At 44.4% G+C, this 144,179-nt stretch overlaps 1 protein-coding gene across 2 annotated transcripts; it reads left to right on the top strand.

Annotated features, from left to right (window-relative positions):
- Window positions 1-61,493: 61,493 nt before the first annotated feature.
- PASD1 (PAS domain containing repressor 1) lies at window positions 61,494-142,668 on the top strand. 2 transcript variants are annotated; one of them, XM_030576103.1, is made up of 21 exons: window positions 61,494-61,746; window positions 90,372-90,428; window positions 92,343-92,497; window positions 93,794-93,885; window positions 95,852-95,941; window positions 99,080-99,200; window positions 100,672-100,785; window positions 102,624-102,742; window positions 103,766-103,848; window positions 112,236-112,342; window positions 118,276-118,423; window positions 120,290-120,371; window positions 123,392-123,515; window positions 125,543-125,652; window positions 126,834-126,920; window positions 127,794-127,952; window positions 131,155-131,367; window positions 132,186-132,388; window positions 133,451-133,543; window positions 135,308-135,518; window positions 137,416-142,668. In XM_030576103.1, exons 2-21 carry the CDS (start codon window positions 90,397-90,399, stop codon window positions 137,584-137,586), a joined length of 2,514 nt encoding a protein of 837 aa, XP_030431963.1. In that variant the 5' UTR covers window positions 61,494-61,746; window positions 90,372-90,396; the 3' UTR covers window positions 137,587-142,668. The 2 variants fall into 2 exon arrangements, with proteins under 2 accessions (XP_030431963.1, XP_030431964.1); XM_030576104.1 differs by lacking the exons at window positions 61,494-61,746; window positions 90,372-90,428; window positions 92,343-92,497; window positions 93,794-93,885 and having other exon boundaries at window positions 95,870-95,941; window positions 99,084-99,200.
- The last annotated feature ends 1,511 nt before the right edge of the window (window positions 142,669-144,179 follow it).

Below are 144,179 nucleotides of genomic sequence, written 5' to 3'. Positions count from 1 at the left end.
AGCGACAGTCCTTGCTCAAAATTCTTACAATTTAGGGCCCCGATTGACAAGGTACATAAGTGCTTGATATTACACACTTGAATAGTCCCACTGTAGTCAAGTTATGCATGCACTTAAGTAACTTATGAATCAGGGCTTAATTAGCCAAAGGAAGTATTATCATCCACAGTTTAGAGATGGTGAACAAAGGCACAGGTAGATTGAATGATTTACCCAAGGGGACACAGAGCTAGTAATTGAACCCAGACTTCCTGAGGTCCAGTCCAGTGCCATAATTAGAAGACCACCATTCTTCTCTGATAGCAATATACCATCATCATCATGTTTTACAAGACTTTATAAACAGAGGTCCTGCCTGCTCTGCACAGATGTTAGGGATCTAATGGGGCTACTCACAAGAATAGGGAAAGTGCCACTCAATGTGAATAAGGGTTGCTGCTCTGGCTTTTAGGTAATAGCAAATAGACTTGTACTGTGTCAGATGTTCACATTTCACTGTCATGAGGACAATAATGTGATAGCTTTGGGGAATGGGGTGGGATCTCTAGAGAACCATGAGATTTCCGATTGTTTGGGGGTTTGCAGCAACAGGGCCCCCTTCAACTGCTGAACATTAGAGAGAGAACTTGAATCCCACATTACCATTATTTTTAATCTTAAATTATTTACTCCTGAGATTTGTGTATTTTATTTAAGATTTGTTCATCGGTTAAACTTAAAACCAGGTTTAAGATAGAGGCTGTTGTAATGAAAAAGAGTGTGTTTGCCGACAGGTATTTTTATTTTCTTTCGAAAGAAAATATAATTGAAATGGAATTTTTATGAGAGGATTTAAAGACCCCATTAAGACGAAGAGCCTTTTTAAAATAAGACATTACACACATGACTCCATATGACTTTATTCTTTAATATGGAAATATATTTGTTGTTGTGCTTACATGTTTGACACTCAGCAAGGTTTCCTGGCTCCTTTGTCCTCTGTAGTTTTCCCCCAAGTAATTTTCTTTGGATGAATTAGGCAGTTTGGAGTATTTTGGGGATGAGCCAAGGATTAGAATGGGGGGTGGGCAAGGATCAGCGCATTTCAGTGCCACCTGGAAGATTTGAGTTCAGCTTCCGGGCTACGTTCTTCATTCCTCAAGCTACCGAATCTGGGAGTGCTCCCAAAGCAGCATGTTCGGCTTCTGCATGGGGAGATCCTCTGTAGCTGATGTTGGAAGATGCCATTGATGGGTTTTGAAGAGAGACACAAACAATCCTTCTTAGGAGGGACTTAGGCCGTGAGCCCGAAAATGCTTACTTACCCACTTAAGCATATGCACATGAATAGACCCATTGACTCTAACGCAGGTGTAAGAGTTTGCAGGGCTGGGGCCATGGATCCCTGAGACAGGGAATGAAAGAGGGAGAAAGAGGGGTACCAAAGAATACCTCATGGATCAACTCCCACAGAAGACAGGTGCCCCATTCACTGCCATGGAGGCGACATGGGTTTCATTCCTGTAAATGGGCCTCTTGTCTATCTAAATTGTCTATAGCCCCCATCTGAGCATCTCAGTCTTCAGTGTATTTACACTCACAACACCTCAGTCTGGTAGGGATGTGTTTTCATTCCCATTACAGCTAGAATAAGGAGAGGCTAAGTGATGCAAGAAGTCCATAGCAGAACGGGGAAGTGAACACAGGCTCCTGAGCCCCAGGCTACTGCCCCAACCACTGAGCAATCTTTCCTCTTGTTCCCTAGAAGAACAAGCCTTCCCCAGAACATCAAGGGAGGGAGATCTGCTGTTTTGCCTTATTGATCAATTCTACAGAAACTTTTAAAAGGGATGAAATTGACAGGGCTCTATAGAAATATACTAGCGTGCTATACACATTCCTAAAGCTCGTTGGAAAACTGGGAAACAATTTTGCAACAAAATTCAAAATTTCCATGTTGGTTTTTGTTTTGCTGGGTTCAGATTTGGTCCATTCCTCCCACTAAATTTTCTGCCATATTTTTTACCAAAATTTCACTGAAATTTTTTTCAATTTTTTGTTTGTTTATTTAACATGGTTTTCACTACATTAATCATTTTGATTTCAGAAATGATTTTGGGGAAACATTGTGGTCCAATCAATCACAAAAGCATTGCCGAAATAGATAATTTTCAATAATGTTGAAAATTTTGGGCAAAAAGTTTCATTTTTTGAAAACAGGCCATTTTTCCATGAAAAATCTTCTTGAATGAAACATTTTGACCAGCTCCAATAATTACCTGCAGAACTTAGCAGAGAATGAGCTGAATGCTACAGGGTTGTTTGAACCATCCAAAACGTCTGTTAGTCTATAAGGTGCCACAGGATTCTTTGCTGCTTTTACAGATCCAGACTAACACGGCTACCCCTCTGATACTTGACACCAATAGAATTGGTGAACAGAGAGATAATTGTCTATTAAATTCTATAGGATGACCCAAGAAATCAGTAGAAAAATTATCATTTTCTATTAAATTCTACAGGCACTTCCAAAAAAGGGTTATTTTGAGACCATCTCTTCTCATACCTCTCATGAATTATTCTATTAGTATTTGGTCCTTTGCAAATGCTTGTAAATCCTGTTGTTCTACCAAAAATATTCAAGAAGCAATGTCCGGAGGTTTACTGTGCAGATCATTTGGTTGCACGGTAATAAGGAGTGCATGCTGTGCTTCAGAGTGAAAAAGAACAAGGTGCAAGCATCGAAGAACATTCGTAAATTAAATTAGCTGACTTGGAAATCTGGCATTACACCACTAAAAATAGCTTATCTCACAAGAAGGTGGCACTATTGGAGAAATAGTAGTGCTATAAAAGCAAACTGTAGCCAAGACATTCAAAAGTGTCTAGTGACTGGGCGTCCAACAAAAGACATTTAAGATTTTTTTTGGAGAATGAGTAGTCAACGTTTTCTGAAAATTAGGCCTCTTTTTGGATGTTTCATGTTGGGCACTCAAAATCACTATTCATTTAGGCCTAGTTTTTTGTGTGCTAACAACTACGAGTGCAGCATGATTGACACAAACCAGTATTTGTACTTGATCTAACTGGTAGTTGGGTACTGATCTCCCCTTTGATGGGCACTCAAAGGAGGGGTTTTATATGTGCAGTTTTACACTCAATGTTTATCCTTCTCCTTTAATTATAAACTCATATTAGAATCCTCCAATATTTCATTCAGTGGGGGATATCCTTCCTCTCCTCCTTAACTATAAACTCATACTCAAACTTTTTATTTTGCTTCTGCATTTCTGCACTCATGAATTAGTTAGAAACAATCTGCATAACATTTAAAATAAAACAAAGCTTGCACCCATGCTGAACAAATAAATAATATAAAATTTGTGAAAAGCCAAACCTTGCGCAACCACCACAAGTGCTTTGCTAGACAGGGATGGACTTGGTGCTTGGCAGAATTGAGACCTATATGACTTGCTTGAGGCCACATGGCCAGTGGCAGAGCTGGCCTTAGAATTTAGCAGATCCCGGTCTCCAGTCATCTGATAATCTAGTAAATACACCATGTTGTCACTCAAAGTGAAAAATCAAATGGATGAATTCACTAGGATTAAAATATAGTTGACTACAGCACTGCGAAGGGATCAGTCATGAGGTACCAGAGGACGGTGCTATAGAAACAGATGATAATATCAATGTCTGGAAATTGTTCTCATCTGTAAACAAAGAAGAAGCTCTAGCTACACATACTTTATTGTAATGATGGATATAAAGCACTGAAACATACCACAGTGCCTGCTAGAAAGAAAGGCATAATGAACTCTACCTTTGTTGAATGTAATCAAATGTGATGTGCAGCAGATATGCTTCCCATCAAGTTTATTTCTCCTTTCCTTACCAGTAAATTGATGGGAATGTTTCTGTCTTTCCTAAGCAATAAGGAAATTGGCAAGGCGATCATTTAAAAAGTGAAACCTGGAGCAATATAATGTCCATTAAAAGTTTCTGCTGTGCGTGCTCTTTATTTCTGCACGTCACAAGATCTAACTGGCCATCTGAAAGCACTTTTGCCAGAGCGATGTTTGGAAAGTTTAAAAATCTGTGTTGTGTAAAACAAACAAATAAAAAAAAATGTTCCATAAAGTAATGCAAAGAGACACCCTGCAACTTTTTCAGTAAGGTCCATATAATTGGTATGGTTCTTGTAAGTCATGATGAGAAATAATGTGTTATAAAACCTTCCTTTTCAGAGAACGGTGTCGGGGTCTGAGAATATCTCCCCTACACAATAATTAAAACTGCATTTTATTTATTAGACCTTCATCTATGCAAACTCAGCCATTCCAAATCTAACCCACATTGGGGCTAAGAGGCTTCTTCCGCATGGGAATGAAGGGTTAGCAAGAGTCTGAGAGCTCAGTTAGCCCACCTGGCTGCACCTGGAGTGCTTGTCAAGCTTGATTTGTTATGAGACCCAGCTGGGGAGGATCTGGGTCATCTTCATAAAGGAAGGAAGGGAAAGCTATAGGGAGAGCTTTAGGAGAAGGTCCTGGGATGGAGTGCCTTGCTCTGGGAAAGGAGTCAGTCACTGAAAAGTTGTAGAAGTGTTAGCTGTGTAGATAGGCCCTGGGAAAGGAGCAAGGTTCCAGGGAAGCTGTCCGGGGGAGGAGTGTTCCACATAGGGTGATCAGACAGCAAGGGTGAAAAATCAGGACAGAGGATGGGAGGTAATAGGAACCTACATAAGACAAAGCCCCAGATATTGGGACTGTCTCTATAAAATTGAGACATCTGGTCACCCTAGTTCCACAACAGGAACAGGGAGCTGGGGAGAGCCCAGCAGGAGTAAAAGCTAACCGCTTGGAGCAGAGGTTGGTTTGTTCTGGAGTCTTCTGCGTTGTGTTGAGAGATGCCGGGGGAAGCTACTCCGAGCGTAGGGGACTGCAGATGAGCCCGGGGTGGACAGACTATGCTGGGTTGATTAGAACTGGGTGAGCCTTGTTTGTGTGGGACATTCATCACCTTGCAGGGGGTCAGACTTTAAAGTGACCTTGCCAGAGGGCTGAGGCAGGAGAAGAGGCAGCCCACCACAGGCTGAAGCAGCTGTCAGCAGGGAAGCAATAGAAGAGGAGATCCTGTGACGCCCTACCGCAAGAGAGTGCACCAACAGTGACTCTCCTCTTCTATACTGGTCTTATTTGAAAAATAGCTTGTCCTAGAAACTTCAAGTAAGGCTTGTTTGAAAGCTCTTAGTGAGATCCAGTGCATAGGACTAGCTCTGTGATGAGGCAAGGTGTATTTTGCAATTTATTCTCTAGCATGTCAAAATTACAGCGAATTTCTATACTTATAAAAAATCCTAAATGTCTCTAGGTTTCACCTTCACTGCATTCCTATGGCTTCCAAGGTTGTGTTTTGAAAACTGCAACATCCCGGCAAGTTGTTGGCTTTCGGGGGAAGGAGTGGAGAAGGTTTAACCTTAATTGTATCAAAGCTCAACCTTAGTGATGGTTATTGTTTGGGATACCCCTCTCCTACTGCCAGCATGACCCCAGCATAGCTGGCTTCCTACCATTCTGAGAAAGCCTCAGGGCAGCATAAAGATCACTTTTTTGTGCCACTCTGGTGAGCAAAGAGACCTCTCAGTGAACCAAGATCAGGCCCAGAATATGGAGTTTGAATAAAAAAATGCAGTTCATGTCTTAGGTGCTTTAGAGACCTCCCCTCTCCTAATGTTCTTACTGGGTAGCTGAAATCAGCTGTGGGTTCACATGGACAGATCCTAGATTTGGACAGCTCAGGGCTGGAGGCAGAGGTCTAGCAACTGAAGGTCCTAAACTCCTTTCCTCCCACTTAATCTGATCTTCAGAATATTTTTTGCTTTCAGTGCATGTTGCCAAGCAAATATTTACTGAGTGGATGGAGGAGAGTTCTTATGGTTCTGTCGACGTTATGTCAATACAGATTGATGTGTTTAAATGTTTAGTGGACGTGATCGGTGCACTATATACACCCTGTAAAGTAAAAATAAATATGTTCAGCAGAATAGAGAAGTTCCACTGAACTCCTTATAGTGTACTCAGTAAAGGGTGGAATTCACCACTGTGCCAAGGGCTAGCACAAGATCTGTGCATCACTTAACCCCTAGATGTGTCCTCAAAATAGAGCTGAGGGGAGATCTGAGTGGTTCACAGATCTCCTGCTGAGCCTTTAGACATCGGGTGAATTTCAACCTAAAATGAATACAGTACAAATGAGAGAAACCAAGTGGGATGGCCAATATCTTTTATTGGACCAGCTAATATTCTGGAACCAACACAGCTACAGCACTTCACACTACAGTGCAAATGAACAGGTAGGCAGCAGATCAGACTGGAGGACCTAATGGTTGCTTCTGGCCTTACAATTTATGAGTCTATGAATGTAACATAAGAATGCCCATAGTGGGTCAGACCAATGGTCCATCTCGCCCAGTATTCTGTCCTCCAACCATGGCCAGTGCCAGGTGCTTCAGAGGCAATGACCAGAACAGGTAATCCTCACATGATCCATCCCCTGTTGCCCATTCCCAGCTTTTGGCAAACAGAGACTAGAGATACTTCAGAAAATGGTTTTGCATCCCTGCCCCCACTGGCTAGTAGCCATTGATGGACCTATCCTCCATGATGGAACTTATCCAGTTCTTTTTTTTTTAACCCTGTTATAGTCTTGGCTTTCACAACATCCTCTAGCAAGGAGTTCCACAGGTTGACTGTGCATTGTATGAAGAAATACTTCCTTTTGTTTGTTTTTAAACCTGCTGCCTATTAATTTCATTGGGTGACCCCTAATTCTTGTGTTATGAGGAGTAAGTAACACTTCCTTCGTTACTTTCTCCACACCAGTCATGATTTTAAAGACCTCTGTCATATTCCCCCTTAGTTGTCTCTTTTCTAAGCTGAAAAGCCCCAGCTTTATTAATCTCTCCTCACATGGAAGCTGTTCCGCACCCGTAATAATTTTTGTTGCCTTTTTCTGTGCCTTTTCCGTTTCTAAGACATCTTTTTTTGAGATTGGGTGACCAAATCTGCACACGCTATTCAAGATGTGGCGTACCATGGATTTATATAGCGGCAATATGATATTTTCTGTCTTACTATCTATCCCTTTAGTGTAGTGCAGAGCCCTGCTTGAAGAGCATTTGAGGTGCACAATCAGACACCATTTTTCAGTTTTATGACCTTAACCAATGTTTATCAAAATTCCCCAAATGAACAAGATATTCTGAATATATTTTTAAAGCCCTTGCAGGCTGTGCACTTTCCTGCCAACTGAGTTGTAAATCTCCACTAGCAGGGGGTTTAATAATAGGAGTCCTGAGATAACCTTCGGTAGAGAAGCACAGATGGCAACCATATGAGAAGGCTACTGTGCCTTGGATGCCATCTGCATTCTAATCACCCCAGTAAAAGGGCCTTATTCAAACATTGGTATGTCATCCTGTGATGGTGATTCCCTGTCCTCCCCACTAGTGTGCATTGGGCCTGGACTTAGAAACCGAAATCCAGGCCCCGTTACACATTCCAATCCTGCAAACACGTGCATTGCTTTAGGCAGATGAGTAAGGAATTCCGTTGGCTTGAATAGAATTACTGGTGTGACCAAAGCAAAGTATGAGTGTGTTTGCAGGACCTGGGCCATAATATGGGGCAAGCGTCTCATCTGGTGAATGTCTGTGCCCAAAGCTCCTACACAATGAAATCAGTATGTCTACCCTGCAGCCAGGAGCAAGATTTTCGCTGGGGGGGCTCATGCTCAGGCACTAAAAATAGCTGTGAGGAGGCTGCTGCACCGGTGGAGGCTTGGGCTAGCTATGGAAGCTCGAACTCGTCCTATTCCTTGGGTCCCAGCCCTGCCGGTGCTGCAGTGTCCACACAGCGCTAGCTCAAGGCTGCCTACCTAAGCTGGGAGGCTTGCTTCCAGCTGCAGTGTAGATCTGCACTATCCTAATGTCCAAAATGCTCATCTCTCCCATGGGTGCCTTAATTGTCATATCATCTGTGATTAAAGAATGTCATCGTCTCTACTTCATGTGGTATAGCAAGAGCTTTTGCCGCCTCTCAAATGGCTGAAGAGTGTCTCTTTTCACAAGGTGGGCAGAAATATGCACAGTATTTGCTAGTTGCATTTGATTATGTAGGACCCTCTTCTCCTGCTGTGCATTGACTAATGGGTCTTGCTAGAAGTCTTTCTACATCTGATGCAACCCCAAACTGATTTGTTGGCAGTAACCACACATTCTTTTTTACAGCTCTCACAATGCATCCTCTTTCTCTGGATATGTCCCTATATCTCCCTTCGACTGCCTCATGATGTTCTGTGCCTAGTGAAAGTTCATTCCTTTTTGGGAGGGGGACATATCCCTGGTATCCTGTGTGTTTTCATGACAATGACTTTATCATTGGCAAGACGCTAAAATTAGGTGAATTTTAAAACCTGATCCTGCCTGGATTTGTGTACAAGTAGTAGTTATAATTTGTCAGTGCATTTTTGGATAATCTAGTGTGGATTGTAATATTACAACTTCGGAGAGCGAAGTTTTTCACTGTAATGAAGAAAGATGACTTTAAATGTGTATAATCCTATATCCTGTGCTGTATATAGGTCAAAAAGGCTGAAATGTTTCCAAATGATTTTAATCTTAGTGATGGCTTAAGGCTGTTAGCTGTAGAGTTGGTGAGGGGAGAGAATTTTCCCATTCTGTGAGAAGTTTTGAGATTCAAAGAATGGTCCTGTCCAATGAGGACAAGTCAAAAATCTTAAACTTTTGCAAACTGAATTTTATATTAAAAAAAAAAAGGCGTAGGTCAATCAACACATTTCATTTTGACTGTGACCATTTTTTTTAACCACAATTTCATTTAAATTTCAAAGCAAAAAGTCTCTTGAAATCAGAAAACTAGATATTTTCATTTACAAGTTGTAATGAGACACGTCAACTTCTCTGAAGCTTTAAAAAAAAAAGTCAAGAATTTGTCGAAACTAACCCTTTCCCATGACAAGTTTTGGTTTTGATGAATTAACATTTTCCAACACAATATTTAATCACATTTCTGATTAGGTCTAGTCAGTAGTTTACCTTACTGATTCTATTACCCTAGTTCCATTCAGTCTTCATCTTCCTTTCTTTCAAGGGACAATGGTTGTCATTAACTGCTGCTTGCTGAGAATATTCAGGGAGGCAGATGTATTTTGTAACCAAGCTTGGGTTTCCACATTCTCCAATTTTAACTTTCCTATCAAAACTGCTTGCAAGTTAGACCCAACAGTACCAATCAAATTTCATCTGAAGTCAATGGAAGAACTCCCAGTGATATCAGTGGGACATGGGTCAGGCCCTCATGCCCCAGTTAAAGAACTTAAGCGCGTGCTTAACTTTAATCAGTCCTGGACTTTTCACCTGCTTAAGTATTTTGTTGAATCAGAGCCTAAGAGGTTCTGTCTTGTCATAATACACAGTGTCTTAGTCTCATCACTGTTTCCCGGCAATACTTAGTTTAGAATCTATGCTGTGATCTAACTTCTGATCTCTCTCACCCAGTGTTTGCTGTAGGACCATCTGCTGCCAAAATTTACATTTAGTTCCATACCACAAGAAATACTTAGAATAGAGGATGATGTGAAAACAGGTCAATCTTTGTGATAGGAGATTCAGAAGACAAACCATTGACTCTCTCCCCAATGTTAGGTGCCTGCACCATTTGTGAATAGTTTGTGTTTGACACTTGCTATCTCATGCTGGTTGAATACTGCCCACGAACCAGCTTGTATTCTTGTCCGCAAATTGCTAAAACTATAGTCAGGTACACTTTTGCTTTTGCTTAAAGTGTCTGGTTCTTTTCCTTTGAAAGACTTTCTTAATTTTACAACAGGATTCGCCCTACAGCTCCTGTCCCTCCAGTGTCTGAGGAAACACTTTTAAAGCAGTCACACAGATATTAGATACCTGAAATCCTTAGGAATAAATTCTTCCTTTGTTTTTACCTCCTCATTAGCCTGAATGAGGGGTTACAGGAGGAACTGAAAGCAGTGTGTGGCTGGTTGTAGATGATCCCATTTCTGCAGAACCTCTGCTGAAGGCCAGTGCAGTGATATTGAAAGTCAGAGTGATACCCTAAACTGTCAGTTCCCCTCTGAAGTATTAGTCATGAGAGAGGATGGTTTTCACATCTAGGTCACCGATTCCAATCCATCTCCCTAGCAGTGTTTCTATCCTCCAAGAAGGTCGGGGTGGGAGGCAGGTAGGGTCGGGTGTAACCTATTATGTACATAAACGGAGGGCTTTGGTGGGGCACAGCATAGGTACTTAGGGTTGTCAGTGCAGCAGCTTTCTTTACATTTGTGCTAACAGTTCCTTGCGTTCTTAATTACTTTAAAGACTGATCAGTATTATTGCCGAATAACCGGCTTCCATCAGATTTCACTGAGAGCAACTGGCCCAGAACGAGCCTTCTGATAAGCACCTTTACTCCAGGAAAAACCAGACCTCTGCCTGCCTTCCCTTATTCCAGGACCCCACCTCCGCTGGCCAGTCTGCAGAGAACGCCATGGGGAACTGCATCCGTGATTCAGTTTTTGTGACAAGTTCAAACATTGCTGATTAGATCTCACGTTTTCCAGCAGGAGCTCTAAAGCACTTGAGGTTAGAAGCCACCCTTCATGTTCCTGTCTAGCATAAAAAGATTTTTTGGGCAGAATCAAGTGCATGATGACCACATCTCCTCTAGCTCTTCCTAGCCAGACCCGCTATTTGGCTCTGAGAGGTTAAGTAAGAGGTGACGTTGCAGTCTGAGCTGAGGGTGGTTTTACTGTTACGTGGTGCTCAGAAAGTAGGTTACTGGGTCAGGAACAGTAAGTTCTGACTGTTTGCCAGCTAGTGCTTCTTCCCCCCCTCCATGTTTATACTGCTGTGACCTGCCATGCTAAAATGAGTCTAAAATGAATGCGGGCAGTACTTGGAAACGGTAAGATGTCTGATTGAACTTGTCCTTCTGTACTTGTGTCAGATTATCCGTTTGCAGCATGTTTGCGCTATGCTGGATTCCTTTCTAGAAAGGAAAAGTTAAGCTCAGTGGAATCCTATTGCCATAAAAGGTCCTGTTTTTTTTTTTAAATACTAGCTTGAAGTCCATTTTAAAAAAGAAAGAAGGTGGGGAGCTAGTGTTTGAATCAATCCTTTTGATTCAGAGAGATGAGTTCAATCAGAATTCAAACCTGGATTTCCAGCACTCCTAAATCTGGGGGTGCTTTGGATCTAAGGCCTTTGTTCAGCACGTTGCAAGTGCCTCCAACCTTTACAAAGTTTAGATCCATACCTTGGTCTGGATTTTGAACTTCTCCAGAACTGTGAGGGTTTGGAATAAGGAGGGTTTGAGTCAAACCCATTTCTATATGACACAAACATCAGTTGCCTATGTTGCTCAGAGTCCTGATTTGGAAGAAAGGAATAGAGGGTTTTCCCTATCATAGGTGCACTGAGATGTAAAAATCCCTACAGCAATGACTGCTGGCTTTGTACCGTCATGCGTGCAGCTCCCAACAGGATCAGATTTCCTAACGAGAGCCAAGTTCGGTGTGGAAAATCAAAGGGGAGCAATCATACAAACTTTTGAGCAAAAGAGAATGCTCACTTTGGCAATGCCTCTATTCAATTTTAAGGGTGAAGTTCAGTCATGCTGCAGAGGGTTTTGTACCAGCCCATGGTCATGCAACAAAGGACAAATTCCTATCCCTACATCTTGCAACAGGGAGCAACATTCTGTTACTAAACAAGCTGGGTATAATTGAGAGAGGCTGGAAAAAAACAATGGGGCCATAGGCCTAACAAAGGGGAGATGGCGTGACAGCAGCCATTCTTCCTTCTTTGGACTGGAGTCAGATCTACCTGCCTAGTAGGGTGATCAGTTCTCCTGATTTTATAGGGACAGTCTCGATATTTGGGACTTTTTCTTATATAGGCTCCTATGACACTCCCCCCCCAACCCGATTTTTCACATTTGCTGTCTGGTCACCCTACTGCCTAGGGACGCAACCAGCCTGTCTGTGAGTTGGGAGGGTGAATTCTAGCACCCGATCCAACACCTGTTGTTGTCAGTGGGAGACTTTCCACTGATTTCAATGGAAGATGAAGCCATTTACTCAGACTCTGTGCAGAGAGGAGAACTTCACCCAAAATGAAATTCAAAATTAGATCTTGGCAGCAAATCAAACCCAGCCCCGAGCATTGATCAGTGCCTTTCCTGCATGGTTTTAGGGCCTGATCCTGCATTCTTTCTGCGCCCAGCCCCACGCCGCAACTGCTTTAAATGCAGAGTTTGGGGCTCACAGGAAATGCAGGATTGTTATAAATAGGCATGAATAATACAATCAATAAAATATTCTTTAAACTCCACTTCTAGTAATAGGTCCAGTGGCACTCTGCCAAAGATGAATGAAGGGGAAAGCTTGTGGACCATTGGGCCAGATGAGTCGTCCAATTTTCTGTGCTTCAGGAAACGTATCTAAATAAAACTTTATTAGCTTCCCCCTCCTGAAACCTTTCCCTTCAATCAAACATTCAGAGAGCTTTCTGAGATCAAGCTGGACATGTCAAGAAAGAGGACAGGCCGGTGTCAATTACTGGTCTTTGCTGAGCTCCGGTGCCATCTAATCACAATGCATCAGCGCCGCATTGTGTCAATGCTCTGTGTGGCATATGATCTCAGCATTCTTTACATGCCTCTTCACATTTCCTCCTCTGGACCTGAAAATGTCTTGCTTTCAGTAACTAGGTTTTTTTTTCATAATGTACCCTGCCTTGCCCAAAGATGGGTGGGGTAGATAATTTGCTAGGAAAAATATGACTCTGTTTCAAAAGGCTGATCTAGCTTGTGCCCTTTCGCTTTTCTCTAAATAGAGTATCAAACTGCATCATCTATCAGAAGCAATGTCGTTAATGAAAGACTATCAAGCTGTCCCAGTAGCAAAGTTTCCCTGCTGTCCGTGGCTCAGCAGGTACTAGTTATCCCTACTGACTTGGTTACCCCACTGCTGACAATCAGTACAGATACTGAGAGAGAATATGTCAAGTCTGACTCTACGGGCCTCATACTGCTGAGGTGCTGAGTATATTGGGCAAAGGACTGGATTGCAATAGGCAGTGAAGAAGCAAGCAACTCACAGGACCGGGCCCCAATTCGTTATATTGATTATAATGGTGGCCCACATCCTCAGCTGGTGCAAACTGGCATAGCTCCATTGAAGGCAGCGGAGCTCCACTGACTTATACAAGCAAAGGATCTGGCCCAACGTAGGCTTGGTCTACGCTGGGGGGGGGGTGTCGATGTAAGTTACGCAACTTCAGCTCTGTGAATAACGTAGCTGAAGTCGACGCACTTACATCACCCTGCTGATGAATAGTGGTTTTTAAATGGAAGTAAGGACTGGAAATAATCTCCAGTGTTTAGAGCAAAGGACTTAGTTTCAGGAGAATTGGATTCTCCACTGGCTTGTTGGTTCCTACCTGCTCTGTACCTTGTATCTGTCTCTCTCTCTCTCTCACACACACACACAATATAAAATCATCAACTTCAAAAATTACGGGCGAGGACAAGAAATTGTTTAGTGCCATAATCTCATCCAGAGGCCTTTTTTGGTTTTTACTCAATTAATTATGCTTGATGTTTTATTTGCCATTTACTTTTAATGAAATCATCCCTCCCACCTCAATGACATAACTGCCAAGTCCTGTATCCACCATCCACTCACTCAAAGCCTGGATGGAAAGGCATTTTTTTCCCTATATGTTAGGCCAGGCTTAGGTGATTAGTCCACATGGAGGCTTGGGTCCAAGACAGTTTAGCAGAGGCAATGACTGTGTTGGACTTCACCGTGGGGCCAAGAGCCAATCTGCCCTGGAATAGAGCAGTATTTAGATCCAAGCTCTTGTCTGAGGCCATTTTCATTTTACCTGTTTTGCTTATTCATGCTGCTCGGTGCTGTGAAAACACCAAGTGCCATAAAATAAAACTAGCCAGTTTCGCACAGTTCTGAGATCTACTGCCACTAAAAGGGGGGTGGGTGGTAATTCATGTCTATTAGAGGGTGACCAGATGTCCCGATTTTATAGGGACGGTCCCGATTTTGGGGTCTTTTTCTTAATTAGGCTCCTATTACCCCCTATCCCGATTTTCACACTTGCTGTCCGGTCACTCTAGTCTATTAGTATAGCAAGTGTTTAGCCTTTCTGCCTTCTCAGCCACCTGCTGATAGCCTACCACTGACCACCCAATATCCTCTGCTCTTTGGCACTGCTCTTCCAAACGATCTCTCATTGGAGGAAACACTCACTGGTGTCCCCTTCATGGGCTCCTCTTGAAAGCATTTAAATGAGGGGGAAGCAAAATCATTACTTGAACTGGAAACCAAACAGAGGACGTAGAGTGGAAAGAGCTTGGGATCTGGGATAAAGAGAAGCTGGAGAGGTTGTCAAAATCTCTCAAGCCTTTAGGGCAAGTTCCAGAATTCCTGAAAACCAGAGTAGAACTTAAGGGCTATTTTATTGAATTTATTTTTTGCTTAAATCTAAACGGAATGAAAACACACTTTGTATGGCTCTAGAGTCTGAGTTATAAATGATGGGCCCTGTCTTTTGATGGAAATGTTGCAATAGAGGAGGACTGTCTCATCCTTCCAGATGAATGGGGGAGGGAGGAAGGTTGCTGGGTTCTTTTTCTTTAAAGAAGGCCCTACAGCTATAGGCAGGAGTTCTCTTGGGCTGTGCTAAATAGTCCCACAAAGCGCGTGAGTTGCCCAAGGGCACACTGGAATAGTCCTGACTCCATTTTGGCGCTAGGAGTTCCTTGAGGATAAAGAAGCTTTTACTATTGGGGTGAACACGAGTGAGGGGAAGGACTGTGGGCAAAGTAAAGTCTGTAGTCAACGCCGAGGAAATATGAAATAAAATTAAAGGGCCAGATCCTCAGCTGGTGTAAATCATTGTAGCTCCAACATCAGTAGAGCTATGTAGATTTACACCAGTTGGCCCTTGCCATGTGTTTTAATGCACCAGTGTTGCAGGTAATATCTTTTATTGGACCGATTTCTGTTGGTGAAAGACAAGCTTCTGAGCTCCACAAAGCTGGTCCAACAAAAGATATTACCTCACCCACTTTGTCTCTCTAACACACAGTGACATTCAAAAACCTGGATAAGTAGCTTCTTTCTGTCTTTGTGGTTCTGAGGGAGACTCTCCTACGATAACACGAGAAAGTAATATATAGTACAGAAGCTCCAGGTAGAAGGCAATTGTGGCAATGAGCTCTCTGATAGCTAGCTGAAGAACTGACTCCCCTCTGTCTTCCATGAACATTTTTGTTACAAGATGTGCTGGTTTTGTCCAAAATATTTTTGACTGAGCTTTTCTGCCCTGCTCTAGAGCCTTCACTTTTGCAGTTCCTTGAGAAGCAAAGTCAATCACGTGTGAAGACTAAAGCTCATATTCCTCACCGAAAGGTGAGGCTTCCTGTATGGCCCAGAAAGCTCTCTCCTCTCTGAATAATGGCTAAGCGTAGAGGCTAAAACCCCTAGAGCGGAAACGCTGCAGGCTGCTTAATACTAGCAGTACGAGCCTCACTCACCAAAGGCCGGGAGGCTAGGAGCATGGAGCTCCATCCTTGCAAAGCCTAGAGAAAAGGACTTGGGTCTTCTGTGTCTTTCAGGCTCTGCATGTGTGTGAATGTGCTCACAAGCACTGCGATCTCTGTTTAGAACGGGACTATCAGCAAGGGCTTCTGAGTTTTCATGCTGAAGCCAATGGACAATTCTCCTGTTAACTGAGTGGGAACAAGATTAGTCCCTCTGTCAGCTACTCATTGTGTGATCCTGGGCAAGATACTTAAACCCTCTCCGGAGGATTTATCTGTATACCAGTGTAGAACCACTGTCTTTTCAGACGCAGGTGTTAGCCCGTTTGGATCCTAGTATTGGTTATTGCAGCCCTGAGGGCTATCTTCAGTTGCCATGTCCCCTATTAGCCTTGTCATCTCCTGCCACTACCCCTCACTGGAACACTCCTGGCATGCCCTTTATGCCAGGAGGGTAGTGCTGTCATGGGGCAGGTGGTCCCTTGCACCAGGGATAGTTTCCGGGGTGGGGGACAGGACTTGCAGGTCCTTTGTGCCTACGTGTCTCACTGCCCCATCCGTGTATGTGGGATAACAAGTCTTCCTTGACTCTCAGGGTGTGTGAGGCTTCATCAATGTACCTGTAGAGCAGTGTGCGATCTATGGATAGAAGTAAACGTGTGGTAGAGTTATTTATCAGTGGAGATCGCACAGGAGTTGTGCTAGTAATGAATGACAGCCCTGGTGCCACAAGTCCTCTGTCAATTATTCACAGCAAAGCAGCAGGAGGTCGCAGGGAGTCATGTCTTACTCCCGTGTTAGGTTAAAGAGCAGTGCTTATGCCAGATGTGGCAGCCCACTGCAGTTTGGGGAGCCCTGTCTTACACTTATAAATGGCTTATATATGATTGTTCTGCTCCATGGGAGAAGGTTACCAACTTATCCTGCTCCAAGAACTATTTAAAAAAACAAGGTGGCGGAGTGATTGCCTCTCAGAGGTTCCACCTTGGGGCTGGCTTGCATATACTGGTTCAGGCTGGGTTTTCCAGAAAGCAGGGCACAAAGAAATGGCTCTTGGCATAAAAGGATGAGCTTGATCTGATACATGATTTGATTCAACAAACTGACAGGACCTTGGGTCCGAGGGAGATCCCAACCTTAGCTGACGAGTTGGAAAGAGCTGACTCCTACCTGTGGTGGAGTTGGGGATAACCTCTGGTAAGCTTTGAGTATGTGTGTAGGAACTCCTGGGGGGCGGGTCCTCCCTGTAGTGACTTTAAAAAAAAAATAGCCTAAGAGTAAATGTACTCTGCTGAGAGAGATCTGTATCGTCACTGGTAAAAACACTCATGTGAGCTCAGCGTGAAAGCACACCCAGGTGCTGGCCTCTGGACAGACAGGCTTGCTGGAGCTATCGCCATTTATGGTAGCAGGTTAGGGACTGGGGACCCAGCTTCCTGGCCAAAGACAGGCGGTGACTGGAGATCTGACTGGGGCCCGGGCCATAGAGGGGAAATATGGGTTCTTGAAACTGACAGGGTGCATTTAACAGCACTTTGTAAATGCTTAGTAGTAATAAGCAAGATGACACAGCTGAGGCCCGGTACATTTCCTCTGATTCCAAGACTGAGGGAAACCTGATCAAGTGAGGCAGTATGACTGAAAGGTCAGCACTCCTAATAAATCACAGACGTGTGGCGGGCAGGGAAACAGCCCTAGTTACAAGAGAAGAGCTGTGCACCTGTTCAGATTCAAAGTAAACAGACTTGTTTACAGATATGGGAATAAACCTGGCTTCCCCCAGCTCCTCAGGCGCATCAAAGCCCACAGTGTCACTGTGCTGGTAAACTGCTGCCTGAGACAGGGTCTGCGATTCTGCTGCTTGTGTGTCGCTGCTTCAACAAAACCACACTAATTGGATTAACATAGATGTGAGTCCGTCACTGCTCTTACCTGATTCTTCGCAGGTTCTATTGATCAGAAGCTCTGTTAGGGCCTGTTTTTTAAAGGACTGCATTGTAACTGGGGCTGGGTTTTTTCAAAGGAGCCTGAGAGTTTTAGGCACCCAAATCCCATTGAGTTTTGTCACAAACCTAATTCCCTTGGGCTCACCAATGTCAAATACACATCCTGGGATTCGCTTGGAGTTCAATCGGAATGAAACGAATAGCTCCGCCACCCCTACTAAGCTTCACATGGCTTTGTCTGATGAGAATCCTGACCAGATTAGCATGAGACTGGGTCCAGGTTTATCCTGGAGGTTCAAGGTCCTTTGCAAGCTTCTCAGTGGGCTTGGTCAGACTTCACGTTTGTAACACAACTGAAGTTGACAGTTTTTTTTTCCCTATAGTTTTGGCCTCTGATGTGAACAGTTTTGAAGCTCTTGGTTAAACCCCAATTTAAATAGGAGGATGCTACTGGCAGATGTTAGCCAGGAAGACTACTTGACTGTGATATGTGCTTTCTTTGGTCATCAGAATGCAGATAGGTGAGCTACGTGCCCAGAACATATCTTCCCCCGGTTGTCTGAAGTGGGGATGAGTTGATGGATGGAATAGCTGGATATGTTGGTTCAATTTGAGGAGGTTCACAAGGAAATTCGATTTTAATATGCTCATGATTAGAATTGTTGACTGAATTATATCTACTTTGCCTTTTGAAAAGTGCTAGGGGAACGAGACTGGAACTATACATTCTGAGTAAATTGTTGTACTGCTGTCTCTTCTCATGTGCTCTACTTGCCCATCCATCTCAGACACACCTCGGGTTGCTCCACTTCAACTCATTTTTTGTTTAATGGACTAATCTAGGCTACTCAGATGGGCAGAGATGCCACAGAGTTAAGGAAACCATTGAAGGGCTGCATGCATTCACTTTGGAGAGCCTTGATAGAATGCTCTGCTCTTAGAGAGACTCTCAAAAGATAACGATGGAAGTGAGCAGAATATTGGCAGCACCCAGAGAGACCTCCTCTGACCAACTCCCTCTGCACAGTTCTGTCTTCAGACTAGACCGTTAGCTGCTGCATCATATTAATTGCACCGAGGTATCCTCATTTGCCTGTTCCTTAGGTCTTACAGCCAACAGGAATACAGCAACTCACATGAATTCCACACTAGCCCCTAAGATTATGCTGTGGGATCATTAACCATTTAATTACCAGATTAGCACAGTCTGCCAAGTCCGTATCGGACAATCCCAGTGTTCAGATGCCTACAGCTGAAGCTTACCTGAATTTTTCTTTAAATCTGCAGTGCTAGTTGGAAATCTTGCCAGCCAGCCTTTCTGGGCATATTTGAGCACTCCGTTATGCTCCCTCTAGACTGGAATCATCAAGGGTCCAACCTTGCAAGGTGAGGCGCCAATGGCAGGCACATAGCACCACATAGCGTCCAACCCTGCAAGGTGCCAAAGTGCAGAGGGGTGTGGAAAATACTTAATGCTTGGGTAACTCCTTCCCCTTTATCTAACCTTAATAAAAAGTCAGGTTGAGATCTGAAGGCTTGAGTCCCCTTTTTACATTGTCCAAAGAGGTTCGCTGATCTCTAGTTGGAATCGAGTCCAATGGATCTTCACTACAAGTACGTCCCAAGGGACATGTGCAATAGCTTGATGAACATGGAGTGAACGTTCAACATGCACATATTCAGGAGGGGGGATGCATGCGTAATGACTGCATACATGAATCTAGGGAGGTGTTTTCGCACACCCAGCTCATATGCATGTATTTGGGGATTTGCATATCGAAGTCAGGCATGCACACATTTGTGTAGGCCCCCATCTAAATATATGGACCTCGGCATCCTCTTCCATGAAAGGGTTACTCGGCATCGTGCTTTGTCACTACTGATTTCATTGTACAGTCCATCCCTACAGTATACGAGATTCTTACTATGTGGTGGTTCTAACAAGTAAGACATGAGAACCATTTTTATATGCCAGTAAATCTGTTTAGCCTAGAAGAGGCTTTGATAGCAGTGTATGGCATTTGCAGAATGTGTTTAACTATGGCATTGTATATCACGTGAAATGTGCTAACTGGATTGGCAGGTTATTTATCAGGATTATAATGACTTTTAAAGGTAGCAATTTCTTTTCTAATGAATCAAATCTAAGCCAAAAATTTGAGATTTGTAAGATAAATACTAGACAGGACAGTCTGAGTTCCCCTCCTTTTCGCTAGGGTGTGAGTAGGTGTCAGCTTTGGGGGTTTAGTCCTCTGTGTCTAAGGCAACTCTTCATAGGACGGCCAGCAATTCTCCAGCTTTCCAGCAGATCTTTACAAACTGGTCTGCACGGCTGTGCTCTCCTAGTCCAATGAGCAAGGCATTCAGGGGTTTATTATGATGAGGACACCTCAGAAGTGACTGCAGCTGAAAAGCTCAGCAGCACCAGGTCTAGAAGACAATTGGCAAATGGTAGCTTTACCATAAGGTCCAATCTTAATGACAGGGGAACTTAAGGAGCAGATGGTGATGCTCCTGCGGTTATGGGAGTGGAGGGCCTATTCAGATGGTGGATCTGAGAGGGTCCTTCTGCAGTGCTGATGTCTCCTAGAACAGCAATTGGCTAGACCAGCTAACCCTGCTGGAGACGGATGGGAGGAGGATGACTTGTTTCTAGTGTTCTGATGGTGTGACTGCTGTATATCTAGATGGGTTGCATTGGAACATTTGACTATCCTCTCTGCTAATTAGTTGCTGGAGGATTCTGAACTGAAGAGAGCTTGTTACATCAATGAAATGTCTGCTTTCAAAAGGAATAAATGGGGAAATAAAAACACTTGATCTCCGTTCCAGAACGTCCCCTAGGTCGAAGAGTGTGCGTATGCTACATCTTAAAACCTGTGGCAGAGTCTCAGAGCCCAGGTGGACAGAGCTTGAGCTCTGAAGCCCAGGGGTTTCCAGAGCCTGAACTCCTGCCAAAACCCCCATGTCAACGCAGCATTTTATAGCACTGTGGCATGGGCCCGTGCGTGTAGACCCAGGCTGTGCCATGGGTTTTCAAACACAGCATAAACATCCCTCCAGGGAGCAGTCACCAAGTTCTACTGCCATCGCAGAGCCCTGCATCCGTTCACAGCTTCTTACAGGGTCTGCACTCTTCACTGGATGCCATAAACCAATGTTATCAGACCACAGACTTGCAATGTACTGTAGTTATTTAGGAGTCCAATCCAGCTCTCCCTGAAGTCCAATAAGAGTCTTTCCAGGGACTTGAGTGGGCATTGAGTCAGGCCGTTTCATAGCAACAATGATGATGTGGTAAGAACTGGCTTCATCTTATGGTACTAGAGGGAAAAGAGAGCAAGAGGTGTTTCTTGTGGGTCCCTCTCAAGCTAAGCAGGGATGAACTGAGGTCTGTTCTTGGATGGGGAAACTTTCAAGGAAGGCTTAGATGATTTGGAAAATGGTGCTTGCGAACAACTTCTGAGTCATTACTGAGCCCATTTCATGGTGCAGTGCAAGGCAACTCTGTGGTGCTGGAAGTGCTCCCTGATGAGATATAGAGTCACTTGCAGGATTTTTTTTTTTGGCAGGACTAAGGGCATTAACAGGGTTTCTTGGCCAAATCCCAATTTCAGTAACACTGCACTGCCTTCCTAAATATCCCCCTTCAATTTTTATTGGATCTCATATTCATTTCCTGTCCTGAATTGTTGAGGCAATGCTGCTCTTAACTGAACTCACACCTTTCACCCCAGAGTTGGCTGCATTTCGTTCTCAAATGAAGCCTTCTCTGTGTGCGTGGGTTTACATTAGCTTTGCCCTTTGGGTTCTTTGTGTTGAAAGGCACTATTTGAATGTATTTCTCATGTTACTTTCTCCTTTGTGGCTTGGGGTTTCCAATAAGCATGACACTTGCTATCACTTCCCCAGCACAAGCAGCCAGTGGTTATTTAACTACCCACATCTCTCTAAAAATAGAAATCTATGGCTCCAAAGTACTTACACATTTTCATTACCATATGAACTGTCTTCTCCTGGTTACCCCACCCTATTAATATTCTCTCAAGCCTCTGGTTTCTCTAACTGTTTAGCAAAAGTCACTTTTTCCAGACCGTGGCTGTTGATATTTCTGTACTCTGAGATCAGAGCTCCTGTCCCATCCACCCAATGGACACAGGGAGTTGATCAGATACACACGTACATCTTTCTATGGAAACTTATGGTCTGGTGTGATCTGTGGCATATGACCAACAGGGGAGGGATAGCTCAGTGGTTTGAGCATTGGCCTGCTAAACCCAGGGTTGTGAGCTCAATCTGGGGCAAAAATCTGTCTGGGGATTGGTCTTGCTTTGAGCAGGGGGTTGGACTACATGGCCTTCTGAGGTCCCTTCTAACTCTGCGATTCTATGATATGCAGCTCCTTGATTTGGATTGTTATAGATCCCTTGAGAAAAGACACACAAGCAGAATCTGAAAGTTCAGGAAGATAGTGGGCTGACTGAAGTACAGGCAATGGCAGAACAGATTGAAAGAGATCCTTTCTTTTCATCCAAAAGGAATTGGAGCAAGAGTCGGCTTTCAGAAAACACAATACCCTCCTGCAAAGTAAGAATTCCAGTTATGAAACTCTTTGAAGGTTTTGAGGTCAGAGTTTCTTCTGGCATGAAGAAAGAGGTGGTGGAGCAGTGATGCTCTTTGAAAATCACTTTTATTGCCAGGTGTGGGCTGTTGAATTAGAAATCCACTAACTAGATTGTATCTAATCTTGTACACAAGGAGTCTGTAGGCCTAAAGGTTGGGCATTGGAGATTGGATAATAGTTACTCTGCATTTTATCTAGAGAGGGCCAGATCCTCAGCTGGTATAAGGTAGCATATCCCCCTTTGTGTAAGCCCAGTCACTGTACCTGAGGTGATGCTGGTCTTGCCACTGCAATTTGGCTGGGCCCCAGTGCCAAGGATTTTTTCTTTCACTCCATTTCCCCACTGTGTTCTAGTGCGGTGGTTCTCAACTGGGGTCTGGGACCCAGCGCCACCAAGAGTGGGTTCGGGCCCTGGTGAAAAAATTTTTTTGGGATCCCCAGCAAGGGTGGACCAGCTAAACAGGGCCGATGAAGCCAAGGAAGCTGGGCCCCCTTCCAGACTGCTGGGCCACGGTAATTTGTACCAGCTGCTCCCCCGCCCCCGTCAGCCCTGCTGGGGCCTCTTGAGAGAGAGCCCACGAGCAGAGTTCAGGAGCCAGTATTAGACTCGCTGGGGCCAGGACAGAAAGCCGAAGCCCCACTGCATGGTCTGAAGCCCAGGCCCCTGAGCCCCACCACCCTGGGCTGAAGCCAAAGCCTGACCAATGTAGCTTCATGGGGGCCCCTATGGCATGGGGTCCTGTGCAGCTGCCCTGTTTGCTACTCCCTAATGCCAGCCCTGGCAGTGGAGTTTTTATAACATGTTTTGGGGGAGGGGGATTAGAAAGATAAAGATTGAGAACCCCCATTCTAGTGCACCTTCCGCAGGGCATGCCACAGCATGGGGCCTATCAGTAGGAAATAAAACATTTCCTCATGAAATGTCTTGTCTCCTCTCGGGTCCCAGCTGGGAAAAGGAAGGGGTGGGCTGCCACAAAGGTTGGTTTCCTAATGAACTGTTAAAAGATGCTGTATCCATTTGTGTTGGAATTACAATTCATACCGTGCTCTGGCTACATGCACTCTTTCTATTTACATTTTTATGTACAGTATGTTTTTCTTTCCATTTCCACACATTAATCTCTTTGTTAAGATTCTCACCCACTCTGAACAGGCAGGAAGCACAGATGGCTAGATGCAGATTTTTATTTTTTTCAATGTTTAATTTCCACAGTCCATTGAATGGCAGCAACATTTAAGTTACATAAACCTTAAATGTCTTATTTTAAATAGAGATCAGTTGCTGAGCCTAACCTCCGCTAATGACCTTGCATTGAGAATGTTTCAACATTTGGCTCTGATGTGGAGGAGATTGTACAGTGCTATAGAAACACTTAAGGTTTGGCTGAAGTAGTAAAGGCTATTTGGCCTGGCAAGACTATTCTAGAATGACATTTAGAAATTCTGCATTAGACAGAGGATCATGGGAGTACATTAAAATCCAGAGGTAACCTTCCCATACTATGTACGTGTAAATAGGGGTTGTCAGACTGCAGACAATGTAAGAAGCCACTCAGTCTTTGGTGCCTGAATGAGCTGAACCCAACAAGAACTTTTTTCTGAGGTCCAGCACTTAAGTTTGGAGTTCTTTGTTTTGCTACAATGGAAAAAAACAAACACCTTACCTTCTTACAGCTGGTAATCAGCAATATGTTTCCTCAATCCTGTGGGCAGAATTCAGCTCTGGTTGAAGTAACTTAAACTCTAGTGATGTGAGTGGAACTCCATTGACACCACGTCTGAGATTGGCCCCATTACTTCATTTAAGCAGGGTTCTCAACCAGGGGTGCACACCTAATGGGACACACCCAGTCGTTGGGACTGAACCTTAGACTTCTGGCGCTTAGTGAGTGAGCCTCTACCGCATGAGCTAAAAGCCAACGGGCTGTTAGCTAAGGTTGTAGAACAGACTCTTTAATCGCTCTCTAAGTGGTCTGGGTGCCACTAGATGGGGCAGAGCACCACACCCAGGAGGTGTGTGGGTTACACATGTACTTCTGAGGGAGGATGCTGAGGTCTTCCAGGGGGTACATCAACTCATCTAGATTGGTATTTCTCAACCTGGAGGTTGACACCCCCCGGGGGGGCACGGGATGGATTTAGGGGTGTCACAAGTGCAGGCCAGGTGTTAAGTGGTGCAAGCAGGGTAGCTCCCTCGGGCCCCGTGCCACAAGGGGCCCTGTGAAGCTAAGTTACATGCTTCACCCCTAGACGATGGGGCTTGGGCTTAGCTGCAGACTCCTGAAGGGGGTACAGTAGTCTGAAAAGGTCGAGAACCACTGCATTAGAGTAGGTGCCAGTGAAGAGATAGGAGGCATTACATCCAGTACATTATAGGGCTGGGTTTAGCCTTGAGCTTAACAATTTCTCCTCCAGGGAAGGAATTATGAACTAACTTACCTCCTTGTCCGTGAGATTACACATGTCATGGAGCCTTGGAACCACAGGCCAGTGGTATGCACTGTCGAGACTGCCATAATGTAGCATGTCAGGGAAGAAAGGTTAATGTGCACTGAAAAAGGACAGTCGCTCGTATTCAGTGTCCTGTCCCATCAGAGACATTTCCACTTGTAGGCTAGGTTACCATGATCTAAAACTGAGCAACCAAAGTCCAAATTAATACCTATTTACCTGCCCATTGCTGCTTTGATACCAAGAGGAGTTGTCGCTTTAAACACAAATATTTGCCCAGCTAGACCCACCTACATCCAGTTTAGCCAATTTTCATTTATCAGCTCCCTGTATCTGACTAAATGTGCCTGCATGCTTTATTGTTTGCCTGATTACAGGTTTTTCTTTGAACGACCGTCTCAGCGTTCAAGTCAGCCACATTAGACAGTGACATTATTAGGAGGGGAGGGAGCCTTGACTGACCTTTCTTTTAAAGTTGTTGTTCCTTAATATCCATTTATGTTAGACTGTAAGTAGGAACTGGGACCGATCCACTGTATTTTAAAGAGTTGATTCATAAATATAGAGCTATCAACCTCCATCTTCAATTACTACACTTCATAACTGAGTGTTTTGACTTTTTGTCATAGGTTTATTGCGGGGTTTTGCGTTTGGCAGTTCCATTAGTGTTCCCTACAGGGACTGATTTACTTCCAGTTCAAAAGAACAATTTACATTTGCAGGTGGCAAACCAAGAAGGCGAGGAGTTAAACTCTGCCAACTAGACTGTCCTCGCTTGCCTTCTTGAAATTCAGACACATTTGTTCCTGACTATTTACTAGAGCTTGCAATAACATGGAGTAGTGCCTGTACTAGTACCAGCTGATGAAGGCACTTAGGCTAGCTCTGAAATACAGATCACTTCAGAAAATGTAATTAGTAGTTGACTGTCCATATTTTCAGAGTTTATATTTATATTAAAGGAACAACCAGCTAAGTACATAGGGAGAAATTGAAAACATCTCCACTGATGTCAGAACTACTCCAAATTTACACCCTTATAAATTAAATCAGATTCTCTCAAAATGTCTTTATGGAAAGCTGGCTTGAGTTCCTTGTTTCTAGATTATTTTTCTGTTCTTTCAAAATAAAAAAAAAACAGATTTGGAGAAGTGGAGTTATTATTTGTAATAGCACCTAGAGGCCAGAATTGAGAACAGGGCCCCACCGTGCTAAGAGCTATCCAAACATAGGTGAGGGATTGTCTGTTCCAAAGACCTTACAGCCTAAATAGACAGGACAGATAGTGGGTGGGAGAGGAGACAACGGCATAGAGGGGTCAAGAGGCTTGCCCAAAGTCTCTCAAGAGATCAGTAGCAGAGCAGGAAATAGAACCCAGATCTCCTAGTGTCTCAGTTTAATTAGCATATTCACTGGAGCAGACTGTGGCTCTGAAAGATAGCAGGAAAAGAAGGGTTCAGGATCAGTGTCTGGTCAGTTCAGTGTTTTCTTGCTCACAAATGCAATAGCCATTTATTTTGCAGAGGAGTGATAGGTGTAAGTACAGTAAGTGCCATTGCTTTGGAAAGCATGGTCATTTCTTGAGGACAAAACTGTTAGTCCAAGTCTGCGAAGAAGTCCTGCTAACCTGGTTATTTGCTGTTCATACCTGACTGTATTTACTATGCATGAGTCACTGTTATAGCCTAAAAAAAGAACAAGGAGTACTTATGGCACCTTAGAGACTAACAATTGTATTTGAGCATAAGCTTTCGTGGGGGGGTCGCAACCTCCAGGTTGAGAAACACCAGTCTAGATGAGTTGATGTACCCCCTGGAAGACCTCAGCATCCTCCCTCAGAAGTACCTCCTGGGTGTGGTGCTCTGTCCCATCAAGTGACCAGGGAGATTGAAGTGTTCTTTGGGGTCATTCAATTACAGACCTAAAAATTACAATATTACAACAAAAAAACTTCAGAAACAGACTTCAAGGAGAGACTGCTGAATTGGAATTAATTTGCAAAATGGACACCATTAAATTAGCCTTGGATAAAGACTGGGAGTGGATGGATCATTACATAAAGTAAAACTGTTTCCCCATGTTTATTTTCCCCCTCCACACACACACACACACTGTTCCTCACACCTTCTTGTCAACTGCTGCAAATGAACCATTTTGATTACCACTACAAAAAGTTTTTTTCTCTCCTGCTGGTAATAGCTCACCTTAACCGATCGCTCTCGTTAGCGTGTGTATGGTAACACCCATTGTTTCATGTTCATTGTGTATGTATATATCTTCCTACTGTATTTTCCACTGCATGCATCTGATGAAGTGGGCTGTAGCCCATGAAAGCTTACACTCAAATAAATTTGTTAGTCTCTAAGGTGCCACAAGTACTCCTGTTCTTTTTGTGGATACAGACTAACATGGCTGCTACTCTGAAACCTGTTATAGCCTAGTGAACATAATTCACTACTTTGAATGTCTGTCACAGCCTTTGAGTTCCCTGTTCTTGCATTTGGCCTAGATCAATTATCAAAGGGCCAACATCAGACCCTGTGCTCTATGGGACTCCACTTACCAGACAGAAATCCACCCATACACCTTGTGTGCCAGAGCTGGAGTTCCAGAGAAATAGATCTGGTTTGTGGTTTGTTGGTTTAACTCCCCAGTCATCTTACCAACATTCTTCTATCAGCAGCATTTAAAACTAGAACTTCTTTAAATACTAAGGGACAAATTCCACCCATCTCTCTGCATATACATAAAATGAGACAGCAAAGAAGGCAGTAACAGCTGTGCTTCTTTCTGGGCCTCTACTAAAACCCAGGAGTTAACTCTCCTACAGGTCCTCTGCAGCTGGAAAGTGGCATGGTTGGTGTGTTATAATGCAAAAAGTGTCTGATCCAGCTACCTCACAGAGAATGCAAATTACTTCTGACACTAGCAGCAGAAATCTACACCGGGGGTTCTGAGAGTTGATTGGAGGGGGCGGTGCTCAGTCAGAATATAGATCTCTTTCCTCATTAATGCTCACCATCTGTGCCATAAAATTTGATTAGAGCTCAAATTTGGCCTGAAGATGTATTGTTTGTTTGAAGTGGAGCCACACCCACTAGAACCTGAGTCCCTACTCTGGCAGGGATTAAATGTCTGCTCAGATTCATTGGCTGCTGCCAGCTCTCTGCCCATTTAGCATACCTATGGCTGTACAAGCATTTCTGTGGCTATTATCATCAGCACCTGGTGCTACTGTCCGCCATAGGATTGCCTGGACACGGGGCACTTGCTGGTAGCGTTTCCTTGTTGCATACGTTGTGATACCCCAGGTGACATCTCTCAGCTGTTGTGATACAGTCTTCATGGCAGCCAGAAGTGCCTCTGAACTCTGCCAATTCCTTTCCTCCGAATTCAGATATTCCTCTTTTGGCACACCAGCCAAAACTCCTTCAATCGAGTGTGAACAGACATATGGTCCCGATGTGCAGTGCTGTCTAAGAGGAGAGACTCCCAGCAGAAGAAATGACCTTGCCATGGCCTGCAGGCTCGCCTCAAAATGGGTGCTTGTGGCATTTGTACAGATCAGCTGAGCAAATCCCACATGATCAATTTCCTGCCCTTCCCGACTTCTAAGTGACAATTGGCTCAGCCCTGCAATCTCCCTCTGCCCCTGATCCACAGAAGATCTGAGTCTCCACAGGGTTGATCTCTTTTGGCTCATGCTTTTAACTCTGGAGGCTCTGGCTCAGTCCCAGCTCACAACCAAGATGCTGGCCATCCCACTTAAGGCCATGTTCTCCTTCCCGTCTCCAGGAACAGATGCGGTTCAAACTAGCAGAAATCCAGCCAGAGGGCACAGGAGGGGAGTGCTGGCTTTTACCTCTTTTTTCCCTCCAGGCACCTGGCCAAAACCCCTCTGTGTGAGAGCTCGGGGATGGGATGCAGGTGGGATCAGAAAACAGGCCATCCCCTTGTGGTATCAGACAGCTGCTGGGAATCGGGCAATTGCAGCACCGCTCCTAAAGGAGGCACAAGGCCCTGTGAAAGGGATCTACTTGCATCTTAGGAGGCTGAAGTCCAAGTGCAAGGGGGAACTCCTGGGGTTTTCTTACCCATACATAGGGGAGAATATGGCCCTCAATCTTTCTGGCAGCTCCTGCTGCCTGCAGGGGGAGGGCTAAGGACTGCAGGATTGGGTTCTACATCAGCTGGTAGCTAATGCAAAAAGACATGGATGAAATATGTGTTTAGGCCACGCTTTCCCAAGCGGTTAGCTAGAGTTTTGCCACCCACTCTTCTGGGAGTGCGACATCACTAATCCAGCTCTGAGCTGGATTAAACTTTCAAAAATATTAACAAAAAAGGCTTTCATGGCTGCATTTGGGAAACTCCTACGTGTGTTGATGGCGCTAGCTAGAATGGTGAGCTGGTCCTGGGAAGCTTCCACTCCTATTTGTGGCGCCGTGGGCTAATTGCTTGCAGTGAGCTCCCCGTAATCCCCACTTTCACCTCTACAGTCAGAGGGCTCTCTGCTTCTGAGCATTTCGTATTGCCTGCAGCTTTTTGGTGTTCTCTCTTCAGCTCCTTTCCAGCTAGTTTAGTCCACTAGTAACTTGACTGCAAAATTATCCTCTGAGAATCCAATTAGAAGGTTTATTTAAAGGAGAATTATAATGTAACAAGAGTAAATGTATTAGGGGACCTCATTGTCCAAGTTATGTGTGTGCATATAGCAAGGTTTTCTCTTCCCGGAAGAGCTAAGAATCTAAAGCAACAAGGATTGGAGAGAAGTCCTCATTGTGCCCATTTGACAGATGGGAAATTGAGGCCCAGGGAAATTAAAAGACAGTCTCAAATGAGATCTGTTTGTTCATTCAAAAGAAAGGCCTGATTCTGGCCACAAATGGTCAGTGTGGAATTTTCTTTTCAAGAGAGCTTAATGGGGGGAGAGAGACTCGGAACATCTCCAGTCTTTATTATTTATGTTCATAGTATATTAGAAACAACTTTATTCCTAAAAATAAACCATAATTTGTATTTAGAATAAACACTGAATCTGAAATAACAAAAATAAGTTGTAATAAATGGGAAAATGTACTTTAGGACAAATCCTACAGCTTCTTTCTAGCCTTGCAAAATTCCCCTGGAAATATTGGAACATAGGACTGGAGGGGATCTCCCAGGTCATCAACTCCAGTCTTCTGCTATCAGACAAGCCAAAATATAGTCTCATTCATAAATTTATCAAATTCCATCCTAAAACTACTTGGTTGTTTGCCCTGCTACTCCTCATGGGAGGCTGTTCCAGACCATCACTCTTCTAATGGTTAAAACCCTTCTAACTTCCAGACTCAGGGTATTCAAATGGGGATAAACTGGTCCTATTCTTAGGCCAGCATTATACTTTAGCTTAAATAGTTCTTCTCCCTCTCTGGGGTTTACCCCTTGGATGTGTTCATAGACAGCAACCCCTCCCCTCTCAATCTTCAGTTTGCTGGTGTAAACATGTCAAGCTCTTTCAGTTTCCTCTAATAAGATCAGCCCTCCTTTCCCCCTGACCATGCTGGTAGCTCTTCCCTGCACTTTTTCCAGTTTAGATTTAATCTTGAACCTGTGTGACCAGAATTGAATACAATATTCCTGATGAGCTCTTCTTACAAGTGCCTTGGGACAAGGTCATTAATCCTTCTCTAGCTCTCCTGCAAATACCTCACCTGGTGCATCCTAGGATTGCAATTCCTTTATATTTATATATCTTTTTTAAATGACTGCATCACATTGGTGGCTCATGGTCATCCTGTGATCCACTAATACATCACCCAGGGCCAGTTTTAGGAAGTGCAGGGCCCAATTCGAACAGTTTCAGCAGGGCCCCGGCAGGGATGATTTAAAAAAAAATGCAAAAAAACACGTGGGGCTTGTACTCACCGGTTGGTGCTGCAAGTTTTCGGTGGCATTTAGGCGGCGGGTCCTTCACTCACTCCAGGTCTTCGGCGGCACTGAAGGACCCGCCACCGAAGTGCCGCCAAAGACCCAGAGCAAGCGAAAGACCCACCCGCTGAAGACCCAGAGCGCCGCCAGGTGAGTAAAAATTAAAAAGGCGCCTCTAGCCAGGGAAGGGATTCTCACTGGGTGCAGGGCCCTCTTGGGCACGGGGCCCAATTCGGGGGAATTGGTGGAACAGGCCTAAAGCCAGCCCTGACATCACTCTACATATGTTCTCCTCGGTCATTTCCAGCTGCTGATCCCCCAACTCACAGCAAAAACTCTTGTTGTGGGTGTGTGTATATAGGTATGTATATTACATAATTTAAAAATTTATTATTGGGGTGCACCATGGGACAGACTCAATATAATTCAACTAATTTTCAGTATAAAATACATCTTCAAATGAATAGCAATATACTGCCTAGGTACAAGGACTGTGCAGATAATTAACTAAATAAACCCCGCTAGCAATTGTTCTTTTGCTGCAAATGCTAGTACATTTTTAAGCTACTCCCAAGCCTGTTAAATAACTGGCCATCTTTTAATCTCAGGCACTCAGGAGCGTAGGAGGTGAATGATTCCCAGAAGGGATTTAACAGTTATGTAAAATAATCTAAAGCCATCCCAGTCACTCCAGAAAGATTATAATTAAGCAGTTTTTAAAGGTCTGCTATCATCGGCTGACTTTTCTTTTGTAACAAAAATCGTTCATGTCCCCATTTGATCTAGAGGTAATCTCTCTTCCACCCCTATCTGTTATTAAGGGGGAGAGATGGACAACCTGCCATTAGGATGGATGGGTAGAGTACATTCATGGGAGAGCACTATTTTTTAACAGTCTCTTTTAATATTTTATTATTCTGCTCTGGCTAAAGTTTAAATGATGCTGGGATATTTACAAAAGGGGTTGTTTTGACTGTGACTTGTAACAGGAATAAAAATGATGGTTGCTGATGACAAGTAAAATTCAACATGTCTGTTTCAAACAAGGTGGTTGTTTAAATCAACACTTGCATGTAGAGCTTTTTTCAGTGTTCCTGCTGTTACTTTTCAACCTGGCCAATTAACCACATGCACAAAATTGCTGTGCCACAAAACTCGGTCACCCTATTCTACAATAGGAGAGAGTACGCCCTGGCATTTGTTGAAAAGAAGTCTATCAGCACATATGCTTGCTGTTCCGTGTACTTATACATATGGATTTAGCTTTCCATGAGATTTCATTAATTGACATCCTTGTGTTTGAATCTACTGACATCAGAACTAAACCCTCAGCTCATGTTTAAGCTCCTAAATAAGGCAGCTAAGCCATTGCATGGCTGACAGTCTCACGCATTCACAGAGTTCAATGGAAATGACACTAGTGGAATGGAATGCAATGGAACATATCAACTGGTACCCAGTTCTGTTATGACGAGGGTGATGTTTATCGTGCCTGAATATGTTGCACTGGCTTTTGATTACATTGTAGCTAAGACAGAAGTCTCCAAGAGCCTCTTGACTATTCCTGCGCTGTGCCAAGATAGGGTGGTTTAATCCCTTACAATATGGTCACATTTTCTGACTGATAATTGATAAGAGAAGCAGGAAGGGTCAGCGTGATTCTTGCTCTGCATGTGTTTGTGTCCATGGTCTGTATTCCTGAACAGCTGATTCTCTGTATTTAGTTGTCCTTATCCAACCAGTCCCCTCCTAATTAAAAGAATTCCAGAGCCTAACCGTCAGCTTGATTAGTAAGTATTCCAGGTTAGTGAAGATAAGAGGCTTTAGTCTGGGGGTGTGGGGGGATTGAGGTGGGGAATTGCTGGTCCTTCTTTTCAAAAGAGGTCAGTGTGGCTTGAGTGAAAGTGGTGTGTGTCCTGAAACCAGAGAGCAAGGGAAGGAAATGAGCCAGCAACAGCTCAGCAAATGTTACTTACATAATTATAGAAAAAACAAGTAGGACAACAAATGGAACCAATTGGTTTTATGTAGGAGAGCTTGCTCTGTCACTCACTGGGAATTCCTGTGCCCGTTTCTTTCAGTGAAAAACTGGTAAAAAGAGTCTAATTTTGCTAATCTGCTTAATTGATATGTGATCCATATTACTTCCTAACAATGGACTGAATTAATTAACTGCACATTTAAAAAGAGAAGAAACATGCCACTTGCTTTTCTTGAACTGGTCATTTATTTTCTGAGTGTTTATCACTTCGAATGAGCTTTCATGCAGTCAATGTTTGACTATGTAAATAGATCAAGGATTTTGTAAGTGTATTTCAATCTTAAAAACAAACAAACAAACAAAAAAAATCTCTCCTTACCCAGTCACACGCAGCCAAATACTTTCTAATCTAATATGCAACTTTGAAAATGTGTTTAAGTGACTCAGGAACCTGAGTTCCAGTTTTTTAAGTGACCTAAGTATTTAGAAGCTTGTTTCCCTGAAAGCTATTGGGACTTAGGACCCTGTCATTTAGGCACTTTTGAAAGCTGTAACCATAGTTACAGGGTTTAGAACATTTTATTTGTTTATTTACTCCCTTTCTTCCTGCTAATGGAGATTAAAATAGCTGCTTATAAATGCCAGTGGCATAACAATAAAAAATAAAGCCACACTGCTGAGGCAACAGAAATTAAGATGAACATATAACCCTAAACTTGAACAAAATATCCATGCATTTACATTAGTAGTAGCAGTTAGCGATACTGCATTGTCTAGGGTCCCCTGTAAGGAATTAGGGCCCCATTGCGCTAGGCACTGTACAAAAACAGAACATAAAGACAGCCGGGCCCCCAAAGATCTTACATGCTATAAAACAACGGGAGGATATAACAACCAGCATGGGGAAGTACAAGGAAACAATTATGTTTATGACCCGCGTAGTCACAGCATTACCAGCTACTGACCTTATAACTCATGATGCAGCAGCAATTTAAAAATCGCCTCTGGAAGATGCTGCATCCTGGTAAGACAACGAGGAAAATGAATAAGATGGTAAACAAGCACAGGGATAAAGCAACACGTGGAAATCTTAATGGATGTTGTTGTTTTTTAATGTGCCTCTTGCTCCTGCTTGCTTCATTTTGTTCGTTGGTCTTCGTTATTTTGTTCGTTTGGGGGGGGGAGGGTTTTTTGGTGGTTTTCACCCTTGCCTCAAATTTCTGAATTTTCCTATGGGTACCTTTTTAATGAACCTTCCCTGACATCTGAGGACTGTTTCCATTTCCTTCTATAAATTCCCCTCATTCCAAATCCTGGCGTATTTGTAGCTCCTATGGCACACATAACCATTGGGCATACAGTAATTTCTCTTTGAATACTTTCCATGTCCCCTGTGTGCCTTTCTCCCCACGTGTTCCATCATCTTCTCCCACAGGAAGCCTTTCTTCTCCACTTTCTCAATTGTTTTTCATGCTTCTCAGGTTTTCACACCTCTCACACCACAGAAATTGCCCTTAAACTATTTCTTTGGGCTGAATCCTGCTCTTCTTCTCATACAGAGTTAAATCACTGTATGGAGGAACACTGAAATCCCACTTAAGTCCTGTTCTTAAGGCTTAAATGGTGCATATGCCTCATGCAGGAGTTAATTTTCCCCACTGGCCATGGCCCCACTGCCTTGCTGTTGTCTTCAGTGTTGCAGTTGTGCCTGATTCTTTTGCTCCTTGTGCTCTTCCCCAAACAGTGCATCTGTGTAAAGGGCAAATCTGTCCCTAAAGCAAGAATAGAAATGTTGGCCACTCGGAACTAAAATTTCTCCTGAAAAAATTCCACACTGCCCTCCCTCTTAAGCTACACAGCAAGTCACAGGCTGTAGTTTTCTCCTAGCTTTGCAACGCAGATATTTACAATGGATAAGCCCAGTGAGCTGTTGTCTAAGTTTTATTAGTTTTGGAATGCAGTGGCCACATAAGATAGTAAGCAGTGTGGGGCAGGGACTGTCTTCTTGTTCTGTTTGTACAGAGCCTCGGTCATAGACCAGGGCCCCAAGATGCTGCCACAACATGAATTAGGACTGGTTTCCACTTCATTCAAAACAAAGGCTAAAATCTTCAAGTTTCTCCAGGGAAAAAAAAAAAAGGTCAGCAGGGAAAGAATTGACTTCCCTCCCTCCCACCGCAGCCCCCCAAAAAACAAAACCCTTTGAGCTCCAACAATAGAAAACCCTCTGCTGGATGTTAAGAAAAAAGAAAGAAAAGTAGAATAAAATAATAATTTTATTGTCTCTCCTCTTCTGAGTGGTAGCTGAGATTGGGTCCTTACCGTTTAGTTGAAGGAAAAATCAGTAATGTGGAGTCTGGGTTTCTTCTCTCTGTAATTTGTTTGTGTACATTATATGCACCAGTCATGGAATAGAGGTGGTCATAGTAGGAAAACCAAATACTACTGGCAATTAGAGCTGGCTGATATTTTTTAATTTCAATAGTCTAACAGTCATTGAAATTGGAAATTTTGATTGGGGCAAAAATGGGATGGAAAACTGCCATGACTCTTATTAAAAAACAAAACCAAATCGGATTCTGTTTTCTCATCCAAAAAGATTTCTTGAAAATGTTCAAATTTCTAGCACGTAAAATTGGCCAGTTTCAATGTAAAAATGAGACATTTTTGAAGATATTTTTGCAGTTTTCACCTGTTTTTCAGCCAGCTCCAGTAGTACTAGACTGGATAAACAGTGACCTGATTTTTCAAAGGTATTTAAAACCCACTGGAGCTGAGATTTGCTCAACATTTCTGAAAACCAGCCATAACTAATTATGCCTTGCGAAACACCCCCGTGTGGTTGGTAAGCAATATTCCAGTGCTGAATTTTAGAGATGGGGGTGGGGAAGAGAAACGGGTTATGTGACATGCCCAAGGCTACCCAGCTGGTCAGTGGCAGGATTAGAACTCAGAAATTCTGTGCTCCGATCACTAGGCCACACACACATCCCTTTCTGTAAATTAGGGATCTGAACTATTTTGTAATAGTAACTGGTAGCCAAACGCTATGGAACGAGAACACCTTCAATACATTCTTAAGGTCTAACAGCTTATTCACAGTTTAGGTGAACCAGGCAGGAGCACATCCTGCCTTTAATTACACTGGAGAGAGCTTGGGGATTCGCTGCCCTACATCGGCATTAGGGAGCACATGCACTGAATTACTATAAATCAGGAGCTTTGTAGCACTCACTAGCCCAGTGGGAACCTGACTTTCTCAAAGAGCTTAATTAAAGAGTGCTTATTGTTAACTCACCCTTGTAGGCCATTAGAGCACTGCAGAGGCTTCTGTTCTCCAGCATCCTTGCTAAAACTGGGACAGGCCTTGCTTCTGATTCTAAGGAAGCACTACATTCAAGTCCGTAATCACTTGCTTACATGTCAGCAGTGTACGTCTGACTTTATATTCATGTTTGCAATTCGCTGTGGATAATTCTTCACAGTACAAATTTAGCACTAGCTTATCCACTTATAGTCAGCCGGACTATTAAATATCATAGCTGCACTTAATTCTTTCATCAGCTATAGATTCAAAGTGCTTTACAATGGTAAATGGATTACTAGGTTACATTTGCAAAAGTGTCTAGTCACTTAAGTGCCTAAATCACTTTTGAAAATGGGACTTAGGAGCCTCGTTCTTATTCAAAATCAATGGGACTTAGATTCCCAAGTCACTGAAGTGCTTTTGAAAGTGTCCTCTATTATGTGCCTCTTACAGATGGGGAAAATGAGGCACAGTGAGGTTAAGTGAATTATTTAAACTGTAAACCTGCAAGGGAGGAGTTGTCTTCTTTTGCTGTTTGTACACAGCCCAACACAGTGGGGCTGGATCCTGAGTGGGGCCTCTAGGTACCAGTGAAACACAAATAAACCCCCCATGAGCAGAGTTCAGGCAATGGATCGATGGCAGAGGCAGGACTATTACTGTCTGGGCTGGATTCTCCACTGCTTTGCACTTTGATGTGATTTACACCTGTGCAAAGGGAAGGAAATGTTCCTATGCTGATTGGATAGCATGTTACACCTGCTTCTCTCACTTTACACAGTGACTGTACAATGTGCAAGGCAGCAGAGAACCAGGCCCCTGTTCTCTTGATTCCCAGCTCTGTGCTGAGTCCATTTGACCCTGGTTGCCCCTTAGTGCTCTGAGCTGCAGAAAAATGGTACCTGAAGGGGCTACAGTTTGCTCATTCCTGGAACTCTACAGTGAGTCCCATGGAAATGGTTACTGGGTGGCATAGGGGACTGGTCTGCTTGGGTATGGAACCTATCACAGATTCTAGTCCAACCTAGGTTGGTGATGACTGAGTTGATACCACCTGGTGGTTGTTTGAAGGCTTGGGTGATGGTATCTGGGTCTAATTCCAAGTGGACCTTTGTTCACATTGCAAAAGTGCAACTGGCCATCTCCACCCAAGATAGGCTTGGCAGATATTGCAGCCTGGAAGCACTTTGCAGGGCTCTGCTCAAAAGTTTGCCCAATTCCTAGCTCTTGCTGACCTTTGTCAGGACTAATGTGTGACATTATTGACATGAACTGTGACCGTATAGACCATTGTTGCAACCAAGGTCCTATAGCTGCATCAAATCTTGCACAAAGGAGGTCAGGTAAGGTGTCTATGGAAAGGTTGTAATTTGCTGGTTATGATTATGCTGTCTGCATGTATGCATCATTTTTTGTATTTGAAGTTATGAATATTGGCTATTTACTTAGAATCAAACACGTTGAGATACAAGTAGACTCAATGAAGCATTTGGTCAGCTTCTTGAGAATGGGCACTTACTGAGAATAGTCCTATCAAGACACACTGAACTGACAATGGACTTTGGGAGATGCCAATCCACATCTGAGCTTTCCTGGGAACATTCAAACTAACATGTAAACAATGGCATCCGCCTGCAAAAAGCTGAATCGTTCATGGACATGTGACTTGTCCAGGTGGCTACAAATTCCATCTTGTTGCTGTGATTTTGCACAGAAGAACAAAGGGGTTTCCACCCACAAGACAGAATATAAAAAGCCCTGGAAACCTCTCCATTTTATCTTCAGCTAGCTCAAAAGATGGCTTCTCCATCCCAAAGAGATTCCTGAAAGAAACTGGAACAAAGGACAGTAGCTATGGGGGTGTGAGTGATTGCTGGAACCAGGCCATAAACTACATCGTTGGTCTGAAAAGGATTGGTCCCAGATTAGGAAGGAGTCCAGTCTGTGAAAGAAGCTTATTGGAACATCTCTGAGGGTGAGATTTCATCTGTAATCAGTTTCCTACTGTATTAGGCTTAGACTTGCATGTTTTGTTTTATTTCGCTTGGTAACTTACTTTGTTCTGTCTGTTTATTACTTGGAACCACTTAAATCCTACTTGTTATACTTAATAAAATCACTTTTGTTTATTAATTAACCCAGAGTAAGTAATTCATACCTGGGGGAGCAAACAGCTGTGCATATCTCTCTATCAGTGTTATAGAGGGCGGACAATTTGAATTTATCCTATATAAGTTTTATACAGAGTAAAATGGATTCATTTGGGGTTTGGATCCCATTGGGAACTGGGTATCTGGCTGCTGGAGACAGGAGTGTCTGCTAAGTGGTTTTCAGTTAAAGCCTGCAGCTTTGGGGGACGTGGTTTGCAGCAGGGTCTGTGTTTGAAGCAGGCTAGCAAGTCTGGTTCAACAAGGCAGGGTTCTGAAGTCCCAAGCTGGCAGAGAAAATGGGCTCAGAGGTAGTCTCAGCACATCAGGTGGCAGTCCTAAGGGGGGCTCTGTGACCGAACCCATCACATAATGATTTTATATCTGTAAACTTCTACATTTTATTATTCGGTGTGATTATCAACCCATCCTATTTCAGAGCACCAGTCTCAAGATGGGAGAGCTCAGCTATTCTGGGGATTCACAATACATTTTGGGACAAACACACACACCCAAAGTGGCCTGGGGAGAAATCCCACAAACCTGCATTTTGTCCTTCTTTTGCATCCCTCTCTGTCCTCCCACGACCTTATTCTGGTCCAAAGATTCCAGACTTTATAGTGGATGGAAGCCCGGAGGCATCCGACCACCTCCAAATCACCTAAAACTTTGGGCAACTGAACGCTCTGGATAGAACAGAGCAGGACACCATCCTCAGTGACCATAGTGAAGAAGAAATTCCAACCACCTATAATGCCCCTCAGATTACATCTACAGCCATCTAAGAGTTGGGGCAGAGGAATTTTGGGGTGATATAGCAAAAGATGCTGAAATCAAATGTGGCCTTATTCCGCACTCTTCTATCCCTCCCATGTGGTACTGTATGCCATATTTCTTCTTAGAGATCATCACTGCCCTGGCTACTGCTGCCAGCTCTCTCCCCAGCTTGCTCCTGATATGCAGGAGCAGATTGTTGCAGGATCCTTGAGCAGAGCCCGGCTGGGCTCTCTTGTTTGGGATGAAGGGCCATGAGAGGAAGACGAGAGTCTCTGTAGAGAGAGGACAAGGGCTGGGAAAAGATGGTTTTACTAGAGTGTGATTTACTCTAGTATTTATGCAAAATATGATTCCATTTTGTAGGTTCTTAGGCAAAGGCATTCCACTGTTCTCCGAGAAAGAACTCAACAAGGACAGGAAGTGGAGAGGGTGAATTTCAGACTGAGTTGACTTCTGTAGAGAAGCAGCCTCTTATATTGACACTTAATTACTACATGGAAGTGGCTTCTTCAAAATGCATCTAACAGTAGGAGTTTATTAAAATATGTTTGTCAGCTCATTTGGTTATAATAATATAACTGGGCAAACAGCCAGCCAAACCAGAATTCCTTTTTTTTTTAAATAAGACCAAGCTCCCCATCTTCTATGTAAGTTGCAATATTTGCTACTTTTTTTAATTGGAAGGATGACCTCTTTTGTGCCTAGAAGGAGTTCACTACTATGTAAGTGCCCTGGCAGGCTTCATCTTGACTTTGCCATAACATGGCCTCCTCTTGTTACCATATCTCAGGCCATGTCTACATCTAAAATTTTGCAGCGCTGGTTGTTACAGCTGTATTAGTACAGCTGTATAGGGCCAGCGCTGCAGAGTGGCCACACTTACAGCAACCAGCGCTGCAAGTGGTGTTAGATGTGGCCACACTGCAGCGCTGTTGGGCGGCTTCAAGGGGGGTTCCGGGACGAGAGAGCAAACCGGGAAAGGAAACCAGGTTCGCCGCGGTTTGCTCTCTCGGTCCCGGAGCCACCCAGCAAACCGCAGGGAAGGAGACCTGCTTGCTCGGGGTTCCGGGACCGAGAGAGCAAACCGGGAACGCCGCGGTTTGCTCTCTCGGTCCCGGAGCCAGCCAGCAAACCGCAGGGAAGGAGACCTGCTTGCTCGGGGTTCCGGGACCGAGAGAGCAAACCGGGAAAGGAAACCAGCTTGATTACCAGAGGCTTCCTCCTTCCACGGAGGTCAAGAAAAGCGCTGGTAACTGTCTACATTGGATTACCAGCGCTGGATCACCAGCGCTGGATCCTCTACACCCGAGACAAAACGGGAGTACGGCCAGCGCTGCAAACAGGGAGTTGCAGCGCTGGTGGTGCCCTGCAGATGTGTACACCTTCAAAGTTGCAGCGCTGTAACTCCCTCACCAGCGCTGCAACTTTCTGATGTAGACAAGCCCGCAGTGGGTTTTTACTTGGTTTGAAAGTGGCAGCAGGCTGTATCATTTGTATCTCCCTTAAGCTGCTGAGGCCAAAATATGGGATGCAATGTATGACTAAGATCCATAATGGTTGAGCCACAACTATTAATGAAAGAAACCTATAAGATTTCCCCCCTCAAATATATCCCCCTCCCACTTTATAGCTTCATGATTCTTTGTTTGATATAACTTTAAATAATGAAACTGAAGAGACACCAAGGAATGTAGGTATGTTTGGGACTAAAATGAGTTTAATCTCAAAGGGACACTTGATACGTAACTAGTACATTGGCTGCATCGGATACTTATAATTTTCAAGAAACATAGAAGCCTTTGGATGAGACTAAGCAAATAGGAATGAAAATCCAGACTATTCTGATATCTGAACTGCGCCTGTCCTTTGATCTGCATTTTCCCAAGGTTAGTAGTGGGTGGTTGTTGTGTTGTTTTTTTTTGGGGGGGGGCAGGAGTTGTTTGTTTTTTGGGTTTTTTTCCTTCTCATTGTAGCACCTGTAGTATCAGAAACTGATCCTTCCTTGACAGGACCCCTTTTTTGCAAGTAGAGGGCTACATTTCATAGCTCCTGAAATACAGAGATAATGTAGGTCAGTGTTGCGTGCATAATTGCCTTCCTGACCTATATATTTTGTGAATGATGTTGAGTGTTAGTCATCGGCATAGCAGATGTATCCCAGTGTTTATCAGTACAAGAAGTGTACTTGTGTGTCACTGGGTTATATGAAACAGAGTTTGAAATGCAAAGGCAATAATAACATTTCTAGTTTGAAATCTGTATGAAACACACATTTAGAAATGCACTAATGTAAATAGCTACATGTAAAAACTGCTGATACTGGGTTGAGCTCAAGGATGCTTCTGTTATCAAACTTCCATCTCAAAAGCAACTAAATAAAACGAATGTGCATAACTATTCATCCACTATGAAAAGAATTGACTAAAGCATTAGCTTAGCACAAATTGTTTAAAATATTATTAATGAAAGCCTCTAGCCAGTGGAGGGGTTTTAAATAGAACCTTCTTATTGTCCATCACACACACACACACACACACACACACACACACACACACACACACACACACACACACACAGAGGTAAAGGTGACCGAGAAAGTCCCCCTTGAGTTTGGCACAAGTAGTATGGAAGCCCATCCACAACCACATCTCTCTTCTGTGGAAGTTAGGCTTAGTCTAAACACAATTTGATCTGCCAGAGCGACATCTGCAAGGGATGTGAAAAAAACCGCACAGCCCAGCAACATCGCTGTGCTGACAAATCCCCCAGTGCAGACTCAACTGTGCCAACAGAAGAGTGTTTCTGTAAGCGTAGCTAATGTTGTCTGGGGAGGTAGTGCAGGAACACCAACAAAATGCTGACAAAAGGTGGGTATACACCAGAGGTGGGCAAACTACGGCCCATGGGCCATATCTGGCCGCGGGACCATCCTGCCCAGTCCCTGAGCTCCTGGCCAGGGAGGCTCGCCCCTGGCCCTTCTCCCTCTGTCTCCCCTGCCCCGCAGCCACACCACCGTGGGGGCAGCAGGGCTGCGAGGTCCTGCCACTTTGAGTGGCATGGTAAGAGGAAGGCAGCAGCAGGGGGGCTGGGTAGGGAGTCCTGGGGGGCAGTCAGGGGACAGGGAGCCTTTGGATGGGGTGGAGGTTCTGGGGCAGTCCGGGGTCAGGGAATGGGGGGTGGGGGTGGATAGGGCGTGGGAGTCCCAGGTGTCCTGTCGAGGGGTGGCGGGTGGATAGGGGCTGAGGATCAGTCAGGGGACTGGGAGCCAGGAGGGTTGGATAAGGGGTGGGATCCTGGGGTGGGGGGAGGCAGTCAGGGGACAGGGAGCCAGGAGGGTTGGATAAGGGGTGGGATCCTGGGGTGGGGGGGGCAGTCAGGGGACACGGAGCAGGGTGGGTTGGAGGTTCTGAGGAGGGGGATAGGGGACAAGGGACAGGCTGTTTGGGGGGCACAGCCTTCCCTACCCAGCCCTCCATACTGTTTCGCACCCCAATGTGGCCCTCAGGCCAAAAAGTTTGCCCACCCCTGGCATACACGGTCTCTTCATTGGGGAGGCTACGTCAGCATAGGCTCTATAGTGTAAATGTAGCCCTACTCAGCTGTCTCCATGAGAGAAGAGACAATGTAGTTTCTAATAATACTAGGTCAATGCCTAAAGTCTTTATTTCCTTGTCCTACGGGGACATACTACTGCGTAGAAAATTCCAGACTAGGCCCGATGATCATTCTAAGCATGTAGTTAGTTATTTCCATCTTTCAAGTGCTTTATCAATGTTAATGAATTGCTCTTCACAACTCCCATGGAAGGGTAAGAAGGTAATTATTATTACAACAATGGTAGTGATGGGTAGAGAGAAATGAATTGCAAAACAAGATTGATTCATGAGTACTCTCACAAATAAGCACTGTTTGGCTTGCTATGATTGACATCACTAGGTTATTTTTCCTAGTTATAGACTTCTGATTTATTACAGGGTAAATACAATAGGCTGAATCTGATCTAATAAATGCTTGTTTCTCGCCGGGCAAAAACAGTGTGTGATATTTATCATTCTACAATCCCTGCTGTACTTGATACCAACACAAAATATTATTCTGCTGCATTTAGACCTTAATGCATCCTCTTACAGGAAGGATAATGACAGACTATTCAAGACTTTTATTGTTAGACTTATGAATGGAGGTGCTCTTTGTGTCCTGTATTGAATATTATTGATGAGTTTTTGACAATGCTCAGAATGCTCATCCATTACCAAAGCATTACATACTTTTCAAACATCTCATGCAGTGACAGGGCCTGAAGTACATAAGAACAGCCACAGTGGGTCCTACCAATGGTCCAGCTAGCCCAGTATCCTTTCTCTGACAGTGGCCTGTGCCAGATGATTCAGACAGAATGAACAGAACAGGCAACCATCAAGCGATCAAACCCTTGTCATCCACTCCCAGTTTCTGGCTATCAGAGGCTAGGGTTACCTAGATTGAGTAGAAACCCTGCCCGTCTTGGTTAATAGCCATTGATGGACCTATTCTCCATGAACTTACCTAGTTGTTTGTTTGTTTTTAGGGTTTTTTTTTACCCTCATTGTAGTTTTGGCCTTCACAACATCCCCTGGCAACAAGTTCCACAGGTTGACTGTGTTGTGTGAAGAAGTACTTCCTTCTATTTGTTTTAGGGTACGTCTATACTATCCGCCAGATCGACGGGTAGTAATCGGTCTATTGGGGATTGATTTATTGCATCTCAATGAGGGAGCCGCGGCGGTCGACTTGCCGCTGTGAGGATGGCCAGGTAAGTCGAACTAAGATACTTCGACTTCAGCTATGCAAATAGCGTAGCTGAAGTTGTGCATCTTAGATCGATTTCCCCCCACCCCAGTGTAGACCAGCCCTTAAACCAACTGCCTTTTAATTTCACTGTAGGACCCGTAGTTCTTGTGTTCTTCACATTTGCTTATTCCTTATTCACTTTCTCAACATCATTCATGAGTTCTTTAAGGATAAGTGTGTTTTCTTCCATGGAACAAAAAGCAATTGGCATGTAAAGAGTAAACAAAATAGTAAGATGATAAATTGTGCATAACACTGATTTGTATGCATAAACATGGCAGCATTAAAGTTATCTAGAGCAAAGCAGATATCTTAATGCCTGATCCAAGGGCCCTCAAGGGAGTCTTTTGATTTCAATAAGCTGTGGCTCAGACCCCAATTGAAGTTAACCTCAGAAGTCTTGTTTTCTTAAGCCCTCCTAAGCTCTCTTTGTGTCTCCTTTTCTTTCCACCAAATGAATGAAACAATCCTGTGAGGCTCTTTATATTATCTCCCATCAAAAAACTGGCAAATTCCCACTCAGCAAACTGACTCGACAAGTTTAAAACACGTCAGCCTCGCCTCTTCCCTTCAGAATTCCCTAGAGGTGAATGAGTAGCTTGTTCATCAAAAGTCAATCAACTTTCTTGCCCACAAATCTTAACCTTAAACACAAATATCCTAGAAGCTTACACTAATACTATTTATATATATCCAAACCTATTCATCATCTACGCTTAGCAGGGTTTTCGTATGGCATTTTCCTTTCATTTCTAAAACGTTAGTAAGAATTACATTTTTGCACAATCACTTACCACTGCAAAAACCGCACTTCCAGGCTAAAAATATTCTTCTAAAAACCACAGGCTGGACATCAGCTCTAGCATTCTGCTCTCTCTGCATGCATTTACAATTGTCTGCCACTGACACCAGTGCATGAGGAAGGCAGAGGTGAGAAGAGAATTACGCCCTCAGATTTCTATTGTAATTATGCTCCGCCACAGGTTATGTTTCGCTAATTTATCCCATTTGTAAATTGTTACACTACTAGGCACAAAATTAAAGCCATACTCTTGCCTTGAAGCCATAATTGTACCTTCTGAGAACAAGTGCCTTTTGAGGAAGCCCTGCAGCCCCCAAACTTGTACTCAGTGATTCTACATACAAAGTAGAAACACACTTAACACATATTTATCACCCTTGACCTTCTTAGAAAAGAGAACTTGTGGTCAGGAGGATTCATCTCTCTAACTTTGTCTCTAACTCGCTACCTTTGTTCTATATTTTAGGAGGAAACGGGAGCAAATCTCACTCTTTGGGCTTTTTCAATTGTTTGTTACCATAAAACTGCTTGTTTTGTGGTACCTAGAACTAGATGTCAGCCTCATAATAAAGAGCAGTGAAGTTTGTCATGGGTCACTTCAGTGTGTCTGGAACTATTGAAAGAGCAGCACATAACAGTTACAAGGCAACAACATACAATATTCCAAAAACCTGTGCAAAAAAATTCTCATGCAAGAACTCCTTGCTTAATCTTAATGGAAATGTTAAGTTAACCAGCATTGCATATTTGGCATGCAGTGACCAATTTATTTTTGCCTTGTCAAATTTATGGCTTTGTTTTTAACATTGCATTCAGGTTATCTGTTAAATCAATCGGCATTTTAATTTGTTTATATTCCTCATGTAGGGAGAGGTCCCTGACAGAAATCCGTTATGTCCTTCTGTATCTGCAAACAACAAAGGGTCCACATAAAAGGCAAATGCCTCTTTCAAAATACTATTATACAACAGTTACTTAGATAAGCTTCATTTGAGCATCCACAGATCCATCAACTCGGCATCAATGCTGAGACTGTTCTGTGACGACCTCAATCTAGTACGCAGTTCCTAAGGGTGCGGACATTTCTGCCTCAGCATCATGTCTGAAAACATGCAGGCCTGTGTTTCAAAACCTTTAGCTTGATTAGATCAAAGAGAAGCTTTCATTTGCATGCATGTCGTCACCAGAGCATAGCTATGGGTCCTTGACGTTTCAGTTTCAAATTGGTTATGGAGACTACAAACTTCAACAAGCAACGTCAGATTAAATAACCAGTAAGGGAATTTGAGCCTAAGTCTCCATCTTCCCAGGCCCACTTAGCAAACCTAAACTCTGATGAACACAATTTAAAAAGGGTGGGGGGGGGCGCAGGGCGGGGGGGGCTCTGTATCCTGCAGTTACATCACTGGACCTTGCAATGAGACCAGAAGATCAACCACTCTGGGCTTTGGTGAACTTATGCGGATAAGTATGTTCCAGAGTCAAGGACCTACTTCCTGACTAAACCGAGAACTGTTAGCATTAGCACCTTAATTGATCTCAGCTCTGGTGGTTTCTTATGAGAGGTAACAATACAGGTAACCAGCACCGGAACAATTTGAAGCTAGATCGATTAAAATTTTAAATGGCCTCTAGGAATGAACTAGAAGCCAGAGAAGATCGTAGAGCTCAGGTGGAATTTTTTCCTTAGTGAGAAATAGCAGCTGCATCCCCTCTCAGCTAAGGGGATCATGAGGAGTAGACGACCCATACAGAATGCACCCCAATATTCCACTCTTGGGGTGGTAAAGGGGGACATTGGTGTGGCAAGGTCTGCATTGGAAAGAAGTAGTTTCAGCCTTCTGGGCTAGAGTTGTTGATTATAAAGCATTTTTGGCTGCTACTCCCTCCTGGATGCGCAGAACCCAATCCACCCAGGTGCCCTTAATGAAAAGCTGATCAACAAAAAGCAAACTCCTATGTGGGGAAGACGTTGAAACTTCGACTCACCCAGACTTCCCTAACCTACCAGCATAACCATATTCTTACCTGGATTTAGTGGCAGTCAGCCTGCCCTGATCCTGGCAAGGTAGTAGATCAACCACACTAGTTAGCTCTGATGAAATAACATTCAGCTGTGCATTTCTACCTACATATTGGAGGATCGCCAGCTCCTTCCCTGTGGGGAGAAGGGGAATTCATTAAAAAATGACTCCATGCATTCCTGCCACAGTCCACAGCTGTGTGAATGCACCTCTTGGTCAGTGGTATCAAAAGCGGCTGATATGCCTAAAAGGGTTATCATGGATGCGCTATTTCCCCTGCTGTATGCAGGAGATCATCAACCAGCTAAGTCTATGCAGTCCCCTATAGCCTCACTAGACCTAGAACAGGACTGACCATGGTCAAGGAAGATGGAGAATTCCTGGTACTGCCAAAATCTTCCCAAAATAGGTTTCAAAGGGTACTGTGCAATAATGAGCAAGATTATCCATGTCAAGATATGATTTCTTGAGCGAGAGCCTAACAATTGCTTCTTAAAGTGCAGCCAATACCCAGACCTTCTTTGTGAGGGTACGGACAATGCTCCTTTGACCCACTGATTCTCTGAAAGATTTTGCCCGTCAGAAGGGATACTGGTCCCGCTTGCATGCAGTAGTTTGAAGCTGCCCCATTCCCTCCAGAAGCTCAGTGAATGCCAGCTGAAACTCAAGCAGAGCAGACTTCCTGGCTTTCTGTCTCTTTTTCTTCTGCATAAACAACTTGGTTCTGTTTCTTTGTTGTATGCAGTGTTGTAGCTGTGTTGGTCCCAGGATTTTAGAAAGACATGGCATAATATCTTTGATGGGACCAACAGCAGCTGGCCAGAGAGAGAGAGCAGGCTTTCGAGTTTACACAGAGCTCTTCTTCATCCCTTTGACTTTTAGTTCCTATTTTAAAACTGGACACTCCAAGGAAGTTAAGTTCCTGCCCTATCTAATTGAAAAATGTGGAGAGATGGCATGCTTGAGAAGCAACCACAGACATTGAGGTTAGACAGTTGTCTTATTGGAATCGTTAGGCAGGCAGGCTGCCCCAAGTCAGATGCACAGAGTAGCCCAATGAAAGATCACATAATTCATTTGTAATGGCTTTTAACACAGTCATCCCTGGGCTGAAGGCCTGATCCGATGCCCATCGAAGTCAGTGGAAAGACTTGCATTGACATCAATGGGCTTTAGATTAGTCTCAGAATTCATAGCCTTTCTTGCACAATATAGCACCTTTTGTGGCTCCTGGGGATTAAAGCTGCCTTTATAAAATTGTCATGAAAATGTACCCACTCTAGTGGGAAAATCTTATGTGATTGGGTTTTTTTTTTTTATTTTGCCCATCAAAAAATATTCAGTTGTGGTAGTAGTTGAGTGGAATTTTGCAAGAGTCTGTGGAAAGCATAGTGGATCATATAGCATCAGAAATGGCAGATAGCGAAAAAAAGAAATTACCTTTTTTTGATTTTTTTCCCTCCATCCCTTCTTATTGTCAGATGTGTATGGGACACAATTTTGTTTGTGAAATAAAGATTTGCCATTCAGCACTGCCAAGATGGCAAATAAATTAACCAAAATTTAAAATGAAAGTTAAGTTTTATCTCTAGACATAATTATTTTTGTTCTGAACAGTAACAATTATGAAAAATCCCCAGAAAACTGTATCATTGACATAAACAGTATTTGCAAGAGTCACATGTAATTGACAGCTGCATACATTAAACAATGGGAAAAAAAGCCGTCAATATTTTCCTAGTAGGAAAACAGATGCAAAGCTAAAAGAAACAACTTCTATGAGGTAATGTAAAGATCCTGGTCATCTTTAGACTAAACTTTACCATAAAAATGTCACATACAATGTACTTGATAATGTTTGTCAACAGGAAGAGGTAAATAGCTGAGGTAAATCTGAGCTGTGCTGGTCATGGTTTTCCTACACCTTTAATATCAGCACACTCTTTATGTTTGAGATCATTGTTAAATCTTGGTCACAAGCCACTCTCTTTAACTTACCTGTTTCAAGAACAGAAATCATGTGGGGAACTTCCACAGTTCATTAACTGCCAGTGCTGAACAGGGCTCCTGTAAACTCAAACACATTTACAGTTGCATCTTCTAACTTTGCAGTGGGTCACTTGCACTAAGGGTTGGAATCTGTGACTGCAGAGGAAAAGCAAGGCCCTTTAAGCTAGCAAGAGAGACCGTGTGTAGGGCAGGGTGTGCTCCAGTACAATGAAGTCCATCTGTCAAAGTGAAATAGGGTTTGCAATGTGCTCAAAGCTGTATATTGCATTATTTACTCCAGTCAATAATTTCATATGCTTTATTTGTCATGAACCAAATTCTGCCATGCATGCAAACCTAATGGATTTTAATGGGCTAGGCTGTGTCATTACATCCAGTTCTGAGTTTGGGGTGGTGCGTAGCTTTGCTTCCCTGGTAGCAGCCCCTCAAAAGAATTGCTACAGGGGTATGTAATCTGCTACTGCCTTTACCAGCAAATTACTATTCTCCTCCCATTGAGGGGGATTGGTTGTGCCAGCCAGCATAGCACTATCTATTCTCTACACATCTATGTGGGAAGGGGGGTAGTGCTCCCAGGGAGCCAGCTGTTCCCCACCCCAGCCCTGGCTGAAGGGATGCATAGAGCAAATCACAATTTGAACAGGTGTTGTCCCTATGATAGTGAGCAGAATTAGCCCCCCACAGCTCTTGTCTTCATCCTATTGATTTCTCTGAATTACACACCAGAAACAACAAGTGCTGGAACAGAGGAGACCTGATAAATTACATGTTGCCCCTGCAAGCGTTGCTGCCATTTCAGTTTCCAAGGCACAACAGCTAGCTCACTTTTTTTTCAAACGAAAGCGAGGTCTGGGGCAATATAAGGCAATATTGCACTTTAAATCTTGGAAGAATTACCACTGGTTACAAACAACTCTCTGAAAAGAGAATGGAATAAATGGATGTAACAGGTGCCCGTTTTTGCCGCACTTCTGAGTGGGAATGTTTCTTTAGGACGGGAGATAGACTGTAAACCACATACTGCTGCTGTTGTCATGGCAAGTATTCATATTTCCCATAGCAATTGAAGCAGTAAATAGTTATAGTATAGCTGCATAAGTGCCCAGAATATATGCAAACTCTCCCATGGGCATCCTTAACATGTGCATTTTTCTTCGAAAGAAACATCTGTCTTCAAAGCAGTCTGCCAACTTGCAGCATGTTCCTTCTTCACAGCTGTAGTATGAGTAATGCAGTAGTATTTACACTACCTGGGTAATCTGTGTCGTACCTGTATGGTGTCTGAACAAACGGAGGATGACAGATGACCAGGACTGCAGTGCCCGTACTGAGTGCTGTTCTTAGAGGGCTCAGACGACTCTTTGTGCCGTTGTGGTCTCCCATGCAGATCAACTCATATACGAGGGAAAGACTGCAGGCCCATAGGAAGTACTGTGCATCATCTGAAATTACTCTTGGCCTCTATTTTAGCACCAACACAAGCACTAAGGACAGGGAATGGAATTCAACAGAAACGAAGGAAATACCCAGTAGGCAACAAAACGTTCTTTATTAGCGAGGCTTAACTAGCACTGCTGTTTTGTGAACACCACTCCAAAGAATTACTGTGGCTTTTCACTGGCAGCAAAGGCAATATAATATGCCTGCCTACCTCCAGGTACAGTATTCGTCAAGGGAACTCCTTCGGGATTTGCCAGAGTGGTTTGCAGGAGGTTGCTTGCTTGCTTGTTCTCCATGCTAGATGACCTCCACATTTGTGGCAGAAGGTGGACTGGGTTTCTGTCTGTGGTGGAGGGAAAGAGATCAGTCCTGGCCCTGATTCATGCAAAGGTGAGGAAAAACTAGGATATCTGCAGTCACCACCACCACAAGAGACATGGGCATTTCAAAGAAAATGTAGTCTCATCTTAAGGGAAAACACAGTCTTTTCCTGCGGGTCAGCCTAGTGCACGCCGTGCACACAGATTATAAGAGCAAGTCATTGTCACCATGTAAATTCAGCTGCTCTTATTTCAACTCCAACCCTTCCCTAATAAACTCTGATCAAAATTGCTTATCCTGAAATTCCTGTTTAGGTGGAGAAATTCTAAATAAAAAACTTTTCTCGGAAATCTCCTTCTACATAGAAACAAGAGCCACATTTATCAAAATGTAAGCAGTTACTTATAGTGAATGGGGTTTGTATAATACACTTTTAGCAGTGTTTTTGTGCGTTTTGTTTCTACTAACTTATACTGAACCTGTAATGTTGTTAGAAGAAGAGAGATGTCGGCTGACAACAGGAATAGCATTCTACTCCATTTACGAATGCCTTTCAACACCTGCTCTGAGCACAGAGGAATGGTATGCATTTCTGTGCTTGTGACTGCTGTAACATCCCACGCACTTCTGCATATTCCCAGACACCAGGCACATGTAAATACTCTTGAGGTGGTTAAACAAAACAGGTTTGGGCTCCCTGACAAGGTTAGTAGGCCTGACCTGCTTTTTATCCACTTATCTGAGTATAATAGCAATAGAGCATGGTTAGCTCCACCCATAAGGCCATCAGCAAGGCATGGCAATCAGCCCCTTTAAATTCAATCCTATTCTCAGTTATGTCCATGGCAAAATTCCAACTGACTTCTGTTGAAGCAAGATCAGGCCCTTCATTTTCCTACTAATGCATAGATTTAAACTCTTCCGTACATCTTATTTTAAAATGGAAAAAAGCCCTGGAAGTACCCCAGAAATTATAGGGCCCACTCAAGTAGTGGAAAGACTTCCATTGACTTTAATGTGATTTGGAAGGAGGCCACAGTTGTTTCTCGGTGTATTTTAAATTAATGTTAAAAAGGTGGAGTTTGGAGAACTTGTCCCACAATCTGTGCTCTGGACCCATGTCCTTGCTGACTGGCACTAATACAAATACTAATGTCTCCTTTGTGGAGGGTGGGCTGTTGAGTATGTCTTGTGTTCCAGAGACCCCAGGCATCTCTCAGAAACTATCAACCTGTGAGTGGCCAAGATTATTCAACAGTTTATGGTGGAAAAGTTCTCACAGTATCCAATTTCCTTCCCTGGGTGTGGTGGAGACTGTGTTTGGTCAATGATCTCCTGACAATGGATGCAGATCAAGTATCCATGTTGGTATTATTAAGTCTATCAGCTGCCTTCAGTATTGTTGATCACAAAGTGTTCTTGGCTCATCTTTGGCCCTAATGGGGAGTAGACATTTTCCCTCAGAGTAATTCCAGAGAGCAACGTTGAGCAACTGCTTCTCTTCTCTAAGAACAGTGTTGTGTGGTGCTGCTGCTGCAGGAGTTTATCTCATCCTCGGTCCTGCTCAACATGTCTGAGGCTGCATGGAGGATTAGCTAGGAAGTACGAGTTGCAGCGTTTGCAACAGATGAGACCCATCTTTATTCCTCTATCATTTCCAGCTGCCCCAGTGTTTGGATGAGATCAAGCATAGATAAGAGCTAGCTGGCTGTAGATCAGTCCTTATAAAACACCAGCAATAGATGCTAACAGCTTGGAGGAAGGCAACGGGAAGGTATGGAGATTATTATAAGTGCTTTTTGGCTGGGATGGTGTCTGTCTGCCACTATTTTTTCACGTTTGCCACATGGGAGTCTGGTCAGATTCCCAGTAATTGTAGAAAGATCAGATTTCTGCAACAGCCAGGGAAGCTCTCTCTCATTTGTGTCTGGCCTATAGTGTTACTTTTCCCCCCCCCCCCCCTTGCTTGCAGATTTTGCTATTCTGATTCATGTCTTTGCCACTGAAAAAAATCCTCTGAAACCTTTTAACTTCTTGTTTGGCTTGGTTAGTGATTGGCCACTTAAAGCATCAACCAAATATAAATAATGCAATGACCGACTGACCTGTAGAACTCGTAACACATTTCTATGAATAAGAATAGCCTCAGCAGAAACATTAGGTAGTTAAAAAATGACAAGGCTTCTCATTCTGGTTTCAGGTCATAAAACTAGTAAATAAGATCTAATGGCATAGTAAGTCACGCCCATTCAGACTTTGGCCAATAATTGTGCATCATCATGGACACACCGCCATCACCCTGTTCACTTCCTCTGTGTTTCCACCAGGATGCTGTGCTCCACATTGTGTCGAAGATTATTATAATCTCCAGACACAGCCTCTCTAGGCCTTATGTCTTGCCATTCAGTGGAGTAACCCTGGTTCCTTTGCATGTTTTGGCTTCTCACAGACTTTCTGTGCACTGAAGGTTATGGTCCTTTAACATACTTCATTACTAGATCACTTATTCAGAGCTCTGTTTGTAAAGCTCCTCTGTGGCTAATTGACAATAATCGGAGATGATTGTGGCCTCTGGCTATTCATGCCCACTTACCCCATATTTAAATACAGCAGTGTGAATCTGAGCTAATATCTGTGTTTAAATCAGCTGGAGACTGTGCTGAACCCAAAGTGAATGTAAGCCTGCACAGGCACACATCCCTCACCCTAGAGTGCTCTGCTATTTGCTCAGACTAAAAAGACTGTGAATCAAATGTTCGCTGTCAATGGGAGCTCCTGCACAAGTAAGGAGAGAAGTATTTGGCACCATTTTCGCTTGGGTGCACACAGGTCACTTCTTGGCCTCACTTTATTAGGAGTTAGGCTATTGGCTTGAACTGCATCACAAGAATGCTTATCAGAGAATATTTTATTACTCTGGCGTGCCAACTCCTTCCTTGCAAATAAGATTAGCCACCTCAAAAGTGTGTGTGTGTGTGTGAGAGAGAGAGAGAGAGAGAGTGCCAGAATTCAGAGTAGCTTTTTGCAGTTCACAGCTCTTAGTGCAGGAGACATTCAGCCGTTCCGTGCATGATTGCAACCATGCCACTTGTTCTCATGCGGTGCCATCATTGCACTTCTTTCCCTACTCTCACCCCCCATGCAGCAAAAGGCAAGGTTCTCCATGCCCAGAGAGACTGGGCACAGCCGTGGCCCCTGAGATATCTTAAACTGAGTTCCACATGCCTAGAGATATCAGATGATCAGAACTGAAATGTTTCTGAGGGATCTGAGAAGAGAACTTTGCCCTAAGTGGTGACTTAGTCCTTTAAATTCCCACTTATTCTGAGCAGTCATTCAAAGATTCTCATCAAACAGGTGCACAAAGATAGTACATACATGGGATGAGGGCAGAGGCAGCCTTGTCTCCCTCCCACAAAGTAGAAATATAGGACTATAACCAGGGGTGAAATCATGGCCCTACTAAGGTCAATGGAAGTCTTGCTGTTGATCTCAATGGGGCCAGAATTTCACACCAAGCATTTAAAAAATCAGTGAGCTGAGGACCTCGTTACTGGCCTGGTGCACCATTGCCTGAAGGGTTTGTGGTCAGGCCCTTTGTTCCCAGGTTCATATTCCAGCTCTAGATGGTAGTGGATTCACATGCTGCAGTGTTAAAGCGTACCCTGCCAAAGTCCTTTCCACCCTGGCCCTGCCATGCAAACCTGTCCTGCACGAGCATGACCTAACACTCTATTTCCCCTCCCCCTTTATGAAACTTTGGGCTGTAGATAAGTAAGGGCAGGCTTTTGCCCAGTTTCTCACATCTTAGCATGTATGAACAAGCTTTGGCTTTAAAAGAAAAATGCATGTGATCTGATCAGAAAGCCCTAGAGCAGAGAACCCCTCTTCCAAATTTAGGGGGATTGTAATAATTGTAGGCTGATGCTAAAAGAGTAGATCTCAATTTTGGACAAACTGTCCTGGTAGTGTGGCAGAAATGTAAAAATGTCCTACTGCCTGTTTGCAAATAAAATCAATTGATCTTAATAGATTACATTGTATTTCTCACTCAATGAATTTCCCTTGTTGCCTGTGTAAAGAAATCTCTCGGAGGAGAAAATCCAGTATTAATTCTGCGACTTGATATGATGTTTTGGAATTCCCAGATGCCGTCTGTACCTTAGCTCTTAATCAAGCACTTTCAGGATAGATAAAAAATGTTTGGACTATTGTGGAAGTCTCTCAAGGTTATATGTTCCATACAGTCAAAATCTGAGTGTGTAACTAGTGAAACTGACTAGAAAATTCCAGAAACATCAATATTACCCATAATTTGGAGGCAAGAATTAAACCTATGAGAAAGTTTGTCTTTGGAGAATTTCAAAGTGAATTTCCCCATTTATGTTGTCTACATATATCTATATTCCCTGATCCTGCAAAGACATTGTCTAGAATTCAATACATGCCTTTTACTTTAATGGGTCAGCTTATAGTGTATAAAGTTAAGCACATGCCTAAATCTCTGCAGGATCAGGGCCCATGATTTTGCATAGATTTCAGACCTTGAAAAAGGAGATGAAAATATGGGTTGATTACAAAATGTCAGCTAAGATACCACTGCACTAAAATACAAATATATCTGTTCCCTCAAATCCACTAACATTCAAATACAAGATATGAAATGTCGATAGAGAGATGTGAAAGGTAATGGGGTGCAATAGATTCTAGAACAGTGATACGTCCCTGTTCATCAAACACTTTAGGATAAATGCAGGGAGCACGAGGCACTACAGTAACAAGGATGACTTTAAATCTTTACATGACATGCTGTCAACGCAATAATGATTTGCAATAATAGTCCCAACGCAGTTAACTCCATGCAGCCGTTGTGCTTCCCTAGATCTTCTACTAGCATCACCATTATGCGTATCATTGAATGAGCTCATCCCCTTGAACTCTACAGTAGCAATCGTGTCCAGGGGTTAGTGACGAATGCACAAAACTGAGGGCAGGTCGACATGGAGACAGTGCACGCTACGGTGAGTGTGAATCTAGGGTGCACTAGCATGCTGCATGCTAGCTGGCATTGTGGTCCCTACTACCAAACACAAGTTGAAAGCACACTATGCAGCTTTTAGTGTGTGGCAGCGAGATCCGGACCACACGTCCAGTTAGTGCATGGCTTGCTAGTGCACTGCAGGTTCACATCCTGCTTTGCCACCCACTAAGTCAGCATGTTAACAAGCCCCAACTTTTTAGATGGAGTCAAAGGTACTTTTTCTCCTGTTTCTTATTCTCACTTCCTCTTTTGGTTTGTTATCCCTACTCACCCAACCAATATTCCTTGAGACACCGGATCCCACAGAGAACTCACTACAGGCGTCGAGTATCATTGTCCTTCCCCAGTATCCCCATGAGGAACTGTCTAAGCTGTTAATGTTTCAGGCTGTAATAAATCCTGACCAGAGGAGTTCCAGGGTGAGTGTCATAGGAGAATTCCTGGCAGTACAGCTCTGAAGTGGGGGGAAGCAGGTGATCAGGCTTTGATTTACTATTAAATACAAGAAGCTATGGCCCCAACTGACATTAACAGGGCTGTGCAGGGATCCACCCATGTGGTTTCATTGCAATCAATAGGCCCCCTAGGTCTGGCAAAGGCCTATGTCAAATTAAGATTCCATAAACCACAGAAATTCACAAAATGCAAAAATCCTCTTGTATATATTTCATACTCAGACATTTGATATCAACAGTAATGTAGCTACTAGGTACTTTAGGAGTATCTAAATAGGAAGAATTTTTGCACTGCCTGACCTTGTGTGTGTGTGCTTATAATTTAAGAGCTAGTTTGAACAACCCCTTACTCATGTAAGTACTTGCTATCTAGTTGCACAATTTAGCCCCAACAGCCTCTTTATTTCCTTGTTTACAAAAGAAATTCCCCATGCTTAATTACATTAGCCCTTACTTATCCAAGTAAAGCTGTGACGCTCACTCGCCTTTGCAGCGAATGGGGCGAGGATGGATGTGTGGTTGGGTTTTTTTCTGTTTGGCCAGAGATATTTTTGTATTGGTTGCTGTTTATCACAGATGCATCTTTGCAACATGGCAACTTTTTAAAAGACTAAAATATAGAATTTGCCAAACACTGTAAAATTCAGCAACAACTGCCCAAGATCTGTAACACTGACAAGCATGGGATTTCCGTCTTCCTCTTCCCTCCTGCTGCCCGCTCCAGCCCCAGCTGATATTTGTTGCAGGATTTAAAATGGAAGGATTTTGCTCCTGTTTTAAATTGAGCTACTTACAGACACCCTCGTGGAAACAGTCCCTGACTCTACCCAGCTTAAGGATAGCAGTTGCCCCTCTTCCTGTCCTGCCAGGTTCTGTAGTAGGGCTAGTCAAAAAATTGTGAGTGAAAAATTTTCTAGTTGGAAAATAAAGTTTTGCTGAAATTTACATTTTCTGTGAGGAAAAGACTGATTTCTGATTAAGTTTCCATGGAAATTGAAATGAACACTCATTGTGGGTTTACACAAATCTCTGTTTGCAGTGTTGTTGTAGCCATGTTGGTTCCAGGATGTGACACACACAAGGTGAGTGAGGTGATATCCTTTTTTTTTGGGAGGTGGGACGGGGGGACCAACTTTTGGAAGAGACGGAGCTCTCTTCATGTCTGGGAAAAGTAATCAGCGTGTGTCAGCTTAGCTGCATACACGGTGTGACAAATTTAAGCATAAGGGGTTAACACAGCTCACCTGGTATGCAGTTGTGATGCTCAGATTACTTTTTTCCTAGACCTGAAGAAGAGCTCTGTGTAACTCAAAATGTTTCTTCCATCAAAAGATATGGGTCCAATAAAAGATGATATTACCTCACCCACCTTGTGTCTCTCATATCCTATGAATCTGAGCACCAGAGCCACAGCAGTGACTCACGGGAGTTGTAGTTTTGCATCCTCTCCATGGGCCATGCTCTCCTGGCAGGACTAGATTTCTGATGATGCCAGGTGGGCTGAGCCACCAACTTGCTTGCTTTATAAGAATCCCAAGTAAACGTACAGGGGAATAAGCCATGCTAGTATAAAGCACCAGTGTAACTAGGCAGTTGCACCAATTTATATACTGTTACACTGATGTAGAGTGGTACAAAAACTATGTTGACATGCCGGGCCTAACCTCTCTTCAGTGACACCAATGAGAGTGCTACAGGAGTAAGGCGAGCAGAATTTGGCCTGCATTTTTTAACCCATCTTTCTGGGGTTAAATAACTGTTTGTACAGGCTTTGAAAATGAAAAGCTTATAAGGTAGATACTAGGGGTCAGAAAGATAGGATAGGTCCATTTCCCCCTGTCCTCCTCTTGTTCAGCTTGATTAAATTCACTTTTTAGGTTCGGTGGTTCAATCTTATCAAACTCAGATCTTATTCCTTCCGGTACCCTATAATTATTGTCCTTTGAGCCTATCATAATGTCTTTTGTTTTGCAGTCTCTTCTCAGTTCTGTAGCAAATAAGTAGTTATCCTCAAAACCAGGGATACGTGTTCATAGCTGCAAAAATAGAACACACTTATACCATCTTTTCAGCATCAGATGCCTGCCTCGCTGAAAGGTGTCTAAGGGGGGAGGGGGAACATCTGCAATGGACATCTCTCCAAATGACTGCATCTGGAATATGATTTTTCTTTTCTTTGAAGCGATTACTGACTACAAGTGGCACTTCAGTCTGAGCAAACTCACTGCAAACAAAGTGAAAGCAAAAGGAGATGAACTCTCATTCAATAGCTGTTTGTACATTGAGGGAAAGAAAAATAGAGGTTATTCTGAAATGGAATAGAAAGAGGCACCCTAGTTTTGCTTGGTAAGCTATTAGTGCAGACCAGACCTGATAGGATCCACTCTTACAGAAGTGAGAACCTGCGTTGCCAGTTTGTGCAATGAGGATCCTCACGCTGTATTTTTAATCTCTAACCAGGTTTTTTATAAGACATTTTTACACTTGAGAAATTGAAGAAAATGCTGGGATACATCTTTTGTTTCTCTATAAGAGAGATTAGCTGATGTGGGAGGATCTCTTTCTCTAGTGTGCAGTAATAACGATCAGTATTGCTAAGGATTCTTTATTAGATTTTTTTCTTTAGGGCCAATAGATTTTTCTTTTCTTAAGCATACTCAGTTATAAAACATCCTGTCTTGTCACTTCCGAGGTCTGATTTTTTTTTTAATTCATTAGTCTGCAGCACAGCCTGTATGTTTTTTCTTGGCACAGAACTATTGATTATATCTGTATACAGGTAACAGTACAAATATTATAATTGACTAGTCACCTACATAATTACTTGCTGGACACAACATCTGTGAATGTATCTAGGTCAGTGAGGGTTATTCACGTCTTTAGAACAACTCCCTGTAATTTTACCTTACCACCCAAAAGAAGGGAATGACTCTGACACCAATAGGGTTACAGTAAAGTAAAGCTGGTGTGAGATCAGAATCACGTTCCTAGGGTCCAGCCCTCATTTTCACAAGTGATGTCTGAAAACTATTTTTGCACCACTGTAATTCCATTACTTTTAAACAGAGATGTTTGTGCTTTACATAAGTCGAAGTGAAAAAAGAATCCAGCCCCTTGACTTCACCAGGACAACTAATGCAGTGGTTCTCAAACTTTTGTACTGGTGACCCCTTTCACCTCTGAGTGCGACCCCCACCCTTATAAATTAAAAACACTTTTTAATATTTTTAACACCATTATAAATGCTGGAGGCAAAGCAGGGTTTGGGGTGGAGGCTGACAGCTCACAACTCCCCATGTAATTACCTCATGACCCCCTGAGGGGTCCCAACCCCCAGTTTGAGAACCCCTGAACTAAAGGGAGTAAGAACCACTCAGAGGGGTAACTGTTTGCATGACTGGCCTTTAGCTCATACAACAGCAAGTTACCCAAAGCCCAATCCACTGAAATTAAAGGGGTTGTTGCCTCAGTACCGATGCCAGGATTTGGCTCAACGTTATGAAATTTGCCTCAGACCAGTACTTTATTCTGAGGTGAGGGCAATATAAATGGCCATACCTGCACCCTCAAAAACAGTCCTTTCGTATGAGTATTTTCTATGGGAGTTTTTTCTGCCTCCCTGCTCTTCAGAGTGTGTCTCTAATAAGATAGTATTTGATCATGACAGCCAAAGAGTTAGCTCTAATAAAACCACTCTGAGCTGATACTATCCTTATTTTCTGTTTACTTTGCACAACAATTTGGCAGTTCTTTAGTTACTCACAGTTCTTATCACCCACTCCAGTAGCTAATATGTACTCTCCCTAGGTGGCCATAATATGACTTTCTCCTGTTGATAGTCCCTAATAGTGATAGTTTAAGGCCCACTCTTACAAGCACAGACATAATAAACCTTTAAGTACATTGAATGAGGGGCCTTAACATGCATCGGTGACCTACTGCCTAACTTGTCTTTTCAGTTGATATTCTCAGTCATCATCCTACCCCATTTCCTAACCGTTTGTTTATTCCTTGTTGCTGGTTCTTGTCATAATCCTGGATTATGACGGGTGTCTTTTTCTGTTTGTTTGTATAGTGCTTGGCACAATGGGCCCCTAATGTGCTTTTAAGTGCTATTGTCCTATTATAATAAAGGCATAAAAACATTTTCAAAGGGTTCGTTCTACTTCTCCATTGCAGAGGGGAAGGTGGAGGCACTCCCTTCCTTCTGACATTTCGGGAAGGGTGAGGAGTAAAATAGAAAATGTTGCTGCCAAAGCTTTTGGGACAGAGCGCTTCCAGAAATGAGAGGTAACAGAAGCAGGGGTAAGCAGCACCCCCCCCCCCCATGGAACAGGTAGAAAAGTAGCCCTGCCCATGGATCTCCAAACACCCTTACCTGGCTTGGGAGAGCCCTCGGTTTTTCCTGAACCTTTTCCTAAATGTGGAGCCCGGTTGTTGTAAAAGTGGGAAAATGTCAGCTTAGGGGCCGGGGGGGCTCCTAGGAGGAAGGCACCAGCACATGTTAAAGCACTGACTCATCCCCTGCTGTGACTCATCACCGCCTAGAACAGCTTGTTTCAGGGCTGGAATATGTCTTGTCAGGGGTGCAGAAAGGTTAGGGGAATTAGCAAAGGCGTTGGGGTGGGGGGGGTAGTTTTACCTCCTTAGATCCGCAGCCCTCTCTCCCGCCCGGGGGGGGGGAACAGCTCTCTGCGGCCAGGCCAGTGCTCCCCCCGCGAGGTCACCTAGGGACAAACGCTGCCTGCCTGGGCCCTTGGAGCTGCTGATGGACGCCCAGGCCCCGGTCTTGCTGCCGGGGGGCCGCGGGCCAGTGTGGCGGGAGGATGGACACGCTTCACCTTGCAGCGTGACTTGATTCGGAGTGACTGGGGCTTTGGAAATGCCACGGGGTCCCCCCGCCGAGCAGCCCCCAGAGGAGAGGCTCCAGGAGCGGGCAGGGCGGGATCCTGGCACCCCCAGCCGCCCCCACCCGGGATCCCTGCACCCCCAGCCGCCCCCACCCGGGATCCCGGCACCCCCAGCCGCCCCCACCCGGGATCCCTGCACCTGCCCCCACCCGCCCTGCCCGGGATCCCTGCACCCCCAGCCGCCCTGTCCGGGATCCTGGCACCTGCCCCCACCCGCCCTGCCCGGGATCCCTGCACCCCCAGCCGCCCTGTCCGGGATCCTGGCACCTGCCCCCACCCGCCCTGCCCGGGATCCCGATACCCCCAGCTGCCCCCACCGGCCCTGCCCGGGATCCCTGCGCCCCCGCTCTGCCCTGAGCGGTCCAGGCACCAGAACTGCTGCCCATCGAGGCTGGCTGTCCAGCTCCCTGGAGCCAGGGTCCGTGCAAATCCGGCTCCATCCTGCAGCACCTAGGTCCGCGCAAGCCCAGCCCCTGCGCCCTGCTGCCTCCCGCCTGGGGCCCCGATCCTGCGGGCACTGCACTCAAGGAGCAGGTCCGGACCTGAATCCGTGCCCGGGCCGAGCGCGCTCCCGGGAGCACAGCCCCCGTCTCCTGGCGCATTCCCGCCATTCCCTCAAGGCGCGCTCCCGGCACCCTACTCCCAGCAGGCGCGCTCCCTGCAGCCAGCTCCTGATGCTCTGCTCCCGGTGTCCGCGAGCCCCGCTCCCCGGCGGCGAGCTCCCGGGAGGCGCGCTCCCTGGCACCATGGCCTGCAGGCGCGCTCCCTGCTCTGCAGGCGCGCTCCCCGGTGCCAGGGCCAGCGGGAGGGGTGGAGGGAGCGCGCCTGTGCAATGCCAGGAGGACGGGCTAAGCCCGCCGCCGAGTTACACAACCAGTCAGGGCAGATCGCGCTGCAAATGTGACTTTCCCCAAGTCAGCCGAGCTCTGGGCAGCCCGCATCGCCCCTGGCCGAGCCCCTGCCCCTGCCCCTGCCCCGGATGCTTCGCTGCAGCGGTGGCTGGAAGAGACTCGCATGACATGTCTCCTCCGGGCAGTGGCACTGGCTGGCTTGTGGTGACCCCTGAGGCTGGGAGAGCACCGCCTGGGAGCTCCTCTGCCGGTGGCGACGCATCCTCCTCCTAGACGGGGTAGGTACGGGGCGAGCTGGGGGGGCTCCCCACCTGGGCTGCTGGCGGGTGGGTCCTGGAATTGCGGAGCGCAGGGCTGGGTTTCCTCTGCAGAGGTAGCCGGAGAGCTAGGGAGATGCTGTTGCCAGACATTCATCCCTTCCCTAGATGCGTGTCACAGGAGTTTTTGCAGGATGGAGGGAATTAGCTCAGCCTGGCTGCCGGATTCCTGCTACCTTATTCCCTTCGCTCTGCTCCTCAAACATCTCCAGGGCACCCCAAGAAAGTAATTCCCTTCGAATCAGGACTTTTCTGAGCACCAAACCAGGTTTTCAATTCCTGCTTCAGCGTGGAACCTTTCATCAGCCTCATAATTCGCTTTCAAATATGTACGTTTCAACCATACATTAAATTCTTTAAAAATTACAAATCCACAGAATGAACATGAGAGAACAGCACTGGGCATGGAGTCGAAATTTTGTGAACCAGAGAATATATTTTTAAAGTCATTCTGGTAGTTTTAAGCTGAAATTTGGCAGACGTGGAAGCCGCATCTCAATCAGAGGAGATTCAGAATTTACCTGTGGCCGGTTTTGGGGTGAAAGTGAGTGACAGTGTGAGTTCCAAATGCCCTGCATAGTTGGGATTATTACAGTGTGTCGTGGTGCTGTGAAATCATTGGAGGGAAATAAAAAAAGGGTAAGGGTTATGCTGTGTTTTGTTTGTTTTAGTGAAAGGAACATTGATCTAGGATTTCTTTCTAGTTTGAATTTCGATAATTCTGTGAATCTAGTCCTACTAAAATACAGCAGGAAGAAAAATTAAAAGCCAAGTCACGTTCTTATATATAGAATCTAAAATCCAGGTTAAAAAGTTATTCCTCCCAACATAGATATTATGCCTTTTGGTTTTGCAAACTGTTTACATTAAAAGCAGGGGAATGTGAAGACTTCTGAAGAGCCAAGTATGTTTCAGATATATATTTGTAAATGATAATTCCTAGACATATTGTTTCTAATAATTGAAATTGTAAAGAGATTGCTCTGGGTGGTTCATATCTGAAACACATTTTGAAGCTGAGGTTATGTGACTCATATGGTGTCATACCTATTTTATAGAACATTTGCCCTTTGTAAAATTCCACAGTCCTGTGTAGAATTGGAGCCACCATATTTCCAGCTTTGCCAGTCATCTGAATGGTCTTCAGAGTAGATCCCTCAAAAGTAGATTTAAGAGCAATCCCGTAGTCCGATATGGGGGCAGAACTGACACTTAAATTCAAGAAGGATTTATTCTGATGGAAGTTATATTCCTGAACTGGGGTGTAACCCCAGAAATCATATGGCTGAAGTTAAAGCCATTAACAATTTGCCATCCTTTATCAACGTACCAGGGTGTGGTATAAGCAGGGAAGGGTTATTTATTACCCTGAATTTATTTTGTCTTGTGCAGTGAAAGCAGAGGTATTGATCTAATTAACGAGATGAGATGTTCTATTTGTGTAGATGGTGAAATGTCAAGAGACACTTCATTTCTTAAACAAAAAACACTGTCATCTGTGCTCTCCTCCCCTAATTTCACTGGATTGTACCTACTGATACCTGGAACTTTGGTATAGCAACGTACTTTACATCAGAGACTGTTAATGATATGTAGGATTTGTTCTTTGTAGAGTTATAGCAGTGTACAAACACTAATACTCTTGATGGGAAATCCACATTTCTAGTATATACTACAAAGACTGTTTCAAATGCTGAAGGGCCTGAAATGGATTTTTTGTGTGTGGCTTATTGTAAATTGTATGGTTTTTTTTTAAGAACACAAACTACAGATCAGAGTACTTTGCAGTAGTTACTGGATCAATAGAATCAGTTTGGTCTCTATGTAGCGTACGTGAGAAGAAGAGGCATTTTGTAGGAACACAGCACTCTGTGGACTAATATGCAGTAATAATGATAACACTTTGGGTTTCTTATGAGACCAGGCTCTGACAAATATTGTAAGCAGTAAAGAGGAGAAAAGTATCCATCACCAACCAATAAAAGAGAAGTAATCCTAATGGTTATTAAAGAAAAACCAGTTAAGGTAAAAATGAGCTTTCATTAGAACAATATTGATGTGATGCTTTCACATCTCTCTGGTTAACTCTGTTTACAACTGAAGCTTTGAAAACTGCTAGGAGTTGAAACCACGGAAAATATATAAAGGATCAGAGGAATTTGTTGGTTGTTCTGTTTGTTTTACTTATCAAAAGATATCAGTTTGATTGATTTTAGTTGGTATAAAGTTAATATGGCTTTTGAGTCTAAAGTGAGTTAGTGTAAGTGAGTAAAGCTGGTTGAGACATTTTGTAAATAATTGAAGTTTCACTGAAAAATGTTTTTAAAATGTATGCAGGATTCTTTTCCCATTTTCCAAGCAGCTCTATATATGACTGTGTAAAATGGTTTTACCAGTTCAAGACTCATGTTGAGCGTCCACATATTCAAAAGCAGCTCAGGATTAAAGATAACTTTTGGCACATGAGTAGTCCATAATGAAAATCGCATGGTATTGGTAGCAAAATCAAGCAGCAGAGATATTGTTATTAAATCCAGCTTCTGCTCAAAAGTGTCAACAAGAATTTGGTAGCAATGCTTTCTTTCCTATTCAGACTTTGGGCTTGTATACATACACACAAGTTGTACTGCTTTAACCAAACTGATATAGTTAAAGCAGCGCATCCTCCTTAGTGTGGACTCACTTAGACTAGTATAAAAATACTTATACCCATATAGCTTATTCCTATATGGAGGGCCCTACCAAATACACGGCCATGAAAAACACATCACGGACCATGAAAAATGTTGTCCCCCCAGGAAAATTTGTCTTTTGTGTGCTTTTACCATGTACTGTACAGATTTCATGGGGGAGATGAGCATTTCTAAAATTGGGGGTCCTGACCCCAAAAGGAGTTGTAGGTGGGTCACAAGGTTATTTTGGGGGTCGTTGCCACCCTTACTTCTGTGCTGCCTTCAGAGCTGGGTGGCCGGAGAGTGGCGGCTGTTGGTCAGGCGCCCAGCTCTGAAGGCAGTGCCACTGCCAGCAGCAGCACAGAAGTAAGGGTAGCAGTACCACAACCCCCCCAATAACCTTGTGACCCTCCCCCCAAAACCCCCCTCCTCTTTGGGTCAAGACCCCTACAATCACAGCAGGGTGAAATTTCAGATTTAAATAGCTGAAATCATGAAATTTACAATTTTTAACATCCTATGACCATGAAATTGACCAATATGGACCATGAATTTGGTAGGGCCCTATCTATATGGGATGAGGAATAAGCTATATCTTTTAAGGCATCTTTATCCTGCATCCACACTAAGAGTTGTACTGGTATGACTCTTTCAGTAAAATAAAATTATCCCATAGCCAAAATAGCTCTATCAATACAAAACTGCATAAACCAGGCTTTCGTAGTGTGTGGTGTGTTATTAAAATGATATACCACTAGATCATTCTGCTTCAAACCATCTAGTAAGTCAGTAATGCAGAGAGTCACCGACATTTATTCCCTATGACCTGATAAGACCATTCCTACATCCCTGTTTTACATATGCAACCTCACTGAAGTACCATTGGACCAAATTCTGCTCTCATTTTCATTGCAGTAACCTCAGTGACTTCAACTAGATTGCGATGTATAAATGAGAGCAAAATTTGATCCAGGGAATCAGTTGTGCCTTTAAGGCCCAAGTCTGTGTCGGTGATGGTGCAGAGATACATCTCCGGAAGGAGAGAGCTGAGAGGTACATGCCTCAGAGAGGCGCAGTGTTACCCAGTATACCCCAGCTGGCCTTCTGCACAGATACGGGTTCACTTGTCGTGCACCCAGACAGCCCACTCCATAGAACTACGTGGAATTGTATGGACTGGGGAGCAGTTCATAACAGAATTTGACCTACTTTATTTTTCATTCCAGAGCTTCAGCCTTGTCTACGCACAGAAGTTGCACCAGTTCAACTTCAGTCAGTTTTTAAACTGACGTAATTTAACTGGTGAAACTCTTATTTGCATTTAAAAGTGGCTTATTTTGGTTTAGTTTAAACTTGTTCCTAAGTGGCTTAAATTAAACCAGAATAACCCACTGTTACACTGAAATAAAAATTTGCACTGGTTTAAAAAAATTGGTTTAAAAATCACACCTATGTTGTAGTGATACAACTTTGTCATGTAGACAAGTCCTTCTACAGAGCCTGAAGTAAGGTGTGGATTACAAGCAAAATGTAGTATTAAAAAAATACAGTGTAACTCAGGAGACTGAAAGTCATTCATAATACAGTGCAAATCTGGTAAATCGTGACACTAGATTTAAAGTTACCCCTGCTCCAGTTCAGATCCAAACACGTTAGCAGAACTCTGTGGATTGTATGTAAGGACCTACAGAAGTATTAGACGATTGCCAGCTACAAATTATAAATTAACATTCTTCACAGGAACAGTTTTGTCATAGGAATGTTGAATGCATAACCTAAGTCATCTTCCACTAGAAAAAAGAAAGCAGCTTGAGTGAGCCTGAAGCAGATTGCAAACGTGATACATTCTCTGTTCGTAGAGATTCACATACGGGAAAATGGCAGCACAGATGAGGATAATTCTGAGATAGTAAAAGAGGAAATATGTTAACCAAACCCCATTGAGTTGTTGAAGTGCAATTCTGCCAACACAATTTTATTTAATTTTATAGGCACGTCTCTGGTGCACATCACTGCAGTAACTGAATGTCTCATTAATATTGTGATATAAAACACTGCCAAACATATGTTTCTTTTGTGGGGGCTTGCAGGATTGGTAATGACAGTAGATTACTGGTTTGAATCCAACCACAGTAGCTAGCGGTCCAAAGTCAGAGCTATAGGATGTCTGTTTGGTGAAATGTGTGTAATAAGTCCAGTTCCTAGTGAACAGGTGTCACCAGCTTATAAACTGCCCTAAAAATAGTACTCGTTGGTCATCTCTGCACGCAGGGCAAAAACCGAACAGCCTTCCAGTGTGCTCTCTCCACTGGAGGTCTAAATACTCCAAAGCCATCACTAAGTGACTTTTCACAAGCTTTAAATTCGCCTGGAACTCAGTGCCCAGAGCTTCAGATTGTAAGTAATTTCTGTATTTGTATTTATAGTCTGCATCTGACTTTCCTCTGTCTCTAGTTAGGCACCAGACTGGGATTTAGGAGATCTGTTTCCAGCTCTGCTACAGATTTCTTTTATGACCTTGGGCAAGTCACTTAAATTCTCTGTGCCTCAGTTCCCCCATCTGTGAAATGGGAATAGTAATCCTTCCCCCTTATCACAAAGGTGTTGCGAAGATACATTCATTAATGTATGTGAGGTTCTCTGATGAATGATGTGTGTGTGTATATAATTTTGTTTACAAACAATCTGAGCTCAGTCAAGGTTTCAAGTATGTAGCAATGTAAGGAATCATATCCACAAAAATGCTGATCTCCTCCCTTGTTGCACCTGCTCTGCCTGTAGCACACATACACACTTAAAATGAATGAGGTTTTGTTTGTGCTGAACATTTTCTGGGACCTGCCCACTGTAATCTCACTTTAAATCATGGCAGTATGTTGCCCATTGCTTTAGGATAATAAAGTTTCAACCATAAATAATACCTTAAAGTGTAAACCATTAAAAAAAAAAGTAGATAGTAGCACATACTGCCTTTGAATGTTCTGTGGGTGTGTGAGAGAGAGCATGATAAATACAGAAGGGATTTTAAAATTAATTCAGATTAACTAGAGTGGGAGAGAGGGATGCAATCCTGACCCCATAGAAGTCAATAGGAAAACTCTCATTGACTTAATTTGGGCCAAGATTTCACCCAGTGTTAAAGACAGATACTGGAATCATCTGAACTAGTAACAGCTTCACTAAAAAGTCCTGTTGAAGCATCTCTTAGCTTTAGTCTCTTGAATAATGTAGAGTAAACCCACTGCAAGTCAGTTTTTATTATGGGGGCAGGGTGTTGTGTGATTGGTCCAGAGTTTGCTTGCCATAGCAAACATAGTAATTAAGGTTTCAGAGTGGCAGCCGTGTTAGTCTGTATCAGCAAAAAGAACAGGGGTACTTGTGGCACCTTAGAGACCAACACATTTATTTGAACATAAGCTTTCGTGGGCTAAAACCCACTTCATTGGATATGAAGTGGGTTTTAGCCCACAAAAGCTTAGTGGGTTTTAGCCCACAAAAGCTTATGCTCAAATAAATTTTTTAGTCTCTAATGTGCCACAAGTACTCTTCGTTCTTTTAATATTAATTAAAGAGGTCATAATAATTAAGGAGGATCACACCCCACATTTAGGAAGTATAGGGCTAAACCTGTTTAACCCGTCTCTGATTCTAATATACATTAATGTGATTTACAGTAGATTAAAAATTCATTCTGATCAAACTGTTTTGAATCAAATCGTACACAGTTAGGGGCTTCAGCATAAAACAAAAGAAGGCTTCAGCCCTCTTTTTTGCTTTTTCGGTACACATTTAAAGTTTAATACGCCTGGTATATTTGTGGTTGCAACTGACGAACTGGAATCGGGGCTATTTTTTCATTCCCCTTGTAACATAAGGCGGATAGTAAGTGGTGTTAGTGAAACAAACCAAAACGGGATTTCTGCTATCCCTAACCAGATACATTTCATATTTAATCTTAGTTATTGCAGAGGGTTGAGCTTTATTAATAGAGAAGACACTGAGTCAACGTAACCAGTGACTTGTTTTTATTGTCTGTCAGTCATAGCGATAACCTTTGGCAAAGGCCTCCCAGCATTATTAGACTTTATATTTGCACAGGGAGCTTATCCACCCTTGGGAGTCACTCCTGGGATGGACAGTTAATGTTGTCATTGATGCTTCTATGGCCAAGTGCCTTGCCCTATTAGGGCTGTCTCAACTACGTTGCCAGCAATGCCCCTCTGCCATGTACATTGGCCAAACCAGACAGTCTCTACACAAAAAATAAATGGACACAGATCAGACATCAAGAATTATAACATTCAAAAACCAGTAGGAGAACACTTCAATCTCCCTGGACACTGTATTACAGACCTAAATGTTGCAATTCTTCAACAAAAAACCTTCAAAAACAGACTCCAACGAGAAACTGTGGAAATTGAATTAATTTTCAAACTGGACACCATTAAATTAGGCTTGAATAAAGATTGGGAGGGGATGGTTTAGTGGCAGAGCTCTCTTGGGCTTCACTGGGAGCAGAATCAGGTCCCAGGTGTAATGAAGTAATATTGTTTAATTTTACTACTAAGCCATTTAGAAATTAGTAATGGGTCTGATTCAGAACTCTGTATATCAGAGACCCCCACACTTTGCGGGAGTTCATATTCACATCCAAATCTGGACCCAGCCTCCCCCATATGGGCCCATTCGCCATGGAAAATGCAGTTAGAGTTTAAAAGGATCTACAGTAGTGAGTTTGTTTGTTTTTGTAGCAGTCTCTTGTGAATAGGAATGTAGAATGGAAACCTAGCACAAAGGGGACAGACTCTCTGGTTTGATTCTTTTGAATGGAAAGATTTGAATCTATGTGAGATCCAGCTGGAATAGTGTCAGAGCTGAAAGCTGTCCTCCGATGCAGCCTATAATGTGCTCATGTACTTGAGCCCACAATAAGTGAAATTTTATAAGTATAAAATGTCTTTTTATTTCAAAAGCTGTAGTGTTTGTGGAAACTGCCATGGGATTTTCTAATATAGTCCTGTTTGATTTATTTAACTGAAGAGTTATCAGCAAGTAGAGTAGATAATTAATTTTGCATAGAAGGCAAGAATCTGATGATGCTGTATTATGATGTATTGAAACCCCTAAGAGACATGAATTTTTCAGTTAATCTCTCTTGGATTATAGCTGAAGTCTCCCCTTTTGTTAAACTGTGCTGTCCATGTCCGTGCTTACCATTCAGACATTTTAAGGTAGGTTTTCTTTATTCTTATGTGATTTACAGATTCACAAGGAACTTTGTAACAAATATTTGTTTCATGTCATAGATTAATGTATGCAGATGTTTGTACTTGATTCTTTGACCTTGAAGTAAATATTGCACTGGTCAGACATATTTTCAAATGGCTGTTGCCAAAAGACTTCTTTTAAGTTATCTGATAGTGTCAAAACTTTCAAAACATTGTGTTGTATTAGATGTACGGTAGTAGTAAAAGCCGTAAGGCAAATATTTTGTTTTTGTCTTTCGCATCTTTGGCACAATGTTTAGAAAGTTTAGGGATGAAATCCTGACCCTGTTAAAATCAATGGGAGCTTTGCCGTTACAAGGATTTCATGGCTCTCTGTAGTAATGTGTAATGTGGAGCTTGGAATAATTAGTGCAATAATTACCCTTTTACAAAAAGAAAAAAGTATGTTTTATTTGTATATTCTTGCAATATATTTACTGTGGAAAAGAGGATTTGGAGGAATTAAATCAGTTTAGCTAAATGTTAGGTTTATCTTTAAAATGTCCAACAGGTCACTGAAATTGAATATTTGATCATAAAATAGTTGTTTTTGAGCAAAAACATATAATTTATTTTTGTGCATTTCCTGACATCAGTTTCAGATTTTCTTAGGCATCATCTCAGTTGGCATTAATGCCTGATTCTGCTCCTAGCCTGGAAAATTCCTAGTGGCTTAGATAGAATAGCATTAAGCCCCTGATTTGGGAATTTTGTTGGCACATAGTCCCACTTAGAGAAAAGATGGTACCACATGCTTGGCTGTAGAACAGGGGTTCTTAAACTGTGGGTCGAGACCCCCAAGTGAGTCATGACTCCGTTTTAATGAGGTCGCCAGGACTGGCATTAGACTTGCTGGGGCCGAAGCTGAAGCCTGAGCCCCACTGCCTGGGACGAAGCTGAAGCCCAAGGGCTTCAGCCCTGGGCAGCAGGGCTCAGGTTACAAGCCTTGGGCTTGGGCTTTCTCTCCCCCGCCTGGGTCAGAGGGGCTTGGACTGTGGGCCTCCCAACCCAGGGCAGCAAGCTCAGGCTTCGGTCCCCACTCCTGGGGTTGTGTAGTAATTTGTGTTGTCAGAAAGGGGTTGCGATGCAATGAAGTTTGAGAACTGCTGCTGTAGAAGAAAAGTTGTTATTCTACATAAAGGAAGCAAACTTCTGCAAGATAGTAAAAACCTTTGACATTGACAGAAAAAGAATTCTCAACTTGTGGGCCAAATTCTACCTTATGTTCCCTAGCTTGTAAGGTTAAAGAAATTAATTGACTTATTGTACTATATTTAACATGTATTTGCAGTACACTCAAATTGCAGCCCATGATATCATCACCAGAAATGGATATTCTCTCATTGCCTTGCTATTAAGAATGACTGCTCCTAAACCATATTAACATTCCTGTCCAGACTGGATATGGATCAGAGTAGGCTTAAATCATTTTCAGAACGGTTGTGAAATACTTAATCAGTTATTTCCTAAGGGAAATGTGTTTGATTGCATGAATAACTGTAAATATTCCATTCAGCAATTCAGCTACTACAGTAAAGATAAACAATCCACTGAGATTGAAGGGAGCCAGTTACTTGTTCTATGCATGATTTCATATTCACTTTAATGTGAGTGTTGAAATAAGGGGTTTTGATGCTTTTTGGTTTTCTCCTTTTGTGACTGCACTAATTGTAACTAAGGGGCCCACTTTAAGTAAACATTAACACAGTTTAATGCTGAAGAAATTTGCCAGATTGAGAGTGTTTTAAGCTGCAGCCCTCTGTTTATCCGTAGAGAAGGTAAAGCATGGGATAGAGTAGTGCCAATGTCCCTACTCTGCCCAGTATTTCTTAGCCTTAACCTGGGCCTTCAGACTGTTTCTAACTGGGAGACAAACCCATCCATTCCTTGGCCTCTCTGCCAAGATTGGCTGTATGGATGCCAGGCTTTTGGGACATGGACATCCGTCCACTAGAAACTGGACCTGCTCTCATTTCAGACAGGCCACCAAATAGTTGGCACGGGGTAACTCCATTCTTTCTTTTTAAGACATGAGCCACATATGAACAATAATAGATGAGGACCCTGTTTTGCTTTTGTGTTTGCTTTGATCTATTCAGCTGTTCATGTAATTTAAAAACAAAAAAAAGTGTAATGTTACTTTCTTGTTAAATCAGGCAGAGTGAAATCCTGGCCCTGCTGAAGGCAATGAGAGTTTTGACTTCAGTGAGGCCGCCATTTCACCTGTCCTGATTCAACTTTCTCCTCCCAGAATGTGGTCCACATCCTCAGAAAACAACCTTTGACGTTTTCTTGCAATTTATGAGAGACATGCTCAAAAACCTTCCAGAAAACGGGAAGAGGGAGGAAGAGGTTATAAGTACAAGTTACTTTCTTCTCTCCAACACTGTGTGAAATCTTGAAGAAACTGGGCCTATTAGTTAAAGGTCACAGAGATTTTTAACTACTACTACTGGCTTCATGTTACCATGCAGATTATTGTCAGAGATCTCATTGACCTTGACAGTATTATGGGGTCACATTTTCACAGAAATGAACTCTTTTTGAACCGTTTTTGAAGTGCATTCCTAGCCAATCGGGTTCTCCTCACCAGTCAGTTGCAATGTAGATCTCCTCTACTGGCCTATTTTATTGAGTTCTTCAGTGCGCTCAGTTTACACCGTCTCAGAACAAACCTGGTTCCACACAGTTGCCCTTTGGTTGGAAACTCTCCTTTTAGTGAAAACTGGTGCCGTCGGTTGTTCGTGTCCACCCCAGCTGTGAGTGTGGGACTCCTGCACCTTCAAAGGTGGGATTTGGTTGTAAAAATAAAGTGTCATGCAGTCAATTAGGCCCTTGCTAGCATTAGTGATCTTCTTGGGGGGGAAGGATTTATTTCTTGTACACAATGGGGCCCTGATTCTGACTGAGGCTCATTAGCACTATGGTAATAGAGATATTAAATAATAGAAATAATAACTTTTTAAAAATGTGCCTATCCAGAGCTCTGGGTTCATGTGCAATTATGATAAAAGCTGTAGACGGCTCTTAAAACCAGTGTCCCCCCAAACAATAGTCTCCTCAAACTTACCAGATTTCTCCCATGCACACCAGTAAAGCTCTCCCACCGCTTGCTGAGCTTTACTCATCCCTTCCTCTCATCCCCTGACAAATCCCCAAATATCATGTAGATATTTAGCAAGTGCCCTTTTTTTTCACTTTGCAAGCAAATGCATTGGCAGAAACAAGAGTTGTTAGGACATGACAGTGAAAGCATTAGGAACAATACCGCGCCTATTTTCTTATTTCCCTGTGTATACTTGCTGGTGGGAACTGCCTCCTTGTGGCCACAGTAGTGTAGAAAAGTATGAGTGTCACATTCAGACAGAGCAACATCCAGCAGCTCTCATTCCTTGAGCACTAAGACCCCAAGTTCAGTGGGAAGGGGTGTTTGTAATTACAGGAGTGATCTGGGATGCAGAGAGCCTTCCAGCCCCTCCATGCACATTGTAGAGCTAAGCTCTGTAGCATCCATTTCCAGGGGTTTTCTGGCCTGGCGGGGGGAATAGCAGGGGAGATGGCCAATAACTCTTCAGGGTCAAAACTCTGCACCAGAGAGGTGCATTGGGCCACAGTCATTTATAGCACATTGCTGGGCTGGTACCCAATGCTCAGGGTCTAACTGATCACCATATTTGGGGTCAGGAAGGAATTTTCCCCTGAGTCAGATTGGCTGAGACACTGGAGTTTTTTTGCCTTCCTCTGTTGCATGGGACACGGGTCACTTGCAGGTTTAAACTAGTGTAAATGGTGGATTCTCTGTAGCTTGATTTGAGGACTTCAGTAATTCAGCCAGAGGTTAGTGGCCTATTACAGGAGTGGGTGGGTGAGGTTCTGTGGCCTGCAATGAGCAAGAAGTCAGACTAGCTGATAATGATGGTCCCTTCTGAGCTTAAAGACTATGTATATACCAGACGTACCACCAGGGTAGTGGGGAATAATTCCCCTCTCTCTTAGCCCCCAGGTAGCTTTCTATCGCAAGCCTTTTTTTTACTTAGGCTTTGCATAGGTGGGGCACATATTTTCCAGCCTTATACAATTAAAAAAAAAATCAGAATCCCAATCGTGAAACTGACATTCCATGTGTGCTGAGTCATATATTTTGGTTATTTGAGATAATTATCCATCCAGCCATTGCAAATGAACTGCAGGGGGTGGGAGGGAGATGTGTGTGCATAACTTAAACATGGTGGATTAAGACCTTAGGTATTTGTATGTAATATTTGCAACGATAGTGACCTCCTACGAAAGAGCTACACTGCATGGAGGTGTCATTAGCTTCAACACAACAAAGCTGCAGAGATATTAAGACATAGAAATGTTGATCTTTATCTTCACTTTTCCACCTTCTGAAAGAAAGTTTGGCTTTCTCCCTTGCCTTCTAACAAATCTGCACCGTATCTCCAGTATAGACTTGTGTTATTTTGTAGAATGCTGCAAGTTATTGCATTAACTGTTTGAAAATTCGAAGGTTTTGAACACAAATGACCGTCTCTGTAAAGATTAGTTGCAAATTGGCATGTTTAAACAAAGGCAGAATTCTTCAATGCAATGGTGCAAAAAAAAAGTGCATCAGAAGTTAGGGTACTTTTTTTAGAAAGAAACCTATCAACAACTTAGCAGTTCCAAGTATATAAGTAGCAGCATTTCATCTTGCAGAATTTTGTAAGCTTCATTGGGTCAAATCTATCCCTGAGGTAACTTCAGTGGACTTACATCAGGGATGGATTTGGGCCAACATCTCTTTCAGTTCTTGAGTCTTCTAGAATTATGTGACCCACATACTACAGACGAGTATTATTTTGTCCAAGATGTATTCACTTACTATATTTATCATATGTCTTATTCATAGTAAACAAGAGAAGACATCTGTGGAGAAGGTCTGGTAGCCACAGAAAAATATTTTTCATCATATTCACTAACTTGTGTCATTGTTAACTGTTCTGGGCTCAGAGTGCTGTTCTCTAAGGAGGCTGAATACACAGGCATATATTTTGTCCTTGGGACTCCTTGCAATCATACAATATATGTATAAAGCAGTGGAAGTAAAAAATCTGTTTCATGTGGCTTTGGATGGAAAATTGCCACTTCATGACAACTGCAGGCAATTATGGAAATTCTGAGTAATGGGGATGAGTTTTCTTACAATAATGCTCCAGTCCAATGCTTAATCATACATTTCAAACAAGTGGGCTTGGAATTTATGAAAAATGTTTACTTATTCAGATGTAAGGCATAGGCCAAGAAAGAACTTTATCGGGTTAGTCAAGTTTGAATAGAAGCAGCAGTAAATAGAATCAGGTGAATGAGAACTACTGTCCTAGAAATGCATCTTCCGCTTGCAGTTGTGGTGCTCAATCCTGTGAGATGCTGACATCCTCAGCTCCCCTTGTTTGAGGGGACTCAGCACTTTGCAGCATCAGGACCACAATTTCCATAACTCAACTCAGGTTCCATCTTAACTTCTTCTCTTCTCTTGCAACAGAAAAGTTTAATTTTTTTTATATCTCTTCCTCCTTAAAAAGGATCTTCACACGTACAGGGAAATGTTGAGGTTTTTTCTTAGCTTTAAGATTGCAGAGATGGCAGCACTAAGGTCAGTGGGGCGTGAACATGAGCTTTGCAGGAGAACAGATGCGAACAGATCATTTAAGGATTGCGGCAGTAGCTCCCAGAGCCAAATGACGATAAGGCAAATTTTGAAATGTCAAAGCTTTATTTAAATTCTTTTTTGATTCATATGCATATTATACCTGGAATGGAGATGTAATGCTCCAGAGTCAAACATACCAAGGAGATAGAGGCGTTGCTTATACTTGAACTAGGGAGCATAAAGCCAAGTCTATAGAATGAGGTCAGTTAGCTTAGCTGCTTTGAGTCCTTTGATATTCATTTAATGGCTAAGTAGATAAAATTCAGAGTCTCACATGCGAGCGTGCTTAGAGTTTTAACTGCCAAAGCTCTTTATAATTCTCCCACAGCTCTTTCTCCTAGGGCAGTTGAACAGTTCTGCAGGACCCAGTGCCATTCCACCTGGGTGGCACATGCATCCTGAACCTGATTTCTCATTTACTGTAGCTATGAACCAGAGATTCTGGTTTCCGTTCTGTTTAGAGAGAAGGTTGAGCTGGGGAGTGCTAAATATGAGATCCCCAAAATTCAGGTGGCATTTGGATTTGTGGTTCAGGCTTAAGTCAAGATGTTTAGATCTGAATCAGGAGCTGAACTTCCTTCAGGTTCTGAGAGGGTTTCATCAACCATGTGTCTGGTTTCGGCCCATCTCTGATCCTGTTGTGAGGATGATGCCTTTTTAGAATAGCTTCCTGATGTTGCTCTGAGTTTCAGAAAGTCCAGTTTGTTGACACACTGAGTGAGCACTCAGAATCAGGCCACTTCTGAAAAATTTCAGCAATTACTCTCTACGCTGAGTTTCCTTCTCCGTTAACAATCAGTTATTTACAGGGATATATGTTTAAGGAACATTTATGTCTATGGTATACTATCTGAAGAAGCTTGTTTTAGGAGAGGCAGGATTATCCAGGAATGTGGGTTCAATCTTTAACACAGAAACCGACTTGCTGTGTGACCCTGGGCAAGTAACTTAGGTCACAACTTAGTGTTCACCAATTTTGGTTGCTGTGCACGCACAGCACGTCTGAAAAATCAGCTCAGGTTTTGTGTGCTTGGGCAACCATAAACAGAAGCAGGCTTTTAATGACTCAAACTCAGCTTCCAAAAATAGCAGGATAGCAAGAAGTGGACAGTTTTGAAACTATTGGCCTCAGTTTCCTCACCTCTATAATGGGATAATCTTATCTCCTTGTTGCCTGGGGGTGGGGGGAGCAGGATTTGTAGGTCTTAGCTGGTGTCTATAAAGTACTCCGATGTCCTCTGATGGAAAGCAATGTGGAAGTGAAAATTATTATTTCAACAGTTTATAGTGAGCCTATCGCAAAGTGTGTAAGCATTGTACAACAGAAACTAAAGTACAGGGTGTCACATCATGGAACAAAACTCCAGGAGCTCCAATACCTAGGCTGGCAAAGCAAAGGAATCTGGTGCAGCAGGAAGCAGAATGGGACCCCAAGACTCAATGTCCAGACTAATCCAAAATAATAGTCTAAGGGAATATAAGCATGCAAAGCAAGGAAGGAGCCTAGAGTAGGTCAGGAATAGATCGGTTGAAAAACAGGCATTGTTCTGAACGCAGCCGTCTAGGGACTCGGCAAACTTCCTTCAGGAAGGAATTCCATTGTCACGGAACCTCTTCTGACTTGCACCTTTGCAATGGCTGCCTGGCTGGGGAATCAATTGGCTATGGTGGTTCACATATAGCCTTTACAGTGGGCTCAGGCACATTCGTGGGGCAGTGTGGAGGAGCAGGGGGGTAAGTTGCACAAGCACTGCCTGTGCCATACCTGTTCTGTGAATAAATGGAAGACATGGCATTTCAGACTGGCAATCTACAACTCTATGAAAATCACTTCAGCCCTGATCCTGCAAGCTGCTAGGTGTGGCCAGATCTTGTGCCCACACAGAAATCTCTTTGAAGATGATGCTGGTGGTAGAGCAGTTTGTAGGACTGGAGCCTACATTTTCTTAGGGCTTGGCCCTGCATGCTTTGCTCACTCATAGCCCCCTTGTTTTGGTGTGCAAGGCATGGATTGTGTTATTTTTTAATAATAAGTTCACATCAGCTCTGTTATTGGAAACCTCAAGCACAATGCAGCAAACACAAAGCATGTTTTGCTCATATCATCAGCAACGTGATTCTCCAACGTCTGAAATATATTTTATGCCCACAGTAAAGAAAAAAAAGAAAGAAATTGTACAAATAAAACGTACTTTTTAATAGGCGTGGCATATAAAGAAAGAGGGCCTGCCAAGGACATTAATGCCAATGTTGCATTTTTAGATGGAGTAATTAAAACATGAAATAAAAATATATGCAAAATATATTTGCCATCTCATGTCATGCACCTTATACTTTTGAAAAACTGCCCCTGTATTTAGTATGGATAAATAGGTCTGTCTGTGTCCCGTGTTGTTACAAGAAGGAAACTACATATCTGATCAGGAATCTGTTATAACAGCCAGGTTAGGATCCATTAAATAACAATTCCGAAAACGTAACAAAAATCTGATTATACAGGAAATAAAGAGGCTTTGAGGATTTTATGTATTTATATCTGATTTGTTTAGAAGTGTCTCTTCGGTTGTAGATTGGGTGCAACTCATTGTGTTGCTGATGACTTGTTCTCTGGCCTTTAGCCTTACACAATGGGTATGTGGGCATCTGGTATGATTACATACCTAATTGCACTTTATTGTTGAATGGTGAGGAACAGCTCAAGATCTAAAAATAGGGTCTGCGTGGGACTTGAGTGGTGCACAGATATTGTGCTGGGTCTCTGCACAAGGGTGAATTCCACCTGTAGTCAATTAAGTAAGGGCGAGTTACAAGAAATGTCGTTCAGCATATCAGGACAGCACGTCAGAAGGGAAACCTTGCCGTGTAGACAGAAGTACTGATGAGGCTTAAAAACAACTCAACCCAAGAGACTGGCACAAAAAAAAAGATTTATAGAAGACAAGCCACCTCTCTCGTTTTAATGGGAATAATATGCAGTATCTGCACAGTCTGTTTCATAAATGAGTTTCCCAGCACCTTTAAGAGGTTACAAACAGTGAGCCCTAAAAAGAGAGCACGTTGTGTTAGAGGGCAGAGAGGAGTATCTGACAGTGCTGCAAGCCTGACTTAGGAGGAGACAACACCACTGACTTAGTTGTGAAAGGTGGTTTCCTTTAGAAATGAACACAGCTCCCAGCTGCTTTGTTATTCCAGCATGTTAAGAGTAGTCTGAGCTAGCAAACTGGGAGAGAGAGACTTTAAAAATATAGATATACATGTTACATTCTTGGATCCCAATAAACAACATCCGGGTTGTGTTCTGCCATGAAAAACCGAGGGTTGGAATCAATGGGAATATATCCTGAAATTTCATCAAGATAATTATAAGCATAATTTGGCCTAGTGCATCAATATCTTTGTCTTTATTCAGTTTAGTTGAGCCGCTTTTCATTGCTAATTATTTGCTGTGTTAACCCTTTGCTTCTGTTAGTTATGTGTTCTGCCAGCTCAGCTAATGTGATAGTGGAGTGCTCCAACGCACAACAGAAAGCCACATTTTTATCATATTCACATAGAATGAATGGTTATTGGATTTGTGCGGTCAGTAGGTCAGCCGTGTAGGAGTCCTCCTTGAACGTCACCAGCACTGCGGCTGGTAGAAATTGTGCTGAATATTTCTCTTTCCAAATTGCCCTGCATTAAAAAAATCTAGTTTTGCACAGTGGAGTCAGTGTTTAAACAAATCCAAATTGTTACAAACAGTAGATATTTTGTGGGACATTTTTTAGAACATCCTATTTAAGAAGAATTCTGCTCATTACATTTTCTATGTTGTTTTTCCTTTTTTCTTATATACCGTTGGAAACATTTGTATGAAAACCCCATGCCCCAGTTCGCTCTAAAGGATATAAAGAATTTCCTATACCTCATAGAAAATTCTGTGAACCATTCCATGTAAGGAAGAAAGCTGTTTGTATACTGCTTATTTTCTGAGGACATTTGTATGACAGACAGCTGTTTCTGCTTTCACTTTAATGGAGTTACTTTCTGGTTTACACCAGTGTAAATCAGAAGAGAATCAGGTCCAACGTCTTTATTGCATAATAGTTTATTTACTCTTGATGCTAATTTTCAGCTTGGTTTTGTAATGCTCCATTACTGATATCATGGTATGCTACAGAGGAAATAATTGTGTCACTATTATAATCTGTTGGGAAATAGGCCTCAAGAGTAGGTGCACTCTGAGGCAACCAAGATTTCGTTTCAAACAGAATGTCCTCTGAAAAGATATAAGCAGATTTATTTCTTATGTGTTCCCGACTGAGAGTGGGGAGTGGGGAAGGTTTGTGTTATTAATCTTATGAAGAGATTAATAAAATGGTTCGGCTCTACTAGTGTTACCTTGAGACCAGAGTTGCCTCTTCCTGCCGAAGAGGATGTGCCAGGTTCTTTGCTGAGAGAATTATAGCAGCAGGGAATTTGGTCTATGTGTCATGTGGGTCAAGATAAGTATAATTAGTAGAACTCTGTTGGATGCACTCAGCCAGCAGGCACCACAGTGGTCATGTTTGGCGAAAGCATGAGAGCAAAGGTAGGTTGCAGAGGCAGCATTGCCTAGTGGATAGAACACTGAACTGGCACTCAGAAGACCTGGACGCCATTTCCAGATTTGTCACTGGATTGTCAAGTAACCTTGGGCAAGTCACTGCCCCTCTCAGTGCCCCAGTTTCCCCCCATATCGCTGAGGAGACACTGAAACAGTCTGAAAGTTTCTAGAACCGTTCAGCATCCTGCCTGATTGCAAGAATGCAGCAAAGAGATGGAACAGCTTGTCATCAGTCCAAACTATTTGTTATTTTTCCACATCTAAGCTCAGGCTTTGGTTAGGGATCTGGAACTTGGCTGTCAGTACCCGTCCAAGAATCAAGATGTGGAGACTCAACTTCCTGTTGAAGTGCTGCCTTTGGAGAAGTGGATGTTTGTTAATGGTGCCAGTGCCATTATCATCTGATAGTTCAACACAGATATATCATCTCACTGTCGGTCAGAGTGGCCTCCAGTGAGCTGAGGGGCTCATCTAAGGGGTTATAGTTTGCACACATTTCCATCCTGTGACAGTATATGCCAGTGGAATTACAGTATGGTTTTGTGCTACTCTAGGAGTTGGAATCAGCAGTTTTTCCCTCTGACACATTTTCAGAATTTTGGGAAGGTATTAGACAAATTGATAGAATTGAAGAATAAATACCAGAAACCCTGGAAATACTTGAAATGATTGCTTCACTATTGTAGCTCTACCAAGGCTTAGTAAATTAGTGTAGCAAAACAAGGTTGCCTGGTTGTTTTCCCCAGGATCTAAAGTCCCCCAGAACTCAATGCTTGTCTAATCTTTTCTTTTCAAGTGTGTCTATTAGTATTTCTAGTTTCTTTTTTCTTTTTATTGTCAGACAACAGCATATACTGGGGGAAAAAAAATCACAGTTGTATGTCTCTGTATCTTTCATTTCAATTCTGTTTTGAAACACTGTGTTCCAAAACAGCCTTTAATTATTTTGTCTGATCCATTTTCTTTGGTCACCTCTTAGAAGCCACTTCAGAGTGTTATTGTCATAATGAATGTAGCCAGAAAGCTGTCACAGGTAACAAGTTAAATTTAAATCCTGATCAACCAGGGAAGAGGAGCAACAGTTCCAATTACCCCAGTTACGAGAAACTGATGACAGTACAGAATCAGAACTCTTTTATTTGTTTTTCTTGCAACGTGAATTTTGCATAGGTGTTCGTTCCCCTGCCCCATACAGTCCTACTCATACTATCTGAAATATCTCCATTGATGACATACAACTGAATACTGATGCTACAAGTTAGATCGGTGTTAGACCCCACAGAATAGAGTGAGCAGGACATCAGCTCTTTTTAATGGGGTATCTGTCTCAGTCATCCTGGAATGGAGCTAGATGAAGAAGGCAGATACCCAGGAAAAAGAGGAGAGGAGAACAAGCAGAAAAATTGTGAACCAAGAAGGAAGTGGGAGAGATCACTAGAGGGAGGAGGGCAGGCGAGAGACAAGAGCTAATGGGAACAGGGAGAGAACACCATACAAGAAGGGGCAGTACTGTGGAATTTGCTAATAAAAATGGTTTTACAAAATGTCAATAAGAGGAAAGAAGAGAGACGGAGGACAGGAACAGTGGAGAAAACAATAGATGGAAATGAAAGGAAAGATACAGGGAAGCTGAAGGAGAGAATGAAATAATGATTAAAAAAAAAAGTTGGAGCCTCTGTGCTCCATTTCATTTGGATTAGTGGCGTTCATTTTAATCCTACATTTTTTTTGCCTTGCATTTCAATATATCTCTCTGGAAAGCATCCCACAGTTCTGCTGGGGCCAGGAGGAGAAGCACTGGGGTAATATTCCTGAGGAGACTTGTGTCAAATTGCTGCTTGCTGTTGGTTGTGGTGCTAGGTTAGTGGGCCATGTGCTTTTTGGAATTGTGTGTCTCAGTGACGGGTGAATGTCTTTCGGAATGCCAGCCCTTATAGTGAAAAGAGAGAGACTGAGAGCCTCCTGTCCCTGCTGCTGCCCGATGGAGGGAGATCTCCACTTTGGCCAGCCCTAGAAGCCTTCTGTGATTGGTAAGAGGCCGGTTACAGCTGCAGGAATCTGCAAATGGCAGGCAGATGGTTTTAAGGCTCCGACATGTAAACTCCGTAATGATGACTACTTTTTGTGCTAAACAACCACAGAGATGATGAAGCACTGTTTGGTTTTCAGATATCGTTGACGTTCACACGGCATAATTGAATCTGTAACATTTGACTGAAAAAGTTAAATTCAGCCTTTTAAAAATTAAATCAGTTGTTTAGCTGTCAACCACAGTCATTCCCTCCTGTTGCCTCAAGAAGAATGAAATATATAAAACCTATTGCTGGAGAATGCCATCAACTCTCTTATTTATTGCAGCACCACTCTGTGCTTGAAAGCTCTGCACCCGGAATTTGAGGGCAAGCTCACAAAATACATTATTTACATGTTTGCAGTGTTGTAGCTGTGTTGGTCCCAGGATATTAGAGAGACGAGGTGGGTGAGGACCTGAAGAACTGCTCTGAGTAAGCTCAAAAGCTTGTCTCTTTCACCAACAGAATTTGTCCAATACCAGATATTACCTTGCCCACCTTGTCGTTCTATTATTCAAATGGGCACATTGTAATAAATGAAATCTCTTCCTCCAGTGTATATTTGAGAATGCTAATGCTTCTGTAACCTGCCAAATACTACCTAAGGTCCTGATCCTGCAAAGGCTTAAATAGGAGCTTAGCCTTACACACTGTGACTAGTGCCATTGAAGTCAAGGAACTACTCACAATGCAGACGGTTAATTTTTGCAGGGTTGGGCCCTAAGGTAAACTTTATCATGAGTTCAGTGAAACTAACTCAAGTCTGTTCCAATGTTGGACTCTGGGGCCGTCAAGCCCTTGCAGCGCACAGAAACAGACCAAATGGCCAATGATTGCTACGGCCGACCGTTCAGCTAAGCGTTGAAGAAGAATAGAACTAATCAGGTGCTTAAAATTAAGCACATGTATAAGCATTTGGACGCTCAGGGTGTAAAATCCCAACCAGAAGATGTTTGTAGGAACATCCTTATTTGACCTAGTGTTCCATTAACAGGAAACAGTAATTTTCAAGTTGATATTATACTTTGCCCTTGTGCGTTATATTAATTGCTGATTTGCAGAAGACAAGTACATATACAGTTCTGCAGTCAAAGGCCCACAGATCCAGATGCTTCCTGAATTCAGACATGCAGAGATGTTTTTTTATTGCTGCGAAGCAAACGGATGTTCTTCATTTTTTGGGCAAGGTAGGGAGGATTTTGCCAGAATATTGCCAGTAGCATGAAACAGCATTTCTGCTATTCATTGAGTTACTGAGTCCCTTTATCCTATTAAGACTGTCATGCCCCAGATCCCTTTTTGTAACCCTTGACATTACTTTAAACACTCTGAAGACTGATGGGTCTGAAATGCAATTTATCCTTAAAAATGCTATGTCTGTTTTTTAAACTTTCCTGCTGATATTGAGGAGAGACGACTCGGGCAGGGTGACCTTCTTCCCCTCTGAGGACTGCAAGACTGATCAAATCCACATTTCTCTGCTGGGTAATTTACCAGCACATACCTTGGATGGGGGAAAATAACAAATAGTTTGGACTGATGACAAGCTGTTCCATCTCTTTGCTGCATTCTTGCAATCAGGCAGGATGCTGAATGGTTCTAGAAACTTTCAGAGAGTTTCAGGAGAGGCTATTTAGTTGGCTATCAACAAATCTTGCTTCCTCTGATTATTAATACAGTTAAAGTAAAAGATTTTTGAGTGTTAGTCTGTATCAGCAAAACCAACGAGGAGTCCTTGTGACACCTTAGAGACTAACACATTTATTTGGGCATAAGCTTTCATGGGCTAGAACCCATTTCATCTGATGCATGAAATGGAAAATACAGGAGCAGCTATAAATGCATGAAAGGATTGGAGTTACCTCACCAAGTGGGAGCTCAGTCTAACAAGACAATTCACTTAACAGCAGGATACCAAGGGAGGAAAGCTAACTTTTGAAGTGGTAATGAGAGTGGTCCGTTTCAGACAGTTGACAAGAAGGTGTGAGTAACAGTAAGGGAAAATTAGTATTGGGGAAAATAGGTTTAGCTTTTATAATGACCCAACCACTCCCAGTCTTTATTCAGGCCTAATCTGATGGTGTCCAGTTTGCAAATTAATTCCAGTTCTGCAGTTTCACATTGGAGTCTGTTTTTGAAGTTTTTTTGTTGAAGAATTGCCACTTTTAGGTCTGTTATTGAGTGACGAGAGAGACCGAAGTGTTCTCCAACTGGTTTTTGAATGTTATGATTCCTGACGTCAGATTTGTGTCCATTTATTCTTTTGCATAGAGACTGGTTTGTTGTTCTATCTGTAACTATTTAAAACACGCTTATATGCAAACCTACTGCTGCCAGCCATTAAGAGTGTCCACAACCTCTATGACCACTATGCTTAAGTTTTCTGAGTACTATATTTAGCTCCATCTTACAACAAGACAACGAGCACTTAGGACTAAATGTGGCTCTGAAGTGCTTAATCCAGTTAAGAATATTTTGTCTTTAAGTGTATCCCTTATGGTAGATCTTTTTACAGCTCACCATTCTGCTGCATCATGCAAAAAGCTTTTGTGTGTGTTGGTTAACATTCATTCTTCGATAGCCTTTACTGTTAAGACATTTGTATTGATTTTTAGACTCTTATTTTCTTTCGCTGTTTGCTGTCCAAGTCTCTTATTGATTCAAACGATCTCTCACCATCGTTGACTGTATCCCATAAGGATAGGCACATGGATCCCTAACTCTGCAGACCCTTGGTGCTTGTAATTTCATTTATGCGTGTGCAAGGTGATGTACAAACCTAACTTGATAGATTTGTCACCTCTACTTTGGAGTGGTATAGATCGGAGTGCACGATTCCTAATTCAGGCTTGATAGGTGTTAACAGACAGTTGTATAAAGTATCTGTGGGTAGAGAACTGCACTTGGACTGGGAATTCTGGGAATGGGGGACGGGATGATCACTTGATCATTACCTGTTCTGTTCATTCCCTCTGGGGCACCTGGCATTGGCCGCTGTCAGAAGGCAGGATACTGGGCTAGATGGACCTTTTGGTCCGATCTGGTACAGCGATGCTTATGTTCTTATGACTCAGGAGAAGTGGGGTCTATTCTCTGCCACTGGCCTGCTGGATGACCTTGAGCAAGTAATCTCTCGCCCTGTGCCTCAGTTTCCCCATCTATAACATGGGGATAATGATACTTATCTCCTTTTTAACGTGCATTGAGATCTACTGATGAAAAGTGTGGTCTCAGCCCAAAGTTACATTTTTTGGAAATTTTGAGTAAAATCCACCATCACCCTATTCTGACCCCGGTTTTTTGTCCCCCAAAGTTATTCAAAGGGAATAAAAACTTTTCTCGCTATTAAAAATAATATTCACATATAGCTCCAAAATGCTTGAACTTGAGAATTTCTGGGTGGCTCAGATTTCTGGAGGACTAGGCTCTAAGCCAGTTTGCAAAATTAAAATGAATGGAGTTACAAGCAATTTCAGCTAAGAGTAGAAGTACAGTACTATTTATAGATCAGCGGGAAAACGTAAATACATCGTGGCCTCATTCTCCTCTCATGCCAGGATAAAGCAGGAATAATTCCGTTGAAGTAAAAGCAGTTACATTGGTGTAAAGATGATGTAAGCGAAGATAAGGAGTGTCAGACCCACGGTACTGATGCTTGTTATGTAGGTGGTGCTTTCAGCTGCAGTTTCTCTGTCATTTCATCATAAACATATGAGATGCATAAAGTTTTGTCTGTGTGAATCCGGAAGTATGTGTTCCCAACTGGAAATAGAAATGAAACTAGCCTTCATAAAATTATTAAAGCACTTCATACTGAAAGAATGCCACATAAGCCTTGAATGGTTTTCTCGTGATTTCCTATTCTTCAGGAGGTCTTTGAGTCCTCTTGAGATGTATCCACACTATTACAAGTTCACTGAGCTAAATTCTCAGTGCAAACCTAGTGACATAAGTGAATTTGGCACTAATGAACTGGAACTTGGCCTATTGCCTCAATTTACTCATAGACATCCCCCCCCCCACATTCAATGCATGCCCACAATATCTTAATATCATTGGCTTTCTGTCTGTGTCACTCATGGTATTCAGCAGCGGCCCCATATTTTCAATTCCCAAATCTTTCTCGTCTGCGTTTCTCAAGGTACTTGCTTAATACCTGCCTAGAGCAGCAGCCACCTCAGCACTCGGACCAGCCTCATAGTTGTGTCTCCTCGTCAAAATGCTTTTAATTAATACGAAACAGGAACAAACTGTTAGTTTTTTCACATACCCAACATATAGGCATTGTCATTCATTCACCTTCCTTTTTTGCCAATTTATACTGAATTGGTAATGTCAGGAGCTTGTTACTGTGTCTCAAATCAGTTCTCCGGGCTCAGTGATAATAAGAACAACAGTAACAACCATGAGGCTATTGCACAGAGCTGTCAATTTGAACAGCATGGCTGGATTAAATGTTCTTTACATTTGGTAAGCCAGCAAATGATCATTGTTGTTGATGATGACCCTGAAATTATCGAGAGTTCAGCTGTACTCATAGGTGTTTTTTTTTTCATGAGAACATGTGTCCTTTGAAACAAGAAAAGTCTCAGCCCCTAGTACTCCAGAGATATTAGTGCTCCTGTTGTGGGGATGATCAGTGCGCTCTCAGAAAGAAGAGAGAATATGACGAAATTGGGTAATTGAGAAATGATGTGCCTTGCAGATGGACAATGAGATGATGTGGAGAAAAGAAAAGGGTCTTGGAGAATTAAAGTAATTAAAATCTTTGACTTAAAAGGGAGCCCAAAGAGCTCATTAGCATTTATCTCAAAAGCAATTGGAGAGGTGATAATATAATGTAAAAGGAATAGAAAGCAATACTGGAGGGGTCCAATTCCATCTTTGGATGATTATTTATCGCTCGCATTTACTTCAGTGGAAGATGAACACAGAGATCCAAGAGCAGAGTTTTGGCCAGAAGAATGAGTATAGCAGATATAAAATATACTCAGAGTCGTGACTCTGTCACAAGAACACACCATAAACTGTCTTGAACTTCACTGTTTTGGTGCAACTTTTTCCCATCCTGTGGTCAGACAGTTTAGCTGAAAACCAGTCCAAACAGATTCCTGAGGAACCCCTGCCCATGACCTCTGGGGAGCGCCTTTTCGGTCCCTCTCCTTCCCACCTCCCACATCTTCCTATACAGTTACAAATACAGATGTGTCTCTGGCCAGTAAGAGAAGAAGAAATCCTCTTTTGGGGTCTGTGTTTATGCTGTTTTACTGGTCAACAGGTAGGAAACAACTGTCCCCTTTTTACATGTCCAAACTCTCCTGGAACCCACATGGGAGCCGGTGAAGAACCAAGAGCTCCTGTGCTGCTTCCAACCCACCTTTGCAATAATTTACCTGAGCTGTAGTCATGTTGCCTAGGTAGAAAAGAGAGATTCATCGGAAGCACCAACTTCCATAAAAAATCTATTGAAACACAGAAAGAAAAGAAAAAGATTAATGAGGCCAAATATTGATTGATTTACATGAAAGGATTCATTGTGTAACCCACACAACTTCTGGGTGTGGTGTTCTGTCTCATCAAGACCATTTAGAGAGAGAGATTAATGAGTCTGCTCTACAGCCTTTGCTAACAGCCATATGGCTTTTAACTCATGCAATCAGGTCTCAGGTTCAAGCCTTCCTGACAACAACCAGAGTCTGTTGGTGTTACAAGTGGGCACTTGTAAGGCCACTGGCAGGAGTGCCACCAGCTTTTTTGGTGCCCTAGGCGGCGGAAGGTCCCACCCCTGAAATGGTGCCCCCGACAGAGGCGGTGGAAGGTTCCACCCCTGAAATGCTGCTGAGGACCAGGGTGGCCAAAGATCCAGCTGCTGCGGTCGCCATCCCCCAAATGTTAGCGCCCTAGGTGACCACCTAAGTCACCTAATGGGTTGCGCCAGCCCTGGCCACCGGACCCCAGTTGTCAACAGGAAGGATTGAACTTGGTACCTCTGAATCTTAGTGCATGAGCCTCATCTGCATGAGCTAAAGCCAACTGACTGTTTAGCTAAGAGCAGACTCATTAATCTCTCTCTAAGCGATCTCGGTGCCACTACATGGGACAGAGCACCACACCCAGGAGGTGTGTGGGTTACAATTGCATATAAGTTAATGGTTGAAAGAAAATAGCATAGTAATACTATTACATGATCATGAAACAGAAAAAATGCACGAATTAAAAACTTAAAGCGTGTGTGTGTGCATGCGTACGCTGATGCAAGTGTAATTCCAATAAAAATAGAGGGCAAAAGGAAGATCAGTGGTTTCCAAATCCAAGAAATGCTATTGCAAGAGATGTAGCTGGATGTAAAGATAAAAGTATATTGTAATGTAACATGGTGCTAAACTCTGCAGTGCTTTACTTGCCTTCAAGCCTGAGCCAAAGCCCTTTGGCGCCCATGGAATGACTCTAAATAGCCCAAAGTGAGTGTTTCATGAGCCCAAGTGGCCCATGAGGTTGTATGGAACAAACAGGCCAAGTTCTGCACTGCCTTCCACTCAGGGTAACAGGGCTTAGTGGAGTTGCATGTGGTGTAAATCAGCCCAGAATATGGCCCAAAATCTTTAGCTCCTTGAGGCTTTGCTGAGCTTTGACAGGTTAACAGAGAACATATTCTTAAGTAAGTGTAACAGAGTTTTTTCAGCTTTTAGTAGCTGTTGCTTGATAGTCTGAGTACAGTTGTGGGTTAATTAAAATTTGTTCTCCCTGTAAGGATTAATTTTGCCCATCTCTATTTACGTGGTGATATGAAGTGCTTACCTTCCCCCATCAGTCTGCACTGACGAATCTGAGGAATAGAGCAGGTCATTTCGGATTCGGTTATGTGCACTCAGATCTGGAACCCCGCCCTTCCTTTGATGCGCCCTCACCTTTTGGGTAGAAATGAAACCTTCAGTTCATTTCCTGTGCCCAGTTTGCCCCTTGCGGTGAGGGGTATTCCTGATCAGGAGAGAGAAGGCTAAGCAGAGTTGGAAAACCTCCGGTTTGCCTTTAATTTAGGCATCATCTTTTGAAAAACCAGCCATACACTTTTCCTGTCAGCTGTGGACAGCTCTATTTCGTGTAACTTTTATAGCTATTAAGTCATTTGGGGTTGGAGCTGGCATGCAGCAGCAGGGGAAAATATTTGGATCTGTCCAATCAAGAATGTTCCTGGGGCACTGGGTGTGTTGCCAGAGGCTTGCCAGTGAAAGTGCTCGTTAGCACTATGGACTCTGATTGGCTGCTAAAGTTAATGACAGGCATAGATTCCAGTCAATCTGTGGACTGGTTTTGGAGCTGTCTTAGGCAGGCTGTGACCTGGCAAGGCTGGCTCTGGGAGATTAAGGGTGTGGAATGACTGTGGCTGGGTTGTCTGCCTCTGCCCATTTGACAGATCTGGAATGTGACTGGATCCGGATTGGCCAATCTGAGTCACAGAAAGCAAATTGCCAGTTAAGAAGTTACCCTTGTTGTGTTAAATTTTCCATACTTCGTTGGAATCAAGAGCAGAGTGCTCTTGAGGGGAGTTGTCATTCACTGTTGCCCTTACTTGTGCAGTGAAAGAACTTCAAATAAAATAAAGACTGCAGCTGGCGCAGAGAGGTACCAGTTTCACTTCCCTGCGCCCCAGGAGGCTTCTGAGGTGATATACGAGGAGCCTGATCCAGAGCGCATTGCAAGTGTTTGCATTTACTCAATGGCCTTTGAATCCTTTGGCAGGCTTCATCATGTCCTATTGTGGCCTACTGCCGCTCCCTTCATGGACAGCACTGGCTCCATATTCTCCTCTCCCATCCTTCCGCTGCAAGGGAGGTTTCCACCACTGCAGTTCCATCCTGGTGGATTTACCAGCAACAGGAATTTGTGCTAGCATGGACTGACACGGACCCTATGCTGAAACTGGCTCTCATTTTTTAAGTTTGCAAAATATAAGTTTATTGATTTGCCCACAGGCGCCTTGCACTCAGATGAACATGCAAGTCACTGGGTAGAATTTGCCCTATAGCGTGTTTTATCATTTTTCCATTGCACAGAAGTATTACTGTATATTTTGAGTTGATATCCAAACACCACTTCTAAATGCTGACTATACAGTGTAAAAAGAAAAGCACCATAAAGTAGGAGAGAGTGGGGAAAGGGAAGAGAGAAACTAAATGAATATTCTGGATTTTAATTGTTTTGAGTATTAGAGTCAAGGATTCTGACTTGTCAGCATCAGTGTAACTGGACAGTGTTTCCCGCATGTTAAAGGAGGTAAACCCTACTTTTTCCTTCCAGAACCCTGTGTTGTGTAAACGAGCTGATGGATGAAGATGAGAAGGACAGGGCAAAGAGGTATGGATGGACGTACAGAGCACTGGAAGGAGTGTGCATTAAATCTCTCTCGTTTGTGGAAATGTAACAAGATTTGCTTGCATTGTGACTGGAATGCTTTCTGGGGCCCCAGTTGGCTACTGTGGGTTTCAAAGGCAAAAATCCCATTGAGTTCACTGGAGCAAGATTACATTCTTTATATGTCAGAGTTGGCGCAGGGACAAATACGCAGCCTTTTTCGTCGCCCAGTGGTGCAGCTGACGCCCAAGAAAAGGCTAATCAGCTCTCAGGGATTGCTAGGTTACATTGTCTTGCCCTCGGGATCATTGATCATCCAGTCCCTATTTGTTATGATTCAGTGCTCCTGGTTGGGGTTTTCACTGGTTGGGTTTAAGTATCTTGTTGGAGGATGATTTCTCTGTGAAGCTTAGAGCAGGTTCCAGCTTAATCCTGGGTGTGAATTCATCTCTCTTAATAAAACTATTACCTTTCTAATTGGTCTTTGGACTTTCACTCCAAATACAAATGGACCCGAATGAAAACACTGGGTCTGAGATACACACAACCCCCCAAATCTGGTGTGGGGAGTTTGCTTTCAAATCTGAACCTAGATGGGATTTCTATAAAATACCCATTCCAGATCCCACGAGCAGGAGCACTTGTTGACACGAATAAACTTGTCAAAGATTTTAACTGCAACTAGTGCTGTCAGTGTCCGCCTGCTGAAAAGTAGGGTCATTTGTGATACCAGCATGGAAAGGAACTTTATGGAAGAAATTGCACATGGGCATGCTTCCTGCTTTACTGTTGATTTAACAAAGAGGAAAACTTTATTGAAACCTTCTTAACCATTATTAAGGCAGGTTGGGAGTTGGGGAGTGGTTTCTTTGAGCATCATGTTTCTACTCAGTTCAGATTTTCAAACTATTGCGTGGCCTCAATTTTGTGCAGTTTTTTCACAGCCAAGTTTTTCTGGGCACAAAACTTGTGTATGCATGTTATACTTATATGCAGAAAGCAGGAAATAGGTATCTCACCCATTTGGGCACACACAATGCAAAAAAAAAGTCATGAAGAAACTACTCAGAAAACGATGAGCATACACAGTCGTGACTACAATTTCAGAGGCCAGGTGAAGAGCTCTTTGAAAATAATGCGTCTATTGGAACTGAGTGACATTTTTCACATGAAAGTTTTTTGTCACTGAAAAATACAGATTGGTGACATCAAAATGTTTTGTAAATTCATGTCAATTTCATGGAATTGTTTCAGTCAAAAATTTGGAGAAAGTGAAACATTTCAATTTTTCAGTTTGAAATTACTTTTCAAAATTTCCTTTGATTTTATTTTAAAAAACAATTAATTTTTATTTTTATGTTAAAAAAGGTCAAAATTGAAATGACACATTTTGATTTTGTCACAACAAAAATGTTACTTTTTTCCAACTTTTCGATTTGCTGAAAAATTGAAACAATTGTTGGTTTAACCCAAAGCAATATTTAAAATATTTCTTTTAAATTGGCAGCAAACCAAAAAAAAAAAACAACCCCCACAGCTCGAGCATATACCAAATGACCACCTCTTTTCAAAAAACTCCACACAAAATCAACCAACCGAAACCCTGCCGAAGTAGATAAACGTATTCACTCCAAAGAATATCAGTGGTTTTTCTAACCTCCAGATGTTCCTTGTTCTTTGTGAGCTTGATTCTGCTGTGAGATGCTGAGCACTCTGGCCCCCATCCAGCAAAGTTTTCAAGCACATGCTTAGCTTTAAGCATAGGAGTAGACCCATTGAAACCGATAGGACTGTTGACGTACTTTCAGATACGCGTGTGCTGTCGTGCTTTGCTGGGCTGGAGCCTCTTAGGACCTTGTGGAATCGAGACAATCACCCCTTGCTTTCCTCAATGGTGTTTGTGTTTTGATTAACCAGGGCATCACGCAACAAATCTGAAAAGAAAAGGCGAGACCAGTTCAATGTCCTCATCAAAGAGCTCTGCACGATGCTGCAGGGTCATGGGCACCCTCTCAAGATGGACAAGTCCACAATATTGCAGAGGACCATTGACTTCTTACAGAAACAGAAAGGTATTGGATCGTGGTCGGCCCGCTTTTCCCACCCTCCAAGGGGTGTGTGAGAATTGCTAAGGGAGTCAGAGAGCAGCTGGCCAGTGCTTTATTTCTGAGGAGAACAGGGACACTGAGCTGCAAAGCAGCACAGTGATGGGAGCGGTGAGCAGAGCAAGGGGTAATAGCCAGAGTCAGCTTCCAGAGGAGGTTGAATTATCTGATGCAGGGTTAAACCACAAAGCACTTGAAAAAGGGTGTGGTTGTAATGTGCAGCTCTAGGCCAGAGCCTAGCAGTGTGTCTAACTACAGAGCTCTAGTCCACTCCTGCCCTCCGTACTCTCTGGCATCTCTTGATTTGCTCTCCCTATCCCTTGCTCCCCACTGTACATTATCTAATTCCCTGCTGCTCTGCCTTCAGTCCTCTTTTCTCTTCCTCATCTCTCCCTCGCTGCTCTGCCAGGTTCTGCGTCCCAGTTCTCCATCTCTCTCATTTCCCAGATGCCCTGGCCCTTGCTGTGTGATCTGTTGCCCATGCTCTCCCCACAACCAGGCTCCCTTTGCACCCGTATCTCTTCCTCCCCATGGCCCCTTTGCTGTTTGCTTTCTCCTGACTCCCAGACCTTTCTTTCATTCTCCTGCTTGCCCACAAACCCCCAAGTCTTATTTTTCCTGAATCTGCCTCCCTGTGTTAATAGGGGAGGGGCACCAGATGACTCGCTTCAGGGCTGTCTCCTGGCTCCTTCACACAGTGTAAGACATGCCCCCAAACAAAGCAGAGTTGGCCAGTGGCTACCAGACCAGGGCAGCAGATGAGCCTTGGGTAGTGTGGGGGAAAGGTATTTCCGTATTCTCTTGCTTGGAGCTTCATGGAGCATGTCAAACACCCAAATGAACAAGGGACAGCTGGCATCTGGCCACACAAGTGCTAAGGGATGCCCCAGGTGGCCGCCTATGTTGCATATAGCACCATGAATTGAGTAATACCCCCTCCTGTGGTCAAATATTGCTGTCTACGATGCCACTGTAAATCTGGAGTAACCCTATGGGCTCTGAGGGGATTACTCTGAGTTTACACTGACTTAACTGACTGCAGAATTTGGGCCCCAATCGTTTTAAAATTATTCTTACACTTCCTTTTCCACCTCCTTATGTCTTCCCCTTTTCTTGATCTTCCCAATGACATTCGCACGATGATGGAGCTGAGACTTCTATGTAAGAGGAGATTATTCCTTGAAAACTCTAGCGCTACCTCAAAAATGAAAAACAATCCAGCTGATGTGGGTCCTGTTGCTTTTCTGATATTTTCTGTTTAAGAAATCACAGCGCAGACCGAGGCCTGTGAGATTAGACAAGACTGGAAGCCTTCGTTTCTTAGCAATGAGGAGTTCACCCAGTTGATGTTAGAGGTAAGAAGAAATGAAAGATTTCTGAGGGTGGGGGAGAGGTACAGGGCCTTTCATCTCTCGGTCATTGCATCTGCTGGCAAGTACCGAGACTACACACCTCGTTCCTGGAGAGCATTGACTGCCGTTAGATTATTACTATTACCGTTATTGTTTGTGTTATGCTCTGGAAGCCTCCGTCCTGGGGCAGGTCCCCATTGTACAACCCAGAATAATAAGATGGTCCCTGCCCCGGACAGAGTTTACAGATGATAAACAGCTTTCTGTTACTATCCACCTGGTCTGGCTTTGAACAGGTGGCAAATCCAGTGTGGGGGAGAAAAAGGTAGGGACCCCCTGCACAGAACAGCCAGCAGAGCTGACAGAGGACAAAAGGTGAATGGACCTGGAGATTGAGCGACTTGCTCCCTCCCAGGTCTAGCCTGAAACCTGTTGGCAGGGCAGGGTGGGAAAGCCCGCACTGCTGTTGCATGCCCTATGCTGTACCTGTTTTGTGCCTAAACAGAGAACGGTGAATCCTACCCCGTTTGCCAGCAATGCCTTTGCATGAAACATGTAGAGGAGAGAAGCCCTGGTTCTCGCTTACAAAAGTTCTTAGCGGGTGGAGACACATCCTGCAGAAGAGCTGAGATTTCTGCCAGCCTTTCTTAGAGAAGGCAGCTTCTGATTCCATGTCGCATACTACTGCGGCTGTGAGTTCTCCCATCCTTTGAAGTCAGTGGCACCAGAATAAGGGTGTATGCTAGGCAGCATTGCAATGTCTTGGTTATTCCTTTTTGTCAGGATGTCATGAGTGACCTCCTTGGAAAAGTCTGTTCATTCTTTCCAGGAGTTGTTCTCACCAGACAAGTTAGTTCATTCGGGTTTAATCAAAATAGACACCAGCCTGAGAGATGGCAGAGGGAGGGGAGTTTGTAATAGCTCTCACTCTTGTGGCCGTATCACAATGTGTACTTGTTTGTTTTTTAGTCACAAAGTTAATCTGTGCTGAGACAGTTTGAGACTTTTATTTTCAAGTCTCTGTTGCTCTTCATGCTTGAGTCAGGGCAGAGTGAGTGAGGAGGAGAGGTGACTGGAGAAGAGGGAATGGAGGATACCTGCACCACCCATCTCTGCTGCCTGTGAACTAAACTACAGAGCATCATTAGCGTTGGCATTGGAAGAGATTGCTTTGTCTGTTGTGCTGACCGGAGATAAAACATTCCTGACCTTGGTAGCTGTCCTAGAAGAATAGAGGCCTGGGCTAGTAATACAGGAAGGAAACACACTGACTCAGAATGAAGGGAAAGAGAACTTCAGCACCAGTGCTGAGTTCTCCGTCATGTAAACTCAAATGCTTCGGGCCTTGGTAACTCAATAGAGTTTACACATGCTGTTTATACATCAGAGATACAGTCATCCAGCAAGGGAGAAGTAGGGGCAGCCATTGTAGATGAGAAAAAACAAACCAAACTAAAGTAAAAAAACCAATCATTTCTGTAATTGGCTATACAGGTGTAAGCAAAATAAAAAACTTTTTAAATCTCATTGGCTTCAGCTATAAATTGGTAAATTATATCTGTCTGTCTGCCGTTTCCATCCTGTGCTCACCATGATGGTATTTGGCATCTGTTAGTCAGGAGGTTAACGATTGCATGACTTGCTACATATAGTTGGAGTCACTGAAGTCAGCAGGATAGTATGGGTGGTGAATGAGGAATTTGACATCCTATATCTTGCTTCATGTTAAATCAAGATTCCGTGGATGCAAAATACAAGTTAAATTAATGCTAATGAGAAAGTAATTAGCTAGAAGGACTCTGAATGAGGCACCATATTTAGTAATTACTTTTATTCTTTCTGTGCTGAACCACTATGGATTTATGTTGGTTGCAGAGTGTTAGAGGCATCACTTTTGAAAAAAATGACTTCTATATTGTATTTGAAGTACAGGTACATTCTTATTTTTCTTCCTGCCTTTTATCATTAGGCATTAGATGGATTCCTCATTGCACTTACCGCTGACGGGATTATTATTTATGTATCTGATAGTGTCTCCTCTCTTCTTGGACATTTACCGGTAAGTTCTAACAACATAACGCTTGCACGTCTGGTTTTTAATTTAGAATGTCCAGATAGTTGCACACCTGAGGGTCAACAACAACATCCCATGGCCGGTGCAGTGTGCACACTCCCCCAGCAAGCTCGGGGATTGTGCACAGAGAGCCCTCACAGAGCTCCTTCTGGGGCTGTGTGATATAGCTGTTCCATCGTCCAGGTGGCCTTGTGCCTACCATGCACAGTCTGACCCTAAGATTGTCATAGAGGAACAAATTCTGCCTCCCCCACTGAAATCAACAGCAGGATTTCCATTGACTTCAGTGGGGTCAGAATTTGGCCCTGTGCAAGAAATAGCTTTCTGACGAAGCATGAGAAGGATATACAGTGTGACTGATATTTGCCCTCATTTCTCAAATGAGGTAAGGAATGGTGCCCGTAGCCTCTGTTTGTCAGAGGGTGGAGATGGATGGCAGGAGAGAGATCACTTGATCATTACCTGTTAGGTTCACTCCCTCTGGGGCACCTGGCATTGGCCACAGTCAGTAGACAGGATACTGGGCTGGATAGACCTTTGGTCTGACCCGATACGGCCGTTCTTACGTTCTTGTGTTCTAAATCATATCTTCCATTCTGGCTAGTAATACTATATATCTGACTAATATCCACTGCCACGTTGCATAGTGGAAGTTGCAGCATTCCCCACATGGAACCTGCTGGGCTGTGAGATGCTTCAGATGCTGGAGAAGCACTGTGTGACTTCGCTTTTACTGAGAAACCCGTCATGTGCTGCAATCCACTCACACAGCTGGTGTAGTCAATTGCCATTCAGTTGTGCTTTGTCATACACAATATTAGCCAGATTGTATCTGTCATGGAGGAGAGAACTACTGGATGAATGCAATGCCTTCCTTGGCTTATGAATCCAGCAGACCCTTAGGAAGTATCCCAACTTGCTCTGAAATCCCTAAGTAATAGATTTTGCATTAGGATCTCTGACTTAGCTTTAAAAAAATGCAGAATCATAGTAGCCACAGCTTTCTGTACATCTGAGGCCACTTATGTGTGTTGTTTATTCCACCAAGTGTCTGGAAAATATTGTGGCCATGGAATGTGCTCTTGATAATGCTATTTTCAAACAATGTACAGATGGTGTGAGGGCTGAATCACCTCACTTTTGATCAAAAGCACATGGGCATCAGATGTGTCTGAGGCCTGAGGTTTCTGGGAAGAATGTGTTGGACTAGTAAGCAACAATCTGGTACAGAAGTTGTTTCTATTCCCTCAAAAGTGTAGTTAGTTCTACTCTTTGGTGCCAAGCATGTGCATATAGGATAGTTTGTCTACCTCTGATTTTTTTTTTTTTGCCATGTGATTGTAAATGCTAGTGTAGAGAGGGCAAAAAGATGTGTTGCCTTGTTAGTTCAGCAGGTCAGAGAAGCTTCAATGAAACCATATTACATTGGCCTATGCACGCCCGTTGACCTCGAAATGCTTTGTGAAATTGGGTTGATTTCACTGGAATTCTGTATCAGAAGAAAACCACAGGAAAACTTTCTGATGATGTTGAAATGATGATTCACCACTGTTGCATCAAAACGTTTTGGTTCTGAATGTCCTTTTTGTTTCTATTTTTAAATGTTGTTGTTATGCTGCATTATGTTATACAAAATATATTTACCAGCTGAAATTGAAACAAAACATTTCAATTGACCTGCAAGCATTTTTTCTTTTTTTTTTTAGAATTTTCCTTCATGGAGAATTTTGAAATGTTCAGGGTTTTTTCCCCAATTTTTGGAATGAAGCCAAAGTTTGAAATCTTGAAATCCTTTGTGAAACAGAACTTCCTTTCTCCGCACTGCTCTAGTTGCTGTTACAAAACTATCGACAAATGCTTGTTTCCTGGAACAAATATGTCTGTAGTGTCAACACTAGAAATTACAATCCCCTTAGTTAATTCAAGAAACTGAAAGCCCTGTGTAGATTCTGGAGTTGACACCTAGCTATGATCTGAAGAGATTTGACTTCAGAAATTCACTCACAAACACTATTAACTTTGAGTTACTGGACAGCTGAATGTGAACTACCTATGAGGGTTGTGCCAACTCACAGTGTGTCTGTGGCTTGATGGAATGCTCAGGTGCTACCCCATTCCTAGCGTAAGCATCTTCCAAACCTCCTCCTTGGTACGCTTTTCCGCAGCTCTGGTGTCAGGGTTTATTGAGGCTTCCCTGGCTTTAATCCTCTGAATGATGGGCAGATCCAGGGGTGCTTAAGTTTCATGGAAGCCTCTCCTCTGGAGTAGCACGAAGTTCCCCTTGTAATTGTTTAGCTCAGCCTCATTTTACTACAGATGTTATGATGTGGATAAACCTTCATTTTTTTTCCATATTGACCATTGATTTTTACACAGACTCCCCTATTTATTTTCGTGGGGAATATCATGTGCAGACTCATGTCAGGATATGGCCACTTCACCTTGACTGGTCCCTTAGAATATGTGCTAACTACTTAGGCTAAACCATCTGCTCGTCCTTGTATTTAGCTTTGACACTCTGAGTACCTTTCACTGACCTGAAGAAGAGCTCTGTGCAGCTAGAAAGCTTGTCTCTCTCACCACCAGAAGTTGGTCCAATAAGAGATATTACCTCACCCAGCTTGTCTCTCTAATATCCTGGGACTGACACAGCTACAACAACACTGCCTGCTTTCTATTTATGTCAGACAAGCAGAGAGTAAGATGAATTTTCCCTGTACAGAAGAAAACACAGGATTAATGTTTCTGCTTATCTAGGTTTAGATTGTAAATTTTCTTCCCTCTCTCATTAGGGGTGTTGTGAGGATAAATACATTAAATGATTGGGAAGTGCTTTGACATCAACTCATGAATAGCAGTATATAAGAAATAGGTATTATTATTATAATTATTACAATCTGTCTTGAGGAAGAAGCGGTGCCTCGAGAACAGCAGAGAGAATGAGAATCACAGCTCCTCTCTCTGTCTTTCATTTAACATTGTCTAATGTAACTTCCTTGTGTTAAGTTGTCCTGTTAAAATGACTGCATCTGCCCACCGTTCTACCCATTGATCAAAGTGTTTGTGCCTCTGGACGGGTTAACGCTGTACTGCTGAACATGACAAAGCATTCTTTTGTATCAGTCAGATTTGGTGGACCAAAATATATTAAACTTTCTGCCTGAGCGGGAACAGAGTGAAGTGTACAAGCTCCTTTCTCCACATGTGCTCATGACAGATCCTGTTGCAGCTGATTTTCTAAACAGTAAGCATCTCTCAAGACTATATTTAAGGGGGAGATTCTAACCGGCAAACGGCTCCCAGGGAGAGTAACGATGCTGGCTTTTCTGTTACATAGTGCCAGTTCTCTTTCACAGGTTTCTAAAACTTCAGCACATCATTAAATTTGGTATTTGCCCTTTGATGTGTCACGTAATCTTTGTTGTTGTTTATTTCTGATCCCAATAGAAAAATGAAATGGATTCATTTCAGTTGACTCCCTTAGATTACTCTCCCGGGGCGAGATTCGGTGGTGAGTCTCTAAGAGGCATGGGTTTCCCAGCCGAGAGGGAGAGTTGGCTTTGGGGGGGGCTTTGTTTCCTTCTGATGTTGAGAGGACTGGAGAGGCCTCGGGTGACTTGTCTGTATTACGGGCCTCAGGACTACTACAGCTCTGCACGCTACAGCCCTGTCCCTAGCCTGCCCCTCCGCTCCCAGCCCTGTCCCCAGCTTGTGAGGGGATCCTCCGGAGTCAGCCTGATGACTGGCTTCCACAGTACCTGTACTGGGGTAGCCCTTCCTCAGACAGATATGGGACCTCTGTATGCTGCTCTTACCCTTTTTGATGTGGCATTAGGGGACCGGGGGGAGGCAGGGTGAGTAAATCACCCTCGTGCAGAGAGCCAGCATATGGCTAAATCAGTCCCCACTTAACTATCATTTAAGCCCTTGAAATAAGACCTACCTGGAATTGTGCTTATCCTGTGCACAGGGGAAATGTCACCCTTGCTGCAGATTATATAATATGAGAAGTTTGTGTCGCTGAATATTCATTTGTATTAGAACCTGATCAAAAGCGCTTTCAAGTCAATAGAAAGTTTCCCAGGGCCTTCAGCCAGCTTCACTGGGGCTAGTGTATCGGGTGGGGCAGTGTGCCTACAGGGAGGGGAGTGATTTCTAAAGCACACTAATGTGTTGCATGCTAATCGGTCTATGTAGCCCCTGCTCGTGTGCACTAAAAGTTCCCTAGTGCCCTTTAACAGGGTGCTCTTTGAGAGTGGTTGTACATTAAAGGGCACCAGGAAACTTTTAGTGGGCACCAGCAGGGTCATGGATCAATTGGTGTGCAACAAGTTAGTGGGCTTTAGAAATCACAAACCTGCCACTCTGCGTAGCCAAGCCCTACGGGACCTTGAGTGCAATCCTGGCCCCACCGATGTCAATAGCAAAGGTCACTTTGAATTCCGTGGACCCAGACTTTCAGCCCTAGTATAGCACTATAAATAGGAGGCTGTAGAGACTAGGGTGGGGGTTACTTTTTCTTAACCTAGCAGACAGATACGTTTCAGTAGTTGCTGTTTATTTACTTTGGGATATCGGGAACATCCCAACAGAATGTGCGCAGATACCACAGAGATGGGGTCTGTATAAAAACCTGGATAGATTAGATAGATGGACTGTGTGAAAGTGCAGACATAGGGACTGTTAAAAATGTTCTTTTCTCTTTCTCGTTTCAGCTGAAAAGCAAATAGAGTTTTGCTGCCATTTAGCAAGAGGAAGCTTAGATCCAAATGAGCCCCTAACATATGAATATGTGAAATTTGTAGTGGATTTTAAATATTTTACTCATGGTAAGTTATTGCTTCAGTCCATGCTGTCTTTCTGCCTCTCTCACTTATCCTCTGTCTTTGACCAGAGCCACCTTAAATGCTTTGCTGCGCTTTAAAATGACATGTAGGCAGCAGAATGGACTGTGCTACTCATGTGCAAAGAGTAATTTTTCATGTGACAGAGCTAGGATTGTCATTGGCTGTAAGGGTGGTGGTGGAATCCTCTGATTGTTTTAGTTGATTTCAATGAGACACTAGCAAATAGTTCAGACGCTACATTTGGCCTGGCGGTGCTACACATTTTTGAAAACAGTCCAGTTCATTCAAAAACAACATAAAATGCTCCGGTTCGCTCAAAATGACACTTGGAAATGTTATTTGTTACCCTCAGTTTGTATAGGATATCTGCAAAACCTTGAATCTTCCAGGATGGTGGATGCAAAAATGGCCATTTCTTGAAAATAAAATAAAATGAAGAGAGAGAGAGGGTTCAGAAATGGCATCAGTCGTTCTTTTTTTCTCCCACTTCCCTTCTGTTCTTCACCTGGTAATTTTAATAGCAGTCATACTTTTTGAAAGCCTGTCATAGCGTGTTCGGTTCTTGCTGCCAGATTCCAGAAGGACCCCTGTTATGAGCCACTCTACATCAACAACCTTGAAACAACCCCTCCTGTCAATCATTTAGAGATATAGGATTTCTATGCTGAATTTAACTGAATGGTGGTATGTGTGTGTTTGCACTGGCACTGATTGCATAAGATGTATGAGAAGTTTAGTTCACCATCCTTCCCATGATAAGCAGCTCAGGAAAGCAAGTGCTTTTTGGTTTACCACTCTCCATAGGGCTGGGCCACATGCATTATTTCTAATTACCAGCATTAGGGCAAAATTCTCCTCACTAAGCCACGCTATGTCTCCATTGCATAGTCTGCATCCATTCCTGGTAGTGAACTTCCTCACATGTCCACGTGGTTTTTCTACATGGAACAAATGCAGAATATGATCCTCTGGATCAGTGTTTCCCAGACTTGGGAATGCCACTTGTGCAGGGAAAGCCCCTGGCGGGCTGGGCCAGTTTGTGTACCTTCTGTGTTTGCAGGTTTGTCCGATTGCAGCTCCCAGTGGCCGCTGTTCGCTGCTCCAGGCCAATGGGAGCTGCTGGAAGCGGCGCAGGCCGAGGGACATACTGCACAAGCGGTGGAACAAGTTTGGGAACCACTGGTCTGGATCAATATCATACATGCAGTGCAGCTAGGAGAAGAGAATTTGGCTAATCCGCTAGTGAATTGTTTGCAAGTAAACAAAGGTTCATGTTTTCTGCTGTTTTGGTCTGACGTGGTAATTAGAGCTGAGATCTACAATGAACAAAGATCATTTTCCCTAGTAGGATTGCTAAAGAGATTTTCCACCTAAGGTAGATAGTTGAAAAAGCATAAACAAAATGCAACAAAAGTAACAAACAAGAAACCAGCAGCTGAATTTCACTGTCTTTGTTTTAATGAACCTTACAGTGCGTCTTGCCTTCTTAAGGTGCTTCCGGCTGGCAGGCTTAGGTTCATACACTTCAGTTGAGCCGAAGCTCTTACAAACAAGTTTTCTGCAAAGCCAAGGATTAGTAGTTGCACCTGTGTAACCTTTCCCATGATTAAGCCAAGAGAGTCTAGATAGAGACAAAGAATCCACCAAATAAGTCTTAAATGATCATCATTTGAACAAGTTTTAGGGGGGGGCATGACTTTGATTGGCTTTGAACTGTGCATAGAAGGAGCTAAATTGTTCAGGTTTGTTGATTACTGTATCTGCCTTAACATTTTGTTCTTGAAATGCTAATTGGCTTGTGTTTTGATGTGTTTCTCTAGTGCCTACACCCTCCTGCAATGGCTTTGAATCAGCTATTGCAAGAGCATTCAGGTCAGCCACAGAAGAACAGATTTGCCTCGTAGCAACTGTTCGTCTTGTTACGCCGCAGTTTTTAAAGGTGAGAGCCCTCGGGTCGTGTTTCCCTTTTTACACCAGGGATCTGCAGTCGATTTTAAAAGATGATGCTTTCACCACAAGCGGAGTTAATGGTTATTCAAGTCTGGTCATTCCAAAAGGAGAAATCTTGCAAAGGGGCCTTAAGTCCTGCACTTTGAGAGCTGGGCAGTGAACTATTCAGAGCGGAGGACCTGGGGATGAGTGATGGTGCTGTTTCATTTTGGGATGCGAGTTAGCGTCTAAAGTTTGCTTAAGAATAGCGGAGAACGAAACAGGTTCTCTAAGCATTATTGATTGCATTGCCTAGCAAGTGCAGAACTGCGTTTGAGAACCATTGATGATAGCATTAGAGGGGCATCCTTGAGCCGTATGTTCAAGAAGTTACACGGAAACACGGTTTCCAGCTGAACCCCTGGAAAAGCTGTATCTCAGAAAGAAACTTGCCAAACTCACTGACTGTGTAAGAATACTGCCTGCTCTTTTCTCACCATGGGAGCCAGACTTTTATAACCTACTGTTTATCCACAGAAGGGCACTATGTACATAATAATTCAGTTGTGGCCCATTCACTGCCAGAGTGTTAGTTAGCAAAGAAATAATCTGCACCATTGGTTTATTTATTTATTTATTTATTTATTTGTATTAAAATAGCACTTAGGAGTGAATCAGGACCCCATTGTGCAAGGTGCTGTCAAACACAGAACAAGCAGACGGTCCCTGCCCTAAGGAGCTTACAATCTGCTAGACCTTGGCATTGACGTCCTTACTCAGAGAACTCTCATCTAAAGGCTGGTGTATGCTGCAATGTTAGGTTGACCTGGCTGTGTCACTCAGGGGTGTGAAAAACGCACTCCCTGAGAGACGTAGCTAGACTGACCGAAGTCCTGGAGTAGACACTGCTAGGACGGCGGAAGAATATGTCAGTTTATTCTCCAAAGAGTCCTTGTACGTGTTATCAAGCTGTTTTGTCCCACAAGCCATTTTCTTTAGAGTTTAATACTAAAATGCGCCCACTGTTCTGCAGGAGCTGTGCAACATTGAAGAGCCATGTGAAGAATTCACATCAAGACACAGTTTGGAGTGGAAGTTTTTATTCTTGGACCACAGGTGAGGAGGTTGTTTTTCAGATATAAATACAACATGTGGTGATTGAAGAATACACAAACCATGGTTTAGAAAAGGAAAACTGTCCAGTAAATGGATCTGAGCCCCCAAGCAGAATATTTCACATTAAATTAGAACACGAAGGTGACACAGATCAAAGCCTACACTTCACGCCTCCTTAAAAGCTTTGCTCTCTTTCATAAATAAGGGCAGTAAGAATCTTTGTTCGCCTTCCATTAATGTGAGCTGGAAATACAGCACATATAAAAATGTCCAGGCTCATTTTGGTACTAAATAAGTTATTAATATAGAACTGTAGCAAGGGGGCCCTACTCCCCCACGCTCCTGAGGAGAACAGGCCAGAAAGGGCGTGGCCATGGGCGGAGCCCCCACCGCCTGTCCCCGCCCCCTGGAAGTCAAGGGGCGGGACAGGAAGTGCAAAAGCCCGGCCCCAGTGCTCAGTTAGGAAGAGGCTGCCAGAGAAGGCAGACGCTAGGGCCCGAGCTCCCGCTGGGCCCGGCCTACCCCTTGCCCGGTACCCGGAGGGGTACTGGCCTGACCTCCCCTGGGGCCAGTACTCAGAGGAGCCGACTGAGCGGTCCGACGCTCGGCCTGTGGAGGAGCTGCCTGGACCTCCCGACGCCCGGTACGCCGAGGACTGGACTGGACCTCCCAGCGCCCGGTACCTCGAGGAGTGGATCGGACCGCACGACGCCCGATACCCCAAGGAGTGGACCGGACCTCCCGACCCCCGATACCCCGACGAGTGGACTGGACCTCCCGACGCCCGGTACGCCGAGGACTGGACTGGACCTCCCAGCGCCCGGTACCTCGAGGAGCGGATCGGACCGCACGACGCCCGATACCCCAAGGAGTGGACCGGACCTCCCAACCCCCGATACCCCGACGAGTGGACTGAACCTCCCGACGCCCGGTACGCTGAGGACTGGACTGGACCTCCCAGCGCCCGGTACCTCGAGGAGCGGATCGGACCGCACGACACCCGATACCCCGAGGAGTGGACCGGACCTCCCGACCCCCGATACCCCGAGGAGTGGACTGGACCTCCTGACCCCCGATACCCCGACGAGTGGACTGGACCTCCCGACCCCCGATACCCGATGAGTGGACTGGACCTCCCGACCCCCGATACCCCGACGAGTGGACTGGACCTCCCGACCCCCGATACCCGACGAGTGGACTGGACCTCCCGACACCCGGTACCCCGAGGAGTGGACTGGACCTCCCGATCCCTGATACCCCGATGAGTGGACTGGACCTCCCGACACCCGGTACCCCGAGGAGTGGACTGGACCTCCCGACCCCCGATACCTCGAGGAGTGGATCGGACCTCCCGACTCCCGATACTCCGAGGAGTGGATCGGACCTCCCGACTCCCGATACCCCGAGGAGTGGACTGGACCTCCCGACTCCCGATACCCCGAGGAGTGGACTGGACCTCCCGACACCCAGTACCCCGAGGAGTGGATCGGACCTCCCGACCCCCGATACCCCGAGGAGTGGACTGGACCTCCCGACCCCCGATACCTCGAGGAGTGGACTGGACCTCCCAACACCCAGTACCCCGAGGAGTGGATCGGACCTCCCGACCCCCGATACCCCGAGGAGTGGACTGGACCTCCCGACCCCCGATACCTCGAGGAGTGGACTGGACCTCCCAACACCCAGTACCCCGAGGAGTGGATCGGACCTCCCGACTCCCGATACCCCGAGGAGTGGACTGGACCTCCCGACCCCCGATACCTCGAGGAGTGGACTGGACCTCCCAACACCCAGTACCCCGAGGAGTGGATCGGACCTCCCGACTCCCGATACCCCGAGGAGTGGACTGGACCTCCCAACACCCAGTACCCCGAGGAGTGGATCGGACCTCCCGACTCCCGATACCCCGAGGAGTGAACTGGACCTCCCGACCCCCGATACCTCGAGGAGTGGACTGGACCTCCCAACACCCAGTACCCCGAGGAGTGGATCGGACCTCCCGACTCCCGATACCCCGAGGAGTGGACTGGACCTCCCGACCCCCGATACCCCGAGGAGTGGATCGGACCTCCTGACCCCTGATACCCCGACGAGTGGACTGGACCTCCCAACGCCAGACACCCTGAGGAACCCATGATCTGGGACCCCCAGGACTACGCTGGCAGAGGGCAGGTACCCAGTGAGGGGGAGGTTGGAAGTGGCCCGGGGGCAGCCGACCCCAATCAGGCTGCAGACTCACCTGAGCCGATGGCAGTGTGTTTCGGTCAGGATCCCCCACTGACCACTAGTGGTGTTGACTGCTACTAGGGCCCCGGGCTGGAACGCAGTGGAGTGGGAGGGCCTGTGTTCCCCCTGCCAACCCTTCAAGGGTGGCAGACTCCCCCTCCCCTGACCGGTGGAAGCCATATACTGTTCCCCTGTGCTCAGCCCCGCTGACGAGGCCTGAGCCTAGACTGTGTGTGTTGCCCCGCCCTGCCTAAGGGCCTGGGCCACTTGCAAACTGTTGTGGGTTCACTCCATCCCGCAGCAAGGGACGGGCCCTGAGTCGATGACGCGCGGTGGGCCGGTGTGGCTCCCCTCCGCCCGCAAGGAGGGTTGAGCCCCGGCACCACTCTACTACAAGAACCATGTGGGCCATATTCTCATCTAGTGTAAATTGACAGAACTCCATTGATTTCAGTTGGCAGCAGCTGAGAATCTGACTCTGTTCTTTGCCCTGTTGATTTCCATCTTGATATAGAATTAAAGGTGTTTTTTTTAGAAAAGAAACAAATTAAAAGACTGGATAGTTGTAATGATTGACTTATTTTGACTAAATGGAGATAAGATACTACTTGGGAGTGAAATAGACTGGAGATCACTTGATAAAACTTTTTTAATTATAAAAGGGCAGGTGTCCTTCAATAAAAAGCATAGACCCTTTGTACTTTTGCATATTTGTGTGTGTGCATGAATACCTAGCAGTATTACACACGTTCCCTTCTTTCGTAATGCGCAATAGTACTATCTTTGGAGAGCGCAAACTCTAGCCATGTACTTACCACTGCAAAGACCAGGCTGAGAAATCAAATTCCTTTGCTGAATGCTTATTTTCTGAAGAAATCCAAATATCACCCTGTCCATTCAGAGAGAGAGAGAGAGAAGATATTGCAAGAAATGAAAATGAAATTAATATATTAATCAGAATAACTACACTGGAAATCCTATCTTGAGGTGCTGATGAGAAACCACTTGTGCTGTTACTCATGCTCTCTAGGTCTGGTTAATGTAACTTTATCTGAATTGAAATCAGTATATGCAGTAGCCTAAATTTTTAAAAGTGGATGTCTAAGGTTAGGCTAAGCCAATATTGAGATATCGAAAGCAGTGACCTGGTTCTCAAGGGGCCAAGCACCCAGCAACTTCTGTGAGGAAAGCTCCCAGGAGCCGGCTGGGAGCTTTATTGAAATATATCCAAGTGCCTTGTGATGAACCTGGGATGTGACTCGGAGAGGAATTCTTCTACTCCAGTCCTTGTGATATCTCCTGTGAGGAAACTATTGTTCCTGAGCGTAAATTAAGCTAACATAGTCTTTTAGCTGGTGTGTACTGCAGTGCCTGATGTAAGCAGTGAACTTGGAGCTAGGAGCGTGCTTTCACTCATTCAATCATTGGTTCAATGCACAATTTAATAGAATAGTAGGGGCACCCTGAATCTTTCATAGAATGTTTTCAGCTATTTCTCAGTGATCATTTTCCATGTTTGCGGGCTGATCCTGAAAAGTGCTGAGAACATAGGAGTAGCTGGTGCTGAGCTCTACTCAGAATCAGGGCCTCATTCGCTCAGACCTAGCATCTACGATGGAGCGCAGAAGCAGGTTAGGACAGTTCTACTGAGCTACATAAACATCGACCAACTAGAGACACCTGGAGCCTGAAACTACATATAGATGTCATTTAAGGGAAAAAACAAATAGGATGCTTTTATATTGGTCTGTTTCTGTTCCATATTCTACTCCTTCCTCCATCGTTCATTGCTCAATTACAGTGTTGCTATAGTATCTTCCCCTGCAATCCCTGCACTTCAGTGATAACTTGAAGTCCATCTCTTTAGCTTTTCATGCTGCATGCAGTCATTGATCTCCTACTCAGAAAACTTGAACAGTTCCTTTAGCACAGGGAATTGCAGTGACTAAGCTAGCTAAAATCTTCAGATTGCTCCTTCCCCAGTCCCAGGTTAGAAGCATTTTGTGGTTACATTCTCAAATAAAGAATCAGTTCCTCTAAATTATGATGACATATCTGAAAGCACTGCACTTTCCTGAGCTGCTTAAAATGTTTGTCTGGCATTCATCTGAAAGACATTATTGTCATGAAGATAAGTGTGTTAATACAGACCCAAAAGATACTGGCTTGGTTGCGTAGACAGACAGAAATAAAAGTCAGTTTAATAAATACACGTTCTGTCACATTTAACAGAAATCTGGGTCAGATTAAAAAAAGGGAGCACAGTGCTCTGTAAAAGATATTTTGGGTAAATATGACTGTGCTGTTTGTATTATGGTAGGGTCCACTAGGCACTTTCCCCAGCTGTCCCAAAGAACTCACGATCAGAGAATGCTGACATTTGCTTCTCACAGATAATTAATGATGTAGGAGCAGGTTTCCGGAAGTGCTGAGCACCCATGCTGAGAGCTTCTGCTGCCTCCCTGTGTCCACAAGAGACCATTATGGCATCCTGGTGTAAGGGTCCTTGGCCACCCCTCTTTTACCCCAACCAACCTCCTTTTGCAGGTGCAGGGAGTGTGTAAGTTGTGACAGCCCTGCAGCCCTGGGTGATCCACCCATGGCTGGCTATGCTGTACTTGAAACCAGTTAGTGTTGCTAGAGTAGTGCAAATTGTCCCTGAAACGGAGGAGAATCTAGCTTTGTTTACTTGTGTCAAGTGGATGTGCATTTGGTGTGGTACTCTGTCCCCCTCTAGTGGTGGCTAGGCTGAATCTAGTGGTTGATGGCATTTAGCTCAGGCAGTAGAGCAGAGGTCGGCAACCTCTCAGAAGGGGTGTGCCGAGTCTTCATTTATTCACTCTGATTTAAGGTTTCGTGTGCCAGTCATACATTTGAACGTTTTTAGAAGGTCTCTTTCTATAAGTCTATAATAGATAACTAAACTATTGTTGTATGTAAAGTAAATAAGGTTTTTTAAATGTTTAAGAAGCTTCATTTACAATAAATTAAAATGCAGAGCCCCCGAGACCAGTGGCCAGAACCCAGGCAGTGTGGGCAACTCTGAAAATCAGCTCGCGTGCTGCCTTTGGCATATGTGCCATAGGTTGCCTACCCCTGCAGTAGAGGCTCATGCATTAAGATCCTGAGATACCAGGTTCAATTCCCACTGCTGACAGCCACAGTGTTATGCTTCACACCCGATCAGAAAGCTCCAACATTGCTTAAAGGTGGTAGCTGCATTTAGTTTGCTGTGTTGGCTCATCAGCAGAAGCTATTTATCTCTTAGGGCCAAATCTATCCTCCCTTGTGCCAGTGCAACCATTCATTGGGAGGAACTGAGAGAAAACTGTGACCCTTACTCGTTTTCTGTTTCATTTCATCTATTTCATTAACATATTAAAAATAGCCCCAAACTTCAAAATCTGAAACAGTAAAATCCCAACTAGCGCCATAGTCTACTTCTGCCTTGGGAGTGTCCCATATAATGGGCTGCAGCCCACTGTCAAGATCAGTGTGAGGTTTGCCATTGATTTCATTGTGAACAGGACTGGACCCATGAAGAATGTAGCTGTGCTGTGCTATTGTGTGGCTTGCTCTGCTATCTACATGAGTGTTTGTATCGCTTCATGAATGTTCTAATTTAGAACCATATCAGATGAAGTTATTCTGGCTATTCCATTTCCAGTACTGGTTTGCATTCTAGAGTACATGTCCTACTGATAGTCCCCTGTTAGTGGCAGCATCCTCAGAGATTCGGCTCCTTCCTTGACATTTTTGCCTTTCAGATGTAGGCAGTTACCATGTCACATGCCCACCTGGCGACCTCATCTTTTAATTGGCACTTAGCCAGCCTGCACCAATGTAGCGGTTGTAATCTTTTCTCATAAATCTTAGTTAGGTTTGTTTCTGTTCTCTGAACTCTTTCTAAATCTGTTTGACCATGTGGTGTCCAGAAATGAATGCAATATTGCACTAGAGCTGTATCATGCATCGACCAAGACTGGATCTTTTTCTAGAAGTTACGTTATAGCTCAAAGAGAAGTTTCGGGTTTGGTGCAGAAATTACTGTACCATGGCCAGTGTTTTGCAGAAGGTCAGATTAAGTGGTCATACAGGTCCCATCTGACCTTAGAATGTCTGACTCCAGAGAGAGCCCAGTCCAATGCCACGAGAGTCAATGGGAATCTTTCAGTGGGCATGGATCAGGCCCAGAGAGAGGGTTTCCTTCCTGGTTTCATGATGCTGGGCATACAGCCCAAATTCACACGTGCCTTTTTCATGTCCTGTTGCACTGCAAACTCCTATTGACAGGGTGCTGTCCAGGGCTGGCTCTAGCTTTTTTGCCACTCCAAGCGGTGAAAAAAAAGAAAAGAAAAAAAAACATTGAACTCCCGCCAAAGTGCCGCCGAAGAAGAAGAGACAGAGTGAAGGACCTGCCACAGAAGTGCTGCCGAAGACCCGGACCAGCCGCCCTAATACCGGACGGAGTGCCACCCTTTTCTTTTGGCCGCCCCAGGCACCTGCTTTCTTCGCTGGTGCCTGGAGCCGCCCCTGGTGCTGTTCACTGTTTCCCAGGATTCTCCCTCTTTTAAATACAGAATCTCTGTTTTGGATTATTCCACCTCCCCACCCCCAGCGGATTAGCTTGAGTTTTCCTCAGCTGAATCCATTTTGTTATTTCATGCCCATATTTCAAGCATATTTTATGGTCCCCTGGTAGCACTGGCCTTCCATAAAATGGTACTAAGACACACCAAAGCAAAGGAAGCATAGAGGAGAATGTGCCTGTCTTTTTATGCCTTCAGCCTGTTCCTGTGCAGTTTAATTTTAAAACATGAACTACGCTGGGAATATATTGCCGCATTTACTCTAGAGGAGTGAACTGAAAATGCGGTAGGTAAACTGTGCCGCTCTTCGTAGTGTCATCACACCCAACAGCCAAGTCAAATGGACAGTGAAGCAAAGAGAGGGGCAAGAAGCCAGATAAACACAATATGGCCAAATGTTGCCTTCCAAAGCAGATGTGGTGTTCCCACTGAAGTAACTGGGAGTTGCACATACGCAGCCGAGGGCAGAATCAGGCCTATTCTTAAGTGCAATAGGTGTAATAATTATATCTTCGTTCCCGACTCGCAGTGTTGTGTGATGCTAATTATTTCCCAGGAGTTACTGTGACCTTGTTCTCTTGCGGTTTGTTTATCACTTCAATATTGTAATTGCGCCTTTTTAAAAAGTTCTCATTTTCAGCTCAAAAAGCTGTAACTTAGTATTGGATTTCTAAATGGTGACTTGGAATTGGAAACTTGGCCCTTGTTTGGTTTCCTCCATTCCCTGTTCATCTGCCATAGACATCAGAGACCTGGAGATCAGCTCGACGTCTGTCTAAAGGAAAAGCTTTATTCTATAGAATGCACCAAAATCATTTTGCTGGTTTCAGTTCCCCAAGCTGTGCCATGGGAATAGATTACTTCTCTTTTACCCAAGCATGTCCCTACATCCACCGGAGAGTCCTGATTAGGGCTTCTCTACATGAACACTTAGATTGTGACAATCTGGAGTGTGAATCTACCCCATGCTAGTCTGCTGCACACTAAGTGTCCATGCCGCTGGGCATTAAAAGTTCCCTAGTACGTTTAATCTGTGCTTATTGCAAAGCAAGGTAGATCAAAGCACGCTATGGGACTTGGATTGCACGTCAGCAGGATCCACATGGAGAGTTGATGCACGGCAGGCTAGTGCGGGGTAGATTTATGCACCGGTTTGCCACATACTAAGTGTTCATGTAGGCAAGCCCTTACTATTTCTTCTACAGTTCCTCCCCAGATGACATTTGCACCCAGCCTACTGGATAATTTTACACAGTCTCCAGTGTATTATGCACATGAACATCCATAGTATTTCTTAACCTAACAAACATGATTAATGAATGAGTCACTTGCACACATACTGCTTTTCCATACACCCACATAATGAATAGACCAGGAAACAATAAAGATACCTCCTCATTTACTCAGTTTTGACATGCTTGTCTTTATTTCTCCTTCTGATACAAACAAAAACCCAATATCACTCCCAGCTTTCTGGCAAGGAGATATTTGGTTTTTAGTTTGCTAAAGATCTGCCAAATGGTCATCACATCAGGTTTTGTATTTACATCTTTCTCTTTGCTTTTATTCTAGGGCCCCACCTATTATAGGTTATTTACCCTTTGAGGTTCTGGGAACGTCAGGTTATGATTATTACCACGCTGATGACCTGGAGCTTCTCGCTAGGTGCCATGAACACTGTAAGTTCCTTTCCCATTGCTTGCAGGGAACTGACAACATGAGCTTATGAGACTTGTGAAAAAATGTGTATGTTTATTAGGGAAATTCTTCTCTATTCCTGTAAAATATGGCTCGGTTCCTGCCTAACGAGGGAAGATGAATCCCTAGGAATCCATTATTTTATCAGGGCAAGTTTTATCAATGAGAATTTCCCAAACGGGCAGATCTCTGTTGTGTTTGGGTGCTGGAAGTGAGTTGCCCTAACATTGGTTACACTGCAACACTGGAAGTCAGAGCTCTTGCCCTTCGTTCCTGGCTCTGCTGTTGTGTTGCTGTGCGAACAACCCTGATTCTTGGCATGCATCCGATGAAGTGGAGTTTAGCCCACAAAAGCTTATGCCCAAATAAATGTGTTAGTCTCTAAGGTGCCACAAGGACTCCTCATTCTTTTTGCTGATACAGACTAACATGGCTACCACTCTGAAACTTGATTCTTGGGTTTTTGCTGATCATCACAGCTGTTGAACACTCTCCATTCCCATTGTCCTCCATGGGACCAGATGTACTTAGCACCTCTGGAAAACAGGCTATAATTAAGTTCTGAAGCAGGTTATAATTAAGTTCTTTGTGCCTAGATTACCCATCTGTAAAATAAGCGTAATAGCACCACCTCATTAAGTTGTTGTGATACTTAATTACTTGCTATTTGTCAAATGCTTCTGCCATACTCAGATGGTTTCTCCAGATTCCCTGTGTACAGATTCCCTGTTGGCTCAAACGGGTAGTATCTGTCTGTCAGTCTGTCTCTCAAATCAATCCGAGAGGAAGGGGTAGTTTTATCAAAAGTGCAAAAGAACTAACTCCATAGGGCGGGGGGTGGCCAAACTGCAGTTTGTAAGTCACATGCTGCTCTTTTACTGCTAAAGTCTGGCTCCCATTGCTTCCCCATGTCCTCCCTTCTCCACCTACCAGACTGGGGCAGAAGGGAAGCTCAGGCTTCTGCCCTGCAGCGGAGTGGTGGGGCTAGGGGCTTCTGCCAGATATGACTCTTCTGCCGCCCCCCCCCCAACAGCTTGAGTCATGCCCCACCAGGCACACTTCCCTTCAGCTGGTAGCTCCCCATGGAGAACCAGCTGCAAACAGCTGGGAGCTGCAGGAAGGGGCTGCTGCTCCGTGCTGTTTGCTGCTGCCTCTCCCCATGGCCGCAGCTCCCAGCTTGCCTGCTCCAGCAGCTGCCATGCAGGGGGGAGACCCGGTGGCACCATGTGATCAAGCAGGGCCAGCAAATCCCTTGGCAAAAATCTCAGGGGGGGTGTGACCCCATGTTCCCTCTCTCCCTCCCCCCATGCATCCCCTCTGGCTCCTGCCCAGCGGGATGGGGGGTTTCGGGGCTTCAGCCCCATGAGGCACAGCTGCCAGGGCTCGGGGCTTCAGCGGGAGTGGGGCTTAAGGTCTGAGCCCCAGCAAGTGCACCCCGGCTCTCGAACGTCTGAAGATTGTTGTATGGACGGTCAGTAACTTTGGCCACCCTGCTAGGTATAGTTGTACAATAAGGAACTAATGCAGGTGTATGTGTAACCCCTGCCCTCTGCTGGATAGAATCAGAACTGCTCAATGGTGTGTCACAGTCCTATATTGCTATAGGGCCAAACTGTCTTCATAGCTAAAGCAGAATCAGATTTTATCCAGCAGAGGGCTGTCTCTCTTGGAAACATCCATGGGAGGGGTGGGTGGAAGAATAAAACCTCCCTGAACTTTCATCCTGGAGTTTTCCTGGGACAGTTTTGAGGTTCCCTGACAGATTATGTGGATCCCAGGGGATCTGCAGCTACCCATTGTCATCTGGGTGGAAGCTCTGTGTCTGCACTAACTCTGGAACCACTAGCCAGCTCCCAGGTGATATGGCTTCATTGGCAAGATATGGGCAGCTTCTGGCTGGATACCCTGTGGTGCTCATTCCCACCCAGCTTCAGATCTCTGACCCCACAGAGGACTATCTGGGGTTGGAGATGAGAGAGTTGGTGCTGAATAGGCAGGGGCAGATGCTGCCCCACTCCATATCCTGCACAAGAAGATTAACTTAGAAAGTCTTCCTTGCACTGATAACTCTGGGGAACAATCAGGCCCCATGTGTATGCGAATGTGCCATGTGTGAATGTGCCATTTATTGGGGCAATAAGGTAACAAGAATCAAATGGAGCTCTGCGGTTGAGTTGCCATGGCTCCTGTATCACACTTCAGGGCAACTGCACCTGTATTCCCACTACGTGGTCCAGCAAAGGCACCCACATAGGCTTCTGGCTCCCCAGCTCTCACCTCTGATGAGCGGAGACATGCATCTGTCTTCCTCCCGACTGAGGTATTTCCAAGCTTTGTGAATTCCCCACTAAGTCCGACCACCTAAGCAGGCCTCCTTTGCCTTCTCCTCAGAGGCTGTAAACAGCATAATTGCCCACAGTTAAGTTACCTGACAGCCCTTTGTAAGCAAGCACATTTATTCTTAAGGTAAAAGCAGTACAGAGAAAACATTAAAAACAATAAAAGAACCTACATGCATGCTAATAAGCTTGCTAGAGATCATCCCAACTCTACCTAGGGCTCTGACAGGGGGGTCAGTCCTTCAGTTAGCACATAGATGGTTTCTGTGTTTACACATTCGTGATACCTTTTGCTCAGAATAAGAACACCCAGGAATCTGAGTCACTCCTTTATCCAGCCTCGGTCTTTCATCTGGGAATAAGTAATTAATAGACAATGGGTTTCTCCTCAGGGCATAGCTTCAAAAGGGTTGGGTCCAGAGCTGGAAATTTGCATTTCCCTCCTCTGAAATATTTCCTGGGAAACCCCAAGCAACTTTGTTTATCCCAAACTTTCCTTCTTCTCTGGCCCATTGTTTAAAAGAGTCCTTTGACGCTCAAGGATTTACATTAATCATGTCTCCACCCTGGAGATGTTCCATGCAATCCCACAATAGTACATAAACATTTGCATTTTTAATGCAATAGACGCTACATAAACTGAATTCAGTAAGGTTTGTCCAGGATATTTCAGGAAATTGTCATGTATGTCACACACTGGTATTATTGGTTACATTTCGTGACCTGTAATAGGGTGTGCTGAATGTTCTCATTAGCCAGATTAGGAAGAACACTCAACCTGCTGCTGTCTACCCAGTGGTTTGCTTTTAAGTTCTTCAGGAACCATTCATACCATGCCTGACTTGCTCCATGCTGGTGTTACTACAGATCTCACTGAAGCTTGGACCTACTCTAAGGAGGGGCTGGGAGGTGGCATTAAGTAAATGTGGTTGTTTTACTACATACTGTGGGATTGGAAAGCTTCTCTGGTATTGTTTTATGACCCCATATTTTTTTAATTTCATCTGAACCTGAAGCCTATAGGCACCTGAACCCCTATAAACCAGCTCTGTTCTCCAGCTGGGTTGTGCAGGTGCTGGGCACATGCTCAGCTACCCCGTTGGAGCCAGCCAACCAGGACGTGAATGCACACTGTAGGTTTTAAGTTCCTTCTTAAGCACTCAGTTGCCCTTCTGCTCTCATCAAGACGGAGCATTATATGCAACACTTGTAGCTTCCATGGGGGCTTATCCATGCATGACAGCCATGAGCCTCACACTGTAGTGTCCAAAAGGTGCATTTTTGACTTCTCTAGCATTAAAGGCTGTATACATAGGCACCAGCTTTCTCCAGGCCTGGGGGGTGCTGAACCCCCTGCTCCACCCCGACCCTTTCCCCCACCTGATCCCTTCCCCCAAGCCTCCACCCCCATCCTGCCTCTTCCCACCCCTCCCCTCCCCCAGGCTCAGCCCCCATCGCATCCCTTCCCCCAAGGCCCCCCTCCACCTCTTTCTCATCCAGTCCTGTCCCCTCCCCCCAGTGTATCCCATCCCTTCCCTCCCAGAGCCTCCAGCACTCTGTGAAACAGCTGATTGTGGCGGGCAGTAGGCGCTGGGAGCCAAGGGGAGGTGCTGATCAGTGGGGAAGCAGGTGGGCAGGAGGCACTGGGAAGTGAGGGGGAAGCTGGCTGCCAGTGAGTGCTAAGCACCCACTCATTTTTTCTGTGGGTGCTCCAGCCCCAGAGCATCTATGGAGTCGGCACCTATGGCTGTGTATGTAATACAGTATTGGTGGGTGGGTGGGTGACACCTTTGAGTACTATAGACCCAAGACTGTAGATGCAGTTATAGACTTTGGAATCGAGTCAGCTTCAAATGGTGAGTTAAGAGTAGTTTCAGGTACTGCAGGTGCATCTCGCTCCCCCGCACCCCGGCCTTATCTTGTGCTTTTACATCCAGTTTGTTCTTTCCTCTTGCTATGCAAAAGACCCAAACCGACAACAGGGGCCCAAGTGCTTGGCTGAGTACACAGAGGAAACAGTGAAAATGACTACACACAAATTGTGTCAAACGCATGAAGGAAATGAACTGAAAGAATAGAGAGACTTGTTTGGTCCAATCTCTAGCAGCTGAAATAATCTTTGGTGCTATCTGGAACAGTAGTAGGTAGAAAAATCCCATTCAGACAGAGGTGTGATTTTAAATAGACAATGTCCTTTTATTACTATGCGCTTGCAGTCAAGGGCTATGGCCTCCCACTTTTTACCAGCCATAAGGGCGAGTGACGGGTGGGGAGGGGGCAGAGAGGAGCGAATGGGGGGTCAGGGTCTTGGTGGGGAGAGGCAGTACAGGAGCGGGGCCTCAGGGGAAGAGGCAGCGTGGGGGCAGGAACTCACAGGGAAGGGGTGGCGTGAGGGCGGGGCCTTGTGAGGAACGGGTGGTGGGAAGTCAGGGGAGAAGGGGCAGGGCCTCAGAGAGAACAGATGGTGTGGGGACAGGGCCTCGGGGGTGGTGCAGGGGGGCAGGGCCGCAGTTTGGCCTATTTAGATACCTAACTCTACTGGATCTGTGTGTGGAATCTGTTACTCAGGCATCGAATGTACCTACTTAGTTACTTATATTCCCCATCCTGATATTCTCCGAGCACCTTACAAGTACTAAGAAAGTTGTCTGCTCAACTACCCCAGCCTGGACAGGAAGTGTTGTTATTCCCATTTGGCACGTGGGCAATCTGAGGAACAGACGATTAAATGACTTGACCAAGGTACTCAGGAAATCTGCGGCAGAGCTAGGAAGTGACTCTAACACCCTTGGCTCCCAGTTCAGTTCATTAACCACAAGACCATCCATTCTGCTCTATGGGCCTCATCTAAAGCTCTTCAAAGTCAATTGGGTTATGGCCTCCCACTTTCCATGGAGTCTTTCCATTGAGCTCAGTGGGCTTTGGATCAGCTCCTGAAAGAGTTCAGTTGTGGACACAGTGAATTGCTGGTGCACAATTGTGCCTGTAGTTTGGGAAGCCCTTTTAAAAGCCTGGTCATTAATATTACATTTTATTACATTTTTTTAAACAACTCTTGTTAAATGGTATTTCAAAAGGGAGATGTAAGTGGTTAACTTTAGACATAACTGGCTCTCAAAGGAAGACTTGGTTCCACTCATATACAGTCTAATCTGTGGACATTTCAATTAGCAGTTAAACAGACTTCAACTTTGAAATCAGGGGTCTTCTATTATCAGCTTCCTGATTTGAAGCCAGCGATGTCTGAAATGCATGCAGCTAGACTGATAAAGTGCCAATGTACTCTTCGGTTGATGTCATTTATATGTACAGTTTGCTGGCAAAGAGGCAGAATCTCTGCCTGTGCCAGCTATTACCATTTATAAAAATGAACCTCAAATATTGAAGCATTTTCTTTTTAAATTAATAACCACAAATCAGATTAAAACTCGGCACCTGGTTGAAAATGGAAGCACTGTTGAGGAAGGATTGATAGCAATATTAACAGTGTTAGACGGGACAGAGATATTCTTCTAATCTCAGTTACAATCAGATTATAACGGTTATTAACCAAATTGTTTCTTTTTGTTTAACAGTGATGCAATTTGGAAAAGGAAAATCCTGTTACTACAGATTCTTGACCAAAGGCCAGCAATGGATATGGTTGCAAACGCACTATTACATCACGTACCACCAGTGGAACTCCAAACCTGAGTTCATTGTTTGTACACACCTTGTGGTTAGGTAGGAATATGTGCTTAACGCTTTCTGTTAATCAGTGTGCTCATCCATTCCATTTTTCCATTCTTTTATGTGTTAGCCAAATATTTGCGATGTGATTTGACTCACTATGATGATACATAGTTATATAAAATTATTATGGGTGAGAACTTGGAAATTGTTTTTAATGTTTTCATTAGTCACTTTTTGGCAACGAAGTCAAAAAGCCTGGAAGCAACATTTGGCTGAGTATATTATATTCCACTTTTGTCCTTAGCCATGACACAGATACATCAAAAACTCAAAGCTTCTCATAACCAGAATGCTGTATGGATGTCAATGCATTCATGCACCTCTTTTTTAACACAGCTGTAGATATACCTATCTCATAGAGACAGAAGGGACTTTGAGTCCAGCCTCCTGCCTTCACTAGCAGGACCAAGTACTGATTTTGCCCCAGATCTTCAAGTGGCCCCTCACAGATTGAATTCACAACCTTGGCTTTAGCAGGCCAATGCTCAAACCACTGAGCTATTTTGGAGGTAGCTGTTTCTATTACCACTATATGAACTGTAAAATTTAGCACATGCCACCCCCTCATGCTGGTTCTATTGTACTGGTAGCATTAAATAATGTGCTATGAATCTTGTACAGTCTTGTTCTAGGTTTGGAGGCTTGTGATACACAATTACTGGGTTGGAATCTGCTTCCATCTATGTCAGTGGTAAATTTCCATTGCCGGTTCAAACAAGACTGAGTGTATACTTAGAATGGATTTAGTGGAGAGTTTTAAAAAGAAAGTGACATACCAGTTTGGTCAGCTAATGTTGGTAAAATGTGAATTTATCCTCGTCTTCCCTGTCTGAGACTATCAAATATTTTGAGAAAAGCCCATTAGTCATTCTGTTTAGATATTTTGAAACACAACCCTAAGAGCATCGTATCCTAATAAGCAGCATATGTGGTTAGAATTATATAAACTAGTATAAACCACACCCTGAGAGCTGTTTTAATTTGAATGCATTCGTGATGGTACGTACACATCTCGAGGCTTGTTGATTCTGCCTTGTTTTGGGGAAATTTTAGATCTCTCGGTCTCCTAAGGTTCCAACTTTATGGAATGTGAGCATATATTTCTGTGTCTGTCTCAGGTACATGCACATCCTAAATAAAGTCCTAGACACCCATCAAATAATTCAAGATGAACATACATTTTACTTAGTAAAATAGAAAAATGAACAGAACCTTGGATTTGAAAGATGAAATAAAGGAAATTTGCAGCTAAGGGGCCAGATTCTGAAGTGGTGTAAATGAGCAACCCCGATTGACTTCTTAATGGATCTGTGCCCATTAACCCCACCTTAGGATCTGATGCTTACACCAACCCTAGTTACAGAATTACAGATATCAGGGCTAGAAGGGATCTCAGGAGGTCATCTACTCCAACTCCCTGCTCAAGGCAGGACCAATCCCCAGACAGATTTTTGCCCCAGATCCCTAAATGGCCCCCTCAAAGATTGAGCTCACAACCCTGGGTTTAGTAGGCCAATGCTCAAACCACTGGCGGCGGGAGTCCTTCCACTCTGGATCTTCAGTGGAAATTCAGTGGTGGGTCCCGGAGCAAGTGAGGGACCTGCTGCTGAAGTGCCCCAAAGACACGAAGGACCCCCCGCTGCCAAATGCTCAGAGGAGTAGCACTGCCACCTAGGGCGGCAAAAACCCTGGTGCTGCTTCTGGCTGCAGGTACAAAATAAGAGGTCCTCAGAGAACTGTATATCCGCTTCGTATCATTAAGGAAGCAGCCATTGTTTTTATTTCACAGCCTACTTTTCATTTCCAGTAGGCAATAAGAATTTTGTTCTAAGTCTCTCTTTTTTCCCCCCAATGTAGTTATGCAGAGGTTCGAGCTGAAAGAAGGAGAGATCTTGGCCTTGAAGAGTCATCAATCGAACTGGCATCTTCTTCTTTGAAGGTAGTACATGCTGAAGGGAACGAATAAAAGGAACGCATTAATGGTAGAAAAACATATGGACTATGCCTTCCTTGTTTCCCTTTACTCGCTTCAGCCTCCAAACCGCCTGGTTCTTTATCTTTCAAACCCACTAGGAGGATTTTAACACTGCATTGCACTAAAATAGCTCATTTATAACAATGCAAACTCAATAATTGCATCATTATTATACTGCTAGGTCAGATCCTTCCGCTCTCCCTGAGACCTTTACCCAAATTATATCTTTAGCCACCTCAGTTCAGTAAAAGAAAAGAAGCTGTTTTGCAGAGAGCAGAATGAAGTTTGTTAGATAGTAAATGATGTACTAACTCTCAGTGCCACCGACATACGAGACATTGACTACAGATCAGTATCACAGTGTTTGCCTCTTTTATGCTGACTCACCATGAGTAATCAGACAAGATAGGAAGTGAAGGGAAAAGAATGATTTATTGATTTTCTTTTCAGGTCTCAGCCATGTTTGCAAGGTTGGGCAGGATACAGAGAGAGGGCAGAGTTGTGATCATAGCAATAATTTCCATGGTTTGGATCAATCGGGCATCGTCACTCGTGCTCATTTAACAGGATCATTTCAGTTTCGTTTAAGTATATCCACTGAATAGCTTCAAAACAAGACATTGCAAAGTAATGGCAGGTGGCTCGTTGGGTAATCATTTGGGGTTAGCAATCGGCTGGCTTTATAGCTCTTCAGACATCTCTTTAGAGAAGCTATTTCCATGGAGGTGTAGGGGGGCTGGTTATATAATAATAAATCTTTAATACACTGTGGTCTTTACACAGCAGACTGCTTGGGCCCAGTGGATCTGATTGCTGAGTATGTGATTGAGATTTGTTACATTCCATGGTGTATTCTGGATAGTTTACTATCTTAAAGCGCTTTTGTTGCATTCAAGCGAACACTCATTCTAGCAAACAGCTCTCACTGGCCTGCCGGGCACTGCTTTCCTGCATTTCTTTCCCATGCCTGTTGATTGCCAAGACATTACTATCCAGACTTTGAACTGAATCTGGCCAGCCTCCAGTGGCAGGAGGGATGAAAAAAGGACAATCTCTCCCATTGGAGGGGGAGAATGAGGAGGAGGGGTGAGAGTTTAGCATGATTAGCTGCCTGGATGGGTGTGGAAGACTGGCAGACAGTGTGGAGAACGTGCCTGGCTTGGCCGTCCTGTTGCATGAGAGGAGGGCTGCTTTGCCCTCAGTGTACATAAACAGTCTGCTGGGTAGCCTCTTAGTGCCCTGTTGGTGTTAAGACCTCGGGCTCCTGTTGTAATTGTATAGAGGGCAGGGATTAGGCCAGTCCCCTCTCCAAATATTTTGCCAGACCCCTTACTCACTCGAGTAGCTCCTTTGGAGTCAATGTGACTACCCACATGGGTAAGGAGAGCAGAGATCTCAGCTTAAACAGACACTCGCCATCTGGCATTGGTTATACAAGCTAATCAAGCTGCAGCCGACATCCCCAAAAATTGGTCTGTGTCTCCTCCCAGCCCCCTCCCACCACGTCAGCAACAAATGAAATCTTTCCCTTTTCCAGCCAGCCAGCTGCTCCTGCCACAGTCACTCGCTTATTCCCCAGTCACTGCCCAGCGTGTCATAGCCAATGAGCTGGGACATCCCTGGAGAAACAGGGCAGAAGGAAGCTAATTATAAAAGCATGCTTCTATTTATACACCAATCTATTGGCAGTTGGCAGCGATGGGAGCAAGAGGGCAGCACCCTCTAATGCAGGAGGGGAGTGTGTCATAAAGAGGGTTGGGGATGATGTGGTGTCCTTCCTCAGTCTCACAGGTATAGGCTTAGTGTATGAGGCACCATGGATGGGCATGGAGTATTATTATTAGTCAGTATCTATATTACAGGGATGTCCAGAGGCCCCACTGTGCTAGGCACTATGGATACAGCTGGGAAGAGACAGTCCCTTCCTCTAAGCGCTTACAGTTTCAATAGACCAGAGGGAGTGTTGTGTCTGGTTGACAACTGAGGTGGTGGGTGATACTGAGGTGATCCAGATGGTGTGCAATGGAGGTGGGAGTTGAACCTGGATCTCCTAAGTTCCTAGCCAGTATCTTAGCCACAAAGCCACCCTGTGCCTGCCTGCCTATGTACACTGTATTAGGCAGATCTCCAGCGGGGCGGGGGGGGGGTGAGGGGGAGCTGGTGAGGAATTTCCCTCTGTGATGCGATGGCTTTGCCACACTGGAGGCTTAGCTGAGGGTGGGAGAATGTTGCCTTCCTTTGATGCATTTTGCAAGGCTCAGAAGGATGGGTCCGTGTGGTAGGAATCTGTATCATCCCAAATCTGAGACAGGTGGGGGGTCCTGGGAACTGTGAGTGCGCATGCAGCTGTTTTACCAGGTGCAGGCAGAAGGCATGCCCACTGAGCAGCTCAGCTCTTACTAGGGAAGGCGGCTAGGTGAGCGCCTGAGGGTCACATCTACAAATGAGCACATTCTTGTGCTCATTGACTTCCAGGGCTAGTGCTTAGGGCCACCAAGGGCATGTCTGCACTGCCGTCCAAGGCAGAATTGTAGCACAGTAGGCAGACCTGCGCGACCACAGCTAAAAATAACAATATAGATGCAGCAACACGGGCTTCAGTGCTGGCTGTACCAGCATGCCAGGGACCCTGGGTGTGCACTCTCCTCGCTGGCCCATGTTGAAGACCGGGCCGCCACATCTGAGCTGCGCTTTTCAACTGTGCTAGTGCAGGTAAAACTAGCACTGGCCTGTCTACCCCAGCTGCAGTCCCACCTCTGGCTGCAGTGCAGACATACCCTAAGGAGCCATCCAAAGGTTCTTTTGGGCAAGCCGCCGGTTGTTTCCAATCACCCAAATTAATTCTGTAGCGGCAGCTGTGGCCCTTTAAGAACCAAACACCATTTTTGTCTGAGAAAGAGCCATGAGCAAGATTCAAGGGGGGTCAAGCTGCTGTTGCTTTTGTGCTGCTAAGGAGGTTGCTGTCTGTGTTTTATTCACTGCAGAGTCACAATAGTTACCTAAACATCAGGCAATGTGGAAACAACCAAGACACCAGCAGGGAAAGAGTGTCTGTATCCTCACCTAGCTCCCGGCGATCTTCACACACCGCACTCTCCGACTCAGCATGTACGTACCCTAGCCAGCATCGACAGATCCCAGCAAAGGCGAGGCGCCGTACTAACGTATTGGCAAAAGCATGGAGCCGCTTAAAAAATCCCTACACCTCAAATCTCGGTTGGAAGTTTTAAACTGTAACAAGAGACCTAAAAAACCATGTGAGGAGACGGTCTGCCGACTGGCTAGTTTATATCTGTCACAGCCATCTGAACCCAGAGTAGCCCCCTTTGACATTTTTGGGGTTCCCCAGGTACCAGGATGGGAGCACCCCTGGCCTCTGAATGCACCGGCCTTTCCCAGCAGCTGTACCATAGCGAAGCTCCCAGGGTTAGTGAAGGTAGCCACCAAGGCTGCGTCTTCACTGACAAAGAAGTGGAGTGTTTTTATCATACGGCAGCTACCGCGCGGTAGTCATCCGGCTGTGAAAGCAGAATGCAGACAAGACATCTGCAGTTTTACTGCACAGTAAACTAGACAAGGCCAATCCTGGACGGAAGTTTAGCATGGGCCTGGCCTCACTCGTTCACAGAAGTTCAGAGCCTCATCTCCATTGGGATTTTACAGCGGATTCGCTAACACGCTTTGGTTATCTCGCTGTAAAACCCCCTTTTTTAAGCTGTGAAGCGAAAGCCCAAGAGTCCAGTGCTTGTGAGAGGGGTTAACAGAGGGAGGAGGCAGAGAGTTTTGGCCTTCTTAGTGGTCCTCCTTTCCCCTGTGAAGACGCCTAGATACTGCAGCGGCAGGTGTGGTGGAAATATACGTCGTCCATGCAGCCAGGCAGGTGGGGTTTGGGCTGTGATTGGGAATGGGGCGAGAGCCAGTGAGTGCAGAGATAGGGGAAAGTTGTGTGAGGAGAAGGCTCTGATACCAAGCATCAGAGAAAGAGGTGACTATTAAATGAGCAGAGAGGGTGGGAGGGACCAGCCTACGATGTGTCTACACTAGACATTTGCCCCTAAAATTCCCCACTGGTGCAGTTCCACTGGGCACCGTAGCAACTGCAGGCGCTTGAGGGTGGTAGACCAGTGTTGGCATTTTAACAGCTGTGTCATTTGCTCCCTGCTCAGGGCAGGCGTAGGTCACACGGGTTAAAGCACCCCGCCTGCTTCTGCTGCCCCAGGGGTGACAATGGGGGAAAGTTTGGGGGTGGATGTGTAGAGTTCTAGCCTTCCTGCTGAGAATCACACTGGATAGTCAGTGAATCACACTGAAGCAACAAGATACTGGAATTTAATGTGACATGTTTGTGAATTCCCTTAAAAAATGCCTCTGCTTTATCCATTTCAGTAGAAACTGCCTGTCTGTCTGCCCAGCTCGTCATTACTGTCTTAGTTTGAGGGCTGTGTACTGCAGAGGCCGCATGTGCAAATCTAACCTGGTCAGACATTTAAGAGCTGGCGCCTCACTTCCTGAATGGAGGAGAGTCAGTGCCCAGGAAGATCTGGGAGACTGGCCTCCTGACATGCAGAGCGACATGGCTGGGATCTCACCTTGTCACATTTGGGCTAAGGACGAGGACTCACAGGGATGTTGCATGCATATAATGCATTGCGGTATTGAAAGCAAGCCCTGGGGGCTCTATTCGTGCAGTGGAGTATTCAGAGTGGGTTTCAGTGCAGAGATGGTCTGGCTCGATGCTCATGTGGGGAAGCTTGTGTAGCTCTGTGGGGTTCGTGTGGTCTGGGTCATCTGGAGAAACACCATGGAGAGAATGTTGAAATGGGGCATTATCATCAAAAGCGGCCCACCCTGCCTAGAAGGAGCAGGGGAAACGATGGGTAAGCAGGTCGGGGCAGCAGTTCAGCTTGGTGTGACTCATGGACTGTGCATGGTCATTGACTGCAATCCTCTTGCTTTCTTTGCCACGTTTAGGCAATTGCTAGAGCAGATATTTTTGTGAGGTTCAGCAGTGTCTTGGGGTGCTGGGTAGCAGCTGGCCTGCCACGCCTCCACTCCTCCCGGTTCTGTTAGAATAGGAGAGCATGTCTGATGGCCTCATACTGTTACTACATCTAAAAAGAGCTTCTCTTTTGCAGCCACATCATCCATGCGGCACACGGAGGCCAGCACTCCCACCAGGCAATCAGTGCCAATGGGTCAACAGGAGAAGGCATCTCTGAGGCTGGCCTCGAGCGGGAGCACACAGGTAGATAACCCTGCAAACGACAGCCTTTCCAGCGTGCGCTTAGCACTGCAAGGGGGAAACAGTGATTTTGGCGGTGGTGGGTTTCATGTGTGGATGTTGGGCTAGGGGGGAAGTGTTGGTGGCTTGTGATACACAGGAGGGCCAAGTAGCTGGTCTGGTGCTTCCTTCTGGCCTTATGAATCTACTAAGCTTCTTAGCAGGGGAGGGGTAGCTCAGTCGTTTGAACCTTAGCTTGTTAGACCCAGGGTTGTTAGTTCAATCCTTGAGGGGGCTACTTAGAGATCTGGGGCAAGCTCAGTATTTGGTCCTGCTAATGAAGTCAGGGGGCTGGACTCAATGACCTTTTAGGGTCCCTCTCAGTTCTATGAGATAGGTATATCTGCATATATTATTTATTATTTTTCTCCCTGGTAAGGTGGGCTAGCTTACAGCCCTCACACACAGTGCTTGAGATGACCCACAGCAGAGCAGCAACACGAGGTTGTGGAGCACTGCAGAGCAGTCTGCACCACAACTCCGCATAGGCAACAGCATCCATGCTTGTGTCGCTCAGGTAGCTACAGTACCCCAGGCCAGTGTGGTGGGGAAAACATGCCTGCTATCCCAGGGCATAGACTGGCTGAGTACCTGGAGGAGGTGGCACTGCAGGCTTACACCCTGGCCTCGTGGTGCCTGGGGTTGACTTTTGCTTGCCCAGACTCAGGCGAAGCCCAGTTTTCTCAGGGTTTGTGTGGGTAAAGAGGGTTTCATCCAGAAAGGGAATTTTCAAACAAGGATTTGCAATAATCGGCGGTAAGTGGAAGAGACCAGATTCATCCTTCCAGCTGTGCTGCCTCCTGTGGAATTACTGAGGGCTCGCTCTGTCCCCAAGGGAATGGTTGGCACCTGTTTCAATTGGTAAAACTGCCAGTCGGTCACTTATTCCAGCCCCACGTGGAACCGTCTCTCCGATGGTAAATGTGTGGCACACTCAGGAAGTAAAAGGTCTCGGAAATGCGAAGAATTCAGCAAGATAGAATGGGCGTGTCTTCCCTTGTATTTGGCCAGTGCTGATGCTTGGACAGCGGGAGCCCCCCGGGGTAACACATTTGCCTTTGGTGTAGATCTGGCCCTCGGTAACTCTCTTGGCCCTTATGTCAGGTACACTGTGGTCGAAACCAAACCGTTGTTCTCTTCCCCAGGCAATAGTAACTCCTCAGGCATCCGCTGAACATCTCACTCAGCACCATGTGGCCCAGCCAACAATTTCCTCGCAGCAAGCTGTGATGGTACGTGGTTTGGTTTTGTTAAGATCACATTAGCCCGTGCATGGCCAGCAGATTGTAACATTATTGTAGCATGAGGAGAGATCTGAAATCATTGCCCAAGAGACTCAGCTAAGGTTTGAGTTAGCAGCGCTTTACCTCATTGCTGGGTGCACCAGTTTTGCGAGCTGGAGACCTTTGTTGTGGTTCCAGCAACAGCATTTTCCCAGGTTATTTTAACTGTGTCTGTGCATCGAGCGGCCCATCAGAGAAGCATACACAGGCAGGCCCCGCCGGTGACGGTTCCTGAGCACGCTGTGATATGAATGATACTTGCTTTAGCTTAGCAAGCTACTTGCTGTAGAGAGAGGAACGGCTCTTGACCCTGCACACAGGCTGCTGATGTGGGTAGCTGCACAGAGGCGTCAGGGGGCACCTTACAGCCCCTTACTCCTTACATGTGTATAAGGTGGCTCATGACTGAGCTCTTACTTGGAGCTCAGTTTTTCCATTGACTTTTCCAGGAGCTGCATCGGGCCTATAGCCCATTCAGAATCATTTTTAGAGTGAAGTGCCTTCCACCGTAAGGCTCATAGCAAGCGCCTGCCATTTCGCCATTCTTTTCACTACAAGTAAAGAAAAATAACTAAAATCTGATTCTCCACTGGGTTACTCTACATCTATGCTCGGTGGTGGAACACCAGCATGAGAGTCTAGTAACGCAGTGGTGCATCGACTTGCAAGTGTCCAATGTGTAATTTTCCAATATAGTCTTTTCCATGGGGGCAGCTCCCCATATTTTGAGACGCAGTCTGTCCTGCAGGAGAGCATTCGCTTCTCTGCAGTCAGCAGCAATATTAGTTCTTCCAGCTTGGGTTCATTTTCTGTTCTCCGCAGCCAGTGTACCACTTCCCAGCCCAGTTAGGGATGATGCATCAACTGAAAGAACAGCTGGAGGAGAGGACTCGCATACTGCAAGCTGACATCAAGACACAGCAAGAAGAGCTCCATGTTATCAAAGAGCAGCTCCAACTAGTGCAAGATTCCAATCTGCAGGTATGTGAATCTGTTCCAGTGTCTCCCGCTCTCCATGTCTGATTCCCTGGGCCCAAAGTATCATTTGATTTTGTCTTAACCATCAGGAGGGTCCAGACTGGTGGGGCATTTTCCCTCCTGCCACAAGGAAAAAAATAAGAAATGAACACCATCGGCAATGCATTCCTAAGCTCTAGAACTGCTGAACTGTGATCATTCCTGAAAGAAAGGACGGTTTAGTGTTTGTAGCAGCAGGGCTGGAGGTTTTTGCTTCCCTGATGTTTAAATATCAAATTGGTAATTGTGCCAAATCAAAAAATTCCCGAAGTTTATGTCTAACAAAAAGTCTCCTATTCAGAAGAGCTTGAAGTTTGAATGATCGGGTAAGACTGCAGAAGCTCCGTAGCAGATTTCCAGCTAAAACTGACCAGGTTAATAGGATTGGAGTGGTCATGGATTCCACCTAACTATTTGGGCACAAGCGAACATTTGATTTTCTGTTATTCGCAGTTCACCCTCTTATTGTATTTTATGATTCTGCTGCAGCTGCTTTATGTATGTTGACTGACACAGTGTATGAGTTGGAGACACTGTGGCCCAGCTAACACGGTAGAGTCGAGTCCTGAGCATTCTGAAAACACTCTCTCACTGGGTGTGATTGTTATATACCCTAACGTGAAATATACGGGGCCAGTTTGCCAGAAATTGGCATATAGGATTGCAGAGGGGAAGGAGTAGAGAGAAAGAAGGAAGAGAGAAGATTAAAGCAACAACCCACCCAGCCCAACATGCCCAGGGGAACAAGTGAGACTGTTGGAACGTTGTTGTTTAATGCTCCCTTCAACTGCTGTATGTCACTTAAGTACAAAAGAGATAGTGCATTTATGGCTAAATATTAAGCACCATCTAGTGGCTATTCCAGTAATTACTGTAGTTGGCACCAGTAGGTTCTAGCCATTACAAAGACTTCAGGCAGGTTTCCTCTAGAAGAAATCAATTGTCCTGTTAAAGGTCCTGTTAAAGGTCAGAAAGTGACTAGCTTTATTCCAGTTAGAAGCTTTCACAGAGGAAACTCCAGCACTGAGCTCTTCAAGTCAGGGATGGGGAATTTACAACCTTACTCCCAGACTTGCTTTTTCTTAATTCCTTATTTAATCTCTTAAACTGTCTGGAATAAAATTACCTTGTAGCTCCCCCTAGTGGATCATTACAGTATGAAGAGCTACAGTAGACAGTGATGCTATTATGGAAGATAACGTGCTTTGCTGTTTGAGAAAATACAGTATTTGTGTTCCATATTGGCCACTGCATAAAATATCCACAAGTTGCAATAAAAGTATCATTTGCACAGACTCATCCTGCAATAACTTGAATAAAGCAATTCACAGCATTGCACCGTCCCCTGTATCCTTAACTGCCATACAATTCCATAAAGCAAAAGACTAGTTTTCAGCTTTGATACGAGCATTTCTGGGTGAAATGAAAGAATTCTGTATCATACTATTCACTGGCTCTGAATGGTCACAGATTATTTGCAATGTTTATTTGGGAAGCCAGGTAACAGGGTTTTATCGTGTTATGAAGTTCTCAGAGGTTGGTTTTCTGTTCTCTCTTAATGTTGTGTTTGAACAAGATAGATTTAGAAAGCAGGCCCAGATTCTTCCTAAGGAAATTAGAGGACATATATGGTTCATAGTATTACACAGGATATGTCCTGCTAGTGAGAGCCAGTGCATCATAATTGATGCCAATTTTTGGAAAAAAGCTTCCTCTAATTAAGGAGAGGTGGCTATTTGAATCAAATATGACACTAAGGAAGGCAGTGATGACTCTTCACCTGTTAGATTACACCATGAAAGAAATAATTAGATGTGACACTAAAATTAATGACAGCACAACATGAGAAAGAAAATGCTCTTCAGATATCCAGAGTTTGGTGACACTGGAATAACTGAGTATGCTTTAATTCTGGAAATGGACTGTTCTCCAGAAATGATTTACGCAGGAAATTTTTTGGTATCTACAGACTGTCCTGTGATCATTTTTTTTTAAAGAGCTAACTGCAAAGCACCCCTGGTGTAAAGTTGTTTTGTGACATTAAAGCACACATGCAGCATAGATTATTTTGTGTTTAATCCGTGCATTGGATTTGTCACTCATTTTAGCAAACTGTGGTACAGCTAGAACAATAGTAACTGCGTCCATTTCATCCTTTTATCCAAAAGTCGACAATGAACAAATATACTGAAAAATAATCCAGTTTTCCAAACTGAGAGCTGAACGTTACTAATTATAATCTGATCAGATTTACTGTGCATGGTTGCCATCACTTTAATGTGCATGCACTTTTAATTTAGATGTTCCCTAGTCTAAGTAGAGGTTGAAAGAGAGAAAAGTACAGCTGATCATTCTATATGGGTATCATTCACCAATCAGTCAGTGAAATATGGAGAAGAGTCTGGTGGGCTGGTAAAAATTCAATCAAACGACAGTGCCAAAAATACAGGTTTGGGGAATAGCTGAGAAAGGATTGACACAAATTAGATCTACTCTTTAACAAGTATGTTAGGGGAAAAAATAAAAACCAGCTCTGTATATCAACCACTTCATTGCTGCAGAATTTACCAGATTCCACTGGCAAACATGGCCTTCTCCATTGTAATATTGGGTTTGTATACTGAAAATAGCCACATGCATGAAAGTCCATGTAGGGCTTTTTACTGTAATTGGTACACATGGGAAGATTGCATGAGTAAAGAATACAGGCTCAGCAACTAGAGATGGTGGTTTAGATAAGTATCTGTGTTCCTTTAGTCCTTCTTCTCTGTTGAGGCTGATCCCCCTGTGGTGAGTTTTGTGATATAGGCACCCACAGACCAACATCTGGATGGCAGGGTCCAGTTGTTTCTGAAAAGCCATCAAATTCCAGTGACTTTCAGTTTTGACTTGATAAAGCTTCATTGGAGCTAGTGAACTAGAGGTGAAACTGTCTGTATCTCAATACCATGTTGCTAAGCTCTGGCAAAGGACGTGGTTTTATTGGATATAGGGAATCTAGCACAATTTATGTTAATGTATCGATTTAATAGATCTTGGGAACACTGTCTTTTGCACCAGCAATAGTGTACATTGCATGAGAGCTTACTGTAGCATAGTCAGAAAGAGGCATTAAAAAATTAAACGCATAAACTGCTGTACCAGCTCATGCATCTCTTTCTTACAGATGCTGATGCAACAACCTATGCCCTTAGTCTTTAACAACGTACAACAACAGAGCCCAAGAAGGCCATCCCAACCACAGCAGCCTGGGGTGACCAGGCAGGCCACAGCCAAGAAGCCTCAGCAGCAAGGCCTTATGGGATCCAAACACTACAGTACCCCACACTTACTGTCACCACATCAATTCCTCAGGGAACCTTGTGTCACTTCCTCACAGGTTGCTAACTTCTTGGTTTTCTTCAATAGCAATTGAATGTTCTTTACAAATGGCTCTTGTAATTACTGCATGGCAGCTCGTTTACGGACAGATCCGTCCCCAGGGCAACTCCACCTGACTTGGCTGGATGAGTGCTGATGGCCCGGCCCTGTGACTCCCTCCACTTTACCCCCACTCCGTGAGCGCAATTCTCCTCGTGCCTCCTGAGTCTAGGTTTCATGCTGGAGTGAGTGGGACGTGCGTCACTAATCAGCTTTAAGATGTTACTTTGTTTCACATGATGAATGTAGGTGATGTCACTTTGCTGTAGTATCTAGAGATGTAATGGCCTAATGGTGTTAGACCTAAGGGAACCTCTGATTCCAGTTCTGCTCTTAGTTAGACCAGAGTCTATCTGGAGTAGCTCAGGAGTAATCAGTGGGACTTACACTGCTATAACTCAGGGAGAAGGCAGCATATTCGCAGAGGAAGTACAAGTATCTGTTAGTGAGGGCTCCAGATTTTTCAGTCACCTTCTCCCACTATAGGCGCCTTCCTTCCATCACATCTGTGCTGCTCGCCCCCTTCTGTTATAGCCTGATTTTGAAAAGACGACTTATTTTTATAGCAAAGTCTCTCAGCACCTGCACAATGGCCACTGAGGGATCCCTACTGCAGACATGCTGTTTGCACTCACCAGATCTGCTGCCAGTCCCCTGTTGTATTCAGGGAGCAGAAAGTGCCATTGTCACACAGTCTGCCTTCTAACTGCACGTTAAAGGTACAGGGTCTCTTCCATGGAGTTGACTCCGCTAACGGGACAATTTTTTATGTCTCAGGTGCAGCAGCAGCAGCAGCACTTAATAAGAGGCAGCCAGGCACAGCAAACATGTCTGCCAGTGCAGACAAGCATTTCGATGCCCCTCTACAACAGCCCCATGGTGTTTTCCCAAACTCATCCCATCACTGTCTCTGCTCAGATGCCAACGGAAATGAGCGAAAGGCAACAACCGTCTGACTACAGCCAAGATAGGAGTCTAAGGTAGGAATGCAGTCAGTGCTGGCTCCTGATGAGGTCTGCGTGGGAGGAACATATCACTGGGCAGCAGTGAAGTCTTGGCTTTCATTCTACAAGTCAGGAGCTATGCTTTACTAAAGCTTTACTAATGCTTTACTAAAGCTTTACTAATGCCTCCATACATATGCCTCCCATATAACTTAACAGGTTTTTAGGCACGGGATGTACCTATATGCCTTGCTTCGGTCAGAAGGAGCTGAGCTTTTGGTTTCAGGGGAATAAAGAGGCAAAACTAGTGCTTCGCATATTTTTCTCTTAGTTCCCAGGAACTCCAGAATATTCGTTCTCCTGCCAGGATGGATGCCCTGGAAATAGCCCTTTTCAGTGCAGTCCTGCTAGCCATCCACGTGCAGAACTCTCGTGAAGTCTTAGCAGATATTGGTTAGATAAAGGGCTCTCAGGATCAGGCCCTTTCAAAAGTGCTTGCAGGATCAGGACCTTTAAAAAAAGTTGCCTGGAGGCCTTTCTGTCTTAAAGAGACTTTAGTTTATTAAACATGTTAAGGTCAAATTTCCATGTAATCCAGGATGGAATTTGGCCCAAATATTGTTATCAATTGTTGTGTGCTATGCACTTTACAGATCCAGCCCCATCACCACCCAGCCCAGCTCCCGAAACTAGCATGCAAACACTGTTGGTATGTGTTGTGAGGCACCTGGAACTCTTCTGTGGGCAGATGCCGGCTAAATGTGTGTTCGAGTCCAAAGCAAATGAAAGAACTGGATCCTTAATTTGCACAAGGGTGGGACATCATAATTTTAACAAGATCAATTAAACATTTGTGATCTGAAAGGCTTAGATGTTTCAGCTCAGAACTGTTGTCTTTTTAGAGTAGATGATAAAATTGTGATCTTACATTATATGCACATAACCATTCAGGTCCATAATCTTGGATGGAATGAGTTAGTGGATTTGAGAGCTTTCACAGAGCTTTTACTAGGGTACTAGAGATTGACTGTGAAGAATCTGAACGTAGGAAAAAACAAATATCTTTTCTGACTGTGCCATGTTTTCATTCTGCCGTAGGATGCTGTTAGATCAGCCGGTCCAAGCCTTGATGCCGAGTGCTAATGGCAGTAATCAGTCATCACAAAACAGTGCTGGCAGACAGCAAGCAAAGTAAGTCTTCCCTGTTCCTACTGTACACTATCTCAGCAGTGAGCTTTCTCTTCAGCGGCTTTGTCCTTGTGCAAGATCTTATTGGGGTTCTTTTCGGGGTCATGAAAATGATCAAAAATCTTGGCTACCAAAAAAGAAAAAAAAAATCAGTGGTAAAGAGATAAGTAACTAGACCTGGTTGAACAAAAAAAACTGATGTTGGATTTTTTTTTTTTTATGAAAAACATTCCTTCAATGAAATAGAAAATTTTCCAAGTAAATTTCAGTTCTCGTCCAGCTTTTTCAGGTTTTTATTGAAAACTAAAACCTGACATTTTGTGGGGGGGGAGGCGGGTTGGCAACCATTTGCTGCGTTCAGTTTCCGAAAACCGACAATGTTCCAGTTCTGGTTTTTCGCCATTCTTCTCAAAATTCAAAGTTTTTGACAGAAATGAAAAAATGTTTCTTGAGAAATGTTCACGGGAAATAAAATACGTTCCCTGTCCAGCTCTACACTTACTGTACTAGAGAAAGCGAAGCATTGTTACTGTACTGCTGCCAATTGGCATAGGGAAACTATTTGCTGTGTTCTTATGCTCTAACCTGTTCATCTTAACACAACTGCACACCTTTCAAGGGTTTGCTGCCACAGTTGTTTAGTCCTAATCACCTTATTTCTATTGTTGTTATTTCAGTAGCACCCAGAGATGCTACCCCTATTGCACTAGGCACTGTACTAACATACTATGAAGTATTGGTCCGTGCCCCAGAGAGCTTTACATCTAAGTCCGCCAATGGATGTGGTTGGTTCATTGAGCAAAGAAATCCAGCTATTTAGCTTAACAAAGGAAAGGTTAAGGGGTGACTTGATTACAGTCTGTATGTATCTACATGGGGGAAAATATTTAATAACAAGCTCTTCAGTCTAGCGGAGACAGGTATAACACAATCCAATGGCTGGACGTTGAATCTAGACAAATTCAGACTGAAAATGTGTGTAGATTTTTAATGGTGAGAGTAATTAACTGTTGGAACAATTTACCGAGGGTCCTGGTAGATTCTCCATCACTGACAATGTTAATATGAAGATTGGATGTTTTCCTAATAGATCTGCTCTGGGGATTATGTTGGGGCAGTTCTCTGGCCTGTGCTATACAGGAGATTGGACTAGGTGATCACAATGGTCCTTCTGGCCTTGGGATCTGTGAATCGATGAATCTCTTATTTAAACTGGCCAAGTCACAAGACTCACGGTTTCGGTGGGGGTGCAACCATACAGCAGAACCATCAGCTTCTCCAAATCAGATACTCTTGTTCTTACATGTGGAGTTCCAGTGTGAGTTCCACTTCATTATACTGATAAAGGATGTGGAAGACATGGGCGGCCAGTGACCCAGCCATTGTGGGAGGCTAGCCCCTGCCCCTCTCCTTGTGCCTGAGGTCCCCCCCACTCCCCCAGCTCCTGGTGATGCAGTCCAAGTGCTGGCTGGGCAGCCAGTGCGCAGTGCCAGCTACCCTCAGTCCCTGCAGCCTGGGCCATGGCAGAGAACTGAAGGAGAGGGCATGGGGGCAGAGCGTGAGCAGGGCCACGTCAGGCTGTTTGGGGAGGCACAGGCTACCTGCCGCCTTTGATGGGAGATTTTTGCGGCTAGTCTGGTACATTTTCCGGTTGTTTTTCCAGACTGCATTTTGCTTTGTTTTAATCAGCTTAGTTCTCTGGCATTTATTCTCATGCTGATACATTGTTTACCTTCTATTAGTGTTTTATTTTCCTTCTATTTACAGATTTGTTCCAGAACAGCAGATGCTGCCTCCCCCATTACAGATGCAGCCAATTACATGTAGCACAGTCAGGGCTCCTGCCCCTTCTCCTGTATTTACCCCTTCGGTCATGATTCCACAGGCCAACTTCACTTCCCACCAGACGCAACCTCCAGTTCATCTCCACCAATGGCCACCCCAACAGCAGGTTCAGCAGCAGCATCTCTACCTGCAGGTAGTATACTTGGGTGGGGTTTGTAAATGTCAGTCAGACAGTTTAGAAGGAATGGCTCATACGTGACTTGAATCTGTCTGTCTTATCTTTCATGACTCCCATCTCCACTGTACCTAGACACACCTACAGCCTGCCCTGTATCACTAGAATTTCCAAAAATGGTCAGCACAGTTGAGACCATGTTTTCAGAAGAACTTTAACTCTCATTTAGGCATCAAAATGAGTGACCAAATTTTTCAAATGCAGCTCAGCACCCAGTACATGGAACTTTTTGGAAAATCTGGCCGGGAATGTTAAGCACTAGGAGTTGCTGGGTCCAAAGCACTTTTGAAAATCTGGCCGCATGTGCCTGTAGTATCTGAACAGACTGTAGGGTGACCAGACGTCCTGATTTTATAGGGACAGTCCTGATTTTTGGGTCTTTTTCTTATATAGGCTCCTATTACCCCTCACCCCTTGTCCTGATTTTTCACATTTGCTGTCTGGTCACCCTAGCAGACTGTGGTGGTGTTTTTTTAAACCAGCCACACGCTGCTCTTTATTCAAAGAATTAATTGGGCCACTGAGCAAACCTTTCGCGAAGACAGATTTGATTTTTCAAGAGCAAGGATCGTGCCCGATTGATAAAACAGTTCGTGGAAGGAATCACTGAGGCTAATTAATCATTGAAAATAGTTTTCATTCTCTCAAAAACTGAGTGGGTTTACAAAGCCGTAAGTGTAATGGGTCGTATGTATGGAGGTATGTAGTAAAGTAATGGGAAGAGATCAGCTACAGGTGGAACTAGTTATGCTGCAGGGCTGGTTGAAAAAGAAGGGATTACATAATAATCCCATCAAGATGTGGACTAAGACAAATTCAGCACAGGCACAGAAACAGTGTTTTACAAGGGATAACTCCTTAATTCATCCTCATAGCGCTTGTGGAAGGGTTGGTGCTTTCATCCCCATTTTGTGAAAAACAGCAAAACTGAGCTTGTGAGAAGTCAAGTGACATGTCCAAAGTCACAGTAAGTCCACAGCTGCATCACACTCAGACCTTTTGGCTGCGTTGCCGATCACCTTTATTTTCCATGACCCATTCGTGTGTCATGCTGCATGACTGGGTATTTCCTTGCGAAGATGAGAATTTCTGTCCACTGTGAGATCAGACTTTAACATCACCGGGAACATACCATGGGCTGGCTATGCCGCAGAGGCTAACTGCGGCCAGGCACCATGGCCCCTCGGAACCCAGCTGATCTGCCTTGTGCAAGGGGGATGGGAGCAGGCTCCTGGAGCTGTCGCTATGCGGATTTCCCAGCCATCGCGCCTCGCAAGCGAGGAGGAGGGTGCCGGTCTTGCGGAGGCTTCTAGACTTCAGTAGTAGTTGTTGACAATTGCACTCACCCAGACTGGAGCCTTCCCGTAGGCTTCCCTGTGGGTTTGGCAATCGTAGCAGTAGCCCAACGGGTTGGGTACTTGATTGTCTGTGGCTTAAGGAGTGCAAATAACTTTGGCATCCTAACTGAGTGCCCGGAAACTCATGGTTATGTTGAAAATTTAGGCCCTGGGGTAATTGAAACTTGAGGACCTGCATTTTTTACAAAATGGGGATGAAAGCACCAACCCTTCCACAAGCGCTATGAGGATGAATTAAGGAGTTATCCCTTGTAAAACACTGTCTCTGTGCCTGTGCTGAATTTGTCTTAGCCCACATCTTGATGGGATTATTATGTTATCCCTTCTTTTTGCTCCCAGACTCTGCACTGTAGGTTCCTTTGATAGGCTCGTCCAGAATCAGCCCAACCCTTTCCAGGGCACTGCATTGAACAGCCAGAAGAAGCTAGATCAGGGCACAAGGCGAATCTGCGTTTGCTGAGAAACCCGTCTGATTGTATTGCATTTCCTTTCTACAGATGCAAGCCGCCGAGTCGGTCCCCGGGAGTCAAAATCAGCGTATTTTCCAGCCATCTCATATACCGCAGCAGACTACCATGGGCTACTTCCTCCATCCACAGCAACAAAGCCACCATCCGCAGGGTCAGTCCTGCAACTTACAGGACCTGCCTGAAATGCATCTGCCCTGAAAGCCAGGGCATGAGGAGAAGGTGACGAGTCGCAGCTGCTGTGTTAAGCAGGAGTCGGGGGAAGGACGGCGAAATTCGAGGAGAGTCGGCCCTCCTCATATGCCAGAGGGGTGAGGGTTAGCCCAGAGGGAAACATGGCAGCATGGAGGAAGGTCCCAGCAGGAGAGCAGGATCACCATATGGTACCTTGTTGATTATCATTTTTATGTATTCAGTCCTTGATGCTGCACAGTGACAGTATCAAAGAAAAGCCTCGATTCATGAAGCCCCAAAATCGTTCAACTAAACACAGTTTAACTGTGAACCGCTAGAACTCCCATTCACGTACATCCTGTCAAGAGGGGCTACTAAATGCTAAAAGTATTTGGAGGCTAAAATCAGGATAGTAGGAGCTGGTTGTGGTGCTCTTGCCTGCCAAAGCTAATCTGCAAAGGCGATTAGAGACTTGATCAAAAATGGTTGACTTAGGTAAGAAAATGATCTCTGAAGTCACATGTGGCTGATATTGGTCACTAAGCCATATGTCCTTAGACAGCACAGCAGGACAATTCCTTTGGACTGCAATATGGATTTCTAGCTGCAGGCATGTTAATCAGGTCAGTGCAAAGATCGCTTTGCAACTGAGAAAATATTTTCAATTCAGGACATGGATGCTCCTTTTAAATGTTGCTGAAATTCACTGTGAATTTAAGACCAATGTTTGGAACACAGAAAACTGTCAGAATCAGCAGGATCCTGTTTAATTATCATGTACATAATTCACTATGTTGTAGTAAGTTCATTGTGGATTTTGTTTTCCTTTTTTCCTATACCTCAATCCCAGAATTGGTTTCTTTCAGATGATTGGATAATGCTGCTAATTTCTGTAACACCACTCTTGCCTAAATTTCGTACTGTTGTTATACCAACTCACAGCACCATTAATAAGAGATGTGTGCAGATAAATTTATATGTTTTTATTCCCTGTAGCCAAGTATTTTTCAGGGTGTACTGGCAAGGCGTCCTTACGTTTTTCCACTGGACCGTGCAGTGCATGTTTCTTTACACCTGAAAATCAGATGAAGGCAAACTTTGTGGTTTTGCTAGTTCATGTTTCAATTTGGCAAAACTGAAATTTATACTAACAATGACCCAAGTGATAGTCCAAGCCTTTCGTTAGCAATAAATTGTATTTTTGTAAATTGTCACTTTTTAACTATATGTCTATATTTATGAACTGACAAAATGGCTATTCCTCAGTGGGTGTATAGTAAAGTGGCCCTACTGTTTGTGTCTTTCCAAAGGAAAATGAATATTTAATTTTTAGATTTTTTTTTTTTTTTTTTTTTTTATAATTAGGATCTGAGTGTTAGATTTGGGTCATGCTTGATCCCAAACGCTGACGACAATTTATGCCATTAAGAGCAGTGTTCTGAGACAATGCTTGGATACGTCCTTAAAGCAAAAATAAAAAAGCAATGGCAAAGTCCTAACATTGTGACTGGCACTCAGACTAGAGTTTAGGGAGAGGTTATTGTCTAACCTCGAGCTAATCTCATCAATCTGCTTTTTCTAGGCCCTTTTGGGACCCCTCCATCACCATGAGCTTGGGTGCCAGCCTCGAGTAGTTGAGCAGAAACAGATGAGGCTGAAAGCATGGTGAGGTCCAGCTGGATCATAGTGCACAGTGGAGCTGTGCTCAGCACTGCTTGGAAAAGGTGACTGTAGGTCACCATTGGGCTGCCAAAGCTGGGCTCATGTGGGAATGCTTTATTTTAAGCTGTTCAGCTTCCACAAGCTGTTCAGGCACTATGGGCACCAAGCATAGGGCCCCACACTTCCCCCTACCCCCACACACCCCTAGGTCATATAGCAGCCCTGTGCCCCAGCAGGCTTTCCCGAGCTGTCGTCAGTGAGGCAGCTCTGCTGTTTTTCAGCCACTTTGCCCTGGTGGCAGCTGCAATCCAGCCACGATTCTGGGTTATGATGTTTGTTTGGCCACTTTAAAAACCATTTCCAAAGAACGTAAAGGAGCATGGTCGTTTCCAGTCCTGCTTGGGCGTGTTTGGGCCACATCCGCACTCAGCTAGTGGGCACCTGCTTGCGAAACTGTACTTTGAGCAGAGACGGGGTTGAGCACGTTTGAAGCAGGGTACCTGGCTTTGCCTAGGAAGGGCGTGGAGCAACTGGCAGCTTCAGGCTCACCCTGGCTGCAGTCTGAGTGCCTTGCTGCTGGAGGCCAGCCTCGTAGTATGGTTATGGGCACCTTGCATGGAGCATTGAGAACTATAGTAAAGATTTTACCATTAAAACTCAAGTCACCATTAGGGTGACTAAGAGGAGAGCAGCACAGACTGTTAGGTGGTAGGGCAGCGCTCCGTTTCATCAGGCCACACCCCAGCACTGCACAGCTGGCATCAGTCACTGGGGGCAGAAGAGACATTAGCTGCTTTCATAGCTTAGTTGGACCACTGTCTACAATATGCTACCAGGGCCGCCTTGGGGGGGTGAGGGGAACAAGTGGAGCAATTTGCCCCAGGCCCCCCACAAGAGTTTTTAGGGGCTCCCATGAGGGTCTTTGGCAGCAAATCCTTTAGTCCTGCCAAACACACCCGGATCAAGTGAAGGCCCTACTGCCAAAGATCCAGAATTTCTTTCGCTCCAGGTCTTCAGCTGCAGTTCGGCAACGGGGCCTTCACTGGCTCTGGGTCTTCGGCAGCAATTCGGTGGTGGAGCCTTCACTCACTCCAAGACTCACTCCGCCGCTGAAGTGCCCTGAAAACCCGAAGCGGAAGGGCCCCCACCACCCCGCCTCCGAAGACCCCAGGCCCCTGAATCCTTTGGGCAGCCCTGTACACTACTATGCCATGGTAGTGTATCTAGAGCATAAAATGAGAGGTCGAGGAGGCTGAGTCTCTCTCGCTCTCTCTCTCACACACACAACGCACATGCTCTCTCTCTTGCTGCACTGTATTACCTGGGGCAAATGCATAGCCTAGAATTGTCAAATGTGCCCCTTTTTTTTTGGCTGGCTCAGTGAGTGTAGCTCAGATTTTGGCCAAGGCATCCCGGGTGAAGGTTGGGGTAGCAAGTTGGGTACCAAAGTTTAGCCATCAAAAAAAAAATGTTGACCATCACTGAGCACCTGTTTAGAACGGGTTCAGCCACCTCAGCTGCCAGAGGTATAAGAATGTGATTGTCCCTGCCAATTCTTTGTGACTGAAGCGTGTTGTAATGTCAGGGACCATGGCTGGAAAAATTATGTGAACTAGCAACCTCCTTGCGCAACTAGCCTCAAACGTCTGCTTAGCAAAGTGTTGTTTGTAGCTGTCTTTTACCACTACATACAAGGGGCAAAAATTGTGCCCTTGGACGATTCATGTCGTGGCCAAGAAATGGCCCATGTATAACAGGACGTGCCTCCTTAAGCAGCCACTGGCCGCCCCACAGAGGCACGTCATGTAGGTGAGCTGAGCCACTCGCACACAGGGCTACAGGCTATTGTGCAATGTGTGGTACGTAACTAACACGCGCACTGAAGTTAGGGTGTGTTTTGCTTGAGGGCAGCTTAGGGCCTGGTTGGTATGTGACTTTCCACCATGTATCCATTCCAGGGGTGTGTCATGCTACAGCAAAGGTGGCTGAAAAGTCCTATAGCTGGTGCTGCTTAGAATGAGTGCTTTGGGGCACAGGAACCTTAGGGCTTGCTGGCTGGGCGCGTTCACAAACGCCTGAGCAGGGTTGTGTGTCTGTTACAGACATCGTGGCGTCCGTAACCTCCATAACCTCTGCAGAGGCCAGTGTGGTTGACTCCAGGGCTGCCCAAGAAGCTGGCTCCAGGGCCTGCTGCTCCAATGGCTGCCAGGACAGCCACACCAGCAGTCTCCAGCCAGCTGGAGCAGCTGTGGCTGGCCACAAGCAGCTCCCCCGCAGCAGCATCAGTGCCCCCTGCTTCAAGATTTAATTAAGTCATGGACAGGTCACAGGCCATGAATTTTTGTTTAGTGGCCGTGACCTGGCTATGACTTTTACTAAAAATACCCATGACGTAACTGTAGCCTTACTCATGAGGGCTATGTCTTTGGGATTCCACTGAAAGTAGCAGCTTGGTCTTTCAACTCCTGATTGATAAAAATAGCCAGGGGAGGCTGGAGATGTCTTACCCAGCTTCAGGAGAGGCGCTCAGTGGCAGATTAGAGGCCTTCCCCCCCACCCCTGCATGAAAAACTTGCTCCACCAGCCTGTTGGGGAATGGACTAGATGGCCTGCAGGCAGAAGAGGTGGGGAGGCTCCCCTCCCCGCCTCTGGCCCCACAAGCCAAGGGGAGGGTTAATGGCATTATTGCACTAAGTGTATCCCAAGCAGCGTGAGGGCTGGCTGCCCGCAGTGACATTCCAGCTGCACCCAAACACTCGTCACTCACACGCCTGCAGGTACAGGTCTGTTTTTAGCAGCAGGCCGTGTACATCTACAGGCGCTGGACATGACGCCTTCAGCCCCAGTGCACCAGTACCCTCAGATACATGCTAGACACCCAGGCTGTTTGTCTGCAGCTGAAAGTCATTGGTGCAACACACAGGGAACAAAAATATACACACATCCCAGTTCACAAACGGTGTGGGGCATGGCCCTTGTACAGGGCCAGCATAAAGGGTGTGCCCTTCAGCGCTGGTGTGCGCGACCAGCCTGTAGCTCAGGCTGGCTGATAGCTGAGGTGCTGTGCAAAGGCACTACCACAGCATCTGTTGTGGCACTCGGCTTACATTTGCCAAAGGGGGGAGGGCGGGTTGGGATTTAAATTTTTTTTAACAAGCTTGTGTTTAACTAGCCCCTCCGCCCCCACCAGCCGCTCTGTGCTCAGTAACTGCCACGACTTTTATTAAAATGCAATGGAAGCTGTGGCTGACTTCGGGCCACTTTGGTACAGTCCTGCACTGGTGGAGCTGTGCTCTTGGAATGTGTTTCAATGGGGCCAAGACATGGACAAAAAAGTGTTATAGGAAACTGGCCAATTAGTTATTCTACAGATAAAGCATGTTCAAAAAAGCACTAGGTAAGTTCATGGAGGATAGGTCCATCAATGGCTAGTAGCCAGGCTGGCCAGGGATGGTGTCCCTAGCCTTTGTTTGTCAGAAGCTGGGAATGGGCAACAGGGGATGGATCACTTGATGATTCCCTGTTCTGTTCATTCCCTCTGGGGCACCTGGCACTGTTGGAGGACAGGATACTGGGCTAGATGGACCTTTGGTCTGACCCAGTATGGCCATTTTAACGCTTGCTTATGGGCTTTCACATGCTCTCGCTTCCTAAACTTAAGGTGGTAGCAGCACCCCTGTGACTATAGCTTTGTAACTGAAACTATCATGATAAATGCCCTACCAGTCTCAGCTCGTCAAGGCTTCTTTGGTGTTTTTTAGCCCATGTAGACAGGCTTTTGTACCGAAACACGTTGGGTGAGTGGGGGCCTAGCATGTGCTGCAGCCAGTGTGATTGCAAAGCACGCCTAAAGGCCTGGGCTGGGTTGCCTCAAGTAGCAGCCACACATTCGTCTGCTGCTCCATCAGAGACAACCCCGGTGCCTGAGCAACCCTTTCAACAGCTGTTTGCCCTTTTGTTAGGTTGGCCTCACAGCCAATAGTTTTACTGGATAATAAAGTAAGCTGGCAGGAAGAAAGATGGGAGACGGGCTTGGGCGAAAGCCACCGTTAAAAAAAAAAAAAAAAAAAAAAAAAAAAAGGCCCCAAAATTCTCCTCCTCACTCTTCGTGCGGCTGGGCAGCTCTCTCTGGTTTGGCCTTGTAAACCCGTCTCAGCTCTGCTGCAGGCAGTGGGGGCTAGTGTAAATGAGGCCAGCAGCTAGCACTGGGCTTGCCAGTAAGGCACACTGCAGTGCAGAGAAAGCCCATGTTTTATGGAGCTCTCAGGCTGAATCAATGCAGTCGCCTTTCCATTATTGCTTATGGAACACAGAGCTGGACAATTGTGCAGCTGAGACTTACATGGCTACCATGTGCACTATGGGCATCCTCTGCCAGCTCGTTGCAGTGACAATATGGCCTTGAGGATGGCTGCTAGATGTGGCTGGGGAGATTGGGGAAAGAAAAGAGGCTACATTGTGGCCCTACAATGCAGGGTTTGGGACCCTTTTTCGGATTGGCCTTTCAAAAAACATGCACTTTATTAAGAAGAAGAGGAAAAACACCCTACCCCTTCTTTGCACTATCACCCATTAGTGCAATTTGGCTAAAAGAGTCATTGATGGATGTTGACAAGCCCTGGCTAACACTGACCATGTCCCTCTGACTCATGTGAAGAGGCAGCTTTCATGAATGCACGTCCTTTCTTGCTGCCTTCAAAGCTCCTCCCAGTTTTCAGACAATCATGAGCGCACCACACTGTTGAGGTCCTTACTCAGGTTTTACTCAAGTTTCTGTTCAGTCGTTACTCAGGGAATCTCCTGTCAACACAACAGGAGCCCAACCTGTGTAAATACTGAATCCAGACCTCAGCCGTCGGCCCTGAGCGCTCTCACATAAAGCGATCCTATTCAGGTTACTGTTGATTTGTTTACCTCTGTGTTAGCGATGGCCTGTATTTTTGTGACCTGTTTGCAAC

This window comes from Gopherus evgoodei, chromosome 9 (assembly GCF_007399415.2).
Source record: "Gopherus evgoodei ecotype Sinaloan lineage chromosome 9, rGopEvg1_v1.p, whole genome shotgun sequence".
Classification (NCBI taxonomy): Eukaryota; Metazoa; Chordata; order Testudines; family Testudinidae; genus Gopherus; species Gopherus evgoodei.
Note: the sequence above shows the minus strand (reverse complement) of the source record. Positions and strands in the feature narration are given on the sequence as shown.

Bases quoted from the DNA above. Each gene is read 5' to 3' on its own strand.
- PASD1 (XM_030576103.1), top strand. From the start codon at position 90,397: ATGGATGAAGATGAGAAGGACAGGGCAAAGAG. The intron at 123,516-125,542 runs GTACGTACCCTA...TCTCTTTTGCAG, and splicing joins CGCACTCTCCGACTCAGCAT to CCACATCATCCATGCGGCAC. The intron at 126,921-127,793 runs GTACGTGGTTTG...TGTTCTCCGCAG, and splicing joins CCTCGCAGCAAGCTGTGATG to CCAGTGTACCACTTCCCAGC.